At 40.9% G+C, this 144,179-nt stretch overlaps 1 protein-coding gene across 6 annotated transcripts; it reads right to left on the bottom strand.

Moving 5' to 3' along the window:
• Nucleotides 1–61,069: 61,069 nt before the first annotated feature.
• Nucleotides 61,070–126,466, bottom strand: PCMTD1 (protein-L-isoaspartate (D-aspartate) O-methyltransferase domain containing 1). 6 transcript variants are annotated; one of them, XM_067553784.1, is made up of 6 exons: nucleotides 126,307–126,466; nucleotides 97,364–97,794; nucleotides 91,690–91,792; nucleotides 74,459–74,630; nucleotides 72,565–72,688; nucleotides 61,070–63,786 (listed from the first exon to the last, which is right to left on the bottom strand). In XM_067553784.1, exons 2-6 carry the CDS (start codon nucleotides 97,668–97,670, stop codon nucleotides 63,416–63,418), a joined length of 1,077 nt encoding a protein of 358 aa, XP_067409885.1. In that variant the 5' UTR covers nucleotides 97,671–97,794; nucleotides 126,307–126,466; the 3' UTR covers nucleotides 61,070–63,415. The 6 variants fall into 6 exon arrangements, with proteins under 6 accessions (XP_067409885.1, XP_067409886.1, XP_067409890.1 ...); XM_067553785.1 differs by lacking the exon at nucleotides 126,307–126,466 and adding an exon at nucleotides 121,272–125,724; XM_067553787.1 differs by lacking the exon at nucleotides 126,307–126,466 and adding an exon at nucleotides 71,906–71,925 and having other exon boundaries at nucleotides 63,603–63,786; nucleotides 97,364–99,038.
• Between the last annotated feature and the right edge of the window lie 17,713 nt (nucleotides 126,467–144,179).

Raw genomic sequence — 144,179 nt, 5'->3', positions numbered from 1 at the left:
GAAAAATTTCTGGGATTTTTTTAAACTTAGTTCTTTAGACTTGATTTTAGCACCTCAGAGGCTAAGTACCCAAAGTATAATAAAAAGATTTTCCACTGTGAAATATCATCTACAACATTTTGATCTTGTTGCACTGAACAGTTTCATAAATCACAATGGTGATGTTGGCAGGTATGGTACTTTCCATAGACTTTGGTGTGTACAATATTTCATTTCACTTCAGGAGGCATTTTGATTGTTGCAAAGCCGCTGCACAGACTACAGAATCAAAAATGCTTCATTTCCTTTACTATTTCCTCAATGATCTGAACAGTACAGTAGGAGTTTATCCTAGGATTTTCAACATAAGTACAGAATAAAGGACTTTAAATAAAAAAACAGAACAAAAAAGCACACAGCCTAAGCATGCTGAATTCATATTTTCAGTCATAATACTGGATGTGTTTCAGATAGGCTGATCAGATGGTTTTTAACCAAAAGGTAACAAATACCATACAGCAAAGATTTTGAATAAATAGGAGCCTAAAGCTAAGCTCCTAAAAATCAATCAGTGGCTTGATTTTCAAGACAGCAGAGCACCAAAGAGGCCCCAGGGAGATCAGTGAAGCGTGACACTTTTGAAAGTCAGGCAACTGATTTAGTGACTAAATATGGACCTAAACCCCTCATTTTAGGCTCGTATTTTTCAAAATCTTGCCTCTGGGCTGTTTGTGCACTCCAGGTGGATATAATGAAACTGAAAAAATACGTAAGGAATATTCAACTAAAGTTATTTAAAGATCATCCCTCCACCTTTCCTCTGGAAATTATCTTCCTCTCCTGCTACTCTCACCAAACCACTTCACTTCTTGAATCATTGTATTATTTCTACATAAGGATCTTAATTGTCACTTTCAAGGCTCTGGACAAGCATGTCCCTAACTATGTCTGCCCTCATCCCTTCCTATTCCCAGCTCACATGGCCTTTGCCCCCCGCATCTCACTTTTTGCATCCTTTTCACGTACCCCTTCTTGCACATTACCCATTCCACTTGGAGCACTCTACTCTCCCTCTCCTAGGTACCAAATGACCACTCTCAGTTCATCCAAGTCACCGTTCAAAACATAGCTCTACAATGCCTTTCAAGGACTATGTTTTAAATTCTATTCCATTTCATGATTAAACATTCACACCATAATATGCTAAGTTTTTAACTGGGTTTTTAAGTGACCCTCCACTTGTGCATTTGCCCATATTAGCACTTGCTTTGAAGGTACAAACACCTGCTACAAAATTTAACAGTGCTGTTTAAACAGTCTAATGCACACATGGGAAAGTGTTGGCTTATGCACCCACAAAATCAATTGCCTTAATGATTCTGTGCATGAAAATACCAACACTTGTATACCACGTCAAAATTTTGCATATGCTCCAGTAGATGCTGTAAATGTGACATTGTGTCTCTAAATTGTATTATAAAGATATGTATTGCAATTTAGGCCCTGATTCAGGAAAGCACGTATGTATACATGCTGAAGTAGTATTGACATCTCTCACAATATTACTGAGCATTTCGTAATATTCTTTTTTTTTCCTAAACCCCAGTTCCTGGAGTTTTGGGATTATGTTTTTAAAAAAATATATATATATATATATATATATAGCAATAAATCTGAATTTCTAAGTTTCTCACTGTCATGGTCACCCGGAAAAGCTTGAAAACATGATCCCAAGCAGCTCAAAAAAATGTTTTTAAAGTTACAGAACAGACCCAATTTGCAATTTCCTTGCAAGCCCAGATCCTCCTGTGTCTGATTCTTGGTCTGCCTCTTTCAAGGTATGTCTACACTGCAAGCACTACAGTGGCACAGCTGTGGTCCTGCAACTATGCCACTGTAGCACAGTAGTATAAACACTTTTTACAGTGACGTAAGGGCTTTTTTCCGTTGCTGTAGTTAATCCACCCCCACAAGAGGCAATAGCTGGGTCAAAAGAAGAATTTTGCCATCAACCTAGCAGTGTTTATACCAGGGCTTTGGTGGCTTAGCTATCTCTCTCCAAGGTGTGAATTTTTCACAAAGCTAGGCTGACCTGAATTCTATGTGTAGGCCATGCCTCAGTCTGAACCACCCAGTTCAAACTAGTTTTGGTACTCCTCCGGAGAACCTTGTCACAAGGACCAAACTGCAAAGTCTGGATCCACATCCAAACTTGTCACGGAGATATTCTGATCCAGATTTGGGTTACAGGCCCATCTCTACATATTTTAATGAGTGATGCCTCCTGCATACTTTAAACCTAAACTAAATTTCTGAAATAGCCTAAAGACTGAATATTGATCACAATTTAACAGAAACTTTCTGTTTTTAACAAAGGAGGAGCAGTTTTTTCAACAGCGCTATGTATTTAAATATTTCAGGGACCAAATTTGATGAATGGCATGTTCCATCTAGGGTAACCACCTCATCAAATGCAAAAATGGGACATGTGCAGGAGCCCCGTCCCTCTTCGTGGCCCCACTTCCTGTTCCTCCTCTTTCTGAGTGCCCCAGAGCTGGGCCCCTGGACCGTCCACCTGTTCTGGGTGGGGTGCCCAAGAGCAGCCCCCAACCAGTGTCCCTGCTCCCTGGATCATGCCATCCAGAGCAAATGGAGAGTCCAAGACTCCAGGAATCCCTTACTACTGCCTGGCTCCAGCTTCCAGCCCAGCCTTGGGGGCAGGGGCAGGGGCAGGGCCTCGGGAGAGAAAGAGGCAGTGGAGGAAGAGCAGGGTGGGGCTTTTGGCAAGGGGAAATTAAAAGCCCACCTCAGCCCCTCCCCACCCGGAAGAGGCTGGTACCGCCCCTGAGCCTCGGACAGGTGCAAAGCAGCGTCGCAGGGAATCATCTCAGAGTCATTCAGCCTGGGACTGGAACTTGAAGTGTACATTTCGGGACTGTCCCACCCAATCAGGGATGGGTGGTCATCCCAGTTACAGCCCCAAGTCCAAACCTTGAGATAATTTGTTAGATTCTTGGGAGATAATTCAGTCATCAAAGCTAACTGAAATTTTGGAAGAACAAATTCATTTAGCTTCCATTCCTTTTCAAACCTCCTCTTCTGCTCCATGTTTATTCTCTATTTATTTAACTTTTTAAACTCTTCATCAGTCAGGTTTCATGACAGGAATTAAGCAATCACAATAGTTTCCCTCAGGGCACTGACCTTTGAAGGCTTGTGCTTATCTGCCCTCTCAAAAAAATAAAATACAAGATGAAGCTTTTGCCATTAAAGCCTTAACAATCCTTTATAAAGAATACCACAGAAATCAAGCAGAATGGCCAAAATAGTACAGCATTCATAAAGCTTATAGGAAGAAAGGAACAAAAGAATGTATGCTCATCCTGTTATTTCCTGAGGTTCGGTCTGAACGATTGAACCTTAACATTTAAATAAAATGTTCTTTTTTAAAAACTTCTGTAACTCAAAAGGCTAATAGCATTAGATGTGCTCAATTTTTATTTCTTTATTTATTTTTTAAACATATTAGCACTAATCAGCCTGAGCAATCAGAAGGGACTGACAAACATATTTAATCCTCACTGTTTCAGATTTTTTATTTGGGGAAAAGACGAGGATAGTTTTTAGATAAAATCCTTAAGAGATTGCCCAGATGCCCAAAACACAAAATGGAAACAGTCTGCCTTTTTTTTTGTTTTTTGTTTACTATTGACAATAACAGCATCCATGAACAGTTCTGTTACATCAGCCTCTCTCAGACAGCACACTGGTTTTACTGCAAGTACAAATTAAAGTATTTGTTTCTGGAACAGAAATCCATCAGACTAATCTGTCTTTAAAAGCTTAATTCTTTTACTTCTCAGGGTTTCTGGTTGCTGAAAAAAGTAACTGCTGAAGTCCCCCTGAAGTCAATGGGACTTGTGTGAATAAGGATTACTCATGTAAGGGGTTGCAGTATGAGGCAGGACCATCCTTTTGTTCTGTGCTATGTGCCATACAAACACAATGGATTCCTGGTTTATGGTCTCTTCAGTGCTATGGTAATACAAATAACCAAAATAATATCCAACACAAGTTGGACTTCATATGGTACTTAATTTATGAGTCAACAATGTGCTGCTATGGTGGAAAAGGCTAATATCATTGTGGGATGTATTAAAAGGCGTATTATCTGTAAGACATGGGAGGAAGTCGTCCCTCTCTACACAGCATTGGTGAGGCCTCAGCTGAAGGACTGTATCCAGTTTTGGGCATCACACGCTATTAGGCAAGGTTAGTCTAGAGAAGAGAAGGCCCAGGGTGGTAAGTCTTCAAATATTTTATGGGCTGTTATAAAGGGGACTGTGATTAACTGTTCTCCATAGCTACTGACAGTAGGATAAGTAGCATTCAGATGAATTTGCATCAAGGGAGATTTAGGTAAGATATTAAGACAAACTTTCTAACTATAAGGGCAGTTAAACACTGGAACAGGTTTCCAAGGGAGGCTGTAGAATCCCAATCACTGAAGGCTTTTAAGAACAGGTTGGACAAACACCTGTCAGGGATGGACTAGGTATACTTAATCCTGCCACTGTGTGAGGAGGTGGACTAGATGAATTTAAGGTCCCTTCCAGCCCTATAATTCTATGATAATCTACTGTTTCATCAGGAACAGACTCAGGAAATTCACATTTGTCCCTGTAAGCAGTTCCACTCACTGCCATTAGCCCCTAGCATCAGGTCATGTAAGGGTCCTTGTCTCAAGCACTTGAGATGCCCACTTCTTTGAGCCTATAACGGCCTCTCTCTGTTTGCGTCTTCCATGGCCCAGCTCTCCAGCCAGGCCACATCTAAATTCAGTCCCTTCTGGGGTGACAGAATTCAAGTAAACATCCAAACAAAGGATACTTCTGCCCCTCTCATACTACACTGAAGTTCACTGCTCTACAGCCTATTCCCGGGCGAGGCAGAGTTTCTTCTTCGCTCTGTAGGCCGAGGACTGCCTTTCAGGCCTTTTTCCTTGTAGACTCTTCTTGTAAGCAGTTTTCCCCAATGGTCTCCCCTTGCTAGGGACTTCCAACTTCTCCCAGGAAATTCCCACTTCTTAGGATCTCCCATAGAAGCCTCTCCCTTGCTCTTCTCTCCTGGGTACTGACTTAGTTTTCCTCTCTCTCTTTAATTCTCCCTGAGCCTTTTAGAGATGGGGTGACTTATGAAGTCAAATGATCAGGATCAACTGGAGGATACCAAAGCAGTTATCTGAGCTTGACTCTCCTTGAAGAGCCAGCTAGCCTGTGACAGTCCCAGTAAAGACGTGTTCCCAGTGCACAATTTCTTCCTGTTCTGCAATGGGGACAAAGTTATGGGGGGGGGATTATTTTGCTACCTCCACGCTTACCCCTCATCTCTTTGACCACTCTGTCCCTTCCAATTAATATGCTGTGAGCAAGATTCCTCCATTTACCTTTGTGCCAGCTGGTCGCTATAACATCACACCTCAGAAGAGGAAAAGATCCCTTAGACATAAATGTTCTAAGTCTTGGACACTTATTTATAAACTTCACTGTATTCACTTCCTCATTTCCTACTTGTAGGTGAAGGAAAATAATTGTCTGCTTGACCATAGTCACTCCATTTTAGTTCTTTGAGTGTTCTGCTCTCTGCTGAAATCACCCCCCTTCTCTTTTCTCTTTTAGTGCTTAATCTTCTGCCAGGGTCAGAGAAAGGGCAAGGAGAGAGCCAACTAGTTTTAATTAGTCATATAGCCTTGAGAGAGAGAGATCAGACAACTTCAATAGAAAAGTAGAAATCTTCTGTTAACATGTTATCTGTTATGCATATCTTTAGAAATAGAAAAGTATAAGCCAATAGTAATAGTAGTAATAATTTGAATATACCTATAAGCATCAAGAATTTATGCATATGTAATTTCTTTGTCTTGTTTGTATAAATATGCAAAAGAGCATGCCTTCGGGGTCTCACACTGACCACTTGCTGGGAAGTGTTTGACCTCTGCAGAAATAAAGCTTGGAGACTGCCCAACTACCTGCGTGGATCTCTGTTCTATCTGGTGCAGGGTAAACGAACCTCATTTGGAATCTTTATTTTTCCAACAATTCTGGCGACTCCTCCGCCGGGACTGACCTTGCATGCTAACCCTGGGTTCTGCACCAGCCAATGCTCCAGCCGGCACTAGGGTGAGTTCACCCCGAGGGCTTTTGGACTGGGGTTAGAACTCGGGGGAAGGCTGTAAAGCAGTTGAGACCCTTTGCAGTCTCACAGTCTCCAAGGGATTCAGGTACCTGTATGTTTTGTGTGTTGTCTTCCTTTTCTATTTTGTTGATTGTTTTGTGTTGTGTCTGTTAGGCTTTTTTAGGAGATTCCAAAGTGGGCACCCTAGCACTGTCCTTGACGGTGGCCATGCGTTGAACCTAAGAGTTCATAAACGCAGAAGTCCTGGGTGGCACAAGGTTCTTTCGTGCACGGAATCTCCTCAGCTTTTCTATTTGTTTTGTTTAGGACCAATTATTAGGTCCTTTTCTGGTCTCTCTTTAAACACTGGGCACACAGGCTGACCTATCTGCAGGCAGTCCAGCTGGTCCGAGGCAAGTCCTCTAAGGCCAGAAACGCTGTGTGGCGGATTTTGTTTTCTTTTCCCGCAAAGAGACCATAGCTTATTCTATTCTGTCACTTTGTTTTTGATTTTGCAAATTCCTCCGGAGGTGTGGTTTTTTAAAGAGATAAGCGCATCCCCAATTGTTCTGTGCACAGGTCATCCACGAGGTATGAACGGGAGAAATAAGTGCTAGTTTAAGTACTAGGATAAGGGCTCGGATCAGGTTCACTGACCTGTCCTTAAGAGGACAAAAGCCGAGGCTGTGTTGACACAGAGAGTGTGCAGTGTGTGTGTGTGTGGAGTGATAGTGTTGTGGATGGGAAATGGGGCTCAGAGGAAGTAAAATCCCCGAGGACAGTCCCTTAGGGACGGTGTTAGCAGCATGGGCTGCGGGTAAATTACCGGTAAAAAAGGGAATGAAGAAAACTCGAGTCAAAGAACTAAATACAGAATGGCAAAAATATCATCACAAGGATACCCAAATTTGGCCCACCTACGGTACCTTTGATTATTGTAAACTACAACAACTAATGCTTAAGCTAGAAGAAAAAGCCCCAAGGCAGATGGATTATTGGTATTGCTGGGCATATCTGTCAAACGGAGATTGCCCTGTAGTAGCACTGCCTGCTCTTAAGGAGGAAACTCCGCCCCCTTATAATCCAAACCCCTTGATATTGAGAAGCCGACAGGAGGAACCACCTGAGCCTTTATATCCCCTTCTACCAGCTATTGTCCAACCTGAGTATGTCCCCTCACCGCTTCAGGCAGGCAGGAGTGGGAATCAAGACGGAAAAAACAGCAGTGAGACAGATAAAAGTAGCGGCAGCACCAGCAATGAAGCCAAGGGGAGGGGGGAGGCTAGAGGGGAAAGAGTGGACAGTACAGAGAGACCGAATCTCCTTTCTGATTTAAGCCCCCACCGTACCCGCACGGGTCTCATATTCAGCCCCAATGACAGAACTGAGACACCTATAAAGCCCCCCTCCATCACTGCCCCATTGCGCCTGCAATATATACCCGAGGGGGAAACACAGCGTTCGATAAGGGTACACACACCTTTTGCACCTGGGGATCTGATTATTTGGCAAAAAAACCACCCCCTCCTTTCTGCAAGACCCTATTACAGTTATCAGACAATTCCAGACTATTGTCCGAACGCATAATCCGGCTTGGGCAGACATAGAACAATTAATGGAAGCCTTATTTACTACTGATGAGCGGGTAACCATTGTGGATGGAACTATTAAGCTTGAAGCGGAGGACTGGGCACACAATATCACTTGGCCAAAAACAGACCCTGACTGGGACTATAACAATGCCAACGATTGGGCTACATTTAATCGTGCTCGTGAAACCCTGTTTAAGGCTATGGAAAAAACAGGGCATTTCCAAAGCAACTTGAATTGTTGCAGTGCATAGCTAGGTTTTCCACATGCCGGAAAAAGAATTTTAAAGCGCCCCCTAATCCTAAACAGGGAGCATATACGGTGAGAGAGAACAGGCACCAGGCTCCCTGTTGCTGCCAGAGGGAAGGAGATCAGCCAGGAGGCTGCCTCACTTGCCCCACTCACCTTTCAGGTGAGAGGTGAGTGGGGTGTATGAAGAACCGCAGCTCCTGCCAGGCGGCTGGAGGGAGTTACTTGTTCTTTCCTGCAGAGCAGCAAATCTGGCTACATGTGCAGCAACTGCCCTGAGCCACCTGGCAGGAGGCAGGGAGGGGGCTGCTTTGGGAAGTGGGGGGAAGAACTGCAGCTTAGGGAGGGGGCTGCTGGGGGTCACTTGCAAAGCTGCAGGAAGCGGGGAATGAGTGAGTGAATGCAAGGACGCTGGAGGCAAATCGAGTGGCTGGCAGGGAGGGAAGGAAGAAAGCAGGGTGGGTGCTGGAAAGGCAGGGAAGGAAGGGGGGTGGAAGTCTGTACCCCAGCCACTCATGCAGCTGTGGGAAAGAGGGTGGATGTCAAGAAGGCAGGGAGGGAAGGGAGTGGGAGTCAGGACCCCAGGCAGTAGGGGATAGTAGAGATTAGAGATTAAAAAAAAGATTGGGAACTGTTCATCTTAGAAAAGAAATGTCTAAGGGGGAATATGATCATTGTCTACAAAATCATGAATCGCCTTCCTCTGTAGCATGGGACACAGGTCACTTGCTGATGGATTCCCTGTACCTTGAAGTCTTTAAACCATGATTGAGGACTTTAATAACTCAGTCATAGGTCAGGGGTCTATTATAGGAGTGGATGGATGAAGTTCTGTGGCCTGCGTTGTGCAGGAGGTAAGACTAAGGTCAGAAGGGACCAATATGATCATCTAGAGTCTATGAATATAGAGAAAGTAAATATGGAAGTGTTACTACCCTTTCACATAACACGCAAAGTAGGGGGTCACCTCATGAAATTAATAGGCAACAGGTTTTTTAAAAAAAAAAATTAAAAAAAATTAAGTACTTCTTCACACAACAGAGCCAACCTGTGGAACTCATTACCCAAGCGATGTTGTGAAGGCCAAAATTATAACTGGGTTCAAAAGAGAATTAGATAAGTTCATGGAGGATAGGTCTATCAATAACTATTAGCAAGGATGGTCAGGGATGCAACCCTATGCTCTGGGTGTCTCTAAACCCCCAACTGCCAGAAGCTGGAACTGGATGACAGGGGATGGATCATTCGATAATTGTTCTGTTCTGTTCATTCCCTCTGAACCATCTGGCACTGGTCACTGTCAGAAGCCAGATAATGAGCAAGAAGGACCATTGGTCTGACCCAGTATGGTCATTCTTATGGAAAACAAACAGAAAGATGGAGAAAAGGAGACTCATTATGGAAGAAACTCTGTTGCTAGTGTGAGGTATAACCCCTTCTGAACAGACAGGGTGTATTAGCTCTGGGTCAAGAAAAAAAGCTGACTAACACTGATTCCCACATAACCCATTTTTGTCGAGAGCTTTGAAATCCTCAGATGAAAGACACTATGCAAGTGTGAAGCATTAATGTAAGCAAAGGAGTGAAAGTTCAGAGTCTGTTTACAAGCTCACTGTGGTATTTGATTGCTCATTCTGTGTCACATTTGACTGACGAAAGAGAACACAGATATGCAGAAGAATAGCATTCTGTCAATAGTGATTTGTAACAAATGGCACACTGCTGTCTTAAAGCAGTGCATTTCGCTTCTGAACAGTGGAGTCCAAAGAAGCGTTTAAGAATTAAAAGAAGAAGACTATCTAACAGCTTCGACGGTTCTTCTAATCTTGTTTCAGTGAACAATAGCAGGCGATTAGTACGAGTGCCAAGGGAAGACCAAGACCTGCTGTGCTAATGATAACATTAGCACTTTACCAGTTTTTCCAGCATCCAGCATTCCCCAGCTGTCTAACACATCTTTAGGAGTGGAAACTTTAAAAACAAACAAACCAATTATCGTTAAGCCCAAGACGTGAGTAAAATAAAGTTTAAACTGCAGTTGTCTGACAAGCAGAGTCTTTAAAATGAATTGCAAAGGGGGGGTAAAAAACCTGTTTATGCTTTTTATTGTTTGTGCATGAAGAGTAAATGGTGGAAGGCTGAGAGCAGCAGCAGTTTTTTTTAAATGGTGCCACGTTATTTTTATTTTTTTTGAAAACCTGGAAAAAGTCCTCCACAAAAGAGAGAAAAAGAGAGAGAGGAGTTGATATTTCTAATGTGACAAGCAAAAAGGTTTTTTATTTAAAAAATTCTTATTCCTGTTTCTGTTATGTCTTAAGATGGATAAAGAAAATTGTAGACGATTCCCCAAGGCAGTTGGTTAATTTTTTCCTCGCAGTTCACCTTAATATGTGCAAGGAGCATCACTGTGTTCTTAACAAAACTGTGAACTATCATAGAAAAATGGTACTTTACAAACAAAGATACAACCCCTCCCAAGACATGGGAAACATTTAGAACAGACCATGATCACCCAGTTCGACTAACCAAATGGAAACACGGCAAGAGAGAACTCTCAAAGAATGAGGCTTTGTTTCTACAAGGAGGACACTCAGCTGCATTAGCTCATGAAGTCATAGACAAGTGAATGGTATATTGGGTAGGAGAACCAAGTGTCTGAAAATAATTTCAAACACACCCAAGAATATTGTGGTATTGGCATCAATAGGGAAGGAGAAAGAACATAAAAACACTGACTGTCGATGCTTGCTAACTTAGGGTTGCATCCTGCAGACCCTCCTTTAGATGAGTCATGCTTATTCAGTCCATTGGACCCACTGATGATGCCTCTTCATTTTTAAAAACTTAGATAAAACCGTGCATACGTTATTGTAAACCAGACCCATGTTATATCCAGCATGGCTCAGTGGGCTGGAGGAGAAAAAAAAAAAAGGTGTCTGTACACCACACCCAGTCCAAGGACCAGTTACAACAAACCCCAAGGGACTTTTCCATCAACCAAGGATTGCCAATTTAAGATACATGGCATATAGACCCTTTTCTGCACTGGATAAGAGGGGGATGACACAGGAACCACAATGGAAGCTTTCCCTTCCCTTCCCCTCGCTGCACAGAGGAATCATGCACAAGCTGATTTGAACAAGTTGGAGTCATGCAAAGCAGCCATAGCAGGGCTGATGATTTTGTACATAGGATCAACTAAGCAAAGCTATAAGTGAAAGAGTTTATTTTAGTGATCTACAATATTAAACACTGAAAGAAAAAGGATCCCAGAATCTCTCTTTTTCTTGGAAAACTTCTGTTTTGGCTGCATGGTAGCCATGCCAATGTGCTACAGAGCAATTAGACAGAGACAGAGATCTTTTTCAATAACTTTGCAGCTTCATGTTCAGTTCCCTTGTAAGAACTTAGTAAAGAAAGACCCCTAAAAGGAATCTAAAATAAAACATAAAAGATGACAGGGCAAAACTACCACATGAGCTATGTGATTTGGAAACATCCATGTTAATAGTTATGTTCCTAATTTAATTCACAGTTGCAGTTTGAACTCTAGCCAGTGAAACTCCAGGCAAATGGATTAGATCTAGCATTTTTATTACAGTAGAACCTCAGGGTTACAACCACCAGAGTTACAAACTGACCAATCAACCACATAGCTCATCTGGAACCAGAAGCATGCAATCAGGCAGCAGCAGAGACAAAAAGGAAAAAAAAGCAAAACAAAAAACCCACAAATACAATACAGTACTGTGATAAAAGTAAACTACTAAAATAATAAAGGGAAAGCAGCATTTTTCTGCACAGTAAAGTTTCAAAGCTGTATTATGTTAATGTTAGTTATAAACTTTTGAAACAATCATAACGTTTTGTTCAGAGTTACGAACATTTCCGAGTTACGAACAACCCCCATTCCCAAGGTTGTTCATAATTCTGAATATCTGTTGAGCAATCTTTCAGCTTGCCTGTAAATAAAATTATTTATTTTGCTGTTAAAAGCTGTTAAAGCCTCTGTAGGCAATTGGAGTTTTCAAGGCACATTCTGTCTTTACTAATCAAAGGAGCAGCATGGACGAGAAAGCTTTTCTCTGACTTGATGGAAGAGCAGTAACAGTCTTGGCACTTCTCAACTCTCCACTTACAGCAAAACAAAACAAACCAATAACCCCTCACAAAACAAAATTCTGTTCATAAAACATGCCAGACTTAACAAAACAAAAAAACAACAAATCCTCAATGAAAGGGGTTTTCAGCCAATTTCACTCACTTTTGAAATGAGCTTTAATAATTTTTTTGCCAAGAAAAGTCAAATGCTGCTATTCATATGCAGTACAATACCATATAGACTTGCTATGTGTCAAAAGCCTGACATCCGTTTCACTGCTAGCATTATGGACAGATTTAGTCTACGTTAACTTACACTGGGTATTAATATATTACCAAAGAGTATTTTATCATGAGAAAGGTGACTGAAGTCATCAAACTTTGCACTGAAAACAGTGACCTGATCTCAATTTCACTGGTATAAATGTAAAGCAACATTGTTAACTACCTACTGAAGCCCCACTCCCCACGCTCCCTGCCCACCTCTGGTACAACCCCATACCAGAGCTTGCTAGGCAGAACACAGAGGACAGCCCAACATCTGTCTTCCTTGGTTCCTACCCTGGGAGATCCTTTCCCAACTGGATCTGGGACTTTTAGAGCCTCCTTATGCTACACCAACCATTCTACACAATGTAAAGGGGCAGTGATGGGTGTAAGGATTTCATAAAATGCTTTTATAAGATTTTTATAAGATGCTCTAGGTTTCCAGGCTACTCTCCAAGTTCTGATTTCTCAACTAGAGATGCTTCTTTAGATATAGGACTGACTGCTCAAGGAGGGGAACATCTCCTTTTAGGCCTTTATCATGCTAATACTCAGACAAGTACTTAAGCGCTTTGCTGAATCAGAGAGATTTATAATCTAAAACAGTGGCGCTCAACCTTTCTAGATTACTGTACCCCTTTCAGGAGTCTGATTTGTCTTGCATACCTCCAAGTTTCACCTCACTTAAAAACTACTTGCTTACAAAATCAGACACTAAAAATATAAAAGTGTCACAGCACACTGCTACTGAAAAATTGTTTATTTTCTCATTTTTACCATATAATTATACAATAAATCAACTGGAATATAAATAATGTACTTACATTTCTGTGTATAGTATATAGAGCAGTATAAAACAAGTCACTGTCTGCATGACATTTTAGTGTGTACTTCCTTTGCTAGTGCTTTTTACATAGCCTGTTGTAAAACTAGGCAAATATCTAGATGAGTTGATGTATCCCCTGGAAGACCTCTGCGTACACCTGGCTGAGAACCACTGGTCTAAACCATTGTTAAAATGGATTAGTTTATCTTTACCTGAAAGCTACTGAGTTTGGGAGTAAACTTGTGATTTACGCAGAGAGGCAAATCCCACTGCTCCGCCATAGGAATGTTTTAAAAAAGACTCCATGGGGCAACCCCAGGAAGTTCTACCCTTAGAGTTTCTCTTGTGGGTGATCTACTCCAAGGTTAGCAACAGTTTGTATATTTGCCTTTCTTCTTGCCTTCTTTTTATTTTTGAAGCTGTCCTCTCCTTTCTCCCTTTCCTCTCCTCCATCAATCCAGACAGACATTCTGATTTATTGCCATACCAAGGCACAGCTAAAACCTTTTCTTTATTGAGAACATGTGTCCCTAGTGAAGTTATCTGTCAAAAATGCATCATTCTTCCATGCAGATACCATGGCTGCTCACATTCTAAGCATGTTTTTAGCCATACATTCTTCTACTTATCTTCTTATACAAGAATTCCTTCAATGTTCTGGGTGGCATAATGTTGAGTTAACCCTCTTTAAACTCGTGTGAATGAGTCCCCCATTTAAGTCTCTTGTAAGAGACAGTGAAGAGGCCACAGCTAAAACAAAACCTAATACTGTCTGTCCAGAAACTAACACCAGGTGGGCAAAGTGTTCAACTGGGTACTGTGACCAGATGGGTGCAGAGAACCTGAATAGACAGCGAGAGTCAGCCTGAAGAAGCAGCTAACAGTCTGTGGCTGATCCTGGAAGAAACTTGGGGAGAGTTCTTTTTGGGTCAGAGGTGCAGGCTAAAAAGGCTGCTCTGGGGACAGAGCCAAGGAAACTGTTTCTTGCTATTTGATTCCTTCTCTGTTCAGAGACATTCTTGTAAATAAACATAATTGCATTAAAGAAATACTTGACTATCACCAATTTCTACTCCCAACCCGAACACCCACAGGGCCCCAAAAATTTGACTAGCCTCAGTTAGAAACGGGGCAACAATATAGATATAATGTGTGTATATGTACAGCATGATTGCAACAGGGCAAGACAAGCAAGGACTGATCTATATATGCAGTAACAGAGAAACTGGCCTGGGCTAAGTCACACAATGGGTTAACATCTTTCACCTTCAGAAATCCAGGCTCAATCCTGACTTGGGCCACAAAGTGACCTGAGTTTATCAGTCATGTCCTAGACCCTAGTGAATACCTGCAGGCTTTTCACGTAGAATATGTCTTCATTGCAGAGTTTAGCCAAGTCTGAGCACCCGGCTATGATCACACGGGTAAACCAAGCTTTCCTGCGAGCATCCACACCAGAGAGCTGTACTCTGTTCATACCCATGGAGCTGCATTCACATCGGTGCTGCATTAGGCCAGATTAGGTGCTAGGAATTGTGGGCTAATGCAAGTTGAGCTGCTTTTAGGAATATTTTGGCAGTGTATTGTGCAGGAACCTGTCTGTCCCTCCCGAACCCCTTGCAGAAATGCTCTTAGCCCACCAACACAGCAGCAGAAAGCCTTTCCGGCTCAGCGCAGGCCTCATTTCTGTCAGTTCCAGTCCATGCCAAGGCCTGGATCCAGCCCGGATGGATGAACTGTTCCTGCTTTTGGCAGCGCTGTTGGTGCAGTAGGATGCGGACAGAGGGGATGGGAAATGATGGAAGGCATTTCAGCACCGGCTTGTTGTAATCCTGAGGAGACGACAGGGTTCTTGGCGAGATCACGCAGGCTGGATGCTGATGTGGCTGCGTGAAGAGAGTGGTTCATGCTACAATGGCTATGGATCCCCCCCTATACAGACTGGCACTTCTGGTGATGGACAACTAGAAAAGTGCGGTGGGATCACATCACCATGCAGACCTGGGATGCCTGGTAGTGGCCCAGAACTTCTGCAAGAAGGCCACCTTCATGGAGCTGTGTGAGGAGCTTGTCCCAGCCCTCCAGCACCAGGACATAAAGATGAGGGAGTCCAGAAGTGGCTTGCTATTGCCATCTGGAAGGTGGTTACCTAGATGGCTACAGGTCAGTGGTTAACCAGTTTGGTGTTGGCAAGACACCTGTCAGTACCATTGTGGTGGAGGTTTGAGAGACGATTACTGCTGTGGTTTAGCCATAGGGAGGGGACATGGCTAATGTGCCTGAAATAACAGCTGGCTTTGAGAAAATGGGGTTCCCGACCTGCGCTAGGGCCACTGATGGCACCCATGGGCCCATAGCTTTGCCTACCACAAGCAGCATATGACTATGTCAATCACAAAGGGTATCTGGAGGCCTTGGCTGACCATACTGGCAGGTTCATGGACACCAGCATGGGATGTACCAACAAGGTTCTTAATGCCATGGTACTGAAAAGATCTGGCATTATCAGTTCGGAAAAGAAGGGACATTATTCCCTCCAGATTAAATGCTTATCAATCGGATGTCTGTGTCCACTGTTATTTTAAGGATCTAACTTATCCTCTACTGTCCAGACTCATGAAACTGGACCCCGACATCGAGGGACCTGGCAGAAAGTTTAATTACACATGGAGCAGTTCCAAGATGATGGTGGTAGTGTATATTTGGCCAGCTGAAAGCAAGATGACACTGCCTAAAAACCTATTTGGATGCCTGCATAGCCAATGGCATTTGTATTATTGTGGCATGCTGTGCCCTGCACATCACCTGCAAGGATAAGGGTGAGAGTTTTCACCAGAAACGGGCTCAAGACACTGCTTGTTTGCAGGCCCAGCCCAAGGAACCTGAAAGTCCATCATTGTGGCTGTGTCAGGCAAGGAAGGGAAATAAAGGCTGCCTGGTATGCCCACGGCTTAGCATCTCATGACAATGTGCATGGGGACATCAGAAGGGAATGTGATGCTGTGTAGTGCTGTATTATACCTATTCAATTAATTGCTGTGCCTTTTATATATTTATAAGAATGGATGACACTACATTAAAAGCTTTGGACACAACTTCCTGACTCTTTCTTCCTTCCCAACAACCCACACGGCACCATATTGTGCACTCACACTACTTTATTAACGACTAACTATTAAAATACCAAATAGGATAGTGAAAACTATTGCAGGCATCCCAGCTGCCAGTAAGTAAACTGTGCAAACTTGAAAAACGCTGGGTGCTTTGTAAAAGGAACAGCGACCTCAAGCAGTGCGATCTCATTGGTAAGAGAATTGGAGACCTGCAGCATACCTGTTCTCCTTACTCCACGATTGCAGGGGGGGGGGCAAAGTGAATAAGGAATATCTGCCCATACACACTTCTATTGCAGCTCATGGACTGGCTCATAGCCCACCCAAACCACCAAATGACCAGTGGCTTCACTGGCTGCAGAACGTGGTAGCATGGAGGAGAGTCCCTGGATACTGATGACTGTGCCAGAGCTGGTGCCTGCAGTCTGCTGACCATGAGAGTAAGCAGCCGCTCAAAACAGCTCCCTCCATTTCTGTCAGTCCTGCTCACTCACCTTGTAAGCTGTGCTCTAGGTACCCCAACATCACTTTGTCCTCCCTCTCCTAATTCTTCCCCTGGCCCAACCTGCATCCAAAGTCACTGTGCATTTCTTGCAGGTCACCCCCGAACCTTTCCCTTACTAGATCACAGTCCACTCAGCCAGAGCCTGAGCCTCAGCCTATCTGAGACGGAAGGTCCTGCCAAGTCAATGAAACAGCATATTATATTTTGTCTATGAAAAGAAAGAAAATCATCTCCTCTTTTACATTCTGCATCCTGGCCAGGCCACAAGTTAATACTTCTCTGTTTGGTATGCCTTTATTTCATCTCTGCACATTAGCCTATTCAGGAGCTCCTGCAGCCCAGGTAACCAGCCCACAGACACACTAAGGTAAGTATTTCAGATTTAATTCTGAAAAAAACAAAAATAAATAAAAAGGGTCAGGTTGGGAGCGGAAGAAGGGTCAGTTACCAATGTTGAATTTAACACCATTTCAAACTAGGGAAGCCTTGGAGGATGTTCAGACGAAGCAACTCCTCAGATCTGACAGAAGACCACCCATCCATATGAAGGAGATATTTCACCACCCACTGATTGATCTTTGACGGGAATGGGCTAGTAAGATACAAGGACAGATATGGGAATTTGACCTGCCCAGTAATCTCACTGACCATTTTGAGGTTTTCCTGCATGAAAACTTCTCAAGCATTTCCAATCAGGAACAGGAAAAAATAATGGGCAAATATTAACAGGCTGCTGAAGTAGGATACAGAAGCATGCTAACAACAGAACTGCCTTCCTTTCATCACCAGCCTCAGACAGTGTATCATGAACAAAGAGCACCAGGACGCCAAGTACTGCCATCTCCAGGGGACTTTTTCCACTTAGTACAGCCACTGAGCCTTACAACGTAGGAGACAATATTGTGATGCTAGCATCGGTAGAATGGTGCGGCAGAGTTCTAAAGAGAGCAATATATGCAGAAATATGCACTCACACGTGCTAAAATGGTTATCCCAGCTTTGGCACGCGTCCCCCTCTTCCCCAGGAATCAGTACAAATATACCTAGGAGAAATCAATAGTTGCATGTTTATATTCCCCCTCTCCCCTGCTTGGAAACCATCTTGGGCAGGGGAGGGAGTTCGAATAAGTGGGGGCAGGGAAATGGCATGGATTCTGCCCTCAGCTGAAGCTAAGACCATGCCATAGCTCGTGTTATCCTCCATAACAATAACTGCATTGATCATAACTCAGGGAACCCTCTCATCTATGTTGCAGTTTCCCTACTAATAACAAGTAAGATGGTGGCAGCCTTCTACCTGGCTTCATCTCCAGCTCTGCTGCAGATTCCTTTCCAGCTGATCTCCCAGGCTCATCCCCAATAGCTCCTCTGAATGTCTTCCAGCCCTCCCTTCCCCCCAACTGAATGGTCTGTTCCAGCTCCAGGGGCTGGTTCCTGCTCCTGGGGGGTCACCTCCAGTACAACTAATGTTCCCTCTGCCCCTTCTCTGAAAATCAGACCATTCCCCCTTAAAAACCTGTCGTGAATAGTGGTGGGTTCTGTACTCAGCACCTGGCCAAACACCTCATAGTAGGAGCAGGAGCAGGTAGATGGAGAGTTGCCAGACTTGCCATTGACATGCTTTGCCTTGCATAGGTGTCCTTGAGGTGTCTGACAGCTATCCAGTGTCGGGAGTGTGTGTGCTTGACCCCTTCCTCCTAGCCTCTTGGTGCTGTTCTCATACAGATGCTCATTTTGGTTCTGTCTCCCAAAGTCATATTCTTTGCTGCACTCAGTCAAGAGGGCAGCCAGAACACCTGTAGGGCAGCCTGGTTCTCCCTGATGACATCTTCTCACACTACTTGGGTCGAGCAGTGCAGAAATGGAGCAAGCCATGTGAAATGAGGAGTTAAATGCTCACCAGGTGCATATAAGCCAGCAGATAGATTTTGTTGCACAGTGGGAAGTGAGTAGGCAGAAGGGCTAGAATGTACTGGGCCAGGGAATTGTGGATGGCATTGGAGGACCATCAAAACCCAGGTTCCACACTCTGAGCTTCAGTTGCATCTACACTGTGAAGCAGAGAGATTTGAGCCTGCCTTATGGCAAAACCTGAGTTCTAACTATACCCCCCAGCTGGGCAAGCAAGCCTGGGTTCAAAGCACATGCAGATCAAAGTTTAAAGGTGGTGTACATGAATGGTGGGCAGGGTTAAGCTAAAACCCAAATAAAAGCCTGGGGTAAGCCTCCCATAAAGACACACTCTCATGCTGGAGGGTCTTCAAGAAGGGCACCCCCAGCAAGGATTTACAGCCGGTCTCAAGACCCTATGCACTGCTCAGTCAGCACAAGGGGAGCCAAGGAGGTCAGAGACTCTGCCCGAATAATGGAATTTTGATGGTCTCCATCCTTCCTCCCCTTATCGAGCTACAGCCAATGCTCCAGTTCCAGTGTGACAAAGTGTGCGGTGGCAGCAGTAGCAACAGGTGGTCAAATTCAGCAGGTAGGTTAAAGCGCCTACAGCAGGTTCATAGTTAAATCTAAACTAAACCCATCAGATGGTAGCCAAAAAGCTTGTCCTGTAGTTCAGTCCCCAGCAACAGCCTTGAGCACAGTCACAGAGAAATCATAGTGCATAGTGTACATTCCTGCCTCATACTTTTCTAATGGAAATGCAAACAAAGAGTGAAGGGAGGTAAACTTAAATCCTGCCCTTGTTAGCCACTTAGTTACATTGCTTCCTTTTGATTTATCCACAGAATTACTGTAATTTATTTGAAATATGAGGTGATATGGTGAAGTCTTCCTCAAAATCTCCTTTTTAACATCTTGGCAGAAGCTTTGGCTCACCCTGTCATTATTAAATATCTCCCATGCCATTTGTGACCAAGGATTATAGGAAAATATGTAAAAAATACAATTTATTTCTCCCCACCAATCAAAAAGCAGTATCTCTAGATCCATATTTAATGCCAAGTGGCAAATACAGTATTTCTGCAAAAAGAATGTTTATTTTATGCTAGTAAGAGTTAAAGAATTTCACTACACATGAAAAATTTAAGTCTTCCTTTTATTTATTTAGGGTTCAAAGTGGAAGTATTTTCTGGATTAAAAGGAACGTCTGTCTCTTCCCCGCCTCACCCCCCTGATCCCAGGGGCTAAAGTTCAGATTTTGGCTAGGGTTCAGGATCCAGTGGCTGGAAGTTGAAACTAGACAAATTCAAACCGGAAATAAGGTGTGAATTATTTACAGTGAGGGTAACTAACTGTTGGAACAGTTCGCCAAAGGTTATGGTCGATTCTTCATCACAGACAATTTTTAAATCAAGATTGGACGTTTCTATTAAAAAATATCTGCTCTAGGAATTATTTGGGGGAAGTTCTATGCCCTGTGTTCAGACTAGATGATCACAATGGCCCCTTTCTGGCCTTAGAATCTATGGACGAGGATCAAAATTTTAAAATTCTCTTATAAAGATTTTCTTTATGTCAAAATTAATTCCAGACCCCACAGTTGGCTTACATTGCAAGCATAAGTAAGTCTATCCTGCCACCTCTCTTTTGAAATGCAGTTATTTTTACATTTTTAGACTACTTCTTGACATGCAAGTACATGTGCTCCTCCGCATTTGTTAAAGACACAAGCTCATTCCATCATTCTAAACTATGTGTGGATTCCAGAAGGTATTTGATATATTCCACGTAGGATTCCAAGCCCAAACATGTATATCCACATCACCAAAAAGTGGAAGAAGCTTATATGTGAGATGGGGTGGACATGCACTAAACTGCAAGTCTGTGGCATCTTGACATAACAAATGTGTTTTGGAAATCTTGGCTTGTCACACATTTGTATTGAAATCCCCCCAGTGTGGGGTTAGTGGGAAGTTGTACCCCAATTCATAGAACTGAAGGCCCATAGGAACTCACACGATAATCTAGACTGAATTCCTGCATAACACAGACCAAAGAAATTGTTTGCATCTTACTTGAGCAGGTCAGCTATAGATTTAAGGGCAAATTATTTTCTCTCTCTCTCTCTCTCTCTCTCTCTCTCTCTCTCTCACACACACACACACACACACACACAGAAATGTGCATGTTCACTTCTATGGTCAAGTTGTATGACTGTAGAATCTGGTCAATTCTATTTGCATTGGCTAGGGTGGTGAAGGATGACAGAGAGGAAAAGGAGGCAGTATCTAGCACAAAGGGGCCCTGGATCCCCAATTGCAGCCTCTAGGATCTACTGCAATACAAATAAAACAACAGCTATTCCACGGGGATATTTGAAAGAGGGAATGTTTTATTTGCAAAACGGCACAGCGAGGGAGGAAAAAAAGGTCGGAATTCAGCACTTTACTGTAGTTCTCACTATAGTATCTTCCAAAAGATAAAGCTGATCTGTGGATTCATCTGGTACTCTAATTGTAAAGAGTTAACAAATTATCGCATTTAAACCTTGATTTTGGCTACCAAATGGAGACAAATAAAAGTTCGCTAATAAATTCTGAAGAGACCATGTTCTCTCTCTAATACATTCAGTTTTTCCCTATGGGATAGCCTCTTGGAGAGTACTGCAAGAGCTCCATTGTCTTATGCAGACAAACGGCTCATTAGTACTGTAATTTATAGCATCACATAAGGCAGTGCACGTACTGTCTCAAAGCAAAATATGCGGAAAAAATAAAAGTAGGAATTTCCTCTTGCTTTAGCTTTTTTTTCCCTCTACTTGGATGTGATTTGTTAGAATGCTTAGTAATGTGATGGTTTTTTTTCCCCAGTCAAGTTCTATGCATGCATTAAGAACATTCAAGGGTACCTGTCACTTTCTGACATCTGTTACAACTGAGAGCCATCAGCCGGGTTTGTACGTTGAAAACCCATTCTCAGCACATACTGTATTTCTTTCTGCTGTTGCTGGGCTGTAAAGTAATATTTATTGATCATTGACTGGAAATGTGGTAGGTCAATAGTGACTTCAGCTACTGATGTGAGTTCTTCTGTGACTTTGTACACCAAATATATTCATGTTGCTGTGGTTGGGTGAGTGGAGGGGAAGACAGTGGCTTGGATTTATTAGAAGAGTTGCACGAATAACTGACTTTGGCTGAACCGAATAACTGACTTTGGCTGAACCAAAAAATTGGGGGGGGGAGGGGGGAATGGTTTTGGGTCAAACAAAATGTTTTATTCAACCCTTTCAATATTTGTTTGAGGTCTTTTGTTTATCCATTTTTTGACAAAAGGAAAAGGAAATTTTGAAACAAAAAAATAGAACGCTTAATTTTTTAAATCTCAAAAAGACAAAAAAATGTACGTTGAAAAAAAACCTGACATTTTTTGTCAAAAGAAAAAGTGGTACAAAAAAATTTGCCCAGCACAATTTATTAGACAAAGAACTGCTCTACCCTAAAGAAGGTTTTATAGCAAGCAATATAAAATTATAAACATAAAAATAAAACCACCACATAAAATATAGGATATATATGTGGCATGTAAACTAACTAAACGCAAGGAGAAATCAAGATTTTTTTCCTATAAAAGTAACTTAGTTCTAAAAGTTTATAGAGATTATAAAGAACCCCTTCCCAAACTCCCTTGATACTATCCAGCCCCCTACATATTCCAGACACATGCACCAGAGTAAAGAGTTGTTGATGCTGTTGAAGTAAACTGCTTAGGCCTTAAACTTTGGTCAAGAAAAGTGTGTCTTATGGGTAAAGGGAGGGGGGAAAACAGAGAGTGAGAATGTACTGAGAAATGTAACTGTCTGAACCAAAAAAATGCTTGTACTGCAGTTCGCTTATGTTTGTAACCTTGACTGATGATAAGAAGAATTAATCCTGTAATTCTAACACTGCTATAAATACATGTTAAAATCTGCCTGAGGGCGGAGACCCTTTACTGACCAAAGGCAACTCTGTCAGTGGCTCTCCCCTTGCATATGCTTGTACTTCATAATAATAAAAGAGCCTCATATCTCCGATGAGCCTCAACTAAAAATGCAGAGTGAAGCCTCGTTTCTTCCACAATGCCATATGGAAAATATTAACAAAAATCTGATTTATAATGTATGCTATTTTGCATAGCCTATATTATCTCTATTTCTCCCCCATTCTGTTTTGCTACAATATAGGATTTTTAAAAAATGCATACTATCCTGCATCTTAATCTCCAGTTGAAAATTCTAATTATATACAGAACTAGAATGTAGCTCTGGCTCTGAGACCGTTCTCAAATGATGTGGACAAGAGTAGTCTTAAGTAGTACTGCACACATTCATCAGTAACGCAATTTTTCAGCTTGAGTTAGTGTGACACAAAATGGAAAGCAGTGGATTTAATCTATGGTTTTGGCAGTTATGTAAAATATGTGGTGTTCCATATAGGATGATGTAATACTCAGTAGCATACTAAGCCCCTGGCCAGAGCCCTCAAACTCCAGCAATTAGATGTGCCAGACAAGGATCTGGCTGCAAACTTTGCAATGTCCTGATGTCCCCAGGATACCCGCTGCACAGCGACCCATTCTCTGTCGGGGATGGTATGATTTTTTTCTCCCTCATCCTCCCTGTACTAATGAGGTGGCCCTGGTCACCCTGAACCTAAACCCATGCTCTCAGAGGTAATCCCTGACCTCCGAAACAATTGTAAATTAGCCTGCAACAGCTGCGTAAAGCTGCTGGCCTCTGCAGTAGCCTTGCTAACCAGTAACCCTGGAACCTCCAAGACAGCAGTTCCTCCCCTGAGCCCTATGGCTAACTCATGTTTCAGTAGCTCCAGCCCTGGGTGGGTGGGTAAGTGGCTGCTCCCCCACATGCTCCTTGTTCTTCCAGTAGGCAATTACCCATGTCAAGCCAGTCTCTCCTCTATGATCCCCAACTGCAGCATTGGAGGAGAGGGGGTTAAAATCACCATTCCCATGTCCACCATCCTGCTCCCCCACTGTAATGCTCTCCCCTACATGCAGCGCCATGCTCTCCCCTGCCATGCCCATTTTGCTTCTCTCCCTTTAACTCTCATGCCCTTCAATCATTCATTGGTGTCCTTCTAGTTCACTTCAGCCAGTAGTTATTGTGCCTTTTGCCATTCTTGTGCTCTCTCTCCTGGGTCCTAGAGATAGCTCATCACCCTGGTCTGGTGCTGTTTGGCCCATAGCACCCTGTAACCCTTGAATTGCTGCTGAAACAGCGTCTGCTGCAACAGCATGCACAACTTCAATCAACTCTTGGCCTGTCTCCTCAGTCCTTCATGCCTGTCACCCTGCAATGGCAGGGTTTGCCCCCCAACACCAATTGCAATTCACACGGGGAAAGGGTTGCCCAGGATGTATCTCCCCACCCTCAGCCCCTTGCAGGGCACCCAACAGTCCCTGTACCAATTGAGATCTCGGTGCCTCAGCCCATGTGTAGGAGGCAGAGATACACCCACCCCCTCCATGCTGCCTACAGAAGCCAACAGGGATTCCCTCTCCTTTCCTTCTCCCTTCTGATCGAGCCTGGGTGCTGGACATGAGTCAGTGTGAATGTGCATGCACGTAAGTGTCATATTCAGATAAGTAAGACTGTGCAATGTGAAACTTGATTATGCAGTCTATTAGATGGCTAACAAACCTGGTTTATATCATTCTGTTTCCCTCCATCAGGAAAGAAACCATTTTGAAATCTATGTTCCACATGGAAAGCCAAATATAATGCTGTCATAAAACAGGACAGGAAAAAGACTAGAAGGATTCTGAATTTTACTAGGCTTGCCTCTATATTACATCGTCCTTCCCAAGATGCTCCCATGCTCCCTGAGAGATGCAATTCCCTAGTGGATTCTTGATGCACTCCTCCTGGTTCTAAAGGTTAGATCACCCACTCATTGAACAGAAATGGTAGACAGTCTTAGGTAAGTTTGAATAACAAATACTGAATACAGCACAAAGTCTGGAATATATTTACAAATATAGTTAAACAAGTATGACTAACAAATACATTTGTAAAGGTCTTGATCTTTGTAGGCAATTTAAGAGAAAAAAAAAAGATAGGCTTGACCAACTGAATACAGCAAATATTTCAACCCGCTCTACCCACAATTCTAACATGAAATGGAAAACAAAGAGCGGATGAACTCTTAATTAAACCGACATTCTATAAGCAGCTGACACACTTCATCTGGAGATAACAGATACTGCCATTCCTACCACTACATTTTAAGGAAGCATTTATATTCCCAGGATCTCAAAGGACCACCTGCAAGAAATATATAGAGGGTTTTTAATCTCAGGATTATATAATCTTGAATATGCAGATTATATTAATCTGCATTTTGATTCAAAACAGAAAACCATGCACAGCAAAGAAAACATTAAATCTGCTGCTAGGATTTCAAATAAAGTTGGTGAAAGCCATTTGAGATAACAAATCCTTGCATGGGCTATTTGTGGAGAAATAATAGGAAAATAAGTGAGATAAAAACAGGTTCAATAAATTAGCCATTTGATTGAGTCACATTAGCATGAAACTGACTTGAGTAAATATGTGCTACACAGCATTTCTAACAGTAGCTTTTCCATTGATTCTAATGATACTACACAGAATTAAACCCTATTAACATTCTTGTCAGTTTAAATTGAGCAGTTACAACCTTGAAAATGGTAATACTTCAGTCTCTTATTAAAAGACTAGAGAACTTCAAGTGCCCAGTGAAATCACAGCAGAAGTAAGGCTTTTCCAAAACACATGTACTAGAGCAGGGGCTAGGTTGTATGATATGTCCTATCTTTCAGCCAGACCATCCCTATGGAAAAAGCCACAGGGAGGCAACAGTTAGGGAAACTATGCAATTATTCCCCAGTGGAATTTCTCCCTTTCATCCCATCAGTGAGGCAGATCTTGTCCTCCTGCAGAACGAACAAGGCATTACACCCAAAGCCCTGTGCATCCTGTGAGATATACAGGAAGCAAGAGCCATCTGCACACGGGTCCTGACCATGAGCTAGCTCCTGTGGAAGGCAGCTGCCTAGTACCATTCAACTGTTTGCCAGGGAGTTGATTCCAGCAACCTAAAGGAGCATTCTGCTGTATGGAGGGTGACATCCGGAAAGTTACTGCAGCTTCAGGCTGATTAATTTTTTGTATGGATTCCCTGCACTGACTGTTAGGAAGAAGAAGTGCATATTCTGAGCCTACCCTTCAATTTGCCACTTAAGTATAGCTCCCTACAGACCCATCATTAAGGGTTATGAATTGCCATTGTGAATGCGATGGATAGTCACTAGGCTAAAGGTAACAGAGTGAGAACAATTCTAGAACCGGTGGTCTGGGGACTCCCCTAGAATGTAGTAGGCCCAAATCCAAGACCCTGCTCCAGCATCTGATTATTTAAAGAAGTGGTACAGCTTCAACAGGAGAGACAGAGAGCCCTGCCCCATAATATCACACAGGCCAGAGATTAGGGCACTCTCCTATAGCGTGGGATATCCAAGTTTAAATCCTCTCTCTACATCAGGCAGAGGAGAATTGAAACTGGGTCTCCTACATCCCAGGAGAATGACCATACAATTAGATAAAGGTGACAGCTCTGTCACTTTCTCCTTCTCCTTCAGCTGTTTTGTGAAAGTCGTCTAGAGTCCCCCCTCCAAAAAAATTGGCAAAATTATTTAGCAAATTCGTGAATAATTTTGGTGAATAAACTACTTGCATGAAAAAAAATTGCCCATCATTTTTAAACAAATTAAACACCTTTGAAAAAGCTTGCCCTCTGGAGCATAAGTCAATGGAACTTGGGTTCCTAAATGCCAAGACCATATCTGAAAATGGGACTATGGCTCCTAAGTTTCTTAAGCACTTTTGAAAATGTTAACCAAATTGTCTATTGATTTATAATTCAGAATTGCACAAGGCCTTTAAGCCACAAAGAAAGACACAGAAAGGTTCCATGAAACGTCTTTTGCATCCAAATTGACTCTTGTCCTATTTGTTCTTTTCCAACAAGGTAATTAACAACTTTTCTCTTTTTATAAAAATATACTTTTTAAGTTGGAGTATTACTATGTTATATCTCTTCTAAAGCTCAGGATTTTCTGTCTGAAAGTAATAGCTAAAACTTTTCTAAGTAGTATTTAGACATTTAATAGTCATAATCCTAAAACATCACAAAAAATTGATTAGATTTTCCAAATCCTTTCAAATATTTTTCAATTTTTGGTTATTTGTCATCAACACAAAAAATACCATTGGTTTGGTTTACTCCTAATCTGAAACCTATTGTGAGAATTCCTAGTGAAGATACAGTAGTTACAAGAGTAGTTACAAGAGCATAAACATTACGAAGGAAGCATTCTCTCGCTTTCTGCCTATTTATTCTAAGTCAACCTACTGACAGCAGACGGTATCACAACAATTCAAAACAGGTAGAGAGGAACTTATAGAAACAGGTTTTCCAGATGAAGAGAGTTGCAGGGCATAACCTCTCTGTATTATACTCAGTACCCAGAGGTCTGAGGTTATGCTCTGCCACTCGGGGAGGAACGGACGCAGTCTGTTCATGAACGGCCAACTAAGATCCAAGGAGATGGAGGGGTGCCACCCTCGTTTGCCCCATCAAAATTGCCGCTTGGCGCCTTTCTGCGGCCCTTGCTGGGAACCCCTGCAGGGCCTTGGCGGTCCCAACGGTTCGACTGTTGGAAGCGGTCTCTATCCCTTCTTGCTTCGGTGAGTTTGGGAGGTGGTCTGGGTGGAGGCTGCTGCTGTTGTTGTTGCTGCTGCCTCGGGGGGCGCAGTCTGCCTTAACTCCTCGCAGCTTGTGGCACATATAGGCCAAGAGATTTTAAGATGGCCCTGGAGTCTTTCAAAGCGTGCAGCTTTTCATCAGTCCTCTCTGAGAAGAGGCCGGCTCCAGTGAAGGGAAGATCTTGTATGGCCTGCTGCACTTCTGGAGAGAGGCCGGAGGATTGCAACCAAGCCGCCCGGCGCATGACGATGCCAGAGGCCATAGCCCTCCCTGCAGCGTCCGTAGCATCGCTGGCCGATTGTAGGGCAGCGTTTGCAACCAAGGTACCTTCCTGGACCAGCGTGTTGAAGTCCGTCAGCATATCCTGGGGAAGGCCTTGAACAAACCTCTGGAGGGAGGACCATAAATTGAGGTTGTAGCGTCCTAACAGCACTTGGTAATTGGCCAGGCCACCCACCGGGGTAACCCTGCGCGGGTTTACCCCGAGATGCTATTCCCGGAACCCTCGGCCAAGGGGGGGATAGAGGCATGGGCATGCACATGAGGGCACGAGAAGCCGCAAATGCCTCCGGCGTCGATGGTCCCTGCAGGGGCACTACACCACCCCCCGGGGTCAGGGGAGGCTCCCTGCATGGAGATGCCGGTGCCAGTGTAATGTCAATGGCACAGGGCTGGGGCATCTCCTGAATCACTCCGAGCTGTCCCGGTCACCGGGGGGAGTCCATAGATATGGCCTCGGGCCGTTTCTTTTTCTTCGGTGCCGGTTTCGTCGGTGCCGTTGTCGGTGCCAGAGGAGCGCTCTGCACCAACGACACGCTCGGTGCCGCCGGAGACCTGGAGGGCTCGGAGTCGGGTCGAAGTGCTGACTCCATTAGCATAGCCTTCAAGCGGGCATCGCGCTTCTTTTGTGTCCGGGGTTTGAAGGTTTTCCAAATTTTGCATCTTTCCTTGTGATGCAGTTCCCCGAGGCATCGAAGGCATCTGTCATGTGGATCACTGACAGGGAAGGCCTTCGCACAAGTAGAGCCCGGCATGGTCCAAGCCCCTAAGGGCTAATGTCCTACTTAACACTATCTATTTAACACTATAACTACTTAACACTATTTACTCAACATATAAGTACTTAACATTATCTAACTATAACAAATGAACAAAGAACAAGGGTTGCTACTTGCTTGTGCTAGCAAGGGGCAAGCATTCCAGCTACCGTCACGGGCGGAAAGAAGGAACTGGGGACCCGCGGGGTCGGTGGCGCCATATATACCGCAGTATGAGCGCAGCACTCCAGGGGGTGCCGGAGCCGACCCTGCGGGAGTTGCTAGGGCAAAAAAGCTTCCGGAGACTCATGCATGGGGCGCGCACTCACCTATGTTGGAATGCATATGAGCAATCACTCGAAGAGAGAACTGTTTTCTTCTGCCATGTTTGCTGACAGCACAAACGATTAGTATTAACTACAGATTCAAAATGTATTAATCTTTCCTTAAAAACATCTTTTCACTGTATGGACCAATTTATGTTACTTGATAAAAAAGGGAGAAAACAAAATGAAAGCCATCGTTTCATACAGTTATGTAATAATACCATCCTGGAATACTGAAATATATATGGATTTTATTTAACTACCAATTCTAGTGGAGCGTTACCTTCTCTTCCCACCTTTTGATTAAATAAGGGAACTGTCAGGTTATGTAAGTATGAGTATTTTGAGTTGTGTAACAAAAACACCAGATTTCTCACATTGTTTGGGTGCTACAGTCAGAGTCAAAAGAAGAAAAGGGCTAACTAAATGTTAAGTGTTCCATTAAAAATGGGTTTTTGTATTATTGGGCTGAGTGTTCCATTCAGCACCAAGACGAACAAAAATGGAATTTGAACATCAAGTTATAATCATTCTGGTGTTTTGAACACCACACATATTTAGGTGTAAAGTGAGGCTAAAGAGAACTGCCATGTGGACTAATGCTGCTAATCCTACTTGAGGTCCCAACCATAATGAGGTGATTTAAGTAAGCCGGGGATAAGAAATGCACTTGTCTGGTGACAAATTCAATGAATAAAAAAAAAAAAAAAAAAAAAGAGCAAGAATGAACATTAACAGCCGATGTAAAAATATCAGAAACAGTCCTAAGAAAGAAACAGCAACTGAAATTGTGTGAAGTGTATACTACTAAGTACATTAAAAAGAGTATCTGGAGAGAAGGCAAAAAATATACTTACACTGGATAAATACAGCATTCCTAGCTATTGCCTGGTGTAAATTACAATGCAATTACAGGCTGGTCAGATAATTTAAAATACATATCTATATGGAGTCTATCTATATACCACTGGCTACATACAAAGCAGGATTTGCTAGAACATTAAACTTGTTTTTCTCATTAGTTTTCTTTTTTATAGCATATTGTTCTCAAGCAATTGTAAGTAAGTGGAAAGTGAGCAAGCTTTTGATAGATGTAGTTCTATAGGAATTACATTAGAGCCACTATTGTAGAGTAGCCAAGAAATGAAATAAAGCATTATTAAATAGTCTTAGTTGGCAAAGTAAAAGCTTTTTCTAGGCTGTCTTAGATCTTTGCAGGCCAAATGCACTGAAGACAATAATCCTCCATGTTCACTGTGGGAGGGGAGAGGGAATAGAGAACTCTTTAGAGCCTACCAAAATAAGGGAATTAGAAGGCACATAAATGCTAAGTCTAAATTACGGCTGCTGTCCCAAAAAAAAAAACAAAAACAAAAAAAAAAAACCCAGAATTGTGAACCAAGTAATTGTTCTTCAGAGATGGGTTATATTTTAGCTTTACTGTCTTTTATTTTAAATCATTTATACTAATGGGAACTGATTTTAAATAGAATTATGGGTAAAATGACCTCACATTTTTATTTAGGGTCCAATCCTTCAGTCACAGTGCTTACAATAAATTAGCCCACCAATTAGAGTTAGGAAGAGACAATTGGAAATAGTGAACACTTTTAACAAAAATACTGTGGTTGTATATTTTTATCCCTCTACCCATCCCAACATACATTTGTCTTCTTAGACAGAGATCTTTAGGGCAAGAAGTGTACGTGTGAACAGTGCCTAACACATATGGGTGCTACAAATAATCATAGTCGAAGAAATGTAGGCTATGTTTCAAGTGAAAGAAGACAGAAAGTAGTGCCATAGCTTGTTAAGGATAACAGAGACAGAAAAGATTCAAGGAAAACACTTGAGTTACACCTGTAGAAGAAGGTGGGTATATTCCACCCTTAATGGAAGCTGAATTATGAGAATTCCCAACAAGATGCATAGCAGCTGGCATGGTCTAGAACACTGGAGTAACAAGACCTGAGTTCCATTCCCAAGTTGGGAAGTGATCTGCTGCATGTGACCTTGAGCAAGTCAGTCAGTTTCTCTGTGCCTCTGTTTCCACTCCCACCTTTTTTCAGTCTAGCCTATTCAGATTTTCAAGTCTCTCATTATGTGTATGTACACAGTACCCAACACAATGGAGCCCTGTTCTCCGATGGGGCCTCTATAGTACATGGTAATGCAAATATAATAACGGGATTTATTCAAACATCCCAAAGCGAAGTCAACAGAAGATGAATAAAGGTGCTCAAGGAGAGAATGTTCCCTTGTCTTTTTAATCTGTCGTTTGTGAGAGACATAAAAATGAGGTCCTGACCACTTGTGATCATTAAAGATCCATTTGAAATTTTCATATGCACTAGGGTATTGTAATTAGATTCCACTTTCCTAGAATTCCCCCTCCAGTTTCAAATGTATTCTCCATTTCTGGCTCTCAACTATTACATTGTGTCGACTGTTTATCATACTATAGGTGCTTAGAGGATGTTAAGATAGATAGGAAGTCAAGGCCATAAAGACACAGCTGCCAAATGTATTTATTATGAAGCAAAAATTAAAAAAGGGGTAAGAAAGGAAGAAATTAGTAAGAATTCTGCAAACGTGTAGCGAACATGCTGTGCACCTTCAACCAACCAACAGGTAGGTTCATTTTGATTTTAGAATGTTACTTCTTTCTAAATTAGTATTATAAAGCTACAACCAAAAGCCCTTTTTTTACAAGAAAGCATGTAGATTTCCATCTGGACTTTGTCATAATACACAGGCATCGCCTAATGCTTGGCTGACTCAAAACATTTTCAACTAACATTCTTAACATTTTCACCCAAACTCTTTATTCTAATGCTGGCCAAAGTGCTGCCTGCGGCCACCTATATCAATCATGCTGGATCCTGTAATCTACATTCCACTCTCCAGGCACAACTGACACCATTCTATGCAAAATATAAGCAGCCCTCTAACGCCTGCCAAGTTGCCAAGCTGTTCCTCAAACCCAGTTTAAATGTATTTGCTTTAGACTGCCCAATGCTCTGCTGCTACATGGATGCCTTGGCTAGAAGTGTGTGGTAGAGCCCAGCATCACTCAAATGCAGCTCTATAAAAAGGTATGTCGGTCACTGCTCAAAACTCACTGCAAACATCAGCATGACGCAGCCAAATCTTACATGGTTTGATTGAGCTAAGCTCAGAATCCAACAGAGCTGTTCTGCCAGCTGCTCACTAACTTCCACAGAACCAACAGGAGGTGGTGTTAATATTGACATACAAAAGCACTCCTTCCCCCCCCCCACCCCCAAAGATTCTTTCATTCTGCCTACTCTTGAAAAATTCATCAAGTGAGCACTTTCTTCCAAGATTCAGTTGATCTCTGCCCTCAAACTACAGACATACATCAATTACAGCCATTGTTGAATCTGAGTGCATTTGAGCCATTTATTCATATATCAAGGACTACAGAACTCAAGCCATGAGCTCTATATGTAAGACTCTTCTCATGGAATTAAGCAAGCATCCACAAAAATCTGTTTCCATTCACCTCCCCTACAAAGCCATACCTGCCTGGATTTACTACATTCCAAGGGCCAGATTTTAAGAATTTGTGACTACATATACAAGCATGGTAATCATTCATGCAGATGCTCAGATATCTAGCTGGTCATGCGTGCACACAAATATGAAGGTATACTTTGGGGTTAAGAGTCTAGGAATAATAGGTTTTGTCCAAAATTCTGCATTATTATAAATACAGTAACAACAACATCAGAAGGGCTCTGAGAAGCACTAGAGTCCAACATAAGTAGGAAAAATAACTTCCAGAAACAGTAAGGTTATAGGGTAGTTGGCACTGCAAACAGATGAGAGACAAGGTGAAATCACTAAGAAAAAAATTCTCCTTCCCTAAATGAAAAACTTATTTTGAAAAATGAAATGAACTTTGCAAGAACAGCCATGTTTATATAACAGATGGTGACTACAATGGGCCTAAGGTGTGTTACCGGCCTAGTTACATTACATAAACCAGAGAAACTAAGCAAGATATGTTCTCCCCTGTAACACACACTTCCTTTTCCTTCACTTTTTTTGTGTACGTGCATGTGTATTTCTTCTCCAGTCCCACTTTTTTTTTGTGGGTATTTATCCAAGAGATTTCCTTCAAGATATACTTACAGATCAAGTTACTGAAGTTACTAACAAATACCACGGGACATCAAGGATTACTCCTGTTAGGAATTCCAATATACCAGACCATGCTGCACAAACATGCTGTTTGCAGTTCATACAACTTCCTCCCACACTCCTCCGAAATGCATCTATGATCTAGGCATAGACTCTAAGGTCAGAAGGGACCAATATGATCATCTAGTCTGACCTCCCTACAATGCAGGACACAGAACCTTACCCACCCACTCCTGTAATAAACTTCTAACCTATGACTGAGTTATTAAAGTCCTCAAATCATGGTTTAAAGACTTCAAGGTACCGAGAATCCACCAGCAAGTGAGCCATGCCCCATGCTACACAGGAAGGCGAAAAACCCCAGAGCGTTTGCCAATCTGCCCTGGGGGAAAATTCCTTCCCGACCCCAAATATGGTGATCAGTTAAACCCTGCGCATGTGGGCAAGACTCACCAGCCAGACACCCAAGAAAGAATTCTCTGTAATAACTCAGAACCCTGAGTTAGCCCAACACCCCTTCACAGTCATTGGCATGCCTACCACCAATAGTCAAAGTTCAGTCAATTTCCAAACTAGGCTGTCCCATCATATCATCCCCTCCATACATTTATCAAGTTCCGATTTGAAGCCAGCTAGGCTTTTTGCCTCCACTGCTCCCCTTGGAAGGTTATTCCAGAACTTCACTCCTCTGATGGTAAGAACCTGCATTTAATTTCAAGTCTAAACTTCCTGATGGATAGTTTATATCCATTAGTTCTTGTGTCCACATTGGCGCTGAACTTCAATAATTCCTCTCCTTCCCTGGTATTTATCCCTCTGATGTATTTATGGAGAGCAATCAGATCTCCCCTCAACCTTCTTTTGGTTAAGCTAAACAAGCCAAGCTCTTTCAGTCTCCTCTCATAAGGCAGATTTTCCATTCCATGGATCATCCTAGTAGCCCTTCTTTGCATCTGTTCCAATTTGAATTCATCTTTCTTAAACATGAGGGACTAGAACTGCACACAGTATTCCCGATGAGGTCTCACCAACACCTTGTATAACGGTACTAACACCTCCCTATCTCTACTGGAAATATCTCGTCTGATGCATCCAAGGACCGCATTAGCTTTTTTCTCGGCCACATCACATTGGCGGCTCATAGTCATCCTGTGATCAACCAATACACCCAGATCCTTCTCCTCCTCTGTCACTTCCAATTGATGCATCCAGCTTATAACAGAAATTCTAATTATTGGTCCCTAAATGCATGACCTTGCACTTTCCACTATTAAATTTCATCCTATTTCATTGAGTCCAGGACTAATGGAACTCTGTTTCAGTAGTCTTCAGACTGTGAAACTGTGCCATTGTTTAAAGTTGGAATGAGTTATCAAAAGATAATGCAGCCATGATAAAATACACCAGCGACTTTTGCCCCAGATCCATTTTGATGATTCCCAGTGACAATTTTTTCAACTGAAATATGCTATAAATCAAAAATAGTTCATACTTGGGATTTTCCATTATCACCCTCCAAAAACTAAACACAGGATTTACAGAACGGTACATTTACAAAGAGTGTTGACCAAAACCGCAATGTTTCTGCTAGAAAGCTGAATGCAGATGTACCTCAGTGTTTTATCCACTCTTTCCATCACTTCTCCTGACAGTATAATTCCTGTTATTAGAGAGGTTTTTCACAAAAACATGTTATAACACTTGAACATTGATTGTTCAATATTGTCAGAAATAATTAGAAACAGGATACATATAAGTACTGTAATAAGAGTCTCTTGCCATCACTCTTGTGTAACAAACTGGAGCTCTAGTTCCAGCGCTCAGTCACATGACCTGAGTGAGGTCTCCAAAGACCAATACCCTTGTCACATGACACTGACTCCAATGGTTACAGTTACAACTTACCTTTTAATTTAAAAAAACAAAACACATGAATAAAACCCACAAATGAATATAAAACATGATTCCAGACAAAAACATTAATCTGATGTATTTATAACTACTGCCTCTGAATGCCCATGGTCTTCCAATCAAATGAACACTTCTTGTTCTCAAAGTAATTCCTTCTGCAATGACTTGTTGAGCCACTGAAGTGGATCTGCCACCTGGAATCTGTGTGCGTTTACTATTCCTGGGAAGTTTCATTGCCAGTAACTGAGTTTTACTTCTCTCAACAAAGCAGCATTGACAATGGCATTCTAGATGTCTTTAAGAAATAGACAGTGTCCTTCACATGTTGGTTAGATGCCTTCTGTTACAGTAATCCTTATTGGGGGAGGGAGGTTCTGACATAACACACAAGGACAAAGCAAACCACACAGCAGTAATCTGGCAGTTTTCATAGCCATATGCATTTCTAACCTTAAAAACTTCTTAGGCCGTAAGTAATTCAGGGCAGTGACCATAACTTCCTATGTATTTACATAGCCCTAGCTTAATGGAGCACTGAGTCCTACTGGGACTTCTGGGCACTACTGTAGCATTATATAGTATAAACACACTCAGAATGAAAATATATTACACAGTAATGCCCTCTGCAATCATACTTCATGCTAATCTCCACCACTGGGTTAGTTTACCAGACGACGGGGCTGATCTATTGTATGTGGAACTACGAATCAATTCCACAGGGATCCATGCACAAAGCATTTCAGACATCAGAACCTAGAACCTGCCGTATCAGATCAGACTCATGTTCCATCTAATCCATTGTACTGTCTGCAACAGAGGCCAATATCAGAAGATACAAGAAGCTGTGCAGTAGGCAGGGATGGTTAGAAAATAGTAATCAACATAAAAACAAAATAAAATGCACTTCTCCCTATTAAAAACAACAATTGTTCTCCATTCAAATTCCTGGAACACATCCCCACTGCAAACAAAAATAAGAGCAGGAGAGAGAAAAGGAAGTTAATATACTACATTACAAGTGCAGTTAAATGAGAATGTTTAGCTGAAACTGGTTCTCTTTCCGTAGCAAAAGCACTCTCTTATGGAGTGTTAAGATTTCACTACTGTTCAGTTAGCCTCTGTTTTTATACAGGTGAGACTTCTGGCTGCACAATGCAAAAGGAAATGTGAGATTAGACTTTTCACTGTTGTCTCAGCAACATTCCTAAGTATTTTCTGTGCTCTTCACGAATGACAGGCTGCGCTTCAGGAGTGTTGGTGTTGTGCACTTCATTAGAACTGTAAGTGCAGCAAACCAGACAACTGTTTTACAGGACTCTTCAGAGAGAACAGAACAGTCAGCTTTCACCTCAGGTCAATGAGGGTATTGATCCTGTAGCCCCAAACTATGGTGTCTTCTTAGAACAGAAACAATCAGGCAGAAGAAAGGAAAAGAAAAGAATAAAATCTTAGATTTCTAAGCAATATGGAGACCTTTGCTATGAACTTTTCCACATGGGGTAGGTTAGGGAGTGGAAATTCGTCTGCTGAACAGTGTTTGGGAACAGTCCTCTACTTTGCTTTGATGCTTTACTTCATCCAGTGTGGGAGCTTTAAGAGAAATTTGGAGGAAGCGTTACAGGCTCAACTTAACTAAGAGAGGTAACAGATACACTTAGGGGTTTTAAGATTCAACATTAGTTGTTTTACAGTGTGAATATATCTTATGCATGTTTAAATAAATGTCCATGTACTTGTTTTATAGCTTAGTGTAATTTATTTCTAAACCACAAGTAAAATTCTGGCAGCTTTTATATGACCCTTTTATTCTAGTCTCTATACCAAGTGCACTGCCATCTGTTGCATTAACTGTAATGCCATTTCTTCACATTCAAGAGTATCATTTTTAATCCAGAAGCGTGTCATTTTTGCCTCCTTACATAAGAAGTGTGATCTACTAATACTGAATTTTCATCTAAAATTTTCCTCATGGGGTAACATACTGCATCCACAGATCATTAAATAAGAGTTAAAGTCACGTAGGTCTCATCTGCAGAGAAAAAGAGGGCCAGATTCCCAGGTGGTGTAAATCAGCATAGCTCCTTGATGCCAACGGCACTCCCCCAGTTTGCACAGCTGAGGAGCTGGCCAACAGAATCTGGAAATGTTAAGTCCCAGTCCTACAGCTTATTGAATACAGACAGAGCCGTGTCTCTGAACGGAGTCAACGGGTATGTCTGCTCTGCAGCCCCAGCTCACGAAGACAGACATATGCTAGGTCTGCTCAAGCCAGTGCGCTACAAATGGTGAGGCAGCCAGGAGTGCCACAGCTCAGATTAGGCATCTGAGTAAGCAGCGGGAGACTGCAAGTGGATTTGTACTCAGGTGGCTCGCCCAACCAAACACCTACGCTAACCTGGTGGCACTGCTATTTTAGTGCACTGCATTGAGCGGAGCTAGCACGTCTGCCTACTCGAACTGGTGAATGCACTCCTAGCTGCAGTGTGGGGCTGCCTATGCAGTCAGTTGCAGGATTGAGATCTAAAATACCTACTAGGTCATCTAGTTCATCTCCACCATAACACAGGATTGTTTCCTAGCATTTTGACCCATAGTTTTTTCAGATGTTGTATTGCATAGGAATTGGGGAGTATCCCTTTAAATTGCTTCGGAGCCTTCCACAGAAGACAGGAAGTAGCCACCAGAACCCTAACAGAGGAGCATTATATACATGTAAGCAAAGCCTGCAAGTTTGTATGGAAACAGGCTGTGTAATCAAGTACACTTATTGAGGAACAGGAATCCTGTGTGACATCTCCTGGTCCAAGGAGCTTTGGACTAGCGGTGATAAAGTCTAGCATGTGTAGTGTTCTGTATGCATTCAAAATTAAATCACCCTCATTTTCCCGCTCAACAAGCCAGAACATACCCAGTACCACACCAAATAAATGTGCAGAACTTCATGAAGTCTTACGCAATGGTGTGTGTTTAAAGAGACATACGGTGCCATTCATCATCTGGACATAGTTCCTACAGTTACATGGTGCAGGAATAACTAGGATCCAACCCTCACCCCCAAATCCCCAAACCAACACATTTAACATTTCTATTCCCCTCACCCAAACACACACACCCATACTTCCATTCTTTACAATGGGCACGTCCATTTGAGGGGGCGGTGGGATGGGGGAGTAACATAGTACAAGTCACCTTAGCTAATATCTTGTGTATAAGGTTACAAAGCATAGTACCTTAAAAGCTGAACTAGAAACATAGGGAAAGGCAATACTGAACCAGTTTGAGCTTCTAGACACATCTATAAAACTTAACAATTTTCACAAGAATCCTGTAAAATTCTTATATTATAACCACAGAGAACCATTTCCAGTTCAAATAACTAAAAAAGACCCAACTAGATAACATCTTCAGCTGTGTCACGTGGAAAGCATACAGGCATGAAACATGGAGATGCATTTGAACAGCAGACACATTAAGGGAAAATCTTTTTTTGATCCAATAGAACCAATATGTTAACAGCTGGAATGAGAACTAGCAAACCTGAAACAAAGAGAATCCTATTTTATTCTTGAGGACGCAAAAGTTATTTTTCTGAGCTGGAAGAGTTTCTTTCTGGACTGATCACTATTCTTTTTATGGTTCACTCACCCTCTTCAGAGGTGCAAGAACAAGCTGGCAATTTCCACACAAAACAAAAATGTTAATGAATATATAAAATGGACTTATTCCAAGTGAGTGAAATTAACCTCCTAATAAAGTAAGGGAAACCTGAAGTAACACAACTCTTAAATAGTCTTTAAAAGTTTTGCCTCAAAAAGCTATGTTCAATGTCTGTATGTTCAAATTACCTTTAGCCACTGCAACGATATCCTCAACTTTTTCTATGAACATTCACATTTTATATCCAAGCCCATGAAACTTATCACAGAATTGCACTATGTACACAGATGCCAGGAATTTTAGCACAAAGAGCACTCAGTTTAACGAAACCAAATGATGTTAGGCTTTTCATTAGCAAATCAGTCAGGCTACATGAAAAAAAAAATAAATCTGGTCATTACCAGATATCTTTTGTCTATAGCTGTTATAATTCCCAGTGGCCTGATCCATTTTTAAAACTAGCAGTGAAGAAACTATTTTCCACAGCTTTAGGCGTATGATAAAATTCATTTTTTCTCAGGGGATTTAATGGCATCACATGCATACATAACTTCATTGATTCTGAAAAGAGATTTTGAATAAATGTTATGTGTATGTATTAAAAATATTAGTCTCTGATCTGTGTTGCAATAGCAGTAACTTGGTATGCTTTGATAGCATATGGTTATAGATGAAAATAATAAATAGAGAAAAAGAAGGCCAATTAAATGTGCATATAACTTTTCTGCTAATATATTTTCTTTCCAATACTGGGGATTCCCCCTCCCCCTCCTAAGTTAACTAAGCAATTCTGTTCTTCAGCAAAACTCCTGTATTATTTTTATCTTTTTTCAACTGACCTACCCATTCCTTCTGAGAACACGTCTCACTATCTAAATATGGAATGTCAAGGGAGTTGGAGATATTGTTTATACCATGTTGTAATCTTTTGGTATTACTTAATTGATTTAAATTGCTTTAAGAAAAATCTGTCAACTCCTGACAGCTTTAACTGAATTTCTAGGCCTACTCAGAGACTGGTCTCCACATCCCTCTATGTAGCTCTTCTTTAAAACCCTGTTTTATTCCTGTGCAAAACAATAATTATTTCTTTATTACACGGACTGTAGAATAAACCCAATAGGGGACCAAATACATTCCATTAAAAGCTACTTAACAGTGAGGATGACTAATCATAGGTTGTTTAACCACTGGACCAAGTTACCAAAGGAAGTGATGGATTTGCCATCTCTTGAAGTCTTCATAGGAAAACTGATTAAAAAACTTCTTCCTCAAAGACATCTGAACAAAAGTTCTTGGGCTCAATACTGGATAAATACTCCAAAAGATGGATGAAAGTTTATGGCTTGTGATATACAAGAGGTCAGACTAGATGAGCTAACGGTCCTTTATGTTAAACTATCTATTACAGAGTGCACCACCTCTCCATCACCGGAATTGTAAAGCACTTTATGAAGAAGGGGAAGCTTCAGATCATATTTCTCCAACATCCTCTACCGCAGGGCTCAACAAACCTCGGGCGCCAGGTTGCCATGAAATTTAAGTCTGGCGCCTAGTATTTCTCTGGGGGAGTGGCTGCCACGCTCCCGCCAGGGTGCCACTGCGTCCATGTGGCAGGGCTGGGAGAGGGGAGCGCTTCAGCTGTCGCGCTCCAGCAGGGAGCCCCGCCGCTGGGCCCATGTTGTGGGAGAGGGGCGGGGGGAAGGGATGGGGCTGGGCGGGGAGAGCGGCCACTGCGCTCCAGCCAGGGCGCCCCGCCGCTGAGCCCACGTTGTCTGGTTCCTTAATTTTTGGGCTGGCTCCTAGCTCCAAAACAAATTTGTCGAGCCCTTCTCTACCGCATTTCTAATAAATGGTTTACGGTTATCTCATCCTCACTCTGTCACGCCTTCAAAGTTGCCCTGACCCTGCAAGCTGCTCCATGCAAGCAGTTCCTTTCATCCATGCAGAGTCTCATTGTCTTCTGCACTGTAGTTCTCCCAGACTAAGGAGGCTAAGGATACTAAAGATTGGGGCCTCAGACTGATTTATCTGGGGCAGGGACTATCTTTTTTACTGTGTGTACGCACTGTGCCTAGTACAGTGCAGCCTTTATGCTCAATTGGTGCCTCTAGTAGTATAAAATAATAATAAATGTAAAATATGGGTCACAGCCCATTGACAACGCTGCTTCAGTAGGTATTTAATCTCAAGGGATGACCACAGAAAACGTAATTTCTGAACATCGGTTAACTATGGGCAGGTGTCACAGTAGGGGACTGCTCTTTCCTTCTTTAGGAAAGGCAAAAAGTGAACGGAGTTGAAATTTCTCCTGATCCAACTCTCAGGAAAGAGACTTTAAAAGAGCGAAGCAGTGTCACAACTATAAACCTTCTTCTTTAGCAACCTGCAGTAACACATGGCATTCAAGGAGATTATCCAGTTTTTACAAAATCAAATCAAAGTTTATTCATTCCCTGTAATTTTCAGACTTCATCTTTTCAGTAATTTATCACGACTGCCACTTGGTTCTCAGTTTCTCCCTCTCTGACAAAGCTGCAGTCAGCCTATTTTTGTTGTGGTCTTTGTCTTAACAGTTTCAATAGCAATGATGACTAAGGTCTTGATAGTTTTCTAAAGAGAAAATAATAGCACGGCTCTGAAAACAGATCATAATGTTCCCTGCACAAAAACTACACTGGTAACACAACATGTTTATCCATGGCAATTTTAATCAGTTAAAATAATAAGCTAGTTCTGGTTTAAAACAGTTCATAGAGGCACGTTAGGCTTAAAAATTTAATCACTTGCAAAGACACACTCTGAAATAACATCACCTTGATAATTCCATACTATATTATAGCTGTAACTATTATACTGTGTTACTTGATCATTTTCCACTCCTACAACAGAAACATTTCCAAACATGGGAGAAAAAATTGGATATGGGAATGTTAACAAATGATAGGAAAGGCAACCAACCTGAAAAACGTTTGCCATTAGTGGTAGTGCTAAGTTTGCTTGGAAAGCAGTGACATACAAGTCCTGTTCCATGACTGGACCAAAGGGTATTCAGGCCTAGGCACAGGGAGGAACCAAACAAAGCCCAACCTGACAAGTGAACATCAGCAACTGCTTTGCAGTTGCAGAAAGACAACCAGAGAGTAAAAAAAGTCCAACAACGTGGCCCCAGCCTGACAGCCAGCAAAACAGTCAAGGCTCCATCTGTTCAAATGCATTTGGTCATTTCCTGTCATGTCAACAAAACCTTAGTTGGTGACTTTTATCTGTACCTTTCTTTGTTCCTGACAGTGCTCTTTGGAGTGAGTGGAATTTTCAGTTTCAATATTTTCAGGAATTAATTCATTTCCACACTAGTTTAGCCACTGGTTCAAATACTTTTCCTTTTTCCTCTCATCCTTTAAATAACTTACCTCCAATCTGAACTTCTCCAAATCACATAGTCACCTCAAACCTCCAACCCTTCTCAGTGGTTCTCCTCTGCAACCAACAATCACCCTCACCCACCCAGGGCAGCCACTGAAATGTACCACCTCCCACTACCTCAAGTACATACACAGCCTGATTTCTCCTATTCCCCCAGGGGATCTTTCATCCCAGCCCTATATTCCTGGGGCACTGCTGCAGCAAGTGATTCCTCAGATCACTCAAACCCACTCCTCCCCAAACACAATCACTAGACACCTGCCTTCTGATATGCCATTCCCACTTTGGTCACGCACACATATCCACCTGTCCCCCACCTTCCATGGCCGCCCCTTGGAATATATCAGTCCCCCTCCATCACCACCAGGAACTCCTGTGATCTGCCAAGCTAGGGATTCCCCCGGGATAGGCCAATGCCACAGTGAGCACTCACTCCCCAATATCTACTCAGCCCCTTTCAGGAACATCCCCTGAGATATGCCATCCCATCCCACTTTCCAGGGGCTCCCCTTGGGGGTATGCCACTGCCTCTGGGAATCACTCAACCCCCACCCCCTTAGTTGCTCTGCTACCACAGACTCCTTTCAGGGGCACCCCCTGGGACCAGTCACCTCCCCTCTGCCCCCCAAAGCCTCCAAGGAATCTCCCTGGAATGTCTCTGCCTCTACCCCTTGCTCCAGCCCCTGGGTCACACTCTGGGCTTGCCACAGCCAAACTGCTGGGGAGGAGAGAGAGAGAGAGAGAAACGCCAGCCCGGAGCGAGAGGAAGTTGAGCAGGAGCTGCAAGGAGCTGCGTGAGGAGGGTGAGCAGGAGGGTGTTACTTACAGGACTGACGTCTGCTGAGGCGCCCTGGGGCTGTGATCCAGCTGCAAGTGCATGCAGCGGAGGGTGGTTTTAAAGCAAAGGCAACGGCTGGGGCTGGGGCAGGAGCGGGAGGCGGCACCCCCCGCAGCCAGGAAAAGGACGGCTAAGGAGAGGAGCTTGGGCTCCATCTCCCTCCCTCACTCTCCAGCCGGCAGAGCCCGACTAGCAGCTCAGCCTCAGGCACCTTTCCAAAGGGCGTCCCGGGGACCAATCAGCAGTGGCGGGGCCCGCGTTACAGGCGGCGGGGCAACGCGGCTACCCCTAGGGGGCGCCTCCCGGCTAAAGCCTACGGCGCGGGGCTGTTCAAGGCTGATTGGCAAGGGAGGGTGAGGGGAGCGTGACTGTGTTCATTGGTTTCGGCGGGGGGCGGGGGCAGCTCGGCTGGTGGGGAAGTGGTTTTGCACCGCGTCAGGTGCTCCTTGTCATGAATGCCTGCGCCTGCCTGGAGTTGCTTAAGCCAGGCAAGGCCCCTTCATCCCGCCAGGGCAACCCACTGACGTGCGTGGCAATGCAGAGGCGGCCCCTTTCCTTGCAGTCTTCGCGTGCCGCGCCGAGCGCCCCGCGCCGTGCAGACCCGTCCACGGGGCAGGTCGCGGGCGGAATCGCTGCTCGGCAGGAGTTGGTCCGAGCGTCTCTGCAGCGCCCGGGGCACGAACCCAGGCGCTCTCAGCGGGGCGGAGGAGGCAGCCTCGCGGACCTTCAGAAGTCACGAAAACCAGGCTTCGTAGACAAAATCCGCCGAACAAGCCCGGATACGTTTTGGCCCCGTCAGGCTATTTTGCTGAACACCAAAGGAGGCTTGGTCAATGCGTTCCGCTTTCAAACCCCGTGGGGATAACACTCATCCCAGGAGCAGGGAGAACAGAAAACAGGCATCCCTTCGCAGGGGAAGGCAGACCAGGCTTCCCAACAGATTTGTAGCCCCCCTCAGCCTCCCAGCGAGTCACAGAAGGAATGACCCCTCAGCAACATTTCTCTCCCTCTCTGGATGGGTAGTTCATTCCTCCTCTTGTTGCCCTGGCCAGCCACTTTCTCCCAACTTTCTTAGTATGACATGCAGCTTCACTCCTAGGCTCTGGTCCAGCCACAGGATCAGCTTCCGTGGACCCCCTGCACCTGCACAGAGCTCCATTTAATTATAATAAGACTTAGCCTTTTTTACACGCCTTTCCTCAGTAGAGCTGAAAAGAGCTGCACCCCTGTTACAGATGGGAGAACTGAGTCACACAAAGGTGAAGTGACTGCCCAGAGTCATCCAGCAGGCACCTGGAAGAGCCAGAAACAGAATCCAGGTCTCCTGAGTCCTAGTCCAGGGCCACCGGGGCTCTCTACAGCCACAGGAAGCCACCTACTTGGATCCAATTGCAGGATCAGGAACGTGAGCCCAGATCCTAAAAGATATTTAGGTGCCTAATTCCTATTGAAGCTCCAATGGAAGGTAGGCACCTAAATAACTTTGAGCATCTGGGCCTTAGTTCACAAGATGGATAGATGTATCTGTCATTGTGATGCACGTGTGGAAAGTGTCATGGGGTTCCACACTAGGGCAGCACACCACACATGGATTCCAGTGCAGGTTTGGGGCCAATGATATTTGGGGCCAATGATATCTATCCCCATGCTCCTACTGGGTTCACTGATTCCATGCCCTTTATTGACTGTGCCAGGTGAAGCCTCCTAGGCCTCCAACATGCAATCAGACCCTTGGACCCCTTGTCCAATGGTAGGATTGAAACTATAGACGGTATGCTCCTTTAAGGGCTTTTATATCCTCTTGGTTCTGTGCAGTCCCGTTGCACAGTCAGCAGTAGTCAAATCAGAAGATAAAATGGTAAATTAATAACTCTGCCCATGTGCTCAGCCTTAATGGTGTGGTTCCCATAACCCAGAGGAAACATTTTTCCGTATACAAACTTCTCTCTTCTAAAGAAACAAACTGAGAAGCTAGCAAAAAGCAGTTCCTAATGCATCTCAGCTGGAGTTTACACCAGGTTACAGTACAGAGGCAGCGCTTGTTGCTCTGAAGAATGACCTAGTTCTGTTCATAATCCAGGGGTGCACATCCATGCTCATCTTGCTGGAAGCATGAATCATTTAATACGGTTAATCACCAAATACTTCCACCCTGCCTCCAATAGGCTTCCAGTGTGAATTGAAATGACTGGATATGTCTCATATCCTCCCTTTTGGTGGGTCATTTTAGACCACTCTTCCTCCATCCACAGAGCCCTCGCATAAAAGGACATGTGGTCCATTGGTTGGGGCACTGGACTGCAATGTCTATTCCAACTTCTGTCATTGACTTGCTCTGACACTTTAGGAAAGACACTTAACATCTGTGTGTCTCAGTTTCACCCATCCCTAAAGTGGGTGTACTGCTACTTACCCAGCTTTGTAAATTGCTTTAAGGTCAGTGGATGAACCAGGCTATAGAATGTATTATTTATTATTATTATTATTCCCTGTGGAGTCCCACCAGACTCAAACCTCTCTCCATCTTACTCAGTATCTACGTGAAGCTACTGGAATAGCTAGCAAGAAAACCATAGGGTAAACTGACAGTACACATTACTAGAGTTGGGTAAATTTTTTTGGATGAAACTTGCCTCCTCTGTAAATTTCTCTACTGTCAAGGGCATGTGCCCTTAGATTATTACACAGCGTTGGGTTCTTTTTGAGCACATTAAATTGGGTACTCTACTGTCTGCACTGGCTCTTCATTGAATAAAGCCCAATTCAAGTTCTTGATCCTGTTGTGCAATGCCTTGCTTGGGACTGGGACTGGCTACCCCAGAGAATTCTTCTTTTTCTGCAGCCGTGACCTCCCACAATAGCTCCATTCTACTGGAACAATGATACTATTTGTTAGAAATAATCAAACAGGTTGTCCCGGGGGGTGGATTGGGGAGACGGAACTCTTTATTGCCTGCTCGTTCCACCTCAACGCCGCAAGTGAGCAACGAGGGGGTTACTTTATAATTCCTTTATCCATAACAATATGTAAATGTATACATTTTCAGCAACTCCCCATAGACCCTTATTTGGTTACATTGACACCTATAAAATGAATATAATTATACCCACTCCTGTTTGTTGTTTACAGGATTATTGCACAGAGGTCAGGCACATTACCTTGAAACTTACTAACATTCTTTAAAATATACTGTATGCAAGGGAGGGAAAGAAGATAATGCTGTATTCCCCCCACAGACCTTGAACAGAAGGGAGAATAGTTATTTGTTACTTTCATTCCTTGTGCAGATGGCTAGGAAGGGAGGGAAAGAAGAGAGATAACAGACTCTAGCTAAAATTCACACCAAGTAACAGAAACAAGGTTTTGCCTGTGCCATGACTCCATTCCCTGTAGCTTAGGCCTGATTACTTGTCCAGCTTTTAACTCTTTACTCTCCTACACTATTGATCAATATAGGAGGTTTGAACATGCAGCAAACAATGATTTAACGGGAGTCAGATCTCAATTATAGAACTCCTTTCCAGGAGAAAGACAAATGGTCACAGACTTCAGCATGTTCAGAACTATGTGCAAAAAAATCTCATTGGTAGAGCTGTGCTGGACCAGAATTTCTACCCTGTGGAAAATTCTGCATGTTCAAAAAATCATTTTGAATCGCTATAAGTGAAATCTTCCTCAGGAAAAACATTTTTAAATAATTCAATTTTGGAAGAACTGTGGAGCCTGCAAGTTTGGGGAGCTATGGAGTCTGTGAGCCCTGATCCAGCATAGACTCCAGACCTGTCTCCTCAGCTCCCCACCTGGTGGGCTGCCACAGAGTTGAGGAGCCCAGACTTACAGGAAATCAACCGCCCCACCTGGTTTGCATTGACACAAACCCATGAAATGTTTCAATTCCATTAAATCAGCATTTTCCAATGACATTTTTGACCAGTTTTACTCATCAATTTGACTTTGCTTTCCCACATTCGCACCCAACAATACAATACTAAACAAAACAATATAGAAATTAATCATGCTATTTACCTTTGAAAGGTGGGAAGGAATGGCCCCCTCCAATACTTCATTGGGGTGGATGCACTAAAGTGTGATTAGGCACAACCACGCTAAAAAAAACAACAACTTGAAAATACTCATGGGCTCCTTAATCTAGTGAAGAAAAGGCATAAAAAGAACCAAAGGCTGGAAATCAAACTGGACAGTTTTAAATTAGAAATAAGGCATCACTTTGTTAACAGTGAGTGTGCTTAACCACTGGAACAAACTACCAAGGGAAATGGTAGATTCTCCATCTCCTGATGTCTTCAACTCAAAACTGGATGTCTTTCTGGAGATATGCTTTAGCCAAAGACAAGTTATTGGTCTAAATCCAGGGATAACTGGATGAAATGTAATGGTCTGTGATAAAAAGAGAGTCAGAATAGATTGTCTAAGGATCCCTTCTGGCCTTTAAATCTTTGAAATGGCCACAGCTACTGAAGTTTGGTGTGGCAAGGCAGATGGGGTCTCTGGTTCTTTTTAACTACAAAAGGGTGCACTGAAGAGCTAACAGCGCTTCTGTTACATATACAGTTCTAGTTTTTGCTTGCTTGCTTGTTTTCTAGAATTATTGTTGACTGCACAGTGACACACTTCATTTTTTCAAAATAAATTGTTGTTGGTTCTCCAAACTGCCTTATGTTGTTATTTCAACATATTGTAAAAGCAACAAGTCTTATTAGGCTGTCCCTTCCTTGGTGACTAGTACACTGCTCAGATTACTGAAAGCATTTTGCCAAATACAATGCAACTGAGGCATATCCTAATGAAACAGCAATATGCCAATTTGTTGTGCAATATACATGCTGATTTAGAACATGTGTATCAACCTTCATCTTGGCTTTATTAATGAGACTTCCATCATCACTACATGCACTAATGTAACGGGAGCTAGTTACACACAGCCAAAGCGTGAACATCCATTGAACTGTAAATGAAAAAATACAGAATTTCTATCAGGACGTTCCGTCTCCCTCAGAATTGTCTCATATGTTTGTATGGGTAGCCTCACAGAAATCTATTGCTATGGGTCTATTGGCAGTGTTCCAAAAGAAGGGGTCTAAAAGGGCCAGTGTCCTAAAATACCCTCTCTCCCGAAGCCAGAGTGAGGGGTCTTGACCCTGACATTTAACTATGTGCTCAGGGATGAACAAACACACAGTCAGGGGTTCCTTCTTCGAAAACAAACAGTGACAATTTATTAAGGTGACAACAAAACAAGAACACAGGGGTCAGAACATATGTGGGGCTGAACCCCAGGACCCAAACCTTAATAAAAGCAACCCTTGGTGATTCCCCAAAGTCTCTCTCTCACGGTTATTTCTTCACCTCCCGGCGTTGATGTTATCGATCTGGTCTCCGTCTACTTCTCTTCCTCGCTATTCCCGTCTACTTCTCTTCCTTGATGGTGACCTCTTCTTCTCCTGGTCCAATGATTCCTACCCAAGTACCACAGTTGGAACTATCCTCCCTCCACACTGTCTCTCAGATGGACAGCCCCAACTGTGGGTCGCGCAGGTCTTATATAACCTTACAGGGGCTTCCCATAGCCAATCACAAGACTGGGGTTTCCCGCCGTCCTGGGTTTTGCACCCGGCACTCAACTCGTGCACATGACACGCTGGTGTTTTGCGCACGGCACTTCAGAGACAATCCTGACCTCTGATAGGTTAGCTTGATGTTACTAGGCAGATTAACCCAACTGCCTGACCTGACCTTTTGACCCAAGGCTCCTGATTGACAGGGGCTCATCTCAATGTTAACAATAGGGATGGATTCCCTATAACTATATACAGTATAATGGTCACTAAGGGGAGAACAGAGGGGGAACAGAGCCACACCCTTACAGCAGAGGGAAGGACAGGACAGTATTGTTTTCCTTTTTCTAATAACACTCCTTGTTCAGCTTTTGAAAAAAATGACTGTTTTTGTGATGCTTCACCATAATCACATGATCGCCTCAATACATTGGGTTCCTAAACAGAAGTCACAGAATGACAAACAATTCGTACATAATCATTCACTTAGACTGTAAGCGTTTTGTGACCGAGACTGTCATAGTGTTCTGTATTTGTACAGCGCATAGCACAATGGGGTTCTGGCTGGGTACTCCTAGGCACTACCACAGTAAAGATAAATAACTAATAATACTGACTAAATAATCCATTCATCCATATTAAACTTAGCCAACTCTACATCCTCCTCCCTGGCTCAATCAAGGCAGAGCACTTCCGGAGGCAATGTGGGAAGATAATGGAGAGGAAATAATGTTGCAAAGAAACATGAATCTCCAGCGTTCTCTGTCCAGACTTATGTGTGTCTATTTGGGGAACAAAGACCAGGCCATAAAGAGTGCCGGCTCAGTGTTGGAATTACAGAGTGAGGGGGAGAGCCTCGCTTTGCTCTGTTGCTGCCAGAGATGGTAGGAATGCTTTGCAGTGAGAGCCCTGCCACATGTCAGTGGTTTTTCCACCTGACAGTTCATGTGGTATTACAACATTGTAGGGTATCACAGCCAATGTCAGGAAAAAGCATGTGAAAAAGATCATCCACTAAACATGGCTTTTATTGATTTAACAAGGGCCTTTGATAGTGTTAACAGATAGGAGTTCTGGTAACATCAGGAAATATATAGAGCTCAGAGACGCCTGTTTAAACTATTGGGATAGATCTGGAAGTCATTATGATTGTATCCGTCATATTAGGTCAGATATCAAGCAAAGATGTATATTTTAGCCTCTCCATCCTTATGATGACCCACCAGTCCCAGAGGGACCTGCTTAGGACTACGAAAATTTTCAGACTCTCAGGACTCCCTCCCCAAAGCAGCCTAGGGTGCAGCAGAGGGTAGGTTAGGGACACCCTTCCAGCTCCCTTTTTCCTCTTCTGTGGTACCAGGACCAGCAGTTTCTTTTCCCCTCACCCCTTGGTGAAGAGCGGTAGTATATTTTTTTCTTATTTTCTCTTTTGTTATTGTCTGTTGATCCCACTTCATCCCACCCTCTCCTACTCCTGGAGCCTATTCAGCAGCCCAACCTCATTCTCCATGTCCCTCATGCTTTATTCACTCCCCTCTCTTCTTTCTACCTTCCTCCTCCTCCTCCATGTCCTTCTCTCTTTACCTGCTCAGCTCATATCCTTCCCCTCTTCCACATCTACGCCATGTCACACCCTCAAACCAACCAAGAAACCCCAAGGGGGCATTTTTTAAATATATCTTAAACAAAACAAGACAGAAGCAAATCCATTTTAGAAAAAGAGAGCATAAAGCTAACATGACATATACTTGCCATCGCTCTGTTCATTTCATTTGTGTATTGTATCCCTTTCCCATCCCTTCTTTTGTTCTTTGTCTTAAATTGTGAGTTCTTCAGAGATCGGATTATAGCCTGTAAGTGAAATCTTGGATTAACTGAAGTCAATGACAAAACTCTTGTTGGCTTTATAATGGAGTTAGGTACCTAAATACTTCTGAGGCTCTGGGCCTAAGTGTCTTAGGAGCCAAAGTCCCATTTTCAAAAGTTATTTAGGCATTTAGGAGCCAAAGGTTCACAGAAAGTCAATGGGACAGAGGTTCCTAAGTCACTTAGGCACATTTGAAAATTTTACCTCTGGTCTTTTTCTTCTGCTAATCCCCAAATCAGAAAGTTTGATGCTTTCAAGTGTATTGGCTCAATGATTCTTAGCATAAATTGGCATGAATGACTTCAGTGTTAAAATATTTGATCAGATAAAAGTGCTGTTATTGTTCCTTTAAAAAAAATCCGTTATCAGTTATACTGGGTTGGAAACATTTCTCAAATGGCCTCTCAGAAAGTGTTCTCCAGTCAGCTTTATTTACAAGTTCATATAACAACATCCCTCCTTTTAGCCAATACTAATATTGCAACTGACTTTTAGGAATTCCCAGTGGGTGTTTGAATTGGGGATTGAACCACAATGACAAAGGGAATGATCCCAGATTTTTCAATAAATAATTTGATGATAAACATTGCTGTTGCTATTGATTGTTAAATCAATATGACTTTCCTTTGTGCGCCCATTTTTTCTTGATAAGTAAGGAAACGATGAGTACTTTCCGACTGGTATCTTGCATTACCCAGTGTTGTGTGCAGTCATGTGATGCATGCAAGAGGGCAGCAAATTTCAGATTACATGGGAAGCCAACCCTGAGTTTCCTGCCTTTTGTATCATTATAATCTCGTCCTTAGTGTTGTATTAACATATTTTTTGAATTCAGTAATAGAAAAATCCAACAGTTGTTCTATTTTGATTGCCTAAGAACTATTTGTAGCATGCTTGTGTCTTGTGGTCTGCCAAGTGAAATACTTGAGGATTTAGTACTAACTCATTTCATAAATTTTTAAGAACAATGTATTGGATAGACATTAGAAGTTCAGATTCACTGGAACAATTTTCCTACAGAGATCTAAGTTTTTCCAGCAGTATTTTACCAATGAAATGTTTAGACATATTCTCTTCTCCAATGATAAAAGCTTTCTTTCCAAGTCCCACAGATAATCTATAGTTCTTTGACCACAATCTAGAATGGATTTGTGCACCAATTCACTGTTGTTTAAATGTTATATAATGACAACCATGTTTTTCATAAACCATAATACATCCTAAGTCCAAAAAGTTACCTGAGGCCCAAGATACTAAGAAAGAATTTGGCTCCTATTTCCAGTTATAGATCCTACTCTGTATAGACATTAAACCATGTCACAAAGTAGATTTGAACAGCTAAATTTAAACTAAGTGAGCTGCTCTGCCAGCATTTTTTCAATTAATATATCAATCAAGAAACATGCCACAACCATTGCTGCCTCCTGTAGCCTGTCACCCTGGCTATAACACCTCAATGCACGGCCTACTCCACTTCGCTGGTCCATGAATAGAAATAGCATTCCCTTTACACAGATCCCCAAAGGCTTAAAAAAGTCTAATTTGGGGAAATCCCTCTGACATCTAGAGCATAGATACTGTCTTCTCCTGGGTGAGAAGAACATGGGGGATTAATGCTCAGGTAGCACTCAGATCTCACTTTTGGCAAATATTTGGGATGAGGACACAAGACAGCTGTGGTTCTGGGGATTACACTGGAAAGGAGGATGAGCCATTAGAGCGTGCAATTCACTCATTGGCCTCACAGATGTAATTCTGAATGCTGCATTTAGCAAGAAGTAGAATAAAACACCTTCTCCCAAAGGCTCAAGGCAATTCAGATAACCAGGATCCTAGAGGAGGAGAACTTCCTCCCCAAAAACTCAATCTCGTTAATGCCCTTGGTTGATGGGAAATTCCAGCTTGCTTCAGTGGAAGATTTTCAAAGGCATAAATGGAATGCAGGCAACCCACTCCCATTGAGTTTCAGTGAGAGTTAGGCACTCAGCTACCCTTGATGCCTCTGAAAAATCTCCCCACGTCTTAGAACTTGTTAGCTTTCATTGGTTGCTGACCACATCAATAAGCCAGGAATAGGAATCTCCTTTAAAATCCTCTGTATTGTCTTAATATAGCACTTCGATAACTATATATATACACAAAGGGCTTGTTTAATTCACTCCTGAAATGTAATCACCTCACCATATAGGGAATATGGAAAGTATTTAACAACACATAACATTACAGAAGTGTTTTGGACAGGCAAATAATATTGTATCCCGTTGAAACTGCAGGGGTTTTTTTTTCAATTGAAAGCAATTCCTCAGATTTGAATTGGGTCAGGACATTGACTGGTTAACAACTGTACTCTTGTAAAAAGAGCTGTGGGACAAATTGTAAGCAATTTGAGGGCCAAGACTGGCTTTCGGTTCTGTGATTGTACAACACAATAGCACAATGGGGTTCTCGTCCCTGACACAAACTTCTTGGAACTAGTGCAATAGAAACAATAAAGAATAATTTAATAACCACATGCACAACCTAGTAGCTTAGCATCATAAATCATTAGGGAATGTTTACAAGTTTCATGAAGCGAAGTCTTTTATAAACATTTTAATTAAACTCTTGAACACGTAATGCAAACAGTGAAATGCTATAAGAAAATATATTAAGTAAAATATGAAAGAGGTTTGTTTGTTTGTTTGATAGCTAAATATGCTGTGTTCACCCTCAATCCTCTAAACATTTGGTAGTTTATTTTTGTAATTCTCCATTTCTTTAATTAGAAACGTGAAGTTTTCAGCAACATATGGAAGCACTTTCTAATTTTATTCTCCAGATCATACATTATGTTCCTATGATACAACATCCACTCCTTCAGTAATAATCCTCACAAGTATATCGGCATCCGATATTAGATACACAGTATTAGATACTACTGTTATAGATGATATACAGTAATGAAGCTAGGACTTGTTTTTTAAATTAATGCCCAATTATCTTTTTCAGAAGACCCATTTGTGAAATAATGACTATAATGACAATCAAATAATGACAACTATGACATGTTAAATAATGACCGAATAGTCTGCTAGCACAGAAATAGTTGAACAGCTATTTCCATGTATGATTCCATTCATTTTTATTTTAGGAATTTGCATGGGAACTTAGCAACTTTAATACTGGTGTTCATAGTTTTCTCTCTGATCAGCTCCTGCAGATATTGTCTCTGACTCACAGTATTTTATGCGGTCATACTGGGGAAAACTATAACATGCGAAGTATTTGGAACTGTGGTAACTGAAGGAAAATTTTTAGAAGAAATATATAGAAATGTTTTTTACAATGTTTTTGTTCATTCTAAGGCCATGAGCCTGTATTACCAACCCCAAGTGTCAGGCCTCCCAATATCATGAGATTGGCTTAATAACCATGAGATTTTTAAAACTAATAAGTTATGGGTTCTTTAGTTTGATTCCTAGGGGTGAGAGCCTGACCCCTGTGCTAGTACCTTGATGTGGGTGAAAAAAAAAGTCCAGAGTATCTTAAAGAAGCAGGGCACCTGGAACCCTGGGTAATTACTTATGCAGTTAAGCCCATGCTGCTATGGCTTCACTACTCCAGTAGTACCCAAGCTACTTAGATTCAAGCCAGCTCAGATATGTCCACACAAGCTGCTGTTACACCCCGTGACTGCAGTATTGACGGACCCTGAAAGCCCAGGTTCTGGCTGGGGAGAATGCCCCTGACACAGGTACTGAGGAAGACAGTTGTAAAGCTGCTTTCTGAGGACCCTGAAGGAAGCAGTTACAGGATGCAGCATTGTAGATCTCAGGCAGTGCTGAGGTCCACTGGGCAGTCCAGGAAGATGAAGTAACTTAGAAAGCCCCTGAGAGCTCTCTACATTATGCCAGGGGCTTCTCCAGTCCCAGGAGCAGACAAGGATCAGGAGGATGTAAAGGTTGATTAAATTTCCCGCCCACTGTGCTGCATGTCTTAGAGGTCTGTCGTAATAATTGGGCTTACAAATGTACCTTAATTGTGTGCAAAGCGAGGGAAAATTAATAAAATGTCACAATAACCTATAGTAACGAATGTTCATGGGAAAAGGTGTAAAAGGGTGACCGAATGACTGAATTAGTCTAAACAAAAGGCTGAATGATTTAACTCAAGGATTGGACTTTAAGAACAACAGCTCCAGCCCATCTCAACTAACTTTTTCTCTTTTCCCCCAAAAGGACAGTTATTACCATCTGAAAGACTGTCAAACAAGAGGGGTTTGTTCCCTTCTAAAAACTCTCGACAGCAAAGGGAAAGGGAACAAGGTATGTTTTTACTTACTTAATACCTGATGATGTCAGGTAATACCTCTTTTGCTATGTAGTTTTCAACATTCACATGAGCTGGCTTTATTAATTATATTTACTGTCCATTCTATGCAGTTGTGTGTCAGCAGTTTTCACTTTGATCTTCCTGTGTGGCAATACTGCCCTCTTTCGGTATACTGTGTTATTCTTTGAACAAGTGAAACTGGTTTTGATGTGATAGTACAATGGGCACATCTACGAGGTTAGAAAGTGAGATTTGGAGATGAACTACTTCACTGGTTTTTAAAACAACAGCCTGGATATTAAAGAAGGAAGGTGAATTGAAGCAATTAAAATACTGGGAAGATGACTGCCAGACCTGGTTTTGTTCACTTTGTATTTCTATAACCTGGAAGAAGGCCCTGGCAGTAAGCTTCTGGAATCTGCTGCTGATCCATAACTACAGGGTGGGGAGCTAAAATGCAAGTAGCACAAAGATGACAAGCATCAAAGTCAGAATGCCTTGGATAGGGCAGACAAATGGCTTCTGCAGTTCAGTATAGATACATTTAAGATGGCACAAACATGAAACAAACAAGTATAAAACAGCCTTGCAAAGTGATCATAGATGTTTACAAGTACCAGGAACAAAATCTCTGATAATGCCTTTTCAATTAAGATACCTGACTTTACTCACCTGGGGACAAAAAAAAATTACTTATTCAGGTAAGTGGGAAAATAGAGCGTTGCAAGGCTGGAACCAAAACTCTCTGTTCAGGAGAGGGGTTCGTGGTGTGATGGAGATATGCTGTACATTTTTCTTCAATAACTGGACAGATTTCTTCAGAGTATGCCACAAACCAGTCTTTATCTCACAGTCTTTTTACCAAAGGCCCAGGTTGAAGTTATATTGGATATTTATTTAGAGCATGTTCCATGCTGCATCAACATTTGAAGAGATGCAATCAATGACATAGCTTCCCTGAGATTCATAGTGAATTGGAGACACCTTCCTTGGTCTTTTGTGTTGTTGGTGTTAATAACTGGAGAATGGTTTTGTTCGGGATGATAAAATTTCCATAGCATATGCCTTGTTTTTTGGCATCCGAGCACATGGTCTGTATCACAGTTTACACTGTGAAAACTGAGAGTATGGAGACCATTCTGTAGGCATTAACTGTGGGTGACAATTAAAAGCTACAAAGGGGTAGCCATGTTAGTCTGTATACAGCAAAAACAACGGGAGTTCTGTAGCACTTTAAAGACTAACAAATTTAATTTCTGTAGGCATACGCTAGTAGCCAGATCCCCGTAACATTACGGTGGTGACTGTCTTGGAAGTAGGTGTTAATAATGCACAGTCTGCTGTGGATGCAGAGCTCCCATAGTCTTTGTCCATTGTCATTCTTTTTTCCCCACTTCAAGGTGGCAAGTGTACAGAAGCCACATCTTGTGATGTGAGCTGGCTCTAACTTTGAAGTATCCTAATAAATAGAGCCGCTGTCCTGGTGGTAGCATACTGATGAAACTGTTGAGTGGATGATAAAAAAAAAGTCCTTCTCTTCCGAGATGGAGGAAAGCCTGGGGGCCTATGTACTGATATCGATGCCACCCATTTTTGACTGCAAAACCCAGCCCACATTTGTGACGGTCTTATTTACTTTTTACATGCCAGAAGACAGTGTAATGCATCTTGCATAGCAAGCATGCATCAGCTAGTCTGGTTTCAATGACAGTCGCTGCTTAGATGTCAAACTTCTACAGCTCTCTGTCAGTAATGGTGGTCTTTCTAGGGCCATTGATCTCTAGGTTGTTTGACGTACCAGTGCACAGTCACTCTCGTCATCTGTGCCATATACGTGTACAGAAACAATAGAGATACTGATAGGATCCTTAGTGGATACTGTTTTTTTATTTAAATGGGTATCTGGCCTCACTCCCACCGCTCAGTGAGTAGAGGGCTCCCGGTTTAGTTGCTGAGCACCCGGTGGGTTGTACTGGGTCATATGGGACCAGTAGCAGGCCTTACACGCCTGACTTGATTCAAAATATTTAGTGAATCACAATTATAGGTTACAATTATTTCTTCAGACACACCGTTTAGTCGGTTCAAAGTCTTAAAGTATGTCTACACTGCAGCTGGGAGTGTGCTTCCCAGGGCGCGTAGACACACACGAGCTCTGCGCCGGCTAGTGCACTAAAATAGCAGTATAGCCAGGGGTTGGCACAGGTGCCAGCTCAGAGTAGCCACCTGAGTACAAATGCACCCAGATCCCCTGGGTACGTACTCAGGTGGATAGCCTGAGCCATCCCTATGCTACCCTGCTGGATACACTGTTATTTTTAGCAAAGCTAGAGCGTGTCTGTTTACTTGTGTTGTGATGCATGCTCCCAGCTTAGAGACTAAAGCCGAGGGCTAAGATTTTCAAAGATGCAGACCTAGTGTTTGGTTCCTAAAGTTATATTTAGTACCCTGGAAGTGGCCTGTTTTTCAGAGACAGTGAGCTCACAAGCAGCTCCCCTTGACAGCAAGAAGAACTGCTGGGTGCTGAAGCCCTGTTGAAAATCAAGCCACTTATTTAGGGGACTAAACATGAATTTAGGAGCCTAACTTTAGCTTACATTTGAAAATATTGGCCTAAAAGTTCAAGGGCAGTCTCTCAAAGAGAAGGAAGACTGCAACAGATTAAGGTTTAGACAAAAACAAAGCTGATTTGTCTGAAAGGGAAAATAGAAACATTTTAAACTAGAGAAAGCATGCTAAAATACCATCTTATTAATGCAGAAAGGAAAAAAAGAAAACTGCCACAAAACTATCAGAGGTGGACAACTTAAAGAGACATCTCACACACATGAAAAATAAAGCCGCAATGGGAGTCTGAGCACCCCGGGGCTGTAGAATAGGTTCTGTAAAAGCTGATGTTGGTTTCCAGTCTGGAAGATGAATTGAAACAAAAATGCTTGTAAACGCATCCGGAGAAGATGATGTGATTGCTTTTCAAATCCCTTCGTTTTAGCAAATCTGAACCAAGTAGACACAGCCTGAATTCAAGGAGTCTTGATGCGATCTTTTCTACAGCTGCAGGTCTGCAGCTTAGAAGTGAGGAATGCAGTAAGCCAGCCATTTATGGTTCCTCATGGTAACATATTATCAGAAGAATAAAAGCTAGGTGGATTTTAAGGGCTTTAGTTTGCTCCAGTAAACAGCCTACTGACCTTTTCACATCAAGTTTATAGAGAAGGGCCTCACAGCTGTGGACACACTGATGTGAGAGAAATGTTGTCAGCATGATTATTGGCTCATTAAAGTGGAATTCTGTTAAATGCCTCTGATAGAGTGAACACATGCTGAATTCCTATCTTATCCCTGTAGACTAGAACACAAGGTAGATCAGTCAGTCACAAATAGTTGAAGTTCTGCAAGCTTAAATCAATTACACTAAGAAAAAAAAAGACTTTCTACAAGAGGAATGTAAGTCCATTCATACTGAGTAGCTCAAAGCCAGCTTTCATCAGATCCACATGCATCTGATGACAATTGGCAGCAAAGAACTTTGTTTTTTTGCATTCATAATAGGCCAAAATAGGTGGCAAATGAACACTTAGGAAATAAGCTCCAAGTTGTCTGGTTGCATTAATTAAGTGCTTAAACATGGATTTAGGGATCTAATGTACATATGGGGAGATTTTTAGATGTGTTGGAAACTATGGCCTATTGAAAATGCAACTGCTGAGTAGAATTGAAAACCAAAAGCAGCCTGACTACATGCCTAAAATGGGTTTAGATTTATGGCTTTAGGCACCAGACTCAATCTGTTGAAAGAGGTAGGCAAGCAGCTCTCTCATCTTTCCCCCCACATACACCAAACTGCCTACTTTTTCCTCTTAAGGTTAAGCCCTCCTTGTAGACTTGGCTGGATTTGAAACATGCTCAGAAACACTATACCTCTGTCTTTACCCTCTCAGGATCCTGGGCTGGGATGTAGAAAGAGGCAGTGGCTTTGAGCGCTCATCTTTGGCCAGACTGATGCAGTCCCTGCTAACCACCAGGGAAGATGAGAACTGTATTTTTTTAGCCAGTTAAGATGATCAGATCTTTGTCTCAGCTAAGTTTGGTTAGATCCTTTTATTATCAGCCATCTTAGTGCAAAAATATAGGTGAGCTCTCCTTTCCAATCTCTCAAAAAGGTGTTCTGCCCGAAGGTAATCATTTTCTCGATGAAGTGGGTGGAAGAGCATTAGCTTTTTCAGCACATTCATGAATAGATTTCTCTGGAGTCCTCTAATAAAGATTGATCTGAGTCACCACTCCCTGATTTAGCAAGCGCAACGATGAGATAACTATTTGATGCAGCCTATCTGCATTGCATTTTTTCCCTTTTCATGCTTGTAAAGTGGAAGGGTTATAGGATGCTGCCTAGTTCTATGCCTGCAGGGCTTAAAGGGAGCATGATCCTGCTCCTGTCCCCCGTCCAAATCTTTCCCATTTGTTTATTTAGAAGTTCAATCAGAATCCATCTGGATCAGGACTCTGTAGTGTAGCCATAGCTGTGTAAGTCCCAGAATATGAGAGAAAAGGTGGGTGAGATATTAATCTTTTATTGGACCAACTTCGGCTGCTGAGACAAACTTTTGAGCCACACAGAGCTTTTCTGCAAGTCTAGGATCCAGGTTATCTTTTAGGATTTCAGGTTTCTGAAGGTCAGGATTGCTCTAAAGTTTAGAACTTTTGTGGGCAGCTGTTCTTGGACTGAATGGATACTTTGAGTGGAAATCCCCATTAGATAAGCGTGATGCTGCCAGGGACAACACATGCATAGCCACCACATTTTGAGTGGGAGGACATTTAGAGAAATCCAGGCCTAAACTGGAAATCATCTGCAAGCTACCACTAAGCCAGGGAAGACACTGGAGTCACCTAAAATCTGGAAACTGATATAGTGTGTGTATTTAGTTCACCAAGACCTCAGGGGTTAATGCTGCTGGGCAGAAGCTAGAACTACCAGCTACCGAGGCCTTTTGTGCACCAAGATGCTCTCCCTGAACAGCATTCACAGCATGACCCATACCAACAGCTGTCGGCTCTGACAGTTATTCCTACCAGATCCCCTGTGTCCCAGACCCTATCTGGGAACATGAAAGGCAGTATCTAGGAATGTGGGACAAGGTTCCTCAAGGAAAGAACCAGAAACATCAAGTTTATCCTCAAACATATACTAATGATGGCAGAGTCTCTTAGTTCACTTCCAACATCATGTGGTAGGATAGCCATTCAGATTGTGAATAGGACCTGTAGAAATTCTCAACACAGGTATTTCATTGAAAAATGGTGTTTTACTGAAAATTAGATGTTTTGCAAAAAATTGTTTTTCAGAAAAATGTTTTCTACAACCAACCTTCCCCCACCCCCTTAAAAATTATTTTAAACTGAAAATGTTTGGTTTCCATTTGAAAAATCAAATATTGTCAGTTTAAGAAAATAAACAATCACTATTATTTTAAATTAAAAACAAATTTTTCAAGGAAAATTTGACAACCAACTCTAATTGTGAATGCACCAGTCCCTCACTGTAGTTACTCATTTACTGCTCCCAAGCATTTTCTGAACACAGGTACTATAAACCCCCATTTTCTGATAGTGCTGTTTCCCAATTACAAATCTGATACATATCAGAGATTTTACCCTTCAATCCTTGACTGAGAATCTGCAAGAATCCAGAGCCTACATCTACTTGTCTTCCTTTCAAGAGGCATGGTTGTTTCCAGATTTTATTTATTTGAGGTCAGATTTAAAATGGGCATGAGACCCCCTTTTTGGATATTAGGAATAAATGCCCTTTTTCTCATAGACTCAATGACCATCTTTCCTAGCAGAGATGGACTCTACAGGATGTTTTCCAAATACACAGTTGCACTTGTGTGTAGTCTTGAAAGGAACAATTTTTATTTGGGATGGTAAGGGTAGAAAAGAAATGTTGTATCCCCCACCAGATAAAGTTGAGAATCCATATGTCCTATGCCAGAGGTGACACCTCCATGCCCTTATATCGTTTCCCTAAAACCTCCATCCACAACAGGAAGGTTCTCTAGTCAGCCTGTGCCTCAGCATTAGACACATTAGAACCTTTAAAACCACCAAAGGTTTTTCTGCATGTGGGTAAGAGGCTTTCATTCATAGTTCGTAAGACCAGAACAGACTATCGTGATGATCTGGTTTGACCTCTTTACTGAAGGTAACAGAGCTTCCCCAATATAATATGGGTTAAAGCCCTTTGGCTATTGAGAGACAGATGCTGAGTGCTCTGACTGTTTATAGTGTATACCAAATCTAGTCTTATGTAGTACTTCTAATTATATCATTTTTTTCTAATTAAAAAGTTACCAGAGGTGTGAATATGAAAAGACTGAAAATGTAAACCAGACACAAATGAAAGCATTTCCATGAAATAAAAAAAGTTTGAGTAAGCACAGGCCACCAAAAAAAAGTTTTTATTGCAGTAATGTCCCATTATCAATTTATGTCAAAGACAATTGTTTCATTTTGCATTTCTACCTTTTTATTTAATATAAATTCAAGAGTGTAAAATAAATCCACATATAAATGCAAAAGAAACTGTTTCAGTGACTCCCAAAAAGTTACATACTGAATCATCATGACAAATCATCCATTGTTGTCTATTTTACCAAGTATACAAGAGAGTGAAAAAACAATGCAGAAAGTCATTCTTCAAAAGCGTCCTGTATAAAGTTCTCTTAATGAAAATATGTAAGTTATATTTATTAACCTCAAACTCTTGAACATATAGATGCTGATTCTGAAAAGGGGAGAGAAGACAAAATTCCCAGGCTACTTGGAAAGTATAACATCTTGAATTTCAGATTATTTAAATTTAATTCCATCTAAAACAAAATATTTAATTAAAAATTATACTGAATGATTCCAATAGCTGTGCCACTGCAATTACTCCATTAGTATCATTGTATAGGAAAACATATAAACTATTTCTTACCAGATTTTTCTACTGTGAAAATAAGGTCAGAAAATTTATTTCCAACAGCAGTTATTTATTTATTTATTTATTCATGCTGTAAATATACTGTGGAAAAAACTCCACATGCTGGTACAACAGGCCTTTCATCAAGTTGCCTTTTCAACATTACTAAGACTATTCTTTAAAATGGTAAATGAAGCATGAAATGCACAATCAAAATTCAGTGTCCAATCTGTTGCGGGATTATATATTATCTCACCGTTAAGGTATGACACAATGTTTATATATTAAGTGAACATTGGAAAACAGGACTATTACACTAGATGTGTAATATCTGGCTATGAAAATATCAACTGCAATGGTGATGATTTTATCTTATGGTTAAATGTTTGATGGATTTAACATTTTGATTACCACAACAGTAAATACACTGCACAGGAATTTTCTCTAAGAGGAATGTTTTCCATTGGGTCCAACAGACTGATATTTCCAATAATAGTAGCTTATACTGAATATCATGCCTAGTTCTTAAACTGCATTCTCCCTTATGGCTACAATACACTCAAAATATTAAGTGGGCAAAAATGAACAAAGCAGAAGAAACAAGCAACTTCATCTAATGGGAGAGAAGAGGTGGAGGGGAAATATTCAAATGAGCACTCTGTGGGTCCCAAAGTTCACACTGCTACTCTCAATTTCCAACAGACATGTATAAAAGATTGTGAATATTTATTAACTAAAAATAGCTGTGTTCAGAAACAAACATACAGCCAGCACAACCCTGCCTTCTACCAGAGAAATATTTAGATGAAATACAAAATCCACTTACTAAAGTGCATCTGCTGAACAAATTCTAAATTTTACTATTACAGCTATCCAAGTAAGCAATGCAAGCTAAACTTTATTCATAGTCTATTCTATTAAAGTAGTAAATATAGATCATTTAATTCTAAATTACCATCTTTTTATTACCAAATATTGTGTGTCTCTACTGTGAACTTTAGAAAGAAACTACATAATTTGTCTTAAACCCTTGAGAATGAGAAAATGTCTATTTATAAATACTGAAAATGTAGTATGGAGTTAAACAAATAGGGTTGCAGTAAGCATCTTTTTTGCTTTATATTCAACATGATATTCCCTTAAGGCTCTGAGAGAAGTAGTCACTTCTCATGATCTTTTGGCAAAAGATATAAATGCAAAAGTAGCAGGGTATCTGACATTTCAGAACTTGCATTTTTTATATTTCATTAAAGCCAGTTCATTCAATGTCTGTATACACTTATTGCACTTATGTATTTCATGGAATACATTTATAGCAACACAGTAATAATGACTGCAACTAAGTCATGGTAAAGTAAATGTTTTTAAAGGGTACGATTTCAATATTAGATGAGAAATGTCTGTGTGCATGTTTAAAACCTCATGCAGACAACTGTTATTCAAGTCAGAATGCATTTGTTCAACAGCTATTGAGTACATATAAAATTTCACTTACCCTTCTATCAATATAAATCTGTTAAGGATCAAAAAAGATTTACCATGCCAAGTCTTGATTAGTGCTGCATAATGCTTTTGAATATTTTTCTATCAGAGTTAAAACTGTATTTCTCAAAATTTAAAGAAAAATAGATTTTTAAAAAGGGATTCTCTACTGCTGAATACAAGTCTTTGTAGCAAAGATAAGACAGAGAAGTTACAATTTACCACTGAACTTCAGTCCTGTTGAAAGACTAATGATATTTGTCCATCTATTTCTTAATAAATGCTACATTTTCAAGAATAAAGAAGCTATCAATAGGCATTATTGTTTCTACTTAAAACAAGTTATTTCTCTCTATAGTATGTCAAATATGCTTTTAAAGATTCAGGTAATGGTAGACTCATAATTTTTTCTCGCAATAAATTTCGAGACGGTTCCTCTGGCTTCAAGGCTTCATTGTGATCTTTATCATCATCATCTTTGTTGTCTTCTTCCATCCTTTCATCCTCTTCACTGTCTAGAGGCTGAGGAATGAGCTGATTGCCTACAAACACATAAGTGTTAATCCTGCGTCTACGGCATCTCCTGCGTTTTCGTTTCGGTGGGGGCTTCTGAGGGATACCCTTAGCTTGCATCTCATCGTTTATGAAGTTTCTAAGAGTACGTCTAATGTAGATCCGAGCTAAGTCCTGTAGATTCCTAACAGCACATGGGGCTAAGAGAAAAAAGAAAAATTATGTATGCCATATCAGTGAAATTGTTATTTTCTAAAAGTAAGAAACTGCTACAAAACTTGAAGTACAATGATATGAAACAATAATTTGAAGACTTAGCATGATAGGCAAATATAAAAGAAAGTTTGGCAGCTTTTGACAAACCATGTAGCAGATCAGTAACCTTCTGTGAGCTGACCTTACTTATGGTTTTTGGAGGGTGGAGGGGGGTGCATCTCAGTGGATGTGCCACTCAGTCTAGCAAAGCAGAAATTCATTGGATCCCACACACTCAAAGGGAGGAAATGTAAACCCTTTCCTTCTTGGCTGGGCGGCCATCACATGCCCAAAGCAACAACTCCCACTGCTGGGATTAGAGTAGGAGCAAGTTTTTGATCTACTGTGGGCATTGCACTAGTTGCCTTTGTAGGGCTGTGAAGGAATTTTTTATTGATGACAGACTGGCTTAGGTAGGTAGTTTTTTTCACCTTCCCACAGCTCCCCAGTGACCCAGTAGGGTGGTTTGGGAGGTCAAGTTCATGTTGTCACAATTTAACAGGTTCCCAGTGCATGTACCATTTCAAAGTGGGACTACTTCCCTGATGAACCAGAACTGAAAGTGGAATTACAGGAAGGCTTTCCCTAAAAAAAAAAGGGTGGGGAAGGAATTCCTGATGTCTTCTCGCTGTACCAGACAACCCTTTTCCCTCAACCCTTGTAGAAGGGAAGGGAAGGGAAGGGAAGTGGGGTCCCAGCAATAGCTCTTGGACCAGCCTGGGCATGGGTGGGATGGGGAAGAGAAGAGAATCCTGATGGCAGTCCTCTCCTGAGTACAACACATCATGAAAGAAAGTATGATTTGCACAGAACAATTTATTGCTGGATAGTTCCATATTGAGTTAAATAAAGTTGAAGCTGAATTAAACCACATTCCTTGTGTCCTGTCTTTCTTCCTGCATATCTGGGACAATACAACACAAATGGAACAGTTTCAGGCATGGAAAAATGATATGGGGAAGGGGCAAACTTTTTTTTTTTTTTTTTTTTTTTTTTATAAACCAAAAGGACATTTTCATATATGCTGCCAATACTGGATTTAAAAAAATCTGGCAACCAGATACATTTCAGACAAGGCTTTTTACTCTGATATTTACAGATGCATATGGAGGCTTCAATTTGGTGCTAAAAATGGAAGTGAGAAGAATAGTATTTATGATATTCTGCCTCTAAGACATTGATTCTAAGTACTGGCAGCAAGGATTTTAGTTTAATTTCTGGAAATTTTAATGCCAAATCCAAAAAAAAAAAAAAAAAAAAAAAGTCCCATGTTGATTTAAAAGAACAAAACCAATTAAAATCTCTTAAAGATACATTGGTTAAATCTCAAACTTACTGTGCCATGGTCGCAGACCATGCTCCAGTCACAAATTTGTAAACAAACTATAAAATATTTGGAGGATAAAGAAGAAGAACTAGCAGACATTCTGAGAACAAATGGAACTAAAAGTTTAAAGAACCCCTCATAAATCATAGGAGAAATGAACGATCTATTAGAGAAAATGCTGAAACAAAAGACTGAAAGTAAAGGTCCCAAGAGAAGTATATGAGCCAATGAGCTCTCCGCTTTCCTGCTCCATAAAACTAATAGGATGAAACACCACCTAAAATCAAAATCATCTAATCCCAAATATACAAAATCAGACATTTTATTATTTCCACTATTACATATACAAATGATAATACTCCCTTAGATTTGCTAAAGAAAATAAAGATATTTGTAAGGTCTTGAGATTTAAAGAAAATTCCTTCAATCACACCAGGAATCATTTATTTTAATTATCTCCTAAGAGTGGTAAAGTAAAGCTTTGCACATAGGCATGTGTGTTAGTGGCATAAATACATTATCCCTCATGATTTCATGCCAAAAAATTGCTAAACTCCAACTAAATTAATACAGGATCCCACATACCTAAGAGGTACAGTGCCTACAGACTCATTTTGCTATATAATCGGTGTATGCGCAATGTGCCCAGCCATTTAATGGCGACATCATCAGCCAGGTGGAGAGCTGGTAGCCTGCCATCAAAATAAGTCAGTGGGCACTCAACATGATATACGACATAGTCTGAAGTTGACCGCAGGTACACTGTGGGTCATTAGAAAAACCCCATTTAAAGAGACTGGCCACACAGTTGCCCTGCCTGTTCAAAACTGGTTCAGAGGTGACCACAAGTGACTAGGCAGATCAAAACCTGGTGGACAGATGGTTGGGTCAGTGATGAGAGAGTGATTAATGACTGTTGTCACTGACAACTCATTGTACCATACAGATTCCACTGTCTTGTCCTTTGGTGGCATAAATGACCATTAAGGGCATCTAGAAGACAGGTGAGCTGCTGGGTGATCAAAGAGGTCTATACTATTATGCTATACTAAATGTAGATTATAAACTCCTCATGAAGATTGTATTTAAAAGCCTGGAACACTGATTATGCAGCTGAATTTAGTTTGTAACATGTCAGCATAGCTCAATTAACTCCCACCACCTACACAACAATTTGACTTTTAAAAATTCAACTCTAGAGAAGAGAATAAGACTCTAGTTAAGCTTCTGATGCTGAGAAAGTCTTTGGTGGATCAAATGGAAACTTGTTTTTAAAATTTAAATTCTAGCAATAATGGGCTTTGAAGCTATATAAGAAAAAAATGATACACGTTTCATGATCATTTTGACTCAAAGGTATTTATTCTACAGACAGGAACAAGACATTTTCAAGAGGAGGAGGGTACTGACCTGTAACTGGAGATTCTTCAAGATGTGTGGTCCCTATTGGTAGTCCAAACACAGATGTGCATGCGTGCCATGTGCCGGAAGGTTTTCTTAGCAGTGTCCATTGACCTACACATGTCATGCATCCTCTTGTGCTCACAGCTGAGGGTATAATAGGTTGTGCGGGTCAATGCCTTTCCAGTGTCCCTCTCACCACTAAGTAGTCCAGTCTGCAGGACGGGTACTGGAATACAAATAGGGACCACACATCTTGAAGAACCTCCGGTTCCAGGTAACTAATCTCCTTTTTTTCTGCGAGTGATGATCCCTATAGTTATTCCAACCATGGGTGAGTAGTGAGCAGTGATGAGGGTGGAGATGATGTGAGAGGAAACCAAGTCTGTAGGACGCGTGGCATATAGCAGCATCCGCAACCCCCACTTGGGCAATGGTGTAGTGGGATATGAACGTGTGGACAGAGCGCTACGTTGCTGCATGACATATCTTCCCACAAGAAGTTAGCCAGTCAGGCCAATGCGGCTGCCTGTGCTCACATAGTGTGTTGTGACTCCATAAGGCAGCAGTCCGTTGGATAATGTGTAGAATTCATGGATGCACACGGAGACCCATTTGGAGACTGGTTGGAAGAAGAGGGCTTGGCCCTTGGATCAATCAGCAATGGCTACAAATTTCCGGCAATGTGTGAAAGGCACAGGTCCTGTGGAGGTAGAATGCCAGCTCAAAGAGGATGTCGATGGAGTGTAGGACCTGTCCATGTGAGAGGCATGCGGATGTGGTAGAACACAGGAAGGTGGATGCACCAATTTAGCTGGAACTATGACACTACTTTCAGGAGCAATTTAGGGTGCAGCTGTAAAGAAATTTTAATCTTGATGAACACTGTGCGGGGGGGGGAGTCAGCCATGATGGCTGCCAGTTTACTGACACGTCTAGTTGAGGTAACGGCCATGAAGAACATCACCTTCATGGATATATGGGAGAGGGAGCATGTTGCTAGCGGCTTGAAGGGAGGCTTTCATGAGCGCAGAGAGAACAAGATTAAGGTCCCATGGGGGTGTGGAATTGAGTACTGGTGGGAAGATATAGAGGAGACCAGTCATGAAACAGACAATGGTAGGGTGCGTAACACTGAAGCACTATCCAAGCACTGAGCACTGCCGGATGGACCCGTATAGAGCTGAGGGCCAGGCCCGATGTTCTGGGCTTGAAAAAGTAGTCAAGGACGATAGGCATGGATGTTGCACTCAGTGGATGGTGATAGTGGTGAGTCCATGAAGTGAAGCATTTCCATTTAACTCAGTAACAGGCCCTGGTAGATGCCCTCCTGCTTTGGTTAAGTATTTGTCACACTGGGGTGGAGCATACTTTGTCTACCCCCGAGTCCTGTCCAAAAATCAGATTCTGAGATGAAGAGGTCTCAGATTGGGATACTGGCCCCAGCCCCAATCTTGTGTGAGGAAATCCCAGAATGTTCAGAGGTGGAGTGGTGTACAGGTGGGGAGTCTGAGGAGGTCTGTGAACCAAAACTGATGGAGCCAAAATAGGCTATGAGTATTATCATGGTAGGTCGGTCCTGGTAAATCTTGTGTAGCACTTGCAGGAGGAGGGGAACGGGGGGGAAGGTGTAGCAGAGGTTGCCTGTCTAGGGGAGGAGAAGAACGCCACCCTACGAGCCCTTTTCTATGGCTCTCCTGGAAAAATAAAGGGGCAGCTTGCAGTTTTCGTGAGTGCTGAACAGATCCCAGTGTGGGATGCACCATTTATGAGGAGAGGCTGAGGGAACTGGGCTTGTTTAGTCTGCAAAAGAGAAGAGTGAGGGGGGATTTGATAGCAGCCTTTAACTACCTGAAAGGGGGTTCCACAGAGGATGGGGCTAGGCTGTTCTCGGTGGTGGCAGATGACAGAACAAGGAGCAACGGTCTCAAGTTGCAGGGCGGGAGGTCTAGGTCAGACATTAGGAAAAAGTTTTTTACTAGGAGGGTGGTGAAGCACTGGAATGGGTTACCTAGGGAGGTGGTAGAATCTCCATCCTTAGAGGTTTTTAAGCTGAGGCTTGACAAAGCCCTGGCTGGGATGATATAGTTGAGGTTAGTCCTGCTTTGAGCAGGGGGTTGGACTAGATGACCTCCTGAGGTCCCTTCCAACTCTAATATTCTATGATTCTATGATTCTATTTGTGGAAGAGATATTGGAATGTGGCATTATGCTATTCCCGCTCATGGTTGAGATACAGAGTTCTGCTGAGGACATCGGTAGGGAGTTTTGAGTGCCTGGGAGGCACATGGCTGGAGCATCACATGGTGTTTGATGCACCAGTTCTAACGGTGGACAGACTCGGAGCAGAGAGAGGGAGACTTGGTGTCCTCCTGCTTGTCGATGTAGACAAATACTGTGATGTTGTCAGACGGTAATTGAACATAGCGGGACCAAATGAGAGGAAGAAACGCCTGGCAAACAGACTGTCCTCAGTTTTAGCATGTTTATATGCATCCTGGCCTCTTGTGGTATCAGACACCCTGGGCTCTGTGGTGGCCTAAGTTGGCTCCCTAATCTGCAAGGAAGGTATCTGTTGTGATCATGGTCTGTGGGTGGGAGAAGCGAAGGGGGTACTGACTATGACCTTGGAAGGGTCAGTCCACCATGTGAGAGGCGCCAGAACCATCTGGGATAAATGAGTCTGGCCTCCAAGCGGTCCTTGTGGCTCCTCTTCATCTACAGACCCAACGTTTGGAGGCAATGCATATGTGGATGAGTGTGCATTGTCACGGAGGTACAGACTGCCAACAACAGAGAGACAACAACAGACCATGATGCGTGGATTGTGGTGTAGATCTACAATTATGGCTGTCAGCACTGCAAAGTGGTCTGCCGGAAGGAAGGCAAATGCTACGCTGGAGTCGAGTCACGCCTCCATAAGCAGAAATGGAGAAATTCTGGTGGGCTGGATGAACGTCAACATGGAAATAGGCATCCTTCATGTCAAGAGCAACGAACCAGTCCCATGGGGAAGAGGGGATAATCGATGCAAATGTCACCATACGGAATTTGGATTTTCTGATAAAGATTCTCAGTAGCCAAAGGTCGAGAATGGGGCGGAGCCCTCTGCCCTTCTTCAGGATGAGGAAATATGGGGAATAGAAACCTCTTCCCATGTAGGGAGGTGGTACCCAGTCTATGGCTCCCTTCACAAGAAGGGCATCTGCTTCTTGTTGGAGAATGCATTGATGGGACGGATCCTATAGGCAGTCCGGGGGAGAGTTAGTGGGCTGATGTGGAGGAAAAATAAGAGAAATTCTACAACAAACAATTATATACAAATGGACAAAAGTCACTCTCTTAGCAAAACACTAAGAGCCTGAAAGAACAGGGATTCCAACTCAGGCCCATGCGGCGGTAACAGGGAACTGGAGCGGCGTCGACCCACACAACCCATCATACTCTTGGCTGCGAGCACGAGGGAAGGCACTACGCACATGCGAGTCCATAGACACTGCTAAGAAAACCTTCCAGCTCTGGTGCATGGCATCCACGTTGGAATACATATAGGGATCATCACTCAAAGAAGAACTTTTAACAGCAGGGGTGGGGAACCTTTTTTATGTCAAGGGCCTGATGGTGGCCCTGGCGGCGGTGGAGAATTCGGCAGCGGGGTTCCGTGGGGGGTGGGGGGCAGTGCCTGCCGCCGAAAAGGGGCAAACGGCGGCAGGGTTTCGGCGGCGGGGTTTCGGCGGCGGGCACTGCCCCCCCCACGGAACCCCGCCACCGCCGTGAAACCGCGCCGCCGCCGAATTCCCCCCGCCGCGAGCCGGACCAAATCATTATACGGCCCGCGGGCCGGACGTTCCCCACCCCTGTAGTACAGAGATTAACCTTAAGTAGCTCCATAGTTAAGGTTGCAACAGGACTCTCCTTTTAGGACAATCTTTGCAGTCTTCTAGATCTGTTCTGCCTTTAGAATGATATGCTTGGCTCACAGCTCTCTTATTATGTACTAAGGCAAAAGAGCTGCAGTAATTGTCAGTACAACACGACTTGCCCCTCCATTTTTGTATTAGGCATGTTCTATATTGGTTCTAATAAGCAAGGCTTGGACTCCTACTTACGCTTGTTTTATTCTGGCTGTGACAGCTGTAGGCTTTGTCTTACTGGAATAATATTTGGTGGTATACATAGGATGTTTGGGGTCTTTTACTGAAGGTTTTGAAAGACGGAAAGTGCTCTATTACGTAACAGTTACTGGTTACTATTCCATTCTCATGATCTTGAAACTAGAGAAACAACTTTACTTCATTGAATGAAAGATCTCAGTCAGTGATACTGAGACCTCAGTGGTACAGGAGCCAAATTAGTGATCAACATTAACCAAAAGAGCCGCAATAGTGTGAATGACCAGGGAAATATTTAATTTTATATGTATTATTCACACAGCAAATAAGTTAATAATTTAGTGCAAGCTGGTAACTTAACCAAACTGGTTAACAACTCAGTAAAAGCATCCTGATTGGTTAAAAACTTAGATTGGTTAACAATTAAATCAGAGTGTTTTACTATCATGTGCTGCAAAGAGCCATAGGAAACATATGAAAGAGACTTGTGGCTTAAGACCCACAACCTGAGTATCACTAATTTAAGCCAACTTGGATGGTGAGAAAAGTGCATTTTATCTACATTACACACTCTTACTGTATTTGAACAGGTGTATCAAACTTTCCTCTTGTAGCATGTGTTTTCCACAGTAATATATAAATATACTGATAAGTAACTACCTGTTCCATACGTTTATTACATCTGTTTCTTCCTCCACTGTTTCTATGAATTGGGCAACTTGAAATTTAAAAAGGCATCTCTTTATAGAAAATATATTTAAAAATACTAATGTTCAAAATGGAATTCTATTGTTCTGTATTCATTTTATTTATTGTGACTATACTGGGCCAACACCACTTTGTTTAAAATTGGTACCTATAAATTGCAATTTGCTGTTTTTTTTGTTTTTTTTTTAAAAGTCTGTTTAAATAAAATCTTTTGCACTCCATACACTACTTGCTTTCAAAGTATCTGGAACATGAGAAGGAGGTTTTTCCCCCTGTCTATACCTCTGGGGAGAAAAGAGGATTTGAAGAAAATGTATTTATACCATGAGAATTGAAGCAGGATAGCAGAGAAAGCTTGAAAAGAGTTTCTCACCATCTAGGGAATGACTGAATTGTACTGAAAACCCTGGTAAGAGGATAAAATAAGTGCATAAAAATGGCTTAACTGAGAAGTGTAACTGGGCTCTTCTGAAAATTCCACTAAGCATCTATCAGATTCTTTAGACAGCTAAGTACCTTTAAACATCTGGTCCAAACTGTTGGGATTAGAAAGAAAATTCCAATCACCATTTAATGTTCATTAAGCATCTCCATGTCCCTTAAATATTCTGGGCTCATCCCAAAACACAGTCTGTGTGGAGCACAGGGCTCAGCACCAGCCACCGGGGATGTGGGGCTTCAGGCCCTCCCCTTGCACTCTGGGGGAGAGGAGGAATTTATACAATGCTTCTCCGCTCTCTGCAAGGCAGAACCAGGGGCATATGTTCACCATCCCTGGAACATCCAGTATTAACTGTATATGTTTTATTTGTGCTTGGTCAAAGTGGACTTGGCTGACTGTGAGGGGAGATGTCAACAACTAGAGTTTGGGAATGTTCAAGAGGAAAAGGACAGGGGAAAACAGTAAATTCTCGGTATGATTTTAATTTAAAATATAAAAATTAACAAACAATTGGGTACAGAGAGATTTGTGTCTTAGTGATGCTTTTGAACACAAGCCAGAAATTTTAAACAACAGAACCAGAGGGAGCTAGAGCTTTCTGAACAGTACATTTCCATTCTATTGTAGTATGTCTATTATAACACAGTCTCCCCACTCTGTGGGCAGGAATACCTGCTCAGGTACAATAAACTAGATGCATCAAAAAGGAAAAGCCACAACAGATGACACTTACGTAGTCCCACAGTATCACGTTTGCTGTTGTCCTTCCTGTTGGGTTGCACTAGTGGAGCAAATGAAACAGCAAGGATGTTTTTACTTTCCCAAGTATTCTGTCCAGTTCGCAGAATTTGTGTTAACTGCATGAAAACAACAAAAATATAAGAAAGTTCAGCAGCTAAGTACATCATTTCATCTACCTTTTTGTTCATTGTTGTTACACCCACCATTCTTCATTTTGAGGCAGTTTATAACACTGCCATTTTAATTTGTTTCAAATGTAAATTTAGAAAACCTGTTCTCTTGCCAAAACTGAATTTTATATACTTTACAAAATGATATTTGGTTATTTCCTATTTTGTTGCACTCTGGAAAAAAGAAGAACTTTTGCATGTATTTATATTTTCTTAACTTTTGGTAAGTTTAAAGAAGTTCAAATGTCCAAATTATTTACATTTAATATTACTGTAAGCTAAGAAAGCAGAGACATTTAGAAACATTTATACAATATCATCTTCATCAGCATGACCGTACTTTGAAAGTCCTAAACTGCCTAGACATAACCTGTGTCTGACCACCATAGTGGTCATTTTTAATATATAATTACATATCTCTCTATGGGGGGTATTGTTAAAGATGCTTTAATGGTGTCTGGAAAATAGGAGAAATGAGTACACACCTCTATTATTAAATTAATCTTGCTGGGCTTTCTTTAGCACTGGTCCAGGATGAAACCAGCAAGACCAAGATCACAATAAATTCTTACTTTCTCCTGTATTCTTAAATATTAGCAGAGTGTATTTATTTATATAAGCCATTAGTTAATCTTGACTAGCTTCTCTTTAATTAGATTATAATTTTCCTTTAAAATATTTTAGTTTCTCTTTATAGAGAAAAATATTTACTCAGTAAGAGTAACATGATATGCCTATCAACTTAGAAAGGACCCAATTATGCTACCTGTATGATAGCATATATTAATTACACAAGTTTTTAAACAATTTCAGTGCTATTTTGAAGAAGCTATACAGCAAACTCCTTTAGTGAGGACCGTTAACTATGAGGTAACTTGCATACTAATCATCAGCTCAAACATTTCAATAAAACTTTGGCTACAGAGGGACAGTAACTTGAGCAAGTCACTCCAGCTCTCTGCTTCAGTTTCCCCAATCCGTAAACTGGGGATAAAAATGTTTACTTCTCTTTGTAAAGTCCTTTGAGATCTAAGGATAAAAATGATATAGGTACTAAATATTTTATTATTAAATTACACTTCAGACAGAAAATATTTTACCTATTATTGTGACTAGTAACACCTGAAATAACAATAACTGAAAGAGATCCTTAAAAATTCTATTTTGTTAGTTTGTCTATTTTGTGCATTTGACAGCACTTTGCTTATATAGTTAGTGTCACTGTTTCCCCTACTGTCAATCAGTTATCTGTGTTGAGTTTTCTTTCATACAACAGGGAAGAGAAAATTATTTCTAAAAGGAAATAAGGCAGGTGTAGCACATTAAAGTACTTTGCGCGAAATCCAGGGCCCACTGAAGTCAATGGGAGTTTTGCTACGAACTTCAACTGGACCAGGATTTCACCCTTTGCCTTTTTTTTTTTTTTTTTAAGCTAACTAGATTTCAAGTTAATGGTGTCCTTGAAAATACGGACTTTTGGGTGAAACAGCCAACTAGTTTGACATAAAAATAAAACACTCAAACAGCCCATAGGATCATTTTAAAAGACTGTAAAACATTTTCACACCAACACTGTACTGGTGTAGTTGAGCAGACAAAGGTCATTAGTCAAAAAGTAAGTAAATCAAATCCATAGTCTACATATGAGACACATTTTTGTTAATCTGTGTGATTCTTATATAAAAAAACAACAAGGGAAAATAGTCACTGAATCACCTGATCTTCTATAGGCATAACCAGAATGCCTCCAACTTTCAATAAAATTTTCATGTAGTTCTCATGATCTTTCTGGACCCCAGCTCCACAATAAATCCGGTCATACTGATGGCTGTCCGATGATATCTCCAGACAATTGCCAACCACAAAGGCAGGTTCACAGAACTCAAATCTGGAGCAGGGGGGAAGAAAGGATAAATATTTCAGAAGTCTACTTTTTTTTTTTTAAACACAAGCAAATTTAGCTAAATATAGTAAAAGTTGGATTTCACACTTCTGCTCATTTGGAATTAACACATTTAAGGAGTGTCAGCATACCATAATTGTACTAGATACAGAAACAAACATGTTTGAAATATATCAATGTTTATCCATGCAAGTCAGTTTACACTCAAAAAATAATAGTGTATTATTTTCTAAACGCAATCATGTATGCTTTGCTGAATTAATAAAGTAGTAAAAGAAGTTATACAAAACACAAAAAGCCCTTTTAAATTACCATATATATTCACATTAATAAAGCATCCATGTTATGCTCTGGGTGTTGCACAAATATTAAAATAAGTTCTTGGTCTCAAACTACTCCCCTTTCATCAACCCCTAAAATCTGCTCTCTACAACCAACTCCCTTCTCACAAGGGAAAAAATATGGGAAGACACGTGTTTGCCAGCGTGTGCCCTAAAAGTTACCAACTCTGGTTCTGATAGACCAAATAGGAGAGGAGTAAGTGATTTCAAGAGTCAAAGACCCCTCACTAAGAATTCTGTTCCACCAGCCCCTATTTAGTAAATTTTTTAAGCATGACCCTAACTTTAAGCGTATGAGCAGTCCCACTGAAGTTGTGACAGAAGAAGAGCAGCTCTGTAATAACTCATATACTGTATGTGACCTAGTAACTGGAATGCTTACTGTATGAACAGATTGGTTTAGTTTAATACAGTAGTTGCAAGAAAAACAAACAGGAAGTGAAACAATGACTCAAGATAAGCCATCCCTCAGTAAATAAGGGGTTAAGAGACAAATGCCTAAACTATTAAATTTAGAGATTTTATCTCCTGTTCCAACCACCTTGCAGAAATGGGTTTGACAAACGGGCAGGCCTGAGAACTGTCAAGAACAAAAACTGTGACTGGTCTAAAAAGGACTCACTCAAGATTTAGGAAGTTCTTCAGGGGAACCGGAGTAACAGACACTTTCTGTGACTGAAGTTAGGCCTACCTAGCTTAGCAGCAGGGGATGGTAGGGATGTAGGTGTGTACAGACAGTTTAAAAATTTTTATTCCTTAAATGCTTTGTTCCTACGGTTAAAACAAAATTCTTTTGTTTAAAGGAAGTTGTATGGTCACTAAATATGCCACTGGTCAGAGACTCCCAAAAGGGAAACTACAGTTGCCAAATCCTATCAGACCACGACTTGGGTGAGCATAGTTCATACATAGTGTACTGTAGCCCAGGAGCTGGTCTAAGTGTGAGGAAACTGAGGAATTCTACCCCAGGAGGTCTGACACCTTAGGGGGTGCACTCAAGGGAGTAAGAAAGGGATAGAGATGTCGTGAGCTCTGCAGACACAACAGAAGCCATTGCAGCAGTATCACAAGGGACAAGGGGTGGTATCTCAGATAATCAAAATAATTATTTTTTAGAGATATTCAAGTCCAAACCAGCATTTTAAACTTCATCCAAAATCAATTCGCACAGCTAATGTAGATTCCAGAGCACAGGTATAATATACTTCTTTCAGGAAAAATTGCTTAATTAGTAAGTTCCTGCGTTCTCAGATGCTGCTTGTGTTGTGCTGTACATGAACCTACTTTATGCAGCAAAGCCCCAATACACCAATCTACTGCCACAAGGCTCCTTCCCCTGCATAGCCAGTATATCAGCCTAAAACTCTGAGCACCCCATCTTGTGCCAAAAGTATCTGTATACCCCCCTCCCCTTCCCTATAGAGCTACTGCAAAGTGGGGCTTCTGAGGAGCAGGCCTACATTCAGAAATATTTTCAAGTGTTCCTATACAATGATAGGGTGGTCTGAGAAGGGACTGCAATTAGGAAGTTGTTAAAGTTTAAATCAAAACTTTGAAAGAGGGGGCCCTTGTTGCTGATGAGGCTCAAGGGGAATTTCACAGTGTCAGCATATCCACAGTTGCATCATGCTTGAAGTGTACAAGCGAAGGCCCAGTCTGCCCCTAGCTACATTCAAATGGAACTCCTAAGGTGCTTAGTACTTCTCCTGCACACCTTCAAGAGTTACACAGATGTAGAAGGTGCATGTCCTGAATAGCTTCTAAGACCTCATATCAGGGCTTTTGTTTTCATAAGGCTCTATAAAAGGCTGTCCCTGATACCTGCATTACCTTCAGCCTCCTTTATCACTGCCTGGTTCCCTCTCAACCGCTCCATCAAAGGACAAAAGTTACACAACTGCTTATATGGCCTTTGTGCAAGACCCTGTGTACTATTCTGTATTGACTGAAATTTTCAAGTGGAGTTCCAACCTCATGGCTTTGGCAGTTGGAACAAACAGACTTCTCAGCCACAGCTCCTTACCTAACATCCCAATATGGTTAGACCCATATGTTAGAACTTTCCAGGGGGTTCTGACTTTGGTGCTTAGATTTAAGTTCACTGAAGTATGCAGATCTGTACTGACAATAATCAAAGCTTTGCAGCACATTGCTGGTGAAGAGATATACAAAATGGTGCTAATTCTGCTTTAGATTGATAAATTTCCAGCTACCTACTTTTTAAAAAGAAAAATTGAGACTACAAGATTTAACAAGATGTCTATAGGAAGGTGAGATGGAAAAGCAGAACTGTTTTCTTCCTGGAAAAAACATTAAGTGTAAACCCAAACAACCTCGTTCATATAGAGGATAGAGTCACAGGGTTGCTTTCATCTGGAAAGTCTCTAAATCCAGTGGATCTCAATCTTCATCCAGTTGTATTAAGAAGTTCACAAACATCTGCAGCCATATTGTGAATGTGACAGCTGACTGCATCGCTGGAGAGAGAATAGCTTGAATTGACTAGCAATAGCACCAGACCCCGACATAACACTGACAACATTCAAGACACAGCGAGCAACCAATGTTTCCTCAAATTATAAAAAGGCTTGGCAGCTTTCACTATTCACAGTGACATTAAGTATGATATTCGAGGACTTTCCTGTTCATAGTATAGCCACAAACAAAACAATCTTCTAGTTTTTTAAACTCATAAGCTTTTGCTTGAAGAATTCAATGCATTTCTTTTGTAAAGATGGATGTTTGATCTTGAAACAGCTCAGTGCTCCTTCCAATTAATGGCTCTAATGCATATCCAGATTACTTTGTCAACTACTGCAACTCTTTGAAGTGTTGCGAGTTACTGTCAAGCATTCTGATATGCATTTTGATCTGAATCTACCCAAACAGAAAGCCAGGCTGCAAGCAATGGATCCACAGAAGAGGGGAAAAAAGGGAGGGTAGTCGGGACTGCCTTCTCCATCTCCATGGAACAGTGCAGGGTACACACATTATAATTCAATTAACTTCACCTTCAGGGGAAGCTGGAGAATACGATGTAGCTACATGCAAGTTCCAGCAGGACAGGGAGACAGGGAAAAACAAAACAAAACAAACCAATGGATGCCTGGATGCAGAAGAATAAATTAATTAGATGACAGAATGCTCCATTTAGTGGCATCATACGAAAAAGTCTGATTCCATGGCAACAAAACTGAAGAATCCACAGGGCCCTGATTGAAATGAAAGGGCAATTCACACCTCAGAGTTATTCAAGTGGTCAGCCAGGCATCACTGCACTGATTCATATTTAGTTCATTATTGATATTTTCTCTGCAACCATAAGGTCTTGAATAACTATAAAAATGAAAAAAAGGGGAGGGGGAATGGAAGGGGTCATAACTCATTAAACCTGTTAACAACCCCTGAAGGGGATCCCTGCTCTAGTCCAAGGGCTCAGGGAGAAGCAGAGGTAGCCAGCCTATATGCCTGACCTACCAACTACTACAACTCCTTTTTCTTTCATGGCTTCTTCTTGCCCTTCCTCTGTAGGATCCGGCAAGCACATTACCAGACACTCCCAGCAGCAGCCTTCCATGCTTCCTCTGCTGGTAGCCTCTGTCTCCTGATGCTTGTGGCACATCTGCCATTTTATCTTTCTGAAATAAACAGGAAAGGGAAGCATTTCCAAGAAACATTAATGGCATGCATATAGGTAACACACAAAAACCCTTACAATTTTAAAAAATAATCTTTTAGAGAAGTGACGTGAGGCGATTCCACACACATTTTCAGAGCGTCTGCCATAGTTAGTGAAGCCAATCGTTAGCAACACTTTGAAAAGTTTTGGCAGAGAAGGCCCCTGTTCTCCTCCTTCAGAATATGACTGCAGAAGCAAGAGAAGAGCTTCCTATAACGCCCACAGAAATAGCCCAGATGAGCGAGAATCTCCCTAAAGGCATATGAACCTTCGTGTTCCTACTGTCTACTTTTCGGGGCATGATGGAGCAGACGAGTTCTGTTTTATATTATGTCAATGATTTCTGAACTGGGGTCATCACATGGTTGAATCGGGGAGGAATATCCAAAGCTCTTCCTTCTTACTAGGTTTGTGGAGTGTGTCCACATTTTGCAACCTTTATCTATGACCCAGGGTTGCAGTCTTCATCCGAGTGAGTTGGTAAAGGCCTTTGAAGCAGCATATGCAGCCTTTGTGATATGCAGGGAAAGCCATTATGATGGCCAGGGATCTCCATCTGGTCCATGACCCGGCACCATATGACTAGAGATAGACTATACAAGTCACATGATAATATGAATAATAAAATAATCAGAGTAATCACTTCAGTAGTAGAAGTTACTCTTATTGTGAATCCACTGCTGAGCTACTGGAGTGCTAAAGTACATAAAAAATAAAAAGCTATCAGCATCAAAGATTTAGCCATGCAGAAAATAGATAAAATACCCCGACGCAGTCAGAGTAGCCTCCTGAACTGACTTGCTCTTCCTAAAGTAGGAAAAACAAACAGGAGCTGTGGAACTAAAGATACAAAGTTAAAGAATCTGTTAAAGAAAGACCCAAAAACGCTCACTTCCTATTGACTGCCACCTCCTATTGGTATACTCATTTTCTGACTCCATAAGTAACGCAAAGCATTTGTGATTTCAAAGCCGATAGTTTAATTCTATTTTACAAGGTATGGAAACTTGCCTGAGGCTTTTTTTTTTTTTTTTTAAAGTGATTAATTATTCCCCAAAATCTAATTCAGTTGAACAATTGCCCACAAGAGTTTTTATACAAACCTTTGATATACTATGAGACCAGCTGCTGAAGCAACAGGGTCTCATTGAGACTTGAGTTGATACAGCCTCTTTTGAAGAGAGATGAAAATTTCTTCTCTACTATGCTTCATATACTAAACTTTAAATAGGCATTTGGAGCTTTGCTGGGTTTTTCTTTAATCAAATAACCTTAGGGTATCTTTTCTCAAAAGGCCAAAACATATTCAAAGTTCAAATCATTGTATTGTGCCTGCACACCGCTTCCAATGTAAGCAATTGACTATAAATACAGCATCATTGCAGAAGGAAACCTATAGCCTAGTTGCAGCAGCCTCTTCTACCCTCACACCATGCTGCTTGTTTTTCCCATAATTTTCTCCAGAATCTGAAACTAAGATGACTATAAGACAAATATTCTTCTGTAATACAATAAATGAATAAATGCTTTAAAAATTATCACTGTGTCACATCTTTCCATTAGACTAATACCACAAGAATGCACAAACTACTTTTGTTTTAATATGAAATACAATCTAATATGAGCTAAAATCCTTCTATTAGGCAGATTGACAATGCACACAAGATGCCACCATTGATTAATTTCATTCCCAATGTCTTTTGGCCATCAAAATGGATTAGTCATTCAATTTTCTTTGTTCTCTAACATTAAGGTTTTTTATTTACACCAAGAACTTTGCTGGAAAAAAATTAATTTATTGTCAGAATGTTGGCACTGACAAATACATAAGCTACTTCTCAACATGAGACATATTTCACTTAAGTCATTAACCTGAAATGAAACTAGAAAAAGACTTCAATCTAACAAATGCCTGATATGATTCACCTTTTGTTAACACCTATGTGATTACCATTGTGGTTTGATACTTTATTTTTTCTTTTTGGAGAGTTTAGAAAAATCTCTCTGCATTATTTCATATAGACTGTGCCAAGAAAATACTTATATAATGCCAGTCCAATGCTCTGCTAATATGGAGAACGTGCTTATAATCACATCAGTTTATTCAATGGAATCAGATACTTTCATTTTAAGTTTTGTAGGATTGCCAAGATAACTGGAATTTTAATTTCTGATATCTGTAACATGGCAATGGGAAGAATTCCTTGGTGTTTAAAGGGACACCTGCCAGAAGCACATGGCATAGAATAATTTAACATTGCATTGATTTTTCATATTAGACCAATGAGATAGCCATACAACACTTGATGTTGTTACAGCTTATTAGCAATCATATGCTTTTTCCTCTAAACTGTAATGAGTGCATTTTCATAGCTTGCATTTGAAGAAGCAATCACGAAAAAAAAATTGTTAATTTATTCTCTCCAGTATAACATGGCCACAAATCCAACAGAAATAGGATGCTCTCTTCCAGACAATTTCACTGGCAGTCAAAAAACAAAAAAACTGTGAACCAAGGATCCAGGAAGTTAAAGTCCATTCCTCATCACCTCTTGCCAAAAAGGTTTAATTAAACAAAAGACTATGAAAACTCCATTTTCATGAAAAATACCCAGAAATATGATTTTCCATAGGAAACAACAATGAAATATTAGCGAAACAAAAATTAAACATTCACCAAATTGGACCAATATGCTTATTTTGAAGAAAGAAATTAAGAGGTTAATTTTTGTTTCACTTGTATCCAAACCTACCAATATATTACATGTATGATATAAAAACATTTCTTTACCCTCTCTGCTTGTTATATTATCAATATCATAGAATTAAACCCTCAATTAGAGGGTATTCCAAACTAGCCCAGTAACTCACTGTAATAGTCACCAGCCCATAGTGAGTGGACCCAATCACTGGGTCCCATGTGCTTCCAAGCCAACTGGGTCTGGAAAGAGTCTATTCACTAGCTCTGGGACTCTAGGGCACACACTCCCAGACTCAATCTTTGTCTGATGCTCTTCCTTGGGATGTGAGATATGAAATGTCCAGAAACCAGTGTCTAAATTCTCCCAAGCCCTTCCCTCTCCCCCACTTTGCTTCTCCACAATCCCTCAGAGCTCCACCTAGGCTGGGGGCAATCAGGGCTTACTTGTTTAACTCCATTAGACACAACATGAAAGAAAAGCAAAGAAAAAGGCTTTAGCAGAAGAATCTAACTACATTCACTCTTAAACTAATCAAGAGTCAGAGATCTCTGAAAATAAAACCGAAGTCCTAAATTGCATCCACCCCTAGTGTAAGCTCACCCCTTCCTAAGAGTTTGTAATGCATCAGCAAACCAGGTTGGGCAGAGTCCTTCCTTCCCTCTCTGTCCTACAAGTCTTTATGTGGCAGTCAACCCCCATGCATAGAGTAAAACCCTGATCTTACACAGGGCCTCTGTCTCCATGCCATGTATGCAAACTATGAAGTTCCATAGCCATTGGTCATGCTTGTCCCCCTTAACCCCTTTGTGGGCTGTCTGTAGAAAGACCATTGTTCCATGCAGGATGGGCCTGTAGGTGAGAGTCAAAGTCAGCGATGGTCCTTCAGCTAGCTTTCCCAGGCATGGTAACGGTCTGGGGCTCAACACAACAGGCTGCCCTTGCACAAGTCCAAACAAATGTGGGTCACAGTGCCAATATTTTAACACAGGTACAAAATCCTTCACCATTTGACACAGTAACATCCCACTGCATCACAGAGGTGCAAATCTGATTTAGAGTACCATTCATCCAAAGGATTCATCTGAAATGGCTTCCAATTCAAGAACCCAACCTTGCAGTCCTAACTCACAAGTCATTCCATCGGCTCGTATCAATTTATAATATTTTCCAAATTGATGACTACACAATTATCTTGCTTATTTCCTTTGCTAGTGTTATAATTAATTTTGGACTAGGTCCATAAAATCAGAATCATAGCTCCACTTTAATACATGCACAAAGACACAGCACTGGATTCTCATTCATTTTTCATTGCCGGAGCTGACGTATACAGACTTTAAAATAAATGACAATCAGGCCACTGGTTTTTACCTCTGAGAATGCATAGACTAAGTAAAAAGGCAAAATGGTGAGGAGGAAAAAGGACAGAATTTTTATTAATATAATAGAAAAGTTATCTCCATCCATCCAGCCTACATTACTGGACTACTTTCTCAGATGTTGCAGTAGAGATGTGTCTTGTACAACCAAAGTTAAGGCCATTGTTTGTGCTTTGTTCCTTTATAACTTCCAGACATGTTTTATCTTATCAATTTTATAACAGTTGATTCTGACATTTTCCTTCCTCCAAGGATGTGTGGAGGAAGACACACAGAATTATAGACTTACGTAAGTGTTCAGCTCTCGAAAGTTGCCCCAAACCTTTTTCTGAAAATTAAATTTAAAAAGTATCTTAAAATCCCAAATCTTCAAGGCTGAAATTCATTCCTGAGGGGGATACAAGGCCCTTTGCACCATTTAAGCCCAACACAAGAGCTGTGCTGGGCATGGGCACTCAACAATTATACAGAGGCTCCTGTTGAGTCCATTGCATGGGACACTTTGAAGGAGTGTTGGTGATGGCCCAGTGGCAGGCTATGAGAGGGGGCCACAGTACTGCACATTTGATCTAGAGGGGCTATTCCAGCCTATGGTATTTGGGGGGCTGTGTGGCAGTCCCTGACCCCTCAGTTAAATTCAGCTCCCCATCTCCTCACACTCCACCTGTGTAGAGACTGAATACTCTAGCTGGAAGAAAAGTATGTCATCCTGAGAAAACACATATGCAAGCAGACGTCAAAAATTACAAAACACATTTTAAATACAATTTTGAAAATTACTTCCTCTTGTCGGAAACCTGTCACATCAGGGTTCTGTGTTTCACCCTCTTCAGATGATATCATGAACACACACAGTTCAGGGAGCTGCACTGCCTGTACTGCTTGACATGTTCTTTATATCATTAACTTTAGTAGGGGAAGCACAAACACTACGAACTAAGGTCTCAGTAAAAAAAAAAAAAAAAAAGCCTTTCAGTGAATCTTCAAGGTGTATATATTTGTTCCCAAGCTTATATAGATTTACATATCACAAACAGCTATAAGATGGTTCTTTATTTCTGGACATGACTACTTTATTCCATTTTATTCTAACTTGCCAGCTAGGCCCCAGCTGATGCCAGATTCCAGTGAGGCTCTTACTTTAAAAAAAAAAAAAAAAAAAAAAAAAAAAAAAAAAATCATAAAAAAGGAGTATAATAATTTGGGATCTTATAACACTTGTTTTCAAAAGCATTTGAGATTTTTTTTGTTCTTTGTACATCCAGCTGTGCTATTACCTTTCCCTTTTTATGTTCAGACTAAGGAAGGCCAATTTTTTGTGACCCAAGAAAAGGAAATTAAGCTTTGGTATACAGAAAAATATTTTTAAAATGCAAATTATGAATGCAATATTGATAGTCCATGGAAAAAACTAACATTCTTGTCTAATAAAAATATTGTTTAAGTATTCAAAATGCAATAAGAAATTAAACTCAGTCTCTTAAAAGCATTTGGCAATTGCCTAGAATACAAAAATTTAGGTAGCAGACAGAAATATTTCCAACATGACAAAACTTGATTAGATTTACACCTTTTCAGAATCTTATAGTGTGAAAGTAAGCAGATATTGGAATTAATCCTCAGAATCTAAATCACTGTTCAGAACAGCCTTTGGTACTTGAAGTTGTTGACATAATCCCATAGATAGTCCTTGCTAGAATATTTATTTTTTTCTTCTAGTATTCTGTTTCTTTTTCATACATTAGTGTTTATATTTTAGCCATACATTTTGTACACTGATGTTTGAAATGATGAGAGGATCTCTCAGGATGACTGTGAAGTCGAACTTAAATGGAGGAGATTGAATGTGGAAAAGCAACCTGGTTTGCAAGAGCCTCTCTCGGTAATTAATATTGATGAAGCGCTGATCTCTGGGATCCAGAAAGGATTATCTCTTCAGCCATTTTACAGCCACAGTATTATAAGATAAAAACGAGAGTTCTGTAGCACTTTAAAGACTAACAAATTTAATTTCTGTAGGCATAAGCTTTTGTGGACTGTAAGGATTTCTTTTTGATCTTTTGGTAGTCCAGAAGAGAATTAGGAGAAGCATATACTAGAAATTTTGGAAAACCTTGAACATTCACAGCAAATGCTCTCAGAGCCCCTTCTGTTAAGAAAATAGACTAATTCAAAATCAGATCAAGCACAATACTCTATTTTCAGTATCTCTGAAAGTTTGTACTTGAGTGCCAAGTCTTCAATGAAAACTTGATTCTCTCTGGAGAACCATCCTTCAATTTAGCCTTTTAACTTTCATGCTGTATGTGTATTTGCATTTCCAAGATGTTGACATCATTGCTCAATAACAATTCCTGTGGCCTCTTGTGGGACAGGCTGAAATATTGCTTTCTGATATTATTAATATGTGCCTCACTGTTAATAACCTCTGACATACCTGTGCAACTATTCTTACTTTTCAGTTCCAAGACACCAATATGTTTCTGAGTTGTCAAGAAACTACCAGCTTAAAACATGCTTTCCATATATTGCCCAATCTAGGAAGGGGTTTCCATTGTTAATGCCTTTTGTTTTGGGAGAAATTTCTGTTTGTGTCTATGAACACGTCAAAGACTAGCTAAGGAATTGAAATATTGCATCTCTATTCAATATGGGACCACTCTGACCAATATAATTTTACAAGATGCAAAGGCAAAATCTTTGAAGACAAAGGTAAAATCTTTCAATCCATTTTCATGTGTGTTCTCTCTGAACTGTACACTCTTTACACCTCTATTTTTGAATAAAAATAGCACTTTCCCCCCAAACTTGAGTTGGCCTTTGTTTAAGTGGTACAGTGCTTTAGGGGGCATTTATCATTAATTCTTTCTCTATAACATTTAACTGACATCTTGGTTACTATTAATTCTAGACTATCATTGCTTTTATAAACAAATACAATCTTAAAATCTCCAGTTTGTCCCCTTTTCCATTAAATACGATATTAACACTACAATTTGGGGGAATACACATAAAACTCAAGACAATCTGAAGTCTTTAAATCTTATTTGAGGACTTCAATAACTCAATCTTACGTTAGGGGTGTATTACAGGAGTGAGTGGGTGAAATTCTGTGGCTTGCATTGTGTAGGTCAGACTAGATGATCATAATGGTCCCTTCTGACCTTATAGTCTATGAGTCTCTGAAGAGTAAACTTGTGAAAGCAATTGACCCTAAAAATCTGAAGTGACATGTAATACTATGCATCCATTACAACAATTAATGCAATAGGTTTAGCATTAGAGATTAAGCGGATAATGTTGTAGATAACATTTCTCTTTGATATTTCATCTCGTACATTTATTCTACTTCAAACTAATACAGTAGTTCATTATATTCTAAAAATCACATAAAACCCAAGCACAGCTCAGAAACAACTTTGGAGTACAAGACTATATGAACAAAAACTGAGGAAATTACTGTATTACATGACCCATAGATGATATTTCCAAAGGCCAAATAATTGATATTTTTATCCATTTCACTGAGAGAGAAGCAAAAACAGACATCTCCATATCCAATTATCTCTGGAGAACAAATACTTGTGATTCAAGTGCTGGTTCTTGCAAATACCTATGTCTAGACTTGTCACCCCTTCAGATTCTGTTCCAAAAATCTAAAATCCTTCACACAGTGCATCTAGACCTTGAAGATAAAACAGGAACAAAGATTTTGGAAGAATGAACTAAACTGATTCCACTGTGGGCTTTATTTAAGATTTTGAATAAAGGGAAGTCTTTTCCCTTCTTCATTGCTTCTGCCACAAATATTTTTAGTGCCTCAGAGTTTTCCCAGCAAATTTTCTGGAAAGTAGATCATCTTTCCACTGAAGTAGTGCATATTGTTTTATTGAATGAAATCTCAATGCATGCTTCAACACGAATGTCCACTATAAAATATGAAGCTAGTGATCTTTGCTGTTGACTTAATGGTTTGATCATGTTAGTCAATAACTTCCTTTGGCTCAGTTCATAATTCTAATACTCCTATCAAAATTTGTAGCAGCTAAAGAAGTTTGATGGAACCAGTGTCCCTTTTGTACTTGTGTGTAGGAGATCTTTCTACAATGCTGCTGTGTACATTATTTTTTCAACTGGGAAAAAATGGGTACTTAGGAAGATACAGTTGCTGCATTTACTTTCAGTAAGGCTGGCTACAACACCCACTTTTAGAATCCTGCATTTTATAAGGCATTATCATTACAAATATTTCTCCTTTGTTACATCTTCAGATGATAGGTGATGAGGAATATAAACAAGTGTTTGCCACACTCTTATAGTGTCAAAGAATTCTAATGGAACAATCTCTTTTTGTTGATCCTTGTTAGACAAGTAAACCTCAATGACTGTTGAACCCTTCTCTGGAATAGCAGAAGGTCCCACAGCTTGGAACAGGTTCAGGAGTTACTTTTCTTTTTTTGGTTTAAACATGTTTCATTTTCTTTTTTTTCTTTTTGATTGCTTAGACCTTTAGCCTTTATAATAGGATAATCATCTGACCTGCAGCTGGATGAAGACCATTTTCTTCTTTGATGACTCCTTGCACATGACTATTGTTTGAACTTCCTTTACAAAAGGAGAAATTAGCCTTCACAACGTCCTAACTAAAATTAACTAAATTTTACTGGAGACCATAAAATGCTGCTGGGAGACGGACAATAGTAAATTTCACTTTCCCAGTGCAGATACAACTTACTAAAAGACTTCAGGAAGAAGTCTTACCCATAACATTTATCCCAGAAGTACTACTAGAAGCCTAATCACTTACCATTGCAGTTGTTCCTTTAGAAGAGTAGCGATAATTTCTTTTGATCCTGAGAAGGGTGTTGATTTTTCTTTCACGGCAGGGACTTCAGCAGCTTACACACGTTTGGTTTTTGATAGGGTGCTAGGAGATGGGCGACCTAGCCTGGCCCTGTGGCTCTCCCTCCGAGATCGATATTCTAAGTCTAGAAGCCGACAGAGCAGAAAAGACAACATATTCCCCTTCAATAAACAGATGAAGCGGGGCCTGACACTTTGCACATATGTGCTTTAGATAGAGCTTTCTTAAGAAATGAGTTTTGCCTTAGGTGGCATGCATTCTCGCTCAGATTTTAAATGTGGAAGCAATTCTTACCACACATCAAATTCAGACCAAGAACTTCCTTCAAATAATGCCTAAATAAGATCTCTTTTACAACACACCTTTCCAAAGGATAATCAGGTTTAAGAGAGCACTTTCCATCTAGTTTGCTTCTAGAGGTAAAACTCTCTTGTGAAATAGAATTAAGACAGCACTTTACCTATCTTGGATTATCAAATGACAATTCCATCTCCATATCCATTCACAGGAGAATTAAACCTTTACAGATTGGTGAGATATGGATAAAAATACAAGTGATTACTAGAATGATTTGCCTTTTTAAAGCAGGTATTCAAAGGGTTGTTTTTTGTAGGGGAGCAGTTCCAGAAGGGCCCAAGTGACGGCAGATGAACTCCCAGAAGGAATCAATCTTGATAAGCATCAAAGAAAAGGGGCATGTTTGCTCAAATCCCTTTCGGGATGAATATGCTACTTTCATAAAGCTTCCATGTTCTGATCTAAACCTGTTCACCTATGAAGAGATTAATCTTTTTGTTTATGAATTTGATCATCAGGAATTGGGAGAAAATAATGTGTTATACAACACAGGATTTCTTCATGTTTCATTTCTCTTATAAAAGAGGGTGTATAGTATACACTTCAAATAGCCCCTTTTGTTTAAGCAATAAGAACTCTGTGTTAATCATCAGGCTTTAGCTGCATGATTCCCAAGCAATATCCCCATTTGCTGTGCTGGAAATGTATGAAGCATTTAGGAAATTGTGGCATAGATATCTATCATTTTTTGCTTGGTGACAGGTTGCCAAAAGTTTAAGCAGAGAATTAAGACAAGCAGCAAGATGTTTCACTGCACTTTTTGAAGATGCCCTGGTGAACTTCTTTGGTGGGATTTTGATATTTTTATCCAAGACATGATCACAAAGACAAGCACAGAAATACTGAAACTTTTGCCACTTGGAAATGTAGTCCCTGCTCCCATCTGGTTTGTGCGCAGAAATGCACAACACAAAAGGATTATGTCTTATAAAATACAAACGGCTAGAACAGACTAGAATAGTATTATCCAGCATATTACAGAATCTTTGATTAAAATGTGTATTTAAAATCTAATTTGAAGCTCCCTAAGTAGCTAAAAGATAATTTAAAAGATAATTTAGTTTCCTGGAAAGTGGTAGACAGTTTGGCCCAAGGACTCCTTATACATTCACTGAATATGTACAAGACAGGAAGTAGCAATGCAAACTTCCATACCACTAAACAAGCAGATGAAAACTACTTTCAGTCAATATATACCCCTCCTGGGATCAAGCCAGTGATCTACAGGTGAAAGACATGCCTTTCATGAACACTTTTTTCCTGGAAGGCCCCTCATCCAAGTACTGAGCAGATCCAATCTTAAATCAGCGGAGATCAGAAGTCACAGACCATAGTAGCCGCAGGCCAGGTATCTCATTTATTAACTGAAGCCCCAGAGACCAATGTAACCAAGCAACAGGAACCAAAACCAGGCCTCTTTCACAACAGTGTATTCCTACTAGGTTTTAGAACACCATGTACCATGTTTTCAAGATTTCACCCATCCAAATACAGTATTAATTGGGTACAATTAGCTTTATTTACAAAGAAAATAGCCAAAATTAGGGATACTCAAGACAGCTAAAGGCAGCCAATCCTTATTCTTTCATTTTTAACTTAGTGGTTACCAAATATTTTTTTATCAGGAAGCACTTGCACACTTAACAGCATTTTTTGTTTGTTAATTTACATATTTTATAGTCATTTGCTTGGTTGTTTACAGTTGCATGAATGATGGCTGAGTAACATACTTTGGTGTAAAAGATCCAAACTTGTCAGTGGGCATAAATTTTCTGTATGATACTTATTTTAATTCCATGCTCTAGTTACACTATTGAATACGCTCAGTTAATTCATTCTTTTAGCTGCATGTGACTATCACCTTTACGTAGATTAACATTCAGAGCACCACATCTATAAAAAACGTAGTAAATGGGGAAAAAACGCTTTGCTACTTCAGTTCATTTTAAGACTTCTATAACATATCTCAAAATAACTTTACTTCAAAAAAGCATAAACATTAGTTTTCATGCAAGAAAAACATGCCAAGTTCAAAGTTTTAAAATTAAGTTTTTAATAAAGTGAAACAAGGGGACTGAAAATAAGTAAAACCCACTGTTTTTTACCTTTATCTAGCTCAAAAAAAAGAGCATATTTTTTATGAGTTGTGATTTGCATCCTTCCTTCTCCTCTATTCCTGCCTTCCATCCCCCCTTCCTCCCAAGCCCAAAAGATAGTTTTTTGAGTAAGTGATGAATGACTGAAAACTGGGAGTTTTAATAAGCAACAGCATCTAAATCTTAACTACGAGATCACTAACACAATGTTAGAGTAGAGGAAATCATTAGTTACTACACGCTGACAGAGTTTTTGGTACAGATGTGTCATGGATTAATTGCTCCATAATACTTCACACAATTGTTCTGGCTATAATTTTTTTAATTCATGCCATTTTAACGTGGGTCCCCCAAGCCTCCAATTATACAACAGGAGGTGCTTGGAACAAATATGAAGAAGATAATAATGAAACACACCCACTTTTTTATATAATATTTATTCTATTGGTGGAAACAAAGGAAATTAAATATACAAATAAATCCTATCAGAATAACGTTAAAGATCAGATTTAAATATTAATAAAAGCAAACAAACAAATTCGGAGGTAAAGCCAACCACACCATATATAGAACTTACCTTGCTCTGTTTATCTACCTTAACAAGAATGGCCCTCTCAGTTTGAGTAGGAGTGTAAGAGTGTTTGGTCAGACTAGCAGAGGGATGGCCAAAACCCAGAAGTTCAGGGGGAGGAGGAAGATGGGAGAACTCATACCCAGAACTGCCAAAGCTTAGTTCCTCCTCAACCCGTGGTAATCTTCTGGGGGATGGGGTGAGACTTTTTGTTTCCCACTGGTTGGGCATTGAAGTATAAGGGAGCTAACTAGCTTTCATGCCCTCCCCCTTAAATGTAAAGCCTTCCCAGACATCAAAGGACCATCTTGCTACAATAGCAGTGTCCTATAAGAAAAAGAGGAAGAATGATATACAGAGGTCCCCTCTTTGTACCTTTCCCCCTTTCTGAGGTGGAAGAACAAGAGGACTTAAGAGTGAGGTAAATCCTAGGAGTAAAACTTAAGAATGTCTATCCCAAGTCACTGGTTATATGGCGTGAGCCCTGTAATTCTGCACTGGATTCAATTAAATGCCCAGTATGTGAGAACAGAAGGGTGTATAATGCCACTCCCCAATGTTAAGATAATAAAGTTGCAGCCTGCTGCTTAAATCCATCCGTGTCTCTTTCATTCATTTGCATACCCTGAACAACACTGCTAGGTTACATGCTGTATGTTTATGTTTAGTAATATCTAGACACAGTGGCGCAGTTAATCTAACTTCTTATACATATAAATTTATTCCAAATCTGTACACAAAAGAAACTACATAAGAACATAGCATAATAAAGTGAGTATGTTTATGGCAAGAAGGCAGAAGGATAGATTTTGCCAAATACACGAAAACAAAGATGTTCTCTAATTTAAAAAAAATATATATATACTGTATTTTTAAACCTCCACTTACCTCACTTTAAATATGTCCCACAAACTTTAAATTTGATTTCCAATAATGAATATTAGCGAGATGTTAAAATTTGCAAGATGCCATTTTTTCCTTAATATTATATCTCAGTAAAAAATAAAAGCAAACATTTCTCGTTGCAAAATGAGCTGGACGACTGAGATACTTACTTATCAAAGCTATCACTATTTTTTATGAAGCTCTCCAATTTGTCCTTGGCATATTCTACCACATCTGAATGAAGCTCTATTCCATGATTTATTCCAAAAGGGCCTGTAATTAAAAAAGCGGTTTTGTGAGTATAGTATTGTTTTATGCACTTGTGTAATACCTTTAATTTAACGGTATCACAGTGCTTTTATTAACATTTAATTAAACCTCCGAACACCCCTACAAAAATGAATATTTTTATACTCTCTATAGATGGGTAAATTAAGGCATACGATGTAGTAAGCAAGAAACAGAACCCAGAAGTAGAAACCAGGAGTTCTGGCTCCCTATTTCCTGTTATAACCTGTCCACACTACCACAAAGAAAGGGCAAGTACATTTTTCCAATTAGCCTTCATGAGAAAAAGTGCATAAATCAAGAAATCTGATCTTTTCTTAGCCTTTTAATTAGACTTTAATGTGGCATACAATTTTTGAAGACAGCAATCAGGAGCTGGAATGAAATCCATGTGTTGATGGTTATAAAGTATTGTTTGTAGGAAGATTAAAATTTGTTAAATTTAAACTATATTATACTGAAGTAGAATCATCTAAATCAATGATGGCACAGTGATTCAGCATAGTATGCCCATTTCTGGACCCATAATTACTCACATTCCTCAATTATGCAGTTTCCTAAATCCGTATGAGGTAATGGCCTTTAGCCAGCTGGAGCACAGAAATTACAAATATTGATCAACAACAATATAATATTCATGGATATCTCTATTCAGATTGATCTCACTGACATATTCACCACATTCAGTTCTAATCTAAGTCCTTACCCTCTCAACTCATTTAGTAATCATATGTTTTTAACAAACAATTTAAAATGAATGTTGGTTTGTAGCAAATGCGTTAAATCCACCCTTCTGAGATAGGGAGGTAAAGGAGAGACAGTAAGACTGGAGATAGCGGGGCTGCTAGGGTAAAGAGCTGACCATGTCCATTGTGTGCATAGAGAGGCAGGAATTCTGTATGTAAAAGGCAGCCTATGGCACAGAGATTTTAGTAGCCAAGCAGAGAAGAAGAAAAAGCACATTTCAACAAAACAGCAACTTGAGGCTGCATTCTATTAACTCTATGTCCCAAGCCTTTCGTCTTGGAATTATTTAGCCCAACACTTTATTATCTAATTTAAGAAGCAGCCTCAAATTATTACTTCAGTACCACAAAGTGTTTTATCCAGGGAAATTCATAAGGATTTCTTTCTGTGGAATAAGAGGTATCGTGAGCAATTATAGAAAAAAAATACAGAAGTATTTCTGATATTTTAAGTACCCTGGATAAAAATAAATAGCAGACTTACAGCAAAGCCTGTCTTTTATGGGGAAAAAAAACTTTAATAAATTCCATTTGATAAGTGTGACCTACTGGTGCAACATCACAATATGCTATAAACCAGGAGCCTGGAAAACATTTTTAATTCTTAGCATGAAATTAGAACATCTTGTACCCATTGCAACAAAGTGGATCCAAAACAGGTGGTTGTTACATGCATTGCTCATAGAGATTTCCTGCTGGCAGACTTATAGGAGACAGAGTGCTCCGCAGGGGAGATACCTGCTTTCACAGCATTGAAAGGTGTCCTGTTGGTACTCATACATCCTTTATTAACTTAGCTCATTGCTTCCAACTGCACTGTCAGTATAAGCAGTCATTTTCTGTCTCTTGCATTACTAGTAAAGCTGGCTGTAAAAGGGCAAATCGCTTCCTGTGAAAATTTTCATGTTTTTTAAAACAAACATGACAAAATGTCAAAAACATGACATTTTTGTGTGAAGGAATTTCAAGAAATATTCCATTTTAGGAAAACTAAAAAAAATAAATATATATATATTTTTCAGCTTCTGGTAAGAAAACTGCCTTTCAGCCCCCCTGCCAGGTGGTGGAGAGCACAGTCGCTCAGGCTCCCCCATAACTCCAGAACCAGAGGAAGCAGAGATCCCAGCCAGTCTACCATTCCCTCAGCCCCCCACAACTCTGGCTCCTCCTCAGCCCTTCCAGCAGAGTACTCTTGGCCAGTATAAAATGTGAAATTGACAAAAGCCTTCCAGGCCAGCAGCTGGCAGTCTGATTTTCCAAATGGAAAAATTAAAATTCTTCTGCAAAACTGAAATATTCTCATGGAAAGAAGGTACTTTTCATCAGAATATTCTGACAAAGTTTTTGACCATTCTAATTACTAGCTAGCAAGCATTCTTACAAAAAATGAACAGGTTGCAGTGTTTTCGAAACAAAATATTTTAGAAAATCTTTCCTGGGAAACAGCAGCACGATTTCAAATATAATTTACTTGAAATAAATTCACATTCCCCAAACCTACTCTCTCCTACGTTATTTTCCTGTGTTTAGCATTTTGGCTGCACTCTTAGCTGTTTTCAATTACAGTTAATGTTATCCGTTCCAAAATTCATGCAAATTTCCAGACAGATTAATTTTTACCACTATTCAAGAAAATCATGAAGAATATCAAATGAATTTTTGGAGTTTTGTGATGAGGAGCATTGGCGTGTAGTACTAGAACTTTTCATGATCAACATTCTATGAGGCAGCAATTAGTCTCTGCAGCAACATGACAATGCCCAATATTACAGTGTCATGATACATACACATCAGTATTGGTATGTGTTATATTGAAGAAAAGAAGTGGTGACCTTATTCTCATTAGCTTTTCCAATTTAAGGATATGACTGTATACAGTATTCCAAGATGATCTTACCAATGCATAAAAAGTGACACTCCCCTAACTTTTTTGTTACTTCCCAGAGTAAAATTCATTTCCTTCACAATGTGATTACACTGACCTCATCAATTACCTACCACCATTATCAAGTCTTGGAAAAATGCTTGTAATATCCAATATCTTGTAATACTCAATTACAGAAATAAATGGATTTGTCTGCATTGATCATTAAAATTATGTAAATTATTCTATGTGTTTTATTCTTCCTTGTCTTTTTGCTAAATTTAATCTCGGACTAATGTAACAAGTTACACAGACCCCTGTGTATTTCAAAATTCCTCATTTTCAAGTCACCTGCAAATTAATACAGTGTCACATTAACATTCACAAGATCATCACTATGGTATACTACAATCTATTGAACCATCAGATACCCAACCACTGATGAACAATCCCCAGCTTCCTAATGGTACACTAACCTGATACAGTACAAACGGAAACAAAATTGAGGAAGTGTAAAGATTCCATTTATTACAGTACATACACATCAAAGTTGTCCATTACCCAGGCAGGGGTTGCCTTTATTGAAACTAGTAAAATAAAACATCATTTTCAAAAATATTTTGTTCAAAGATTGCTATAAATCTGACTAACCAGGCTGAATTAAGAACTGCAGAGTAGGTTTTTTCTCCTGATTTACACACTTAGAAGGCCCTGTGTTGCAGGTCTTACCCCTCATGTGAAAGGGTGGGAGGAAAAAAAAAATCAGTCGCTTTCTCTACTTAGTTCTCCTCATTCCCCTTCTGGAAACAGGCACAGGTCATTCTTCAGGATCAGGAAATGTGTTGGAAGAGGAGAGGGCAGGCCAGGCAGCACACATCATCCATTCTTGGCCCCATGGAGATTAGTTAGATAAGATAAATACAACCTCATGTAAAGAAGCAGGTGCACAGGACCCTAGCCAAACATAATGTAAATAAATATCAAGATGAAGGGCTTTATTTCAGCATCTTCACTGCTGATATGATCTGGAGAAATATTTATTCTCTTGAGCACAAGGTTAATATCAAACAAAAGAGGAAGTATTCTCTAATTATACTACGTGTATAATTTTACTTCAACAGCTACTGGAGAAGAACTCGTGGTTATATAAGTTGTCTATATTTATGATCTCCTATAGAGATAAAACACCCTTTGCCCATAAGTAGAGAGCCAGCAGAAGACGCACGGTACATTACCTGTACAAAGTGGAATAATTCTTTTAATAGCATGTACTGGAATTTTGAGTTTATACCTATGAAAGAAGAATTCACCAGAAGCATTACTGCTTACTGTACTGTATTGAGTAAGGAAACTAATTTCAGTTTCCACAAGAGGGAGCAGTGAATCAGCTCTGACTTTTGTTTACATTACTTGGAAGGAATCCTACACCTCTTAGAAGTGAATTGACAGATTAAGTCTGTTACACATTCTCCTTCCATTCAGAATAGTATTTGTAAAAGTTAATAATCCCAGACTTTAAGAGTAAGAACTCCATACACTGGAAAATGTACACATTTTATAAGATTTTTGTAGCAGTAAAAGTAGTGCTTCCTTAACTAGAAAACAATACTATCAGGTACAAATATTTATTTAGTGGAAGAAAAACATGTCTTTCACACTTACATCCCACTACCAAAATAAATGAAATTCTATTGTGTAAGGCAAAATTATTATGACAGGTAGAAAACATCTGAGTATATTTATAAAAATCCGCACTAGGGCGTAGTTTCTTTCATTATGAAAAATAATGCATTTTAATGCAATATCTAATTGTTTTTTCTAATTTTTCTATTTGGTACATTTTTTCATGTTATGCTCATCTGTTAAAACATTTGGAGATCACTACAAGGTTTTCTCCATCTGCCTGAGCATACACTGTAGAATTTCCACAATACTGTATAGTTTTTTATAGCAATTGAAAATAAAGTTTAAGGCTGAACTATTAAGTACTCAAAGTCAGGAAATTACGATGTTGAACTTGAGTGTGCAATTCTTGCCCTTATCTATATGCACTGTGACAGTCGATTAAATTACCACAGTCTCAAATTATTATATATTTTTCTACAATCATGCATACCCAAATTAGCGTCTTTTAATTTTTCATTCTTGTATACCTGTACTACTTTTAGTGTCATAACAGTTTGGTATACTGTTACTGACTTCGGCATTTGTAGACAGTACGTTTTCTGCCCTCTACAGTATAAAATTCAATTAGCAATGACATACCACATTCTCTTTTCAGCTGGTAGCACAGCCTTATTTAAGTGCAGTTGAGGGGATAAGTTGTAAACTATAAAACTAACCTAGCTTAAACCCTCTCCCCCCCCCCCCCCCCAAACTTAAGCAGCGCATATATGCTGGAAAATTTACTAATACTCTGTTATTTAGTCTAGGTAATTTTGTGAAGAACATCTTACTTCGTGTCCTAAGCATATACATCTCTTACCTACTATGTGAGCAACAATATTAAAGAGTCATAAATGATCTTAAAAACTACAGAAACAATTAAAAACAATTGTTTCTGTATTTCCTGCTGAAAATCATAATATCCTTGGTGACTCAACATTTGGCTTGTGTGGGAATTGTGTCAAAGTGGCTCAAGGCTTCAGGTGACTTCAGAAGTTTAATCTGTGGTTACTGCTTAAGCAGCAAAATATTTTCATTAAAATTTAATTCTCAAAAATGTTCTTCAATAACAGTTCTTCTAAGAATTAGCTAGTAGCTCTTAAATATTTCACAATATTCTGAAAGTACATTCCAAATTCCTATTTCTATGTTTTTCCATAACATTACTTAAAACTATAGCACATTAAGCCATAAAACCCTTGTAAAAATGCATCTGTCAATCTACGAATCTGTATTCAGTAACCAACATTTCATATATGTTTAACATAAAAAAGAAATTACCTAATATTAATCCCACCATTGTACTCAAATATCCGGTTCCGCTACCCAGATTCAGAAAAGATAATCCTGGTTGAAGTTTCAATGCCTCCATGACTTCAGAATAAATGCAAGGTGCTGATAAGTGTATATTTCCATGCTTCCAAGCCAAGTCTTTATAAGCATTGTCCCTGTATCCTTCCAGATAATAATCACCCCGATCAATTGCTCTGAAGGCTTGTTCCACATTCTCAGTGCGAATATACTGAGCTTCTTTCAAGTTATCAATTAAATCATCATTGTCTTCCCCAGCACTCACAGCTCCACCCATGATGATTTTCTGTGATAACTCAATGAGTTTGAAAATACATTAGCAGGAGTGTTTTGAACTGTCAGTGTGTAACAGGCTCTATTCTTTTCCTTTCAACAGCACATCAGATCACCACAAATGAATCCTGGAAGAAGAAAAAAAGTTTACTTGTTTTGAATTTCACAGGGAAAATAGGCAGCACCAACTAATTAATACAGAGGTGACTTGACAAAAGTGGTAGAAAGGAAGAATAGTAAAGCTACTGGTTTGAAGAGTGGTTTGACTTCACTGGAAAATTAATGTATTTAAAAAGTGACACAGTAGTATTCCATGTGTAAAATCTTTGTTTTCCAGATTAAATTTACGTAGTCTACATCTACAAAGATTTCTCTCCACTCCCCTCTAATTGCCAGGTCTGAATATTCACCATGTTCTACTCTATATGCTTTTGCACTGAACCTATTGCCCTGGTTTCTGAGCACCTTCAAAAAACTTTAAAAAATACATTTGGTGTGATCTTTCAATAGCATCTAAATGACTTTCAGTGGAACTCATGCTCCTAAATCAGCCAGGTACTTTTGAAAAATCCACCTAGTATGCCTAGAATTGGTCAAATAAGTGTTCCTTTCCTAAAAGAGGAAAGGTTATGCCTGGGATTTTTGTTTGTTTATTTTCAAACTATATAACCCAAATCAAGTTAAGATATGTTCTTTCTGGTTTGCATCACTATTGGTTAAACACCATACTAACTCCAGATTGGATAATGCATGAGCTGTGGACCAGCCCACTGCAAGAAAACGTGACATAATCTGGCAGTGAGTACACATTAGCTAGACAGCAGTAAAATATTGGAGATAAGGAATCCTGAGTCCCATCCTTGGCTTTGGACTATGGTCTAGTGGTTAGAGACAACTAAACAAAATCCACAGAATTATATTCAGTCTGAAAGGCAGGGTGGCTGAGCAAATAAGATATGAGGTCTACTGTCTGAAAGATCTGGGTCCTATTCCCCAAAGCAGCCTTTTAAAAATCAGTTTCCAGCTCAAAACTTTGTAGACATTGTCAGTTTCACAGTAACTGCACCTGTATTCCCCACTCCATGGTCCACTTCAGGAGTGCCCAGTCTCAGGTTTCCAACCGTCAGCTGTCTTTGGGCAGGGACCCTTGTTCCACTCCTTTCTGACTACGGGTGTGAAGGCTGCATAGCCCACTGCCACCATTGTGATATCCCCGGCAAGCCAGTCTGCCTAAAAGGCCAGCACATGTACTTTGCTGTCTCTTCAAGAGCTATGACTAGTGCATTACTAGCAGTTACAAGTTACCATATGGCTCTTTCTAAGCACGCACTTTTATTCTTCAGATAAAAGCATTAGAGAGAAAATACACAACCCCCCCCCCCCCCAAAACATTTCTATTTGCATGCTAAAAGCTCACCAGAGGCTACCCAGACTTACAGGGCTCTAGTAGGTGAAAGTCATTCCAACTCTTCTGCAAGAGTTGGGGGACTCCTTGGACAGAAAGTCCTGTCCATCTGCTGGATCAGGAAGATGAGCCCGAAGTCAATGTAAACTCAGGCTATTTATCCAAAAATCTTGTCTTTATCTCTTGGTCTCTGAAGAATCCAGTCTGAACTAACATATGTGAGCAGGGAAGTGGTACCTCTCTGAGGATATTATAATCTTCACCACCATCCACTGTTTTTGGTTCCTGAAGGAGCTGTGATAGCTTGCCCCCATGGAGTAAAATACAAACACCATTCATTTAATACAATGGACCCCAAAGATTCTTAAACTTTATTCAGTAAGGTCACCGAAGGGTGTGGCAAGACGTTTTCCTATCTGCCACAGACCTTTCTTTTCAGGTTAGCCACTAGGGACAAAAATGCTACAAATATTTGTATCACTCCATCGCTGACAATGGTACACACGTATAAACCAAAACAGTAAAATAGAAAATAACAATAACATCTGAATTTGCATGTTTGCATTTTAAAAAATTAGTGAATAAAATGTTAGCAGAAATTAGCCCAGCACCAATTATCTGCTAATTAATGTGTGCCAATTAAATATGGGCATTTTGCCTCGTATGGCTTGAATGCATTCTAATAGAATATATGAGACTTCATTCACAAAAAGCATACCAGCTGCTATTTTACTACCAACGATTTAGAGACCTTCCAACTGGCACTTGCAGCAGGATCATATATCCCAGTGAGGTTTCGGCCTATTTTAGAATACTTTATCTCATCTACCTCGTCAAATCTCCAGTTTGTGCATGCCTATTTGTGTGGTCTAATAAGTCAGGAATTTGCAAGATTACAAATCGCAGGTATACACAATTGTACACCCCTACCACTGCCGGAAAATCTGGCCCTTAATGTTAGTTTGATTGAAGTGACCAGTGCAACACTACTGTTGAAGTGAGGTACTTGAACAGAAAACCTTTCATTATACAACTTTAAACATGCCCATAATACAGCAAAACTGCTGAATTTTGTGACAAGAAAAGCAAACAGAAGGAAGAGACTGATGTACAAACTATTACACTGGTGCAAAAACTATGCTGGGGCAACATTAATGTTAAGAATTTAAATATACAAATATCAGGAATTTCAAGAGTTAAAATGCTTCCACAACAACTTGGCCCACTTTAGCCCCATTATCTCAATATAAAAAAGCTCTGTAACTCTAACTTTTCCTGCAAGAATTGTAAATGAAGTCACCAGTAGTTGTCTTGAGGTGGATTGGTAACCTGTATGCAAATATATCAGCTTATAGTAACAAGGAAGCTAGGGAAAGAAAATTCATGTACTAGTAATTTGTCCTTAAGAAATTTAAAGTGATATCCTAGTTCACCTTATTCTTGCTTAGCAGCTCTAAAAATAGTATTACTTAGCAAGGTAAGACATCTCAAGCTGAATCAATAGCCCCCATTTTCCTCTTAAAGATAATGGCTCCAATTTGTTGCTGTATGATGATGTAATAGTCTCATCTTTTAGTGTGCAAATCTATACACAATTCAGTCGTAAGAACTTGCTTTCATAAATGTATATTTTATGTCCTCTGACACTTCACACACACACACAATGTTTTGGCTCGGATAATATTGTAACCATTGATAGTAAAACTCAAGGACATATGTCTTGTACACATTGTATAACTTTAAGGCAGTGGTTCCCAACCCATGGCCCGCAGGGTCTTTTAAAGTGGCCTGCCACTCCCCTCCTGCTGGCTGCAGAAGGGAGCTGGTGCCTAAGGATCTGGAGGAGTGCGTTGCAGTGGGGCTACAAGACCAGTGCAAGCTCCTTGCTGCAGCCAAGAGGATGGGAGATCAATGCTCCCCTCCCCCTGGCTGTAGCAGCGAGCATGGCAAAGTGCTCCACCTGGGTCCATAGATGCTGGGTCCCTGCTGGAACCAGAGGGAGGGGGGCACTGATCTCCCTTTCCCCTGGCTGCAGAAGGGAGCCACTGCCTAGGGACCCAGGTGGAGCACATGTGGCTACAAGATGCATGCAGTTTCCCTGCTGCAGCCAGCAGGGTGGGAGATCAGCAAGGAGGCAGCCTCTTCACTGAACTCCTTCCATCTGGCTGCCGGGGGAGCGGAGGGGGAAAGAGGGCTGCTGGCGGAGACTGGTGGCCCTTCAGGGTTATAAAAATGCTATCTTTGATCCTCGAGCCAAAAAGGTTGGGAACCACTGCTTTCAGGAGAACAGTCTTCTCTGGACTTGAATGTGAGCAGAAAAATCAATATGGGCATTTTGGTCCTTCCATCATCTCTTACTGATCTATCGCCGAATGATGGGCCTTTTGTGTTTAAAATGAATGTAATGAACAGAATAATACACAATACAAATACTTTCCAAACAATGAATATTGTGTGTTGTGGAGAATGAGGTAGCCATTTGTATATTTTATGAATATACCTCCATTTACCTGCTTGGAGTTAAATCAAAGGAAGCTGATAGGGGTACACACAGGCAACAAATCAAAACAATGACAAAGATAGGGATTCTTTCTGGAGGTGAACCCTAAGGTCCTTAACGGAACAATGGGGGAGCTATTAATTGGGAAATGGCCACTGCCAGGCTCCAGGTTAAAGACCCTGACTCAAAGAAGAAAGAATCCATCCCAGATAGCAAGTGTGAAAAATTGGGACGGGGCGGGTAATATGAGCCTATATAAGACAAAGCCCTGAATATCAGGACTGTCCCTATAAAATCAGGACATCTGGTCACCCTAAAAAGGGGGCAAATGGGCAGCTGCAACTGGAGGTGAGTCTCCCAGAGAGAGTGCTGCAGGGGTGTGTCTCTCCCAGTTCTCTTTCCTTGCAATCAAAATTAAACTTTATTTCTTCCTTGCAAATTAAGACTCGAGCGTTGGGTTTATCCCTTTTCTCTGCTTGTACCTTTGGGTGACTACTTTGGGTGACTACTTGGTTTTGAAGACACTGTTTCTGAGTCATTTTAATCAGCCACTGGGCACAGATTCCTGGAGGAAAAAGGCATACAGGTGCCATGCACAGGTGGATAGGCCATGTTATCACAAGTGGCAAATGTGGGGGAGGAGTGGTAGAACTGCATGGTTCTATTTGAGAGGGGTGAAGGTAGTGAAACCTGTCATCAGAGAGGTGCACTCAAGAGAAACTAAAGAGGTCTAAAGTGCAGCTTGCCCTCAAACAGTGATATACGTACTTTAAGAATGGCAGACTTGTCAATAAGGAAGAATCGATAGTAACAAAATGTTCAGGAATACATGTTCCAAACGGCTAGATATACTTGGAAAAATGCACCCATTATTGGAGAACTGCAAATTACATCTTCAATTTAAACAGCCATTTGTGAAAATTTACCTTCAACTTCAATAAGTAAAACTATTTGAATATTCCTAATGAGGTTCTTAATGGCCAGTGGAATTGTTATATGCACAGTATTTTCACAAACCTTTCAGAACATTAAGCTAATGGACTGCATAAGAACTCACATCCACTGCAATCTAATCATGCCCTTTCAGTTTTGACTTTACATGTCTTTATTATCCCATGTAGTCTCTCCCTGTAATCTCTCCTCTCTGCTACACACTTAAAAAAAAAGGGGTTTTAATTTTAGGCCTTTAAAAGCACCTAGTGTAACCATATTGGTCTTATTACTTTCCATTTTCCTTCCATTTGTTTTCTGTTGTGCCTTGAACATTAATCCCTTCAGATACTTCTTTAGTTTGTGTTCATGGGATCTTAACCACACTCTTATAGAGGTTTATTATTTATTTTTAAAGTTCATTAAAGTTCTTTATACTAGTACTTTCATCCTCTATTCTTAATACCATGTTCTTCTGTGATCAGCATTACTTAAATGCCAAGTTCTCAGCCAATTCTTCCATATTGGCCAATATGAGAACTAAAATACCCTTAATCAAGTTAATTCCAGTACACTCCAAAACAGTATCAGATAACATTCTCAAAAGTGCCTTGGGCATTTAGGAGCATAAGCCTCATTGAAACTCAATGGGTCTTAGGTTCCAAGTCAGTGCCATGCAAAGGGAAAGGAGCTGAGGCAAAGGTACCAAAAAGTGAAAGCAAACAATACTAGCTATGGAGTCAACACATTATTAGTACCTTTTTTAACAAACTAGATGCTACATTTAGCAGGGCCCTCACCCTCCCCCCTGCAACCACTGAGAGGAGGAGGAGGAAAAGGCAGCATCTTCTCATACCCTGCAGCAGTGACTGAGGTCCTGGCATTTGGCATCAGGAAGGAAGTAACAACATATGTTTTGATCACACGAACTGTCATCTGTGATATGCTGGTGTCCAATCTGTATGTTGCACTTTTTGCACAGTTATGGTGTGTCACTAGTAAAGTCAAAGTTATCTGAAAGTTGCTGACTCTTAACTGGCATGTTTTGTTGTTAATAAAGTACATATTATTTTAAAGTTTATGTTTATGGAAGTTTGTGATTTCTGGCATTACAGTAATAGTGCTAGAAAATAATTCATACAGCCAGAAAGACTTGCATATCTCAATAAAAAAATTAAATAGAGTTGTCATGCTGTCTGGAGTGGCTCATGACTCAGTGCCAACCTCAGGGCAGACTGTCAAGAAGCCAGGCAGACACCCCAAACGATATATTCTATAATTAGATTTCACCAACACAGGAACAAATATGAACTCCTGAAGCACTGTAACAGTCTTACCATGGAGTCAGAGACAGTCCTCTTGGGCACTCCTGTCTATTTTGTCACTCATGCAAGCTGGATTTAGTGATAAGTAGTCACTTACACCAAAGATCAAAAAGTATTCAGGTTGTTCCAAGTCCCAAGAGACCACACACTTACCTCAGGTCAATTTGTACCTCAGATCTCAGACCAAAAACAATGCCTGTAGCCAATCCTATAGTAAACTAAATAAGGATTTATTAACTAAGAAAAAAAAATGAGAGAATTATTTATAGGTTAAAGCAGGCAACATATATACACAAATGGGTTACAGTCTATGATTCCATAATGTGACAGAGCTGTAGTAATCTGTCAGCACCCAATGACTAACCCAGGTTGACCCTGGGGATCTCTGCTTTTGTATCCTAGCTCCAGCTCTGTGAGAGTCCAAACAGCAAAGAGACAAAGAATTTTCATGTCAGATATCTATTTCCTTCTTCCAGAATTCACGCTGAAAGGACAAGCTGTCTTATATGTAGCATTTTCACGGGTGTATGAGGGCCATTGACCCAGTCTATGTATTGTGATGTTTCACAATGACCTATTTATGAACAGGGGATAGTCCTTGATGGCAGGGGAACCATTCTTTTGCCTGTGTTCACAAGTTCAAAGCAGGCATTTTTACAGTTATAAAGCAAAACTTACATATTACCCTATAACATGGGATACAGTAAAATCAATGCATGCCACAACTTACAAGCATTTTATACAATCTAAACACTAAACAAAGCCTTACAAGTCTAACACCTATCTTAAACAGAACCGTTCATAGGAATGAAAATTTGGCCACTTTTGGAGGAGCTCGCTCTCCCCCGCCCTGGCGGAGTTCTGTGCCTCTGCCAATTATTGGGGGTGGCCATGCCCATGCTGGCCCACCCTTGGGCACACTCTTGATCTTAAACAACGCTAACATACAAATGAGGTGATCTGGCTTCCAGCGATGAATCTGCTCAGCTGACGCCTATAGCCTTGGCAAGAGCTGGCACCTGGTCTACCAGTGTCACAGGAGTATTTAGAAGTCAGTATCCATGCCACCCACCCACCCTCCTTCCTTTCTTTAGTCTAAAAATACACCAGTAGTTATTTTACTAATGCTCTCATCCACGCTGACATTCACTGTCAGCCTTCCCTATTTCAATAAAACATTCCTTGAAGTAATTAACGGAATCAGAAACATAGGGCTGGAAGGTACCTTGAGAGGTCAACTGTGCTGAGGCACCTAAATAAATAAATAAAATCACATGCCACAGGTTTCAACAGGGTGTAAATACAGTATTATACAATACACCACCAGTTACTGTACTAATCATTACATAAAAACGCTATCAAGCTACTGCCTGCTATCAAAGTAAACCTGCAGGTGTAAATGCATACCTGTGCAGATCAGATTGCAGAACTGAGTCTTAAGCTTGATCAATATAATTTTCAGAAGAACGTCAAGTGGGGATTCCTCACTGACCTGAGCATAAGTGACTAATCAAAGAGTACTTCTAGAGTACTGGTTGAATTGACCAATTGTGGGCATCTTTTGTGTCCTTCCATGTTTGCAGGTTCCCTTATTGAGGTGTTCCATTTATATATGGCAATTGGACAGGGGAAACTGTTTAATCATTTGCCTGACTGCCCAAACAGAGTGGCCGCAGTTATTTTCTTTGAGCTAGAATTGGCATAGACTCCTTTCTAAGTAACTGTTTCCTGTCAAACTAGGTTTTGTTTTTCTTGTCTGAAATTCCACTCCTCCCCTACATGCCATACTTAGCATAGGTTGAATGCTAATGGCAGTGTTTGGCCCACATTTATTCTATATGTTATGTACTTTGTCATTCTCAAGTGGAGCTGATGTGGAGATAAGTTTCCTGTCATGGAGGACTTACATGTGCATTTGTCAACACAGTAAATCACAAGGGTTTTTTCAAGGGAACTTTATGTATGAAGCTTATTACTTTGTTTTTCACGTATAACAATTAGTCCCTGATGCATTTTAAAAAGTTATCCAATTATCCTGAATTAAATTTTGGATAATCCAGTTCTCTAAACTTCAGAAAAAAAATGCTGAATTTTTTCAACAATTTCTCATTTGATATACTATGTAACACTAGTTTCAATGCTTGCTACTCCCAATGCAGACAAAAAAAAAATTCTAACCTATGTACTTCCAGACATCTCCGTTTAAACAAAAGGATACATTCAAAGAACCAAGAGGTACCAGACTTTAGAATTAGTCAGCATTAAACTTATAAGTAAGTAGGTACCCTACAAAGTACTTGTCCTCCTTGACAGAGAGGATATTCAGTTACTTGTTACAACAGACAGCATATTGGCATTCATTAAATAGAAATCTAAGAATATAGATCAAGGGAAGATGGTGTAGAGCAGGGGTGGGGAACGTCCGGCCCGCGGGCCGTATAAGGCCCGCAAAATCATTTGTTCTGGACCTGGTGGCGGGGGGAATTCGGCGGCGGCGCGGTTTCACGGCGGCGGCGGAGTTCCGAAGGGGGGGGGTGCAGTGCCCGCCGCCTAAACTCTGCCGCCGAAAACCCTGCCGCTGTTTGTCCCTTTTCGGCAGCAGGGGGGACTTCAGCGGCGGGCAGCGTCCCCCGCCCCCCACGGAACCCCGCCGCCGCGAAACCACGCCGCCGCCGAATTCTCCCCCGCCGCCAGGGCCACCATCAGGCCCTTGACATAAAAAAGGTTCCCCACCCCTGGTGTAAAGGATAGAATGGGGAATAATTGTGGTTCTTTGAGATGTAGTCAGTGTGGATCCCACTGTAAGTCAAAGGCAAGTAGTATCTTCCCTTAACAGTGGGAGTGAGGAGTTTTAGCTGTATCAAACAGTGACTGAAGTACTGCTCTCCTAAACTTGGCATCTGACCTGCCTGTCACATGAAAGGCATAGTATTTCACACAAGTCAGTGGGTTGTTTCACGTTGTAGCCTTAAAATCTCTGAGATTGGCACATTCCTAAAGCAGGCACCTGCCTCTGCCTTGGTGGAAGTTTGTCTTGATGTTCAGAGGGAGATGGTCACCAGCCATCTGGTATCAGGCGGAAATGCACTGTCTGATCCACTTAGATTATCTGAGTCAAGATAGCTTGGCCTTTTGATGGGCTGGATACATCCATGAAGAAGAGTGGAAGACAGATGGAAGGCTTAGTATTACAATAATACAACAAAGCTCTGGATTTGTCCAAAGTATGTAGCTCTGCTCCTGGTGTCAAGTGCAAGCTTTGGGAAAAAGTCTGACAAGACCACCTTAGGTACGAACTTGGGGTTTGGTCTCACTGCTACCTTATATCTATGGAAGAATGTGTAATGTAGTCTGGTCAGAGCTTGGATTTATTGACTCTACATGTTGAGGTGACAGTAAACAGAAAGACAGTCTTGATAGTCAAATGGTATAAAAAGCAATCAAACTGGGGTTCAAACAAACACTCCATGAGTTTTCAGACCATGATGAGGTCCTACATGAAATTCTGGTCTCTAACCAGAAAGCAAGACTTAAGTAGGCTCTTGAATTTTGATAACATGGGATGTGAGAAGACAGTATGACTGACTGTACCATGGTCTAACGGACCAGTGCTGCTGCAAGAGGAACCTTGAGAGAGTTAAATGATAGTCTACTATGTTTAAGGTACAGCATGTAATTGAGGATCTTTGGTATCAGGGTCCAGATTGTGTTGGGCTACCTACTTTTTTTTTTAAAATTCCATTTTGAGAGAAAATTTTCCAAACAGAAGGTTTTCTATTTTGTAAAAAAATTTCCTGAAACTGCAAGGAGCTGTCTCTGTTAGTAGCATTCAAGCAAACAATTTCCATGCCACCAGGTGCAATGATTGTGGTTCTGGGTGCAGCATGTGACCTTGGTTCTGAGCTATTATATGTGGACAGGTTGGGAAGTGTACAAGAGGCCACCTGCAATACATATGACAGCCAAAACTGTCTCAACCTGTAAGGGACTATCAGGATTATCAAAACCTTGCCCAGTTTGATCTTGGATTTTATCCTGGGGATCAGGGGAATTGGCAGAAAGGCATATAGGAGTTCTTGAGACAATAGATGAAGAAAGGCTTCTGGCAATCAGCCTTGGCTCACACCCCCTTTGGAGCAGAAGTTCAGGCATTTGGTGTTGTCTTCTGTGTTTTGTTTTTTTATTTGACGTATGCAATCCGGTCAAGTCAAGCCACAGCATTCTTATCAACGATGTTCAATGCACGAAGACCTTCAAGAAGTTGAGTTATTTTGCAGTCCTCAATATGTGTCATGGTTTGTTGCTGCCCACACTGACAGAGAGGACTGTCTCTAAAATAGTACCAAAATTCCACTGCAGCACAAATTCCATGTCCAACACGAAACCTGGTTGAGAAAGCTCCACTGCCTTCATGGTAAATCAAACCTGAATTAATGCTGAGTTATTTTAATATTTCAAGCCTTTTGCCACAGCCCACTTCGGTTTATTCAATTGTGAAGTGACTGTTGTATATCTGAATGGTCAATTGAATGTGATGACGGCCAAATTATGTGGTTCTCAGTAGGACCAATAGAGTTTATAGGTGAAGGGAATAATAGAATACCACAGTACAATTCCTCTGCCATGCCTATTGATTTTGCAGGCCGCTGGATACCATCAAATATAGAGATTAAATATATATAAATAATTGATTATACTAATGGGATCTATATATCCCGCCTTTGTTTGTGGTTTTTTTTTTTTTTTTTTTTTTTTTTTTTTAAAGATAGTTATCACACAGATTCCTGAAGGCTAAAAAAATTAAGATATGCAATATGAAGGAGAGTTGAATAGGGTTCTTGCCATTGTTGTTTTACTTTGTGTATTGGCTGTGCTATGCTTGTGTGAACGGGAAAGACGGTGCAATTTTAGACAAATGTTGAGGAATGGTACCCCTGCCCATCAACGTATGGCTGGGGGAAGATGCTTTGGAGCTTAAAATAACTTTTTTTGTAATTTTTTGTAATTTTGTAATTTTTGACGAGCAACCCACAATTAATGCTATCAAAATGAGTACCCCCTGAGAGGAAGCCGGCTCTGACAATTTGATTCATCTACAAAGAATGAACTGGACCAGAGAGGAACAAAATACCATACTATTCTGATGTCAAAAATCTGTCTGAAGTAATTTACAACAAAGCTGATTTTAGCTACTACTACATGGGGATATTTCGTCTGATGAAGGGAAGACCCGTTACTGAGCTAAAGGTATACTATCCACAGTGGGTTTAGTAAATCCCTCTGCCAGTGTAGTGATGTATATAAACACCTATCAGAGTGTAATTGTACATTGTGCTCCTGAGCCCAAAGAATACGATGTCGGGGACTTGGTATTAAAAAAAAATTATAGGAGCCAAGTGCTGGAAACCCCAAAGTTACACCTTGTGAAAGTACATGTAGGCATGCAAAATATTAACATATCTCACCTACATCCCCATTCAGCTTCATCGAAGAGAGCAGGAGGATCTCCCTCAAGATGTTTGATGGAATTCTGTAGTTGGTTGTTTTGAACAATTTATTAAGAACTGGCCTATTCTCATAAAGCTGTGAAGAAAACAGTGATAAAATAGATGGAAGTATCTCATCCAAAGAATTTAATATTGGATTAAAGAGGAATGTAGAGGATATGCTCAGTATACTGAAGCCTCTATCTATAGCCTTAAACTTCAGAGAAATTGTTGCTGCATTGCTGATGCTATTAAAATTTGGACAGCACTTCAAGAGACATTGAAGAAATACCTCATCAGAAAGAAACTGCAGGCAATAAAGAAGCAAATGGATCAAGCACTAACTCCACCTTATTTTCTTGCAAACATTCTCGACCCCAGATATAAAAGAAGATGATGCTGCCATGGCATTGGCATCTCAAAATCACTCCTCAGTTATGGCAATTATAATAAATTTCAGGGCTGGACCAGAACTATTTAAACAATACGTTTACTGATGATGCTTTGAACAAAGTCACGTCCCTGAATTGGTGGAAATCATTAGCCAGGCATCTCGAAACAGAGTTCCTTCAGTTGCTAAGCCAACTTTTCACAGCAGTAGCTTCCTCTGCATCACAGAGAGAATATTTTAATCGTTTGGTATTATTCACTTAAAGCTAAGAAATCAACTGGGAGTTGAAAGAGCAGGAAAACTCGTATTTCTGTTTCAGTCTATGAATAAAAATGACAGTGGGAGTGGGGAAGATGAGAGCTAGTTGTAGAAGTTTTAAGGACAGCCTACGTTTAGTGTTGTGATGACTTGTCTGTTAGAGTTAATAAAATTTGAAAATTAAATTTAAAAAAAGTTTCAGCACAGCCGTCAGCTGGCAACTCAGGAGACTGCTGCCATTGCAAATGTGAAACATTTATATAACATTTAAGATTTAGTTTAATAAAATTTAAGTGCTATTGTGTTTGTGTATATGATTTAGTTCTTACCATTCCTAATGTACTGTTGCTGCATCTGCAGCTTGACAGAGGTAATGAGTATTATGTACTATTTCCTAAATTAATAAAAATCAAGTTATCTAAAAAATTACACAAAGAATACCCTCCCTAGATGTTGTAAAATGCTGTATTGAGTTGTAAATTAACATGTTTTCGTGATCAGATTTGCACCATTGTTTTAAGAAATATGTGAAGTAGTCTCAGTGGGAAACTTGATTTAAATCAATGATTTTCACTTGGTGATTTAAATCAATCCACCCTGATGCAAAAAGTGTTATGGCCTACTGAACATCTGGCATGAGGATTAAAAAAAGGAAATGAAATTTGATTGGTTAGTTTACAAAGTTGCATACGTGAAGCTATGTCAGGATTAGAATTGGGATATATTTGTGAAGAACCACTGATACAATTTGCATATCCCTGTAAGAAAGATGAATTGGATGTATGGAATTGTCAATATGCCTTGTTACCCAATAGTAGCATTAATTCTACCATTTTGTATATTGGACAAAGTTGTGTTTGTGTACGCACGCAATGTACCCAGGTTGAAATTACTGGAATTTACAAGAGAGATCTTAATCTCACCAAAAATAAATGTTATTGTAATGTTGCTGTACTGGAATTATGTGATGTAATTTCTGAAGTACCAAAAATATATTTCAGTTATTAGTAACAAATATTAATACTGTAGAACAGGTTCAACCCATGATACTGAGAATCAAAACTGATTTGAAACAATGCATGCTAACACACTCAAATATGATAGCCCTGCTTACACACATTCAGTGACAATTGAGAACCGTAAATTTGATGGTCAAACATGATGGGACTAAAGTAATCAAAGTCTAGATGCTGCAAAAGCTGCCACAGAGCACAGTTGGTGGGAAACCCTACTGGGATGGTTCCCCACTGCCACTGGGATCTTAAATCTAGCACTGCATCCCATTGTGTTCGTGTGTGTCGCAGATAGTCTCTATAATGGCTGCAGTGGGACACTTTTGGTGGACTAAAGGTCCCTAGAGCAACTCAAGGGATTAAAAGATCCCCGCATACGAGTGATGTGATGCTATACGATATACCCTGCCGGCGAGAAGATCCTAATCGCTCAGGCCCCAGCTGGGGTGCCTTGAGCCATAGTTGGAGGTGTGTGTAAAGGAGTTATCGTGGTGGCCTATTAAGTTATGGTGGCCACTAAAGAAGGGATTGTTGGGGGCCCAGTGCAATTTGAGTTGCATGACTACTGTTTTGGGGCCTATCACAGCTTATGTTGCTTGCTTGATTATTTTGGCCTCAGCAACCTGACATCTTCCAGTTGGCATAGACAAAGAGGAATACTAAGTAACCTTGCAGATGTCTCAGTTTCTGCATACCACGGCACATAATAAGACAAAATACATCTGCTTGAAGCTGCACATAGGTAACAGTGATGGGAATAACAAGTTATCCTTGAATGTCTGGGGAACATTTTCCACTGCAAAGGGGCATATTTTGTTTATCGCCCCTCTTATTACCAGATGTTGTTTTGATGACCCCAACTATTATGGTGAGAATGGAATGTGGTTACAGGTGAGAACCCAATGTAGGTGATAGAGTATATAATAATTAAGAGATAGGTAATGAGGTGAAAGTTGTGTATAGAAAGGTATAAAAAGTCACCACTTAGACAAAGGGGCATGCTCCATCAACATCCCATTCCGCGGGAAGTGCTGCTGGTTGGACCAGAGGCTCCACTGACTCCCTGGCAGGGCCCCTGAAGAAAGCAGCTCCTGTATACAGCCTTCTAAGTGACTGCTTAGCTCTCCAAGTTTAGTGAGTATGCTATATTGTAGTTAATTTTAGGCTTTGTATTTAACTAATATATTTATAGAAAACCTTGCACATTAAACCTTATTGATCTGCAAATCGAGTGTACCATGTCTCACTGTTATCCACACTGATCACTAAGCGTCCAGTATCAACATGTGACAGAGAACAGGAATAAACCTCCTTAGGCAGTGCCAATATATGTTGTACAGGGGTCTGTACTGGTAGGTGCTCTGGCACCAGTGACTGCCCTGGTTCTCGCTGGGGCACATTGTCCACAGCAGGCATTAACACTGAGAGGTGTGCCATTGGAGCAGTCTGTCTCTCTCATGGGCTACTCCTTAACACTACCCTTCACCCCAGTGCAGGTTTTGATGGTTATATTTCTAGAGGCCTTACATGGTTTCTCCTGATGGGAGGACACTCACCTACTCCTGGAGTCGCTTACATCTATAACAGGAGCATTCCCACTCAGTGCCGAACTTCAGTACCAGAGTTGTTGGTAACAGCTTCAGTGCCAATGATGATGTGTCTGATTCAGTGCTGGGGATGTTAGTGCTGGGTCTTTTCTTCATGCCATCTTCTCAGTGCTGATCTTTGGCATTGCTTGCCTGATAAAGCAGTTGACAATCCTAGCTTGCCCACTAGCAGAACTCTAGAGCTTGTCTCCTTAGGGTCTGATGAGACCTTCATGGATTGTTCCAGAAGACAAAGCTTCAGACTCGTATCTCAACTTATGTGTTCTTGTGGAGAAACATCTGCTTAACATATATGTGAGTCCTACACAGCAGACACACCTGCTGCAGCCACTTTTCAGGTGAATTAACCCACTGCAGGATGGACTGGGCTTGAAGCCCACAGGTTTTGAGTCCATCCTTTTAAGAAGCCCTATAGAGGAGGTTTTAACCATCAATATTTAGTCCAGACAGGTTGATACGCATCATGGCAGTTGTATCAATATTGTAAGGTTGAAAAGAGGAAACAGAGTCACTGCCATCCCACCCTTTATGTACTTGTGCAGGAGCATGGACGCATAGGGCATACACATGGCACTGATACAACCCTGTTATTCAAAAAAAAATCTTCTAGTATCATGCACATGAGACACATGCACTGAGATCCACACTGACACGTTCAAAGAAAGCATTTTCCTTGGTTTACGCAAGTGTTAGTATTATTAGGCTCACAAAATTTGAACTCTACTAAACAAGCCATTAAAAACACAACTTGATCAATCTAATGGATGAAAAAATCTGTAGGATTTTCAATAATAGAAATTCTGAAATTAAGGTTATTTTTTCTCTTTTTTCCACTCAGCCTGTTTGTACAGTTCTATTAATTTAGCATTTAAAGATAAAAAGAGCATAATTCAACAATATTTTAGCTTATTAAGCTTAACTGTCTTTGCTGATGGAACAAGTTTTATAGGAGATTAATAAAATACCAGAAGCTGCACCAAGGAAGCTTAACACTTTAAACAATGATGGAAATATAAACTATATTTTAGCATATTTTTAAAAAATGGATACTAACAATCAGTTATCCACAATCAATATTTAATAGAAGCCAAATGCACTGCCGAGAGGGCCAGCACAAAGTCTATACACTACTTATATTCCTATTAAGCCCTAACTTGAACTGTCCCACTTCAAAGAGATCATTTTCATCCCAGAGAAATATTCTATTTGCACTTGCAGCACTATGCTGTAGAACAGATTCACAAACCACTGATAATCTGTAAAACATTTGCTGATGACTTGCAGTGAGCTGGAGAGTCACATGATGCTGGTTTCTCTTTGTTACCATCTGTGAGAAAGCTCAGATGAGTAGGTGGAGAAAGGAGGACTGAAACTAGACAATACTTATCTTTTCCCAAACCATACAACTCACTTACTGCATTAAACAGCTAAAAATGCCATCTTATTTTCCATGTAAGCGGTTTGTGTAGTTACATAATGGCAAACCAACAAAGAGATTGTCCTTGTGATTCTGAGTGGGTCAAGAGGTGGCCCATGAACCATTCCATTAATCGGTCCATGCTTTGAAAAGTTTGAGATTACTTGTTTCCAGTGCATCCTTTCATAGAACTGGAATATTAATATTTCAAATAAGTGTCACTTCCAGCCCTAACAGAACACAGAATAGGCTGGATATTTCTGGTAGAATGACCAAGAGTAAAATCATTAACCCTGATTGCATTTCAGTTGTCATAATTAGACTTGAAAATTTAACACTCCATTAAGCAGAACAGGAAAACTCATTTCATGCTATTATTTCAGTATGCCTGAAGTCTAAGAAACAACAGCTACATATGGGTTTACATTAAGGATAAAAAAAAGTCAACCTCCCCTTCCATGAAACACTCAAGTTTGGAAAATACAATAAATTGCAGGAAATCTCTACACCACAGAATTTATGTTTTCTTTGTTGAAACCAGTCTGATATTTTTCAAAGTTTTCATAGAATCCAGAGTCAAGATACCTGCATATAAACCTACTATTATATATATAAAAGAGAAAAATGTCAATTATTTACCATGTCTTGAGAAATATTACACAAACATGATGCACAAGAAATGGAGTTGGCATAAAAACCCCAGGTATTGTGGAGATGTATTCAGAGTCATGCTTCACTCAAGATTAGGATATTACACAGATTAGATTTATCACAGCTAAAAGTGCACACCTTGCCTTTTATATATTACAATCAATGCTTCTGAACATGACTTCAAGTTTGTTTATGCCATAATTGCTGTAGCAAAAGAAAATACAAGTGAGGTCAAGGCTAAAAATAGCAGATGGCTACATTCTTGACATTTGAAACCTCATCCTAGACCTATGTATTTAATATAGATTGTTCGTCTCGATAAAAAACACAAGAATACAGTCAACTATTTCACTGTCTGGTATACTAAGGGCCTGATCCTTCAAATACCAAATAAAAGGCATCAGTAGGACTCTATGGTATTAGGCAATAAACTTGCAAAGTGGATAGCTCGAGGCATGAGAATCTCCATTTTCTTTTCTTTTTTTAAGTGTGGATCCCAGAGTCTCAAATACCAGAAGACAAATAGAAACTCACACTTTATAAATTCTCATGATTTTTCAGGTCTAACTCATGCTTTGTGAATGCTCAGGGTTCATAATACTGACCTTGATAGTAAGTATTTGCTGGATTGGGCCCTAAATAGAGAAACTGATGCCAGCTTGGTATCAACACTCCAAGACTTGCTTTTCCATTAGCTACAGTTTTCTGAATTTGTGGATTGCTTCTCATTTGTAACAGAACTTTTTTTTTTTTTTTTTTTTTTTTTTTTTTTTTTTTTTTGGGGGGGGGTGTCAAGTTAAGTACTTGCAGTACCTTAAACGGGGACAGATGAATAAAACTGGTGATTCTTTGTTTCCTGGTCTTCCTCCCCAGGGCTGTGCTGCAAACTCTTGTTCCCAACTTACCCTCAAGATCCTGAGACACAAGGTGGGTAAGGTAATATCTTTTACTGGACCAACTTCTGTTTGTTAAACAGACAAGCTTTCAAGCTACATGGAGCTCTTCTTCAGGTCTGGGGTTTGTCCAATAAAAGATACTACCTCACTCACCGAGTCCCTCTAAAATCATGGGATCAACATGGCTACACCAACACTGCAAACTCAAAATCCTGCACAGCCAGCAAACAACTAGAAGAGTAGCACTAAATCCACCAATACTGCTCAGTCATCGGATGCTATTGTTATTGAGTGGCAGTTTCTTTCCTTAGCAAAAGAAAAGAGTGTTGTTTCTAAACCACTGGTAGGTAAAAGCAATTGAATCAGTCTCCTTCATAACATACTCTTGTCTGTACTATCATGGCCTGTATCACAGAATAGCCTACTGCCTGGGAAACTACCAAGTCCCATTAAGAGAGCTCAGGCTCCTCTGCAAATCCAACCCTCTTTTCTAAGAAAGGTGCTTGATGTCTAAAACACACTAAAAAGGGTTTCACCCCAAGCCTTCCCTCAATGTTTTCAAACTTGGGCTCAAGAATGTATGCTTTCTTAATATATTTCTTAACCTTAGATTGCAAAGCAAATTAGACAAATGGGAATCAAAGTAAGTAGATGGAGTGATTTCTAAGCAAATATGCACACAGCCTGAAATAATAACCAGGTAGGAAATAGTACATGTATTTAAATAAGATGTTCAATTTACCAGCTTAAAACAGTAAGAATTTAAAGGTCAGCCCTACTTCCACTGCTACTCAACAGATGCAAGAAAAGCGAGAGATGATCTTATTATGAAGATATGCACAAACGACTGAGTTGCATCTCATTTTGACAGAGCACAGGAAAATATAAGTACTTGTTTTTTCTTTCCACACTTAAAGAGGAAACCACAGAAACAACTGGTAAACTTCTTAAAGGGACATTTAGAAGCGACACATTAACTGTAATAAAGTCAAATTTCAAGAAGTGGTTCAACACCCGCTCCTCCACTTCCCTTTTAATTTTTATTTTCTCTCCCCTCCTGCTGTGCGAAAGTTCCACACAAACAAAGGAGCAAAACTAACTACAGAAAGTACTATCAAATGGACAACAGACCAAATGCTATTGGCAAGTAAAACCTAAGGTCACAAGAAATACATTTTAAGGCAGAAGTGCTGTTTTTGAATTGATGTCACTTTAAATCAGATTTTTTGGAGGCCACTAATGACTTCTTCCAGGTAAGGGGTTGAAGGTTTTAGGCATAAGAGTTAGGATCAAAACTTAAAAAAAAAGAAGATATGTTCACACAAGTATTACATACAAAAGTAGTACATGCTCAAATGGATAGGACTCCTTTAAATTTGGCTCTCAGATTGGTTCAGGCATAATTCTAAAATGAATTATGGCTTCATAACTGATGGGTTAATATATGTACATGGAGCAGTAAAATCTCCTTTGTTTAATAGTGCCCGTCACAAAATTAAGGATACTAAACCTGTTCTGATGTCTAAATTCCACCTTGTAAAAATTAATTCCATTTAGCAGAGTTTCTCCATGCAGTTTCAAAATTCTCTCTCTCTCCACTCTGCTCCCACACTTTAGATACATGCTTTCCCTACCAAAAGCTTTGGTGGTTCAGAATGGCCTCATCATTCTTGAGGCGCCAACTCTGCAAGTAAATATATGTAGACAAATCCATGCACAGTCACAAGACCGGGGCCTACACATATTCTTAAGGTGCTGGAGAGAGCTGTATTAGTTTCCAATTATGAAAAGAGACGTTCGGATCAAAACCAAAAAAATGTAACCTTTCCGAGGCTTTCCCATGTAACTATGCAGGCTGTGTAAAGTAGAAATCAACCAAAAAAAGTGTGCTATTTCAGTTTTTTACCATAAACTTACAAGCCATTTTCCTGCTTCATCTTTTGACGTCCCCTCTTCCAAACAATTGTTATATTTGCCAGTTTCCAATCTTAAGACATCTTTTTCAAATCTACTGAGGTTTTAAAACTGGCTTTCAACTTCCACTAATTTCCTTGGTCACATCACTGCAGGTTTCCATTCTTTACCGTTACAAACACTGTATCTCACTTTGCTCACAGCAAGCTTTTAAAAACACACTGAAGATTTAAATGTAAAGCCATAAAAGTTAACAGGGGCAAGTGTAGTCCACTACATGAAGTTACTTTGAACTTAAAAATCCTGAGCTAGACTTCATGTTGATGGTTTGCCTTTATTATCTGTATCAAAATGATAAATTAATTCTATTGCAGTAGTGACCATATGCCCCAAACAGGATCAAAGCCCATTGTGCCAGTTGTGGAACTATATGAGAGACTGTTCTTGCTTTAATTATCTAAGGCGACCTTACAATTTAAAGAAATATTTTAGACCTATCTATATCTTAGCTCCTAACTTGCAGTCAATTATGTTTAGGAAAAAATCCACAACACTTTTTCCACATTTTGTGGCTGTGTTAAATTTCAAGAAAAATTGTTGAGCCCGTTTCAGTTAAGAAAGCATTCTGAAAGTGTGGGTTCAGACTTCAGAGACTAAAATATATGGGTTAGTAATTTGTTAACGTGCTAGTCTTGGGAATTCATGCTTTCAGCAATGTTAATTTGCAGAGTTATCTGGCCTTCTCTAAACAAACACTGTAATTGTGATTGTTCTGAAGGGACAGTTACCAGATTATAACATCCAAATGTCAATTCTACCTGATGTAGAATCAGATAAATATCTGTTTACACAGGATGGTTGGTGCATGAGAATGGTTCAAGAAAATCACCTAGCTTTTTTCAAAAGAAAAAAGAAGCTAAATCAAGAGACTGTCACCTGGTTAACATTTGAATTTTTCTTGACAGTACTTCTTGCAGACACATACCATGGATAATCCTACATTGTTGATATCCTCAGAAGCATTATTTTTAACAGGCTCTTCATGAAGTCTTAATCCTCTTCCAGTATAATTTACTAGGCTCTCATCTGAGGGAAGAAAGTCTTTCACTTGCATCAAAGAGGGCCATGTACATGCCATTTACTGAACGGGACTCAGTTTATGAAACAAACTAGTAACTTTATCACAATGGGAACTATGTGTTCTGATCCCTTTCAAAAAGCTACCTCTCTACATCTATTATATTTTCCCTAAAAATATAAACATGGAAATAAACTCCAAAAAGATACTGCCTCACAGACGAGGTTCCCCCTTCACTTATGAGACAATAAGAACTGATAAGTGGTACATTTATTACACCCTAAAGCAGTGTTTCTCAATGACCGGTCCATGGACTGGCACTGGTCCCTGAGATCTCCCTGACACAGTATAGGAAGCCGGTCCCAGCTATCAAAAAGGTTGAGAAACACTGCCCTAAAAGACTATACTACAGGTTTTTGCACAATTACATATGATGGCACATTATTTATCAAATGGTGTATTATATACTGCCCTTCAAATTTCATGACTACGCTCACATCTAGATCTATCATTAATTCACAGATTTACAAGTTATTTACAGAAATGACCATTTAGGTCATCTTACCTGTCCCCCTGCCAATGCCAGATTTGTCCGTACAGTATGTACTTCAGTGCTCTGCTTTTTACCAAGTTTCTGGCTACTCACCCTAGCAAGATTTTTGAAGATGGCTTTACTTGCCATTAGATTCATGCAGTCTGATTATTGCTGATGCCAACTATAGCTATTCCTTAGAAGCCATCATCAGGAAAAAGGCATTCTTTAACTGAAAGTTGTATTTGTATATCCATGTTGTTTATTCATGAGTTTAATGAATATAGGTATTTTAAAATTATGTAAAGTATAACTGTTATAGATAGAATAAATGAAAACAAAGCATTTTAAGATTTCGATATTATTTTTAAAAAGACACCAACATTATATAGAAAAATCTTTGTGACATGATACCAGCTACTTCTTAAGAAACTTGGTGAAGGGCGAAATATTTCAGCTATGGAGGCAACTGAAATCATTACACAATGTTTGTATCATTTCCAAGTGTTTGGTTACTGTATAGTTCTCATATTTTAGATATTGAGTGTAAAAACAAACATTCGTTGCCACAATTAACTGTAAAAGCAACTTGCTCCGAAAACCAGCTGGTTCAACGTGGAGTGCGAGTGCCCAGATCTTAGAACATCAGCCCTTGCTCTCTTCTATTCAACAGCAGAGTACTGTGCTCCTCTCTGGTGTCGCTCATCTCATACGAGGCTGGTCAATGTAAAGCCAGGACTTTACGTGCACCCTGTTGCCATAGCTGCCAATATGACATAGCAGCATCCCATATTCGCTGTGAGGGGGACTCCATAGTGCTCCTGACCAAGACCAGTGAGAACAGCGATTTGCCTCTATACTCAGACCTCTTCAACCACCCACCAGTTCGTCTGTCTTCTAGTTGCCCTTTATGGTCACTTATGCCACCACAGGACATGATGGTGTCATCTGGTTGGCATAAGGAGTGGTTAACGACCACAGTCATTAATTATTCTCTTGTCACCGACCCAATCATCTGCCCACCAGGTTTTGACATGTCAAAAGGTACCTGTGGGCATCCTTGAACCACTTTCGAACAGGACAGGGCAATTATGTGGCCAATCTCTTCAAATGGGGTTTCTCTAACGACCCGCGATGTAGATGCGGTCAACTTCAAACTATGTCACATATCCTTGACGAGAGCCCGCGGACTTATTTTTGACAGCGGGCTACCAACTCTTTACCTGGCTGATGACAATGCTATCAAATGGCTGGGCACACTGCGCACATACTGAGAGAATGAAAGTTGTCCTCACCTTTTACTTTTAACAGTTGCTGATACTGCTAAACGGACTTATTCTGTTACAGCTATCTTTTCTCCTAACATGACTGTTTTGTTGCTTTAAATTATCATTTTTTTCATTTTAAAATTGCATTATAAGTTATAGTAACTCTATGTCAGAGTATCTATAAAGGCATAATTAAAATATGTTTGTCTTTGCCTTTTAGGAAACTAGTTGCATGGTTTTAAACAGATTGTCTGAATCCCATTACCTCACTTAGCACTGGTCTATATTGGAACACTCAGGAAAGTTAAATCAACTAAAGCTGTGAAGTTAATGCATATTAAACATCCATGCGGATGCTCTTATTCAGAAGTAAAGTGGCCATTTTATTTCTGAATGAGTGGCCACACAGGAGTTTAGCAGGCATTAACTTCTGCACATTACCTTTACCCCTTTAGTTGATTACTCAACTCCCAATGTAGATAAGACCTTTGTTTTTCAGTGCCCTCAAGTTCACTGTCCACACATGCAAAATGTTTGTTCCATCCTCAGTAAGCAAGTCCAACAAAAGCACTTAAGCACATTCTTATCTTTAGGCATGTGAGTAGTCCTTTGATTTCAATCGGACCTTTAGTACTATTGTTTGTTATTCTGTATAGCTGTGCTCAACACCAGCAGATGAAGTAAAGAACAGTCAGACCCTGGATGGGAGAAATTATTTTCATTGTATGTCTGGTTGATACCCAGTTGAATCCCTAAAACAAATGTGCCTTTTTCTAAAGCTAGTGTTTGGGGATACCTCAAAATTGTCAGCTTTACATAACTACCAGCATCTCAGAATTAAAGTGATAGGCTAAAATAAATCTATTTTCTGACAATATTGGTTTCTAAAAGTACATTTTTCATAGACCTATTAGTTTTTAGTTTCGTTGCACACCTCTTCATTGGAAGTTTGGAACACTTCAACGAGGAAACATCTTTGTATTTTTTGAGTTGCAGGCCAAAGACTTATATCTAAAAGAAAGAAATTTAGAATAGTAATTGCTACTTCTAACAGACATGGCAAAAAATGTATTACAGAAGCTTTACAAAGTATATATGATAATGCATGACTTAATGGCTGAGATTTTCAAAAGGGCATGAAAGACTTTTAATGGGAGTCGGGAACCTAACTCCCTTAGGTCTCTTTGGAAATTTCCCCCAAAGGTACCAAAATAAATTATTTGTATTTAACTGGATTTAATTGACTGAGAATTTATAATTATTTCTTTTTTTTTCTTGACAGTTTTACATTCAGTGACAGCTTATCATCAGGAAGTCTCCAATAAGTACTAGCACTGTCTTTAAAAGTGGTTCTGATAGGTTCTTGTATTAATTTGTTTCACATCCACATTCTCTTCTCTCCCTTCTGAACTCAAAGACAACACAAATAAACTATAAGACTCTGTAACTTTACTTTTAAGCAACAATCCCACATGGGAATAAAATATGTAGCATTTACGAGAACAGAAATGGATACAAAAATAAAATCAGAAAGAAAATGTGAACTTTACTCTCATAATCCACCTAAACATTTACAATTTAGAAGAACCACAAATCAACACCCTATCTGACATTTTGGTCCTCAAAACCTATAAATAGATGTTTGAGTTTTTGATCATCAAATCAGGTCTTCTTGAATGAGCTCTTTACCCTTCAAGGGCTATACAGTACATGAAATGTGATACAGAGGTCTCCAATTTTTCTTCTTTAAAGACATTCTTTGAACTGAAGGCCAAACCCAATCCTTTCTGGTGCAGGCCAACTAGAGTAACTGATTTATTCCTGTCACAAACTCACCTCCCTGCTCTAGAATGCCATCCAGAAGCATACAGGAATGAAGCCTGAGTTTCCATAGTGACACCTGATGTCACTTCTAGACTATTTTAGGTCCGTAGAGATTTGTTTTTATTAAAAGCTGCTTTGAGAAAACTTCAAATGTTACTTTCTGCACATACAATTTTGCATAATCTGTAGTTTGTGTTAATCTTCAAGAGTTCGACATAATTCCTTTGGATGTTATTTGCATACACCTTGCAATCACAATGTATAAATGATACACTGCAGTCATTTTCTAGAGACTGCTTCCAAATTTATCTCCTGGATGCATGACAACCCTAAAATAATATTTACCTCTATTTTAAAGCCTTTTTGATCTACACTGTAGCAACATAATAATCAAGCTTTGTTTTAACAACCTCATGATTCTGAGATCTTACATAATTAAAAGATCTTTTTACCCCTTAGAGTATATGTTTCCATGTTTAAAATAAAACAAGAATTAGCATCCAACACTCACCAGGGCTAGAAGTCATCAGCTTCTATGTGGATACACATCCAATTTTGGAAAATTGGTGTCTCATTTTCAAGCGTACAGAATTTGGCTCTGTGTACAAGTTCTGTCCCTCCAATACTCCTAATGCTACATTTCAAACTGGCTGCTGAGTGAGAACTAGTCACCCCAGTTCCGGGTAACTTGCAGCCATATATCATATCATCAGCCTACATACAGAGAAATCTACCCCTTCTTCTTAGCCTTAAGGTGCAAACTGATTTTTTCTGTACAATGTAGTGAGTGCATCAGTATTTCTCTGACCTCGTCAAGTTCCACTGTAACAGTGCAGTGGCTAGAGAATACACATGAACACACGAGCCCTGCAGAAATAGTCTCTCTCCAAGCATTCATATTCCACTCATCATTGTAGTATCTGAGCACCTAACATTACTACTATATTTAACACAGGCTTATAGGGGAGGAGGAGAATGACTCATATCTCCTTAAGAGAAAAAGCATCATGAAGAGATAAAGAAAAAAGGAAGACAGAAAATGAGATGAAGATCACAGATACATCAGAAAATATTTCCTTTACACACCCACAAATTTATTCTTCCATCTCAGAGAGCCTAATAATGTCCCATCTGGCACTGACTGGAGTAGAAAGTCCAATGGTCTGGTCACAACAGAGATTTCTGCTCTCCTGTTTAATTTCAGTGAATAAAACACACTTATCAATCTGGAGGAAAGCTGACTCCATGGCTGGTGGGAAAGAATGCCCTAAACTGCTTTCGAGACTCCACTTCTCTGACCAAAAAAGTACGGAAGAGAGGAAGGTGGACTTGTAGTGAAGACACTGCACTAGGACTTGAGAAATCTAGGTTCAATTTCCAGCTTTCCAAATGACTTGCTGTGTGGTTCCAAGCAAGGCATTTTAGTCTCTGTGCCTCAAAACGGGGCTGATACTTCTGTTCTCCCACCTATTTAGTCTGTAAGCTCCTCATTACTATGCATATGTACAGCACCCTGCTCTTGGTTGTGATTTCAAGGCACTACTTTTATACAAACAAGTTAATAATAGGCACTGGCTGATTCCAGAAAGCCACAATTAGCTCTGCAAGGTAGGAAAAAAGACCTTTGTGACAGAGGGCCTTTGAGAACAGGTGAGGGGAACAGCCAGTAGGAGAGGAAAAGAACAGGTAGATGAAAATGTAACAGTTAACCCTGAAACATTATAGGCAGGGCTAGTAGAGATGCCTAATAACGTTGTTCAATACTTCCAATAAGATTTTCCCTGTTTTCAGTAATGTATAACTTTGCCAAATTTGGGCTGAAATTTTATATACTAGGTGTCTGCCTCCGGTGGAATTTTTTGCAAAATTTCAGCCAAAATGGTTCAGATATTTTCAAGAACAAGGATAGGGAAGAATATGTTTTGCCCCTGCTAAAAATGTTGATCTTTTCTTTTAACAACTTTAGCTCCCCCATGATCTAGAGCAGGGACTTGAAGTTTGCCTTTTTGTGCTTTTTGCTCTTCCTGGGAAAATCTACCCAAATTTGCTCAGATTATAAGATCTGAAAAATAGCTGTTCACATACTCAGTAGAGACTTAGATTTTAGCTGTTAATAGCTCCAAAGAGTCCATCCTCAGTGAGCATGCTCAAACCTCTCAGCTCCTGTTACTGACCAGACTGCACATGCACCACCTCAGAGTGATGGATCGTACTCCAATCACTGGATGAAGCTGAACTTTCCTGTACTGGCTGCTCTGAGCCCCCAACACCCACCCAACAGGCACCCATGCACCATGGAGGAAGTCATCTGATTCAAATACAGAGGTCAAAAAGGCCAGATATGGGGTTGCACAGGCAACCTTGATTCTCACATTTACACATCAAATGCAAGGACACAAAATTTTTGAGTGCTCAACTTTGCAACCTTAAAGTTATTTCAACTTATTTTTATGTTTATTGTATATAAAATACAAAAATGCTGATTGTATATTTCATATGTTTATCTGTGGCATTGATTGGGCCCAAAAGACCATTTATTGTCATTAATGGGAGTTGTGCCTGTTTATCAAGGTGAGGATAGATTTGCAACTAAAGCTACAGCAGCCTTGAGTTAACCTGATAGGCAGGGTCTAGAATCAACCAGAGCAGGTTGCTATCTTATGCTGCTACATCTTCACTACTGTTACCCCATACTACCTAGATTAAAGTTAGCATGAATACGCCTCACCATGCTACTATTACGCCCTCACTTTGCAGTGGAGATAAACCCTAACTAGCGAGAATAGTAACGGTAAGGTGCCAGCATGCACTGCAAAGAGACACACATACTCAGTAGACACAGAGAGATGTGATTCCATCTCTCCTCTCACTTAAACTCTAAATACATGTTTTCCCCTTGGCTTTCTTCCTTGTGGCTGGAACGTATCACAACAAGGGACTACATCCTCTGCCACACAGACAGGAAGTGGAGACTAGGGAGCCCAGGCCTAAGCTGCTGGTTGCGTATCAAATAAATGTCAAGATTCCTCCCACCACCAGCAGCTTCCTCATCTCCAACTTCATTGTGAGCCACTGACAGCTCCAGCGAGAGGGAGGGGAGGGGGGAGAACCCAAGAACAACTAAACCCACAGAGTTGGAGCTACAGGTAGAAACTGAATCACAGCCAGACTCCCTCCCACCTGAAAAGACAACAAAGAAAACACAGCTAAGCAGCAAGGTGGCTGTTGTGAAGCCAGTTCCTGCCCCTCCCCCTACATTGTTCCGAGCCAAAACAGAGACACGACAATGTAAACAGAGACAAAGTGTGGTTTATTGCGAACGCCGAGGAGCGGGGGCGCCGCAGACACACATCTCTACAGGCCCCTGGCAGCTGCCGCCAGCCACACACACGCACTACACCAGTTACCGCTTTAGAGTGTGTGTGTGTGTGTGTGTGTGTGTGCGGGGGGAGAGGGGGGAATAGGGTCCGATCCTCCTCTCCATAGCTCCCGACAGGGCAAACCAGCCACACTCCCACTCTGGGCTGTCCCCCCTCGTCTCGCCTCTCCTTCTGCCCCCCTGAAAACCAACGTGTGCAAGAAAACCACCCCCCACTTTGACTCGCGGGCTGGGCCGCGGGGGGGAAGGAAGCAGCAAAGAGACCAAACCCTCCATTTCATCCCTCCTCCTCCCCCCAACCTACCAAACTCCGCCCGCGAGGAGGGAGCCGCTGGGGTGGTTCGAGTCCTCTATGCTCCGACCACAGCGCTGGGCCGGACAGAGGCGCTCAGCGTCTCCCTGGCCGGGGATGTATCGCACAGGCGGCGGGGGGTGGCTCGCTGGCTCTCCCCCCCCCCAGCAGATGCAGGACAGGGGGCAACGAGTCCAAAGTATGAAACAACAAGCCCCGCTCGCCCCGAAGTCAAGATCGGAGGAGGGGGAGGAGGGGGTTGCACACACTGAGCTGGGACCTGGCTGGCGGGGGGGAGAGGGGGTGCGGTCGCTGTCAGGGTCCATCCGGCCGCCCCCTCCCGACCCACCGAGCCCTTCGGCGGCCGCGCCAGTCCCCTCAGGTCCCATCTACACCGCGACTGACGCTCCCCGGGCGCTCACCCCGAGCGCCTCCCGGCCCGGCAGCTGCTGCACCCCGCCCGCGGGCACTCACCCCTCCGCCGCGTTCTCCAGGTCTCCGGCTGTGGGGGGGAGGGGCGGTGGGGACCGACCCGGGGGGGAGGGGGGAGCTGCTCGCGGCGCAGGGCCGGTGGGGGAGGCGCAGACCCGTAGCACTAGCCCTGGGCTCCCCCCGCACGCGAGGGCTCCATACTGTTTGTGTTGATGCGAGGCAGAGACGCTGCAAAGGGGGAGGGGCTCCCCCAGCTGAGAGGATGTAAACAGTGGGGTCACGTGGTCCATCCTCAAGCGACCGGAGGGAGCCTCCGAGCTCCACCGGCTGCGGGGAAGCGTCACATGGTCTGGCGGCAGGCTCCGCCCAGCAACCCCGAGGGCCAATCAGGAGCCGGCACTTTTGTGTCGTCACCCGTTGCCTAGGGGCGTGCAGACCCTTGGTATTATGCTAATAAGAAGCCAGGCCTCGCCCCCCCCTGCCAGTGTCTCTCACAAGGGCCAGGCGGAAACGTGTGGGTGGTGGGCACGGGTGAATTTTTAGCAGTCGCAGGGTCCCACTGCGCCTAGCCACAACGCTGCGCAGGGCGCTGCCACGGTCACGGTGCTGTCCCCATAGATGGGGCGCCAGGCCTGCGGGGGGACAGGGGGAAGCAGGTGGGGGAAGTGGCAGCGCAGGGAGAGCGGAGAGGTGAGGGCACCTAGGGGCGAGGTGGGTAGGAAACCAGAGGCAGACACCAAGGAGGAAGGGGCAGGCAGCACCTTGGCCTCTGCGATCCCCACAAAGCCACTGCTAGGAAGGGAACAGCTAGGGCTCGAGGCTGCCTTTGAAGCCTGTCCTACCCCAGATCAGAGAAGACCCCCTTCCCCTAACTCTGGGCAGCTATTTCAGTGTCTGAGGGGAACCCCACCACAGAGGTAGAGCTTCTTTAGGTCCCCACCATCGAGTGCCGGTTTGGGGAAGAAAGAAGCATTGTAGCCCTTTCCCTGCCACCCTCACAAGTGGGACCGAGAAAGTGGCCTTCCCCTTGCTAGTGGCCTGAAGGAAGAGGAGGGAATGGGCCAAGTAGGCACCCTTGGAAGCTAACAGGTCCCTGGCACCTTCAAGGAGGTGGGGGAGCCAGGAGCTTTCAGAGGGGACTAATGCCGAGGAAGACTTGAGAAAAGTGGCAGACAGGAGAAGCCAGGGGCAGGAGCAGAGCAGAGTTCAGTTACAGCCTGGGGCCTCAGTAATTTGGGGTAAAAAGGTGGGTGCTCAGTTACCAGCAGCTACTGGCAACTGGTGGGAGAAGAGGTTGGGATAGCTTGACGATGTGGCTGGAGCAGCTGTGGCATGAGGTGTTGGGGCTCAGTGAATGGGGATGTAGTTTTGGTGCAAAGAGGCTGGAGGTACAGAAAGTGTCTGAAGTCTGGAAGCAATGGGACAGAGGCATCCAGCTGGCAGAGTTTGTAGTCAGTTGGGTTGGAGGATCCAGGGGTTGGAGTCAGGCAAAAAAAAAAATGGGGGTGCAGGGAATGGGAAGGACAGGAGTCTAGGGCCAAGGGTGGGGGGATGCAGTTGATGGTAGCAGATTATGTGAGCAATAAGAATGAAGAATTCAGAAGGCCAACACAAGGGGTGAGGGCAATAATGATCAGGATTTTTGGTTAGTGAAGGTGGGGATGACGAGGATGGGAGGTCTTGTTCCAGGTGCATAGGGCTGTAAGCAGAGTAACTGATGCAAGAAAAGAAAGTTGGTGGAGTTTAAGATGATAACCCAGGTTTAGGTGGCTTGGATACAGAGGGATTTGGAAGATGTGACCCTAGGAGATTGGGAGCAGTAAGGTATTTGTGCATGGGGATGGCCTAATCTGCAGGAGCTGAGCTGTTGCTGAAAGAAAGGCCACGTTTAGAGGTTAGAGCCAGGGAAGTCACAAGAAAGCACAGCTGTCGAAGGTTCGGATGCAGTAAGAAACAGGACACTCACCCTTAGAATCTGGTGCCTCCAGGAAGCAACAGCTGTGCATAGCTAACACCCTAGCTAGAGACATCTGGTGCCACACTGGGTAGTATATTTCCCAAGCCAAGATTCAAAAACAGCTGTGTTTTTGCTAACCTGAATGAGATTGGAACAGACCTCAGAAACCTATAAATGTAGCGGTACAACTGCTACTCCTCTACATGACAGAAATGAAGATTGGGGGAGGGTGGGGGGAGAAGAGGTAAATTCCTTTATCGAGGAGTCAGACACCACGCAGCTAAGAAGAAGTCACTGCCACAGCCTGTGACCGATTGAACAACTTTGCAAAAATGTTATATGAGAACTGTGATGTTTTTGGACAGTTGAGTAAAATACATCTTTCCTGTTATGTTCATGCTGAAGCACAGCTAAGGGGACTTTCCTTGGTTTGGTAAATTTCTGCAAATTTTAGAAAAGTAGCTGCTATTAAGGGCAGCATACACTAAGAAACTTCAAAAACCCTGTTTATAGAAACGGATTATGAAAGTTTCCCAACAAGGGGGAAAAAATGTAATATAGTTGCCTAGAGGTAGATCATTACATTCAGACCCTTACAACCTGGCTTTACTAGTATAGGACTGCATTGATCTAGAGAAGATGGGGTTTCAAAAGGCAATAGGATCCAATGGATTAAGCAGAAGCATAATGGCTGCAAACTCCCAAATTCTAACCCTGACTCTGCCACTGATTCATTGTATGGCCTCAGGCAAATCACATTAATGTCTCTAGCTTTGTCTCTGATGGGGACTATTGCAATTTGCATTTAGTATGACAACCTGTGCAAGTTGCAACAGTGCAGTGCATCCATACTAGGTACACTACTGTGGTTGCAGGACTAACCCACATCCCCATAGTACACTCCATGCAAAGATTTCAGGAGCACTGCAATAGGACCTATCCCATAGGTCTCCACATAACCACTTACAGTGGGTATGTACCTGATAGTAGTGAATTGAATAGATTTCTATGGTAAAATAGTGCTACATTCTGTATTATACCATTGAATATTTGTTTGATAATACTATGTATAATTTTGTGTTTTGTTGCTAGTCCTAGCAGATTAGTCCAATTATATTTTCAGTTGTTTACCTGGATGAGGATCTCCATGTGCATCCCTTAGAGTCATGCTCCAACCCTGCTTCTTGCAGCAAGATGTCTAGGGAGCCTCAGCAATTCCTCCTCTCCTGCCTAATTAACTAGCACCTATGAATGTGGGTGGCAGTTACTGAAAAAGTTTTAATAGAAAAAAATCTCCAATCATGTGTCTCTCATGTTTGCTATGTAGGACCGAGAGAAGCGTGTTCTGAGGTCTATGGTATGAGTAGAGTAGCTCTTTTTATGAGACTCCTGCATGCGAATTCCCTTTCTCTATATGGCAAAGTTCCCTGCAGGGACTGTACCACAGAGATGGGAATCTGAAGGTTTCTCCGTTTTGGAGAGGGTTGGTTAATACGACTAGTGATGTCAGTATATCATTAGCTGATGAAGTTCACCCTTTCATTGATGGCTACTAACTTCTCTCTGCTAGAGCTGACTTCTCTCTAGATCCCATAAAAACACTTCTGAAAAGCAAATATTTGCCTTTGGAGTGGTTTAACATGCACCAGAATGCAGCTAGAGTACCATATTGGCTTTTTAAAATAGTCTTTCCTTGGCATTTAGTGTCTTTCTATACTGTTATATCCTTTGCTTTATTTAGTGTACTGTACACACTGTCCCAGCTATCCCCACAATTATTTTGCTTATATCTGACCTCTTTTGACCTGCCAGCATCTGTCTAGTATTTATGAAGAGTTTGAATAATATATCTTGCCTACCCAACCACCCATAATTTTAAAAAGAATGCAATTTCAACACAATCATCATGATCCTCAAAGCCAATGCCTCCGTTGCTGATCTATGCTGGCTAACTCCCATAGAACCACCACTTTGTGAACTCCAGTCTTACAAATGACTGGTTATATCATCCCTTTTTTCCCTGACAGGAAAAAGAAACAAAATATAACAAAAGTAATGTTGAAGAAGCACAAGTTGACATCACCTCACCTTCTGGAGCCTTCAGTGCAATGGAAATCACTTTGTAATGGTTTAAAGGACAAGAAGAAAGTGATACAGTGCACCGTACTGCAACTGATGCATCAAAGCTGCTGAAAATCTGAGACGTTTGATCTTACGAACTTTGATTTTTTGTGCCCCTCAATTCTGTATTAGTTTATAAAATGGGGTTCTTCTGTAGGAAGAAGTCCAAGATCTCAGAGTATTTTTCCTCGAGTATAGGTATACCTCCATTGTTCTGAATATCATTCTATTTCAGATGGTTCCTATTCCTAGTGAAGTTAATGGCAAGACTCTTTGCCTTTGATTGGGTCAGGGAAGAATGAGACCCCAACTGTCAAACCTCTGAGAATAACTGCTAATTGGTATAGCTGCTGTATTTATTTCAAAAGCCAGTATCAAATTAAGTTGTAAAAAACTCTGCAATATTGGGAGCATGAACAAGTGTAAATCCACTTTTGAGTCTTATTTGATTTAGAGGTAGGATGACTGATTATGTACTGAGGCCTATGGGGAAAACTTAAAGGAATAGCTTCAGAATTACTGTTTGCAATTGACTCTTTCCTACCTGTAATAAAATGGAAAGACCCATTTAAGATATTTCTTTTTAGAAACATCTTATTTTCATATCTTATTTGTAGTCTTAAATTGGAAACAGGTAAAGTCTGAAAAGGGCAGCCAGCCGTGCTTTTGAGGAGAGTAATACATCCTATTCTTAAATACAGGGAAATTATCATGTCTGGTTATCATTTTTTTCCCCCACTCTAATTATATGTCTGTCACAGTCTTTTTGTGTGGGCTACCCCCAGCTCTCTCATAGCGGTTAGAGAAAAACAATTCAGGGCTTTCTCCATGGTTTGCCATGACAGGCTTTCAATATGACTGTCCTGGACCTTTTGTACTAACCACAATAGACTTTCTAGTGGTTTGATTGACTCTTAAAATCACTCTTAAAAATTACTTGCCTAGAAAGGGAGGAGGATTTATGTAGTCTGTAACAATAAAAAATAATCCCAAAGACAGCAATGTGATCCAGCAGACATATCATTATCTTTAGAATAAAATGCACTAGAGTGCTCTCATATTCAATAGCGTGGCCAGAAACCTTTTTTAAAAAAAACCCCACAATGTTAAGATTCTATCTCCATATTTTTGCTAACTTAATTTTGATGGAAGTGTTCTGATCATCTCTAATTTTTGTGATGTTATTTAAACATTTCATCAGGCCAATATCAGTTCCACTTTCTTAGTCCATTATAAATTGAATGGACGTGGGATGGGATGACCACTCCTCTCTATTTTTTTAAATTCTGTTTAAAAGCTGAAGAGAAACTTCAGGGTTCAGATCAGTCAGGAAATTCCAAACTTTCAAATGTGTATTGGTCTACAAATGTAATACAAACCCCATCACCCATCAATTAAACAGAGGCTTGGTGCATATTCTCTCATATAACCTTGCCTATATACAGTCTCTGTACCTGCAGTACCTTAATTGCAGTAAAATAATTTGATCAAATCAAATTGTTATGAATTTGAGATGTGAATAGCTTGTACAATGCTTCTATTTGAATGGAAGGTAGCATCCTCAGAAAAATCTTATTGCACATCAAATATTACACAACAGGCCTGTCAAAGCAGTGGTAGGTCATGTAAGGTGCTCCACACACTGAGTTCAAGATCTGAATAGTGCACTTTATAATAGATATACAAGGAATATCATTTAAGACCCAAACTAAGAAAGGTAGCTTATTTCAGAGGAGGTCTTCCAAGATCATTGAAAAGGTTGGCTTAAGCCATCATCTAGTGGGAGAGGATACAGCTACTCTCTAGTCTTCTTCCTCTCTAAGCCATAACCACAATGTTATATACTATGCCTCTCAGGAAATCAGCACTATGACAATGATTCTAACTAATCTTGTTATCAGAGAGCAGAAGCAGATGTCTTCCTGCCTTCCAGAAGTGCTTTGGAAATAGGGAGACCAGATGCCCCAACTTTATAGGGACAGTCCTGATATTCAGGGCTTTCTCTTATATGGGCACCTATTACCCCCCATGCCCATCCTGATTTTCACACTTGCTATCTGGTCAGCCTATTTGGAAATCTAAATAATTTGTTAAAACGTTTCAGAGGGGTAGCCGTGTTCGTCTATACAGCAAAAACAACGAGAGTCCTGTAGCACTGTAGTTTTTAAAGTACTACAGGACTTTTTTTTTTTTAAATAATTATTTGTGTTTAGTGCTTAGATACTGCCTTTCACCTGGGGTAGTAATTAACATAAATGGAAAGTAAGTACGGAATAGGTGTAAAACTACCAAATCAAAACAGCAGTATTTTACACCCATTTTGCACTGCTGTACACAACTACAGAAGAAGTCAGACCAATAGTACTGAACTTTCTTTTTAAAAATATGAAGAAATTAATTGAAATGAACGTTGACTCTGAACTATGTGTAATTAAATGAAAAGCAGCAAATATATGCACAGTAGATAACTTTCAGAATTTAATCTCAGCTATTAATCTCAAATATAAAAAAATTTAGTTTTAGCACCTAACTGGCTATCACATTTCATTTTCTTTTTAAATAAAGCAATTTTTCCTCACAGACTAAAATAGCACTTGAACTTACTTACAAGCATCACCAATTTAAAAGGAAGATGTTGTAATCAACATTCCTTTATCTAAGTGAAGAACACTTTAAGTGAGATTAATTTAATTCATGCTGCATTTATTCTTTGCACATATCTCTGTTTAGATAATGAAAATCAATAAAGTCAGTTTTGCTTTTGTTTGAAGTGTACTTGCTTAAATGTTCTTAAATGTTGCAATAGTTGAGTTTCAAATACTGCAGGGAATATTTACATTTTAAAACTGTTTTCCTTGAAACTTTATTCCTAAAAATGTAAATTTTGGACTAATTTAAGTTCACAGTATCCCTTTAAATACTTAAGGCATCTTCACTAGTGGAACTTCTAAACTTTTAAGTTTTTTTAATTACAATGTATAACAGGTTTCTACCATAAGCCATATTGTACTAGGAATTTGTGTATTCTACCCACAGTAGTCAGAGCAATAAGTAGTGCTGTAACCGTGTTGGTCGCAGGATATTGGAGCGAGACAAGATGGCTAAGGTAATATCTTTTATTGTACCAATTTCTGTTGGTGAAAGAGACAAGCTTTCAAGCTACACAGAGCTCTTCAGGTCTGTGTAAGCAGACAGTTAACAAAATGAGAGGAACAATTAATAAAATGAAGACTATTTATACCCTTTTCTTATTTATTTCACCTTGTGGCTGTGCATTTTAACATTAATAGTACTTCTGAGAAAGCTGCAAAAAAAATACAATGGATCATTTTAGAATAGGTGCATCTTCTTCCTTCCAATAGATTTGATATATTCAATGCTAATGCAGACTGAGTACTACTAATTCTTTTTTATTCTTTCTTACTGTTTTGAAACACTGACTAAATATGCTAAGTGTATTGACATTTTCACACAAGGTATCTGAACAAATGCTAAAATAACTCTAAATCAATTACAGTGATAACATTTGCAAGAAATATGTATTTGTTCTATTGTGGATTACACTGCCATTTGCTCTCAACACCTCTGAAAGACTCACAGAAGAGTGTTTTTACTACATGGATAGTATTTAATCTCCATAACTATCTTTGGGATGGAAGGTTCTGTCAATGTAAGGGAAAAAAGGAGTAATTAGGAAGAAAATAGTGGTAAGTCCCAGATCTAAAAAAGCCAAATTACTTCCATGTTTTTGGTAAGTTATTTGCCATTATATACAGTTTTGTACAGTGATGGCTTATGTTGAGATAACATTAAGCATCACAACATTAAGGTAGCAAGTTCCATAGCTAAGATTAAAGAAATCCTAACATTAGGCTTATAATATCATATTAAAGCCTCAGTCCTACAAGTAGTTATGAGCTTGCATAACTTTAAGTGTGAGTAGTCCCATTGATGCCAGGAGGACAAACATGTGCTTAAAATTAAACACATGCTTAAGAATTTTTAGGATTGAGGCCTTAAATGCCTTGTAGCAAGGGGGGAGCGGCCACCCTCTGAGATTGATGGGGAGGGACCGCCAACTGCCTGGTGGGTGGATCCAGGACAGCCATGAATGCCCTGCCAGAAGCAGAGGGGTAATACAAGAAGTATAAAAGGCCGGTCCTGCAGCTCAGTTGTGACACTGACTCACTGGTCTGAGTGCCGCAGTCTAACGGAGGACTTCCTGGCCACTGAAAATCCTATTGCACCCAGAGCCATGGCAGCCGCATAGACACCCGACCCACCACCTCGCAAGCTGGCCCCAACCCACCACTGAGAAGCAAAAACATTTGATTAGTTTGTAGGAGGGTGGTTGAAGTCACCTGGTGTCTCACTTTTATGAGACTTAATTGCCTCTGATCTTCCACCAATATTCCTCTTTATCCTTCCTCTGGTCAGGAGAATGGTAACGTAACTATGCTACTATATTTTTATGACTTGATGTTTTCATCCCTGTTGAGCCACATCACTCAGAAATTTAGTTACATTTCATTCTAATTAAACACTTGAACTGTCATACACTCAATCTAGGCCTAATCGTGTGCCCAAACAAACCTTACAGAACCAGTGTAGGGCATGCTCAAGGCACACCAGAGCTCCAAGTAATAGAAGCATGAGGCTTCTATCTCCCCTTCTAGAGAGAATGGGGCAGGAGCATACAATTCCCTTCTCTCCCCAAGAAGTGGCAGCTGAGGCCCCTTCTGCCCCTGCTCTGATTAGTTAGAGCTGGCAGTAGTACTTATCCTAGCATCCAGGATGTAGCTGATTGCTTAAGTGGGCCAAGACTGCAGTACTCTTCTGCTTCTTCCCTAGATTCCACTCTTGGGGTGGTGTTGGTGGGGCCTCTGAAAGCAGTGGGGCTTGGAATTAATGTTCTGTAGATGCATGGGGCATTGCATACTTTTCAGTTATTAATTTAGGCTGTTATGCACAAGTCACACTTTCAAACTTTTCTTCAAAATCATGAGTGATAGAAACAATACTTTTGAACGAAAGAACATCTGATGTAATCCCAGTTGCTAGGAGCTAGAGCCCTAGGTATAGTATGCATGCCTTACTAGAGCCCTGACCCATGTGTCTCAGCTTGTTTCCACACCCATATCTCCCTTTGACTACTCTTGTCTGCATATTCCTTCCATCTCATCAGTTTCACCTTACATACAAATGTTTGTTTAAAAACAGTTCTTTGTAGGGATGCCGTAAACTTAAATTTTCTAAAACATACTTTTAGAAACCGGAGACCAAAACAAATGTTTACTATTTTTTAAGAATGTTAGCAAAACCAATTGTTTTGAAAAAATAAATAAAATGCTAGTAACTGGAGCCAAGGTGAACTCTAATTTCCATCTTGCTTACGTCTTTTCAAGGGAGTTGCCTGTCTGGCACCAGTAGTATAGCGGAAATACCTTATTGCCCTATTAATCCATTAAAATGAAGTTTTGTGTTTCTTGACTGAACAGATTAACAACATGCTGTGGTGTTAATCATGACAGTCTGTTTCAGTGTTTTTTTTAATCCCAGCACAATCCTGATTTTAAGAGGCCATTCACCTACCCCATTAATAATGATGTCATATGGAATTAGTAATACAGGGTACTTTGAGCAGTGTTTTCCCCCAAAGACTGTGAAGGCTCACATTTGTAATACATTCTATTTTCATTGACTCACTGAATAAAGTGATCACTCTCTTTATTCTACCTTGCTTTTAAGCAATTGTATTTGTAGTTCTCCAGCTCAGATATGTATTATAACAGGATAAAGAAAGCAGCAATACAATGACTTGTCTAAAACTAGACTATTATCTCATACCTTATCCACTGACTGAAAACTACAAGCATAATGCATTCTTTCAAGATAAAAGAAATGATGATTTTCCATTTGTAACTGACAGTGGATCAACACGATTTGTTTATGTCATTCCTGCATCAAAAAACAGTATGCTTGTGCTCAAATGTATGACATTCATTTCCATTAGAAACAGCATAACCCAGGGAATGGAGCAAAATTATACTGTCCCCATAATTATTGCTCCGAGATTAAGCAGTTCGTGAGCCTGCCTTAATGATTTATTGTTAAAAGGAAACTACTGTGTTTTGCATTTTAAGTAAATTAACATGTAGATTCTGAAATGAAGATAAGTGCTGGAGATTGATCAATACTGAGTATGCATTATTTTGCTGATCAGACATGAATAATATTTATAGTGTAGTTAATATGTGTGTTTAATGTGACAGCATTACTTGTAGAGCTTCTCCCCCATACTGGCTGATAATCTTAACAACAGTAATTATCAGAAGCTGGATAGTCAAGTGGTCTGCATGTAATTTGTGGATAAAAAAACCTCAAAGCAACTGGTTTGCTAAAAATAAAGCTTCAACAAGGAAAGGTTTGCCAGTTAATGTGGGCACTGTTGCTATTGTTAAGTCAACTACTTTTTCTTTCCATAATTAGGACGTTGGTCTGGATCATCAATACTGTCATTTTGTGACATATTCCTCCCCTTCATCTTCAGCTTCCTTTGTAATAAACATGCTACTAAAACTTTTCTGATAAGACTACTTTTATAAAAGTAACAAACAAAAGATGGTCTTAATTTAACTGAAGATGCAGTTCAAACACTCGTTAGTTGGGAGTGGTGATGTGTGTATTCTTTGATGAAGTTCCTGGAGCCCTTCTTTAAGTTTTATCATCAGGACAACCAACCAATGGATGCTGTATTGTTACAGGCTGGTACCTGGAATTATACCCCAAACCCACTGTGTCTCTGCTGACATATCAGAACTGCAATTATTTAGATGGAGGCTGATCTTCAGCTGGTGAAACAATGACATAATGACCATACTGGGTCAGACCTATGGTCCATCTACCCAGTATCTGTCTTCCACTAGTGGCCAATACCAGGTGCTTCAGAGGGAACAAACAGAACAGGTAATCATCAAGTGATCCATCCTCTGTCGCCCATTCCCAGCCTCTGGCAAACAGAGGGCTAGGGACACTTCAGAACACGATTTTGCTTTCCTACCAATCCTGGCTACTAGCCATTGATGAACCGATCCTCCATGAACTTACCTAGTTCTTTTTTTAACCCTGTTATAGTCTTGGCCTTCACAACATCCTCTGGCAAAGAATTCCACAGTTTGAATGTGCATTGTGTGAAGAAATACTTTTTTGTTCATTTTAAACCTGCTGTCTATTAATTTCATTTAGAGACCCCTAGTTCATGTGTTAGGAGAAGGAGTAAATAACACTTCCTTATTTACTTTCTGCACCCCAGTCATGATTTTATAGACCCTTATATCCCACCAGGGTCATCTCTTTTCCAAGAGAAAAAGTTCCAGTCTTAACCTTTCCTATGGAAGCTTTTCCATGCTCCTAATCATTTTTGTTGCCCTTTTCTGTACCAATTCCAATATATCTTTTCTGAGATGGGAATGACCTGATCAACTGAAGTTATACTAGCTAAGGATCTACTGCTGTATGCTTTTTCAAAGAAAAAAAACAACCCAGGAGAGCCACATACACACTAATTTATTGCAAATCTTATCTTTCATTTGTTTCTTGTGAGTTTAATATTTGGAAGTGAGTAGGAGGCTAACTGTACATGACCTTTCTGCAACAGCTTAATCTCCCTAAGTATAAGCCTTTTATATTCATGAGGAGATTTATTAAATGCATTCAGTTATGCTTAATGTGGAGTTTATTGATCTTTTACCAAGAAATTGTTACCAAAAAGAGAAAGCAGACACTTTTGTAAAGATATAGAGTTAGAGCTATCACATTTTGCTTACTACAGTATTAGATGTACCACTCTTAAGAACTTTGTAACTGGGGAAGGGACAGTTTGACTGTTGCATTCTATCAAAACTCCTGCTTAAACTTCAGCATATATTCTGCCTTATAGGGACCCAAGTAGTGACACTTTTCAGCCTGCACCAAGTTCTTACCTACCAAACTGAAGTTTCCACTTTATGCATCTGACGAAGTGGGTTTCTGACCATGAAAGCTTATGCCCACATAAATTTGTTAGTCGTTAAGGTGCCACAGGACTCTCCAAGTTTTTAAAATTTTTCAAAGACTGGTAGATATTGTTCTGTGACTTTGACAGGTTTTTGCATCATCTGTCTGGATGATGTGGTTTAGCAGGTTTCAGGAAGAACATCATTACTATATGCAATCTGATGGCCAAGGTCAAGACAGTTGATGACAATGAAGCTTCATAAATGTGTTTGTACCAAACAAGAAACTCAGCATCTGGGATATCTCTATGGAAGTGGACTGTGCAGTCACAGGTGGAAAAGCTCTATGAATCATGAGTCCCAAAAAATCCTTGCTGTTCCAAGGGCCCACACTTACCCAACTAAGCAGACAGACTGTCTTTCCCAGTTCCCCATCCATAACTACATCTGACGTCAGTGGAACAAGGCTCTAGCAGAAAGTATATTCCCTTACTGCTCTCTCCTGCTTGGAGAGTTGTGTTTTAACTCCAGCTCCTGACTTTGCAAAACCCGTAGTAGAGGGAGGATCAAAAAGGTGAGAGAAGAGGTTGTTAACAGGCAAGAGGTGGGCACTAGACCAAGAGAGAAGGGAGGTCATTTGTATATGTAAGAGGCGGCTGGATGGAATCTCACACATACTACAGTCGGCATAATTATAAAAGTTAAAATGGAGAATACCTGTAGAACTGAAATTAAGTAGGTAATAGAACTAGTAGTCTGTGGAATCAGAATGAACTTAAGTAGAATTACTTCACATGTGTATGAGAAACTTCCTGAACAAAACTAGAATCAAGAAAAGTAAATTTCCCTGGAGTTTTCCCCTATCTGCTGAAGGAAAAATAACAAAATAGCTAGCAATGCAAGAAAGTAGAAGAAAAGGAGAATAAAGGCAACATACCTAAGGATTCTGGTAGTGGGAATGGTGGGCTTGGGCTCTTGCATATTGCTAAACAGGGACCATTCCTTTGAAATGCTGAATGTCTTCAACTCTCATTTAATTTTTTTTTAAAAAGTTAGTCAATGATGTGGAGACTGAATTGCATAGTGGCGTCTGCAGCACCACATGCACTGGCCCCCCCACGTGGATAAAGAGGCAGCCTAGGGAGGGTTGACTCAGCAGCACGAGCCGCATGTACCTGTCTCCTTATAAGGAAATGAAGTGACCCCACCCGCTGGTGCGTGGTCAGCAACTGCCCAGGATAATTGCAATCACCTGGTTGGCTGGTTCATACCTGCCCGGGAAATCAGGAGCACCTGGTTGGCTAAACGCTGAGCCCTGACCTTAGAAGGCCATGCAGCAAATAGCAACCAATGGGGCTTAGCCTCTGCTGACCAGGGGGAAACTATAAAAGTTCAAACCCAGGTGGCAGAAGGCAGAGAGGAATTGAATCCACCCGGCATCCTGCATATCCCCTGGTCTTGTCGGCTCGGCGGGCTGACGCATCTTCACTAGCCCGCTTCACTGTGAACTGATCACTCACAGTGGCTCTCTCCCGTCTGCAGTATCTTAAGCAAACGGCAACTGAATTTGGCCAGCATAGTATACCTGTACATAATGTTTGTGAGTATGGATTAACTGTTTTCTGTTGTGTTTGTCTTGTAACTTCTTTGGGGAACTCCAAAACTGGGCACCCTAGTGTCACATGCTGGCAGCCATGTGGTGATCCAGGAGAGATCACAAAACACTAAAGTTTTGGGTGGCACATTTTGTCTTTTCGTGCATGGAGGTCTCCTGCTCTTTGCTATCACTGTTTGCTGTGTAATTGCTTGCTGTGAAACTGTTTATTATAGAAATAGAACTGTTTTATTATAAGGATAGGATTGTTTATTGTAAAATAAAGGGTTTATTGATTAAGCAAACCCCCAGAATCATCACTGTCTTGCTTAACCCCCTGTATCCCAAACCGAACCTATCAGAGAGTTTTTCTCTCTGTTTCCACATGGCGTCACGAACAGGATACGAACCTGTGCGGGGAAACCCCATTGGATTTCGATTCCAAGGCCTTAACCACTCGGCAGGAGACCTCCATTTAATTGAGGAAACACAAATCAACCCTAACGAGCCCTTTCCCATATGGGTAGGTAGGGTGACTATGAATTCAGGACAGGAATTAGTTAGCAGGGATGAGGCTCTGCAGCTAGTAAGAAACATAAGGTGGAGGATGGGGGCTGGTAACGCGGCAGCGGTCGCAAATCATAAGGGATGGAGCCTTGCCCTCCCAGCCCTGTTAACAATAATGACGGAAGGACAAGTACAGGCTTATGGCTTACCCCCAGGTAGTATTATGAATGTCACTGACCTTTTATATGCAGTGGCAGGGTTTTCAGTACTATTGTTTGATGGGGGGGGGGAAGGACTGCCCCTAACGAAAACACAACGGAACAGCCCATACCCAATCTGTAACCTGAGGGACCCAGGTCAGGTTCCCATAACGGAACAAGCAGTAAAAGGGGCTGTGGCGGGGTTAAAATCACCAGATGCCCAGACTATCCTGTGGCTCCGAACAGCGGTTGGTGATCCCATTAACACCCTTTATGATATTGGGAACCAAATTCAAATACACGCTGCTAGAACATTCCCGCAGGACAGTGGCAAGTATAAGGGAAACAAGGGAGTTAGCAACAGGCCTCTGTTTACAAAGTTAGCCCGTGCTTTGTTTGGATATCTGTTAAACAAAGGGCTAGAACGGAACCAACTCAGGGGAAAAAAAAAGAAAGTGAATTACTAGAAATGGCTAAGGAATATGGATGGCAAGAATGGGACACTAATGCAGATGAGTTGCAAAAAAAAACTAGGTAGGGCCGAGGTCCATCTATTCGGCCCAATTACTAGGGATACCAGACCCCACCAGTCCTTAGAGGTATTAGACCATGACCAGAAAGTAAAAGTTATTAAGTTCCTCCTGGACACTGGGGCTCAAGTATCTGTAATAGCTAACTCTGTTCCCCACACCCCAACGTCCTCCAGCCTCTGGGTACAGGGCATTAACGAACTTAAAGAAACCCCAGTGGTATGGTTTACAGTCCTACTCCACAACCGGAGGTACAAAATTAAGGGAGTATTAGGGGGCACCAATCTGTTGGGGGTTGAAGATATACGGAAATTACAGCTTAGTGATCAAGTTTTACAAGCCCTACCGTGTGCTATTGTATCCCCACAGCCCACCGAGGCTGATAACCGCTTACCCCATGAGCCTGAGCTAACAAACCCTACATCTTGGAAATATCGCCATATCCCACTAAAGGCAGAACCTAAAGAGGCGATACAAATCCTTATCGCCCAGTTAATCAAAAGCCACAGAATAACACCCACGATCAGCTCTACTTATGTTTCTAGCGCATGGGCAGTTAAAAAAACCCCATTCTAATGCATACCGCATGGTGATCGACTACCGTCAAGCCAATGATCACATAATGGCTGTCCAGGCAGTTGCTGAACATACAAAACCAGAGATAGAGGCAATATTGTCAAAAGATCCACAAGTAAAGTGGGGATGCACGTTGGATCTGAAAGACATGTTTTTTCAAATTCCTATGGTCGACCACAAGGGTGTCCTAAACTTTGCAGTAGGGGGACAGGTCTATAATTGGCATGTCCTCCCTCAGGGATATAAAAATTCACCCGCAGTGGCCCAGAGCTGGTTACACAAAGATTTAGTTGAATTTCGATGTGTCCAACCAGACATAGGCGCCACCGTCATTTCCTATGTGGATGACGTGCTGGTATTTGGAGAAGAAGAGACAAAAGTGTCCCAGGCTACTGCCCTACTGGTACAGTGGCTACAGGGCAAGGGGTGGGAAATCAATCTTCTTAAGTCTGCCCTGACGCCCAGTCAGTCATTTACATTTCTGGGCTATCAGGTCACACCAGAATCCTTATTAGCTACTGCTGGCGAAGCAGAACTTACAGAGTTAAGTGTGACACCCCCGAATACTAAACAAGGGATTCAACAGTTTCTGGGGGTCCTTAACTACCACCGAATGTTCCTCAGAAACCATTGGGCTGCCTTGCCACTGGTACAACGAAAGGTCCGGACTAAAGCCCATCCACTCTCCTGGACCGAGATAGAAACACAGGCTTATGGTGAGCTGCTGTATAGCCTTAAGCACAAGGTGCCTTTGCACCGATATAATGCAGCCAAACCAATAACTATCAGGTTGCAATGGACCAACACACATACGTATGCCACGGCAGAGCAGGAAAATCAGTTAGTGTGGCAGGAGATGCGAGTCTTCGTGGGGGCACAGCACAGATATGGTCCCTATGGAAAGTTACTCCTGGCAGCAGCAACTATTGAGCCATGGGCAAAGGGGGTCTCTCCAGGAACCCTTAAGGGTCCCGGGGCAACCAGCCTTAATTGGCTAGAAGAGGGTGTCCCTACACAATTTCAGGGAACAATAGATACATGGACCAAGCTCCTGATACAAGCCAAAATTGCATGGGCTCAGTGGAAACTGGAAAATGTTCCCCTAAAGAACGGGCGGGAGGAGTTCTTTCAAAGCACTAACCCTCTCATTCGTATCACTGAAGTCAGTCCCTGGATATACACTGATGGGGGAATGGAATCGGGACCTAAAGCAGGAGCCTGGTGCGTCAAATGTCGACATTTGATTATTCGCACCCTTCCACCTGATAGCAACGCCCAAATTTGTGAGGTGTGGGGATTTTTCGAAGGACTCAGACATTGCCAAAAGAGTCATAAGGGTGAACTCTGGATTTTTGGAATTGACTCCAAATATGTTATTGGAGTGTTAATTAATCAATTCCGTACTGTAAATGCTCACGCTCCCCTTTGGCAGGATATTGAGCGCTGTTTTAATACACAACCTTCATACTTGCTCATTCAGCATTGCCCATCACACCGCCCTGATAGCAACGTACATCATACGCAACTGGATCTTGAGTTGCGTCAGGGGGCACCTGCAGTAGTTAATATCACACAGTCCTCTGCATCTCCCAATGCAGAATTGTTAGCCACCTGGCTGCATAACAATTGGGGACATTGGGGTGCCCGTATCAATCATGGCAGGTTCCAGGATGAAGGGGGAGGGAAAACTATTTCCTTAAAGACCTGGGAAAACGTGTCCAGACAGTGTAAAAAGTGTCATTTGGTTAAACAAATGAATCGGGTAGAACACTGCCGGGGGGCCTTTGCCCCTGAACACTTTGAACCAGGGAAAACTTGGCAAATTGATTTAATGGGGCCTCTCCCGGGAGCCAAGCAGTTTCCCAAGGGCTTAGTAATTGTTGATCTTGGGTCTCGCCAGATTATGGCCTGGCCTTTAGCCCGAACTACTGCCAGAGACGTCATCATTAAACTAGAATTGGCCCTGGCACTTTGGGGCAGTCCTATAGAGATCCAATCGGATGGGGGACCACCTTTTACCTCCCTCAAGATTGAGGAGTTTTCAAAACGCCATAACATCCATTGGCATGTTCATCTTGCCTATCACCCAGAATCAAACGGGGTGGTGGAACGACGCATAGGAATCCTTAAGCAGCGTCTCCAGCTTATGGGAAATGGGTCAAATTACAAAGGGTGGCATCTTCATTTGTCCCAAGCCTTGATTCAAATGAATCTAAGCGCCTCCCGATGGCCAGAGCGGACCCCGCAACCGCAGCACCCCTGGACTCCAAAATATGCTCCTGGAAACAAAGTTTGGGTTTCCATTCCGGGAGATAAAGATTCAGAACCCATGTTAACTGAAATTGTCTCCTCAGGTCAATATCCCAACACTTACCTCATTAAGGAACCTCACGTATGGGTCCATCATAACTGGTTAAGTCGGTTTAATTAACCTAT

The sequence above is a fragment of the Emydura macquarii genome, unplaced genomic scaffold, assembly GCF_026122565.2.
Source record: "Emydura macquarii macquarii isolate MOO-44397 ecotype Brisbane River unplaced genomic scaffold, CSIRO-AGI_Emac_v2 contig_1477, whole genome shotgun sequence".
In the NCBI taxonomy this organism is placed as follows: Eukaryota; Metazoa; Chordata; order Testudines; family Chelidae; genus Emydura; species Emydura macquarii.
The sequence above is the reverse complement of the archived record's forward strand: the minus strand, read 5'-3'. Positions and strand labels throughout refer to the sequence as shown.

Excerpts from the sequence above, each read along its gene's own strand:
- PCMTD1 (XM_067553784.1), bottom strand. The coding sequence starts at position 97,670 with ATGGGTGGAGCTGTGAGTGCTGGGGAAGACAATGATGATTTAATTGAT. Across the intron at positions 91,793-97,363 it reads AATGGTGGGATTAATATTAG|GCCCTTTTGGAATAAATCAT; the intron begins GTAATTTCTTTT and ends TTTTAATTACAG. Across the intron at positions 63,787-72,564 it reads ACGTGATACTGTGGGACTAC|CCCCATGTGCTGTTAGGAAT; the intron begins GTAAGTGTCATC and ends TTTTTCTCTTAG.